Consider the following 144,179-nt stretch of genomic DNA (forward strand, 5'->3'; position numbering starts at 1 on the left):
TGTGCACAGCAAGGTTCCACAAACAGCAAAGTGCTAACAACCAGAATCTGTTTTGTTGGTTTTGGTTGAGAGATGATTGTTGGCCTGGACACCAGGTGAAGTCTTTTAAAAAAGTGACCTGGAATCTTTAAACCGTACCTGAGAGGGCATTTAACATCTCATCTGAAAGTTGGCTCCTCCGACAATGCAGCGCTCCCTCAGTACTGCACTGGAGTGTCGGCCTAGATTATGGGCTCAAGTCTCTGGAGTGGGGCTTGAAACCATGACCATCTGGGTCAGAGGTGAGCCTGTAACCAACTGGGCCGAGTCCAAAAAAAGGAAGGAAGCATAAATCGATGATGTGGGATTACGGGAGCATGTGTTACAAACAATGTTTATTATGGAACACAAACACTCAATTTTCAGCAATGTCTTTCTAACTCTTTTCTGTTTCTCTATTCTCCCTCCAAGGCTTCGACACTTTCTGCACTCCAGTTCTATGCGACTTATAAACTCCTCCGATTCTCTATGAGAGATGGAACAGTGAGTAAAGAAAGTAAAGCTTGTATTTTTATCGTGCCATTCACAACATCAGGATGTCCCAAGGTGCTTCACAGCCAATGAAGTACTTTTGAAGTGTAGTCACTGTTGTAATGTAGGAGGTGGCAGCCAATTTACACACAGCAAGATCCCAAAAATAGCAATGTGATAATGAATTGATAATCTGTTTTAGGTGTTGGTTGAGGGATAAATATTGTCCAGTACACCGGGGGGAAGTCCCCTACTCTTGTTTGAATAGTGCCATGGGATCTTTTACAGCCACATGAGGGAGCAGACCTCGGTTTAACATCTCATCTGAAAGATGTCACCTCCAACAGTACAGCACTCCCCCGGTACTGGACTGGACTGTCAGCCCAGATTTTGTGCTTAAGTCTCTGGAGTCGGGACATGAACCCATGACCTTCTGACTTGAGGCAAGATTTCTACCAATGGGCCATGACTGAGTACCAGCAGGAAGGACATCTTTATTCAAAGGATACTAATTATTTGCAACACTCTGCGAGACTGGGTTGTGAAGCAAATCATTGGAGTTGTTTAAAATCTATTTGGATACTCAGATGTGAGAGTTACGGCATCAAAGGCATTAGAGTGCTCAACTCTTAATATGGAAAGGAGTGGCATTTATAGCTGAAGAGTTTGGTGAGGAGGTGTCGGGTGAGGAGGGTGAGGGGAGTGTGGTCAGGAGGGTGAGGAGAGTCAGGTGAGGAGGGTGAGGGGAGTCGGGTGAGGACAGTGAGGGGAGTCGGGTGAGGACAGTGAGGCCCAGGGCCCAGAACTGTACCCGGTGCTCCAGGTGTGGAAGCACCAGTGCCATAATTGTAGCCAGCACTCCAGGTGCACAGGAACCAGGGCCCATAATTGTACACGTACTCCAGATGTGGTGGTAGTAGAGCCCAGAATTGTACCAAGAACTCCAAATGTGTGGCACCAGGCCCCAGAATTTTATCCAGTATTCCAGGTGTGGTTGTACCGCTGCCCAAAATGTTATACAGTACGCTAGGTGTGGGAGTACTAAGGTTCAGAATTGTATCCAGTACTCCAGGTGTGAGGGTATGTGGGCTCAGATTTGTACCCACTACTCTAGGAGAGGCTGTACTGGTGCCCAGACATTTACCCAGTACTCCAGGTTTGGGGACACAAGGGACCAGAATTGCACCCAGGCTTTCAGATGTTGGGGTAACAAGGCCCAGAATTGTAACTAATCCTCTAGGTATGGAGGTACCAGTGCCCAGAATTGTACACAGTACTCCAGGTGTGATGGTCACTTTGCCAGAACTGTAACTCGTGCTCCAGGTGTGGGGGTACCTGGGCCCAGAGTTTTACCCAGTAGTCCACGTCAGGATGTACCAGTGCCCAGAAATTAACCCAGTGCTCCAGGTGTGACCGTATCAGGGCATAGAAATGTACCCAGTACTCCAGGTGTGGAGGTCCCAGTGCCAGAATTGTAACCAATACTCTAGGTGTGTATCAGGACCCAGATTTGTACCCAGTACTACAGATGTGGCTATACTGGTGCCCAGAATTGTACCCAGTAATCCAGATGTGTGAATACCTGGGCCCCAAATTTTACCCAATCCTCCAGGTGTGGGAGTACCAGTGCCCCGAATTGTACCTAGAAATCCAGATGTGAGGATACCAGCTCCCAGAATTGTAGCCAGTACTCCATATATGACTGTACCAGAGCACAGAAATGTACACAGTACTCCATATGTGACTGCCAATGCCTAGATTTATAGCCAGTACTTTAGATGTGAGGGTACCAGGGAACACAATTGTACCCAGTACTCGAGGTGTGGGGGTATCAGTGCCAGAATTGTAACCAGTACTCCATGTACCAGTGAAGGAATTTTAACATATACCCAAGGTTTGGATGTACCAGAGCCCAGAATTTTATTCAGTACTCCAGATGTGGGGGTACTAGTGCCAGAATTGTACTTGCTGCTCCAGTTGTAGGCACCAGGGCCTTGAATTGTACCCAGTATTTCAGGTGTGGCTGTACCTGTGCCCAAAATTTTACTCAGCACTCCAGGTGTGGGTGCACCAGAGCCCAGAATAGTATCCACTAATCCATGTGTAGGTGTATTAGGGCACAGAATTATACCAAGCACTACAGAGGAGGACCAGGTCTCAGATTTGTACCCAGTACTCCAGCTGAGTCTGTACCATTGTGCAGAATTTTACCAGTACTTCTGGTTTTGGGGTACCAGGGCCCAGAATTGTACACAGTACTAAGAACATGAGAACATAAGAAATAGGAGCAGAATTAGGCCATACAGCCCATCGAGCCCACTCCGCCATTCAATAAGATCATGGCTGACTTTCGACCTCAACTCCACTTTCCTGCCTGATCCCCATATCTCTTGATTCCCTTAGATTGCAAAAACCTATGGACCTCATCCTTGAATATACTCAACGACTCAGCATCCACAGCCCTCTGGGGTAGAGAATTCCAAAGATTCACAACCCTCTGAGTGAAGAAATTACTCTTCATCTCGTTAAATGGCCGACCCATTATCCCGAGCTATGCCCCCTGGTTCTAGACTCTCCAGCCTGGAGAAACAGCTCTCAGCATCGACCCTGCCAAGCCCTCTTAGAATCTTACATGTTTCAATTAGATCACGTCTCATTCTTCTAAACTATAGAGAGTATAGGCCCATTTACTCAATCTCTCCTCATAGGACAACCCTCTCATCTCAGGAATCAATCTAGTGAACCTTTGTTGCACCACCTCTTAGGCAAGTATATCCTTCCTTAGATAAGGAGACCAAAACTGTACACAGTGCTGCAGGTGCACTCTCACTAAGGCCCTATGCAATTGGAGCAAGACTTCCATCCTCTTGTACTCCAACCTCCTTGCAATAAAGGCCAACATGCCATTCGCCTTCCTAATTGCCTGCATGTTAAGTTTCTATGTTTCATGTACAAGGATACACAAATCTCTCTGAACACTGACATTTAATAGTTTCTCACCATTTAAAAGATATTCTGTTTTTCTATTCTTTCTACCAAAGTGAATAACCTCATTTCCCCACATTATAGTCCATCTGCCACCTTCTTGCCCACTCACTTAACCTGTCGATATCCCTTTGCAGACTCTTTGTGTCCTCCTCACAGCTTACTTTCCCACCTAGCTTTGTATCATCAGCAAACTTGGATACATTATACTTGGTCCCTTCATCTTTGACATTTACATAGATTGTAAATAGCTGAGGCCCAAGCATTGATCCTTGTGGCACCCCACTAGTTACAGCCTGCCAACCTGAAAATGACCCATTTATTCCTATTCTCTGTTTTCTGTCCACTAACCAATCCTCTATCCATGCTGATATATTGCCCCCAACCCCATGCGCCCTTATCTTGTGTAATAAGCTTTCATGGGTTTCCTAATCAAATGCCTTTTGAAAATTCAGATATACAACATCTATTGGTTCCCTTTTATCTACCCTGCCAGTTATATCCTCAAAAAACTCGAATAGATTTTTCTTGCACGATTTCCCGTTCATAAAACCATGCTGACTCTGCCTAATCACGCCATAATTTTCCAGGTGCCAAGTTACCACATCCTTAATAATTGATTCCAGCATTTTCCCGAGGAATGATGTCAGGCGAACTGGTCTGTAGTTCCCTGTTTTCTCTCTCCCTCCTTTCTTGAATATCAGTGTTACATTTGCTACCCTCCAAACCACTACCGGTGTGGGGGGTCCAGCGCCCTGAATTGTACCCAGTGCACCAGGTGTGGTGGTAAAAGGGGCCAGAATTGTACCCAGTATTCCAGGCATGGGGGTACCAGTTGCAGAATTGTACCCTGTGCTCTGGGTGTGGACATACCAGTGCCCAGAATTGTACTCAGTACTCCTGCTGTGGGGTATCAGTGCCCAGAATTGTTCCCAGTACTCCAGCAAGGGGGTACCAGTGCCAAATTTGTACCCAGTACTCCAAGGTGTGTGGGTACTGGTTGCCATAATTTTTCCCCGTACTCCAAGTGTGGATGTACCAATGCCCTGAGTTGTAACAAGTACGCCAGGTGTGGCTGTACTAGTGCCCAGAATTGTAACAAGTACTTCAGGTGTGGGTGTACCAGGGCCCAGAATAGTACCCAGTACCCCAGGTGTGGTGTTCCAGGGCTCTTAATTGTATCCAGTACACCAGATATCTAAGTACCAGTGCCCAGAATAGTACCAGTACTCCAGGTGTAAGGGTACTATGGCCCAGAATTGTACCCAGTACGCCAGGTGTGGAGGTACCAGTGCCAGAATTGAAACTAGTACTGCAGTTGTGGAGGTACCAGTGAAAGAATTTTAGCAAATACTCCAATTATGGATGTACCAGAGCCCAGAATTGTACCCAGTGCTCCAGGTGTGGTGTATCAGTGCCTGAATTTTAACCAGTGCGTCAGGTGTGGTGTTACCAGTGCCAGAATTGTACCCAGTACTCCATATGTGATGGTACCAGGACATAGACTTGTACACAGTACTCCAGACATGACTATAACAAGGTACAGAATTGATCCGAGTACTCCAGGTGTGGGGATACCAGTGCTGGAATTGTAACCTGTACTTCAGGTGTGGGAATATTAGGGCGCAGAATTTTACTCAGTACTCCAGGTGTGGGAGTGCAATTGCCCCGAATTGTACCCAGTACTCCAGGTGTGAGGGTACCAGGGCCAAGAATTGTACTTAGTATTCCAGGTGTGTGGGTACCATGCACTAGAATTGTACCCAGTACTCCAGGCATGGGGTTACCTTTGCTAAAATTGTACCCAGTACTCCAGGTGTGTCTGTTATAGTGCCCAGAATTGTACACACTGCTCCAAGTGTGTGGATATCGGTGCCAAGATTGTACCCATCACTCCAGGTGTGTCTGTACCAGTGCCCAGAAGTTTGCCCAATAATCCCGGTGTGGGGTTACCAGGGCCCAGAATTGAACCGAGTAATTCAGGTGTGTGGCTACCAGGGCATGTAATTATACCCAGTACTCCTGTTGTGGACGTATCAGTACCCAGAATTGAACCCAGCACTAGAGGTGTGAAGGTACCAGTGTCAGAATTGTACTTAGTCTTCCAGGTGTGGGAGTACTATGGCACAGAATTATGGTCACTACTCCAGGTGTTTCTGTAGCATCGCCCATAATTGTACCCAGTACTCCAGATGTGGGTGTGTCAATGCCTAAAATTGTACCCAGTTCTCCAGGTGTGGAGGTACCAGTATCTGAATTATAACCAGTACCCCAGGTATGGAGGTGCAAGTGCCAGAATTATACCCTATGCTCTAGGTGTGTGGTTACCAGTGACAGAACTGTAGCCAGGACGACAGTTGTGGGGCACCAGTGCCCAGAATTGTACCCAGTACTCTAGATGAGAGGGCACCAATGCCCAGAATTATACCCAGTACTCCAGATGTGACAGTACCAGGGCCCACAATTGTACACAGTACTCCAGATGTGACTGTACCAGGACACATAATTAACCAATATTCCAGGTAAGGTTGCACCAGTGCCAGAATTGTACCCAGTCCTCCAGGTGTGGGGGTACCAGTGCTCAGAACTCCACACAGTACTCCAGGTATGGGGCTACCAGTGCCGGAATTGTACCCAGTACTTCAGGTATGGGGGCACAAGGGCCCAGAAGTGTATCCAGTATCCAAGGTGTGGTGGTACCAAGGCAACGACTGAATCCAGTACTCCAGGTATGGTCGAAACAGTGCCAGAATTGTAACCAGTACTCCAGGTGTGGATATACCAGAGTCCAGCATTGTGACCAGTACTCCAGTTGTGGGGTTACCAGGGCCAGAGTTGTAATCGGTGGTTCCAGTGACAGAATTGTAATTCTGGCACTGGAATTGTATTGGATACAATTCTGGGCCCTGGTACAACTACATTTGAAGTACTAGGTAAAATCCTTGGCCCTGGTATCTCCACACCTGGAGTATTGTGTACAATTCTGAAACTGCTACCCACACACCTGGAGCACTGTGTACGATTCGGGATCCTGGTACTCCTTCACCTGGAATGCTGGGTACAATTCAGGGCGCAGTGCTTCCACACCTGGAGTGCTGGGTACAATTCTGGCACTGGTACTCACATCTGGAGCACTGGGTACAATTATGGGCACTGGCACCCCCATACCTGGAGTACTGGTTATATTTCTGGGCCCTGGTACATCTAGACCTGGAGTACTCGTTACAATACTGGCAGTGGTACCTCCACACCTGGAATACTGGGTGCACTACTGGGCCCTGGTGCCACTACAGCTGGAGTAGGTGGCAGGATAGGTTGAGAAAGTGGTTGAAAAAGCATACGGGAACCAGGGCTTTACAAATAGATGCATAGAGTACAAAAGCAAGGAAGGTATGTTGAACCTTTATAAAATACTGGTTCGGCCACAACTGGAGTGTTGTGTCCAATTTAGGAAGTGTGTGAAGGCCTTAGTGAGGGTGCAGAAAAGATTTACTAGAATGGTTCCAATGATGAGGGACTTCAGTTACGTGGATAGGCCGGGGAAGCTGGAGTTGCTCTCATTAGATCAGAGAAGGTTGAGAGGAGATTTGATAGAAGTGTTCAAAATCATGAAAGGTTCAGATAATGTAAATAAAGAGAAACTGTTCCCTAGTTATTGGAAGGGTTGAGAGCGAGAGGACATAGATTTAAGGTGATTGGCAAAAGAACCAAAGGCGACGTGAGAAATTCTTTTTTATACAGCGAGTTGTTATGATCTGGAATGCACTGCCTGAAAGGATGGTGGAGGCAGATTCAATCGTGGCTTTCAAAAAGGAATAGCAAAAATATTTGAAGGGAAAAAATTTACAATGCTACGGGGAAACAGTGGGGCAATGGGATGAACTGGATCGCTCTTACAAAGAGCTGGCACAGGCTCGATGGGCTGAATGGCCTCTTTCTGTGCTATAATAATTCTATGAATCCATGATTTTATGAAGAGACTCTTAGCAAAAGTTGATGCTCATGGAATTGAGGACCTGGTAAGGAAATTGGCTGAGGGGGAGGCAACAAAGAGTAGTGATAATGGACTGGTCCTCAAATTGACAGGATGTGACTAGTGGTGTCTCACAGGGATCTGTGTTGGGGCCATAACTATTCACTGTATTTATTAATGATTTAGATGATGGAATCGAGAACCACATATCCAAGTTTGCCAATGACAGATAGCGAGGCAACATTGTAAGCAGTGCAGAAAGAAGGATAAAATTACAAAGAGATATTGATAGATTAACTGAATGGGCAAAACTGTGGCAAATGGATTTCAATGTAGACAAGAGTGAGGTCATCCACTTTGGAGCTAAAAAGGATAGATCAGAGCACTTTGATGGTGAGAAGCTCAAAACAGTGGAGGTTCAAAGAGACTTAGAGGTCCATGTACACAGATCATTAAAATATCATAAACAGGGAGAGAAAATAATCAAAACATTTACTGGAATGCTGGCCTTTATGTCCAGAGGATGAGAATACAAGGGGGTAGAAGTTATGCTCCAGCTATACAAAGCCCTGGTTAAACCACATCTGGAATACTGTGTTCAGTTCTGGGCACCGCACCTTTGGAAGGATATATTGGCCTTGGAAGGAGTGCAGTGTAGATTTACCAGAATGATACCTGGACTCCAAGTGTTAAATTTCGAGGAGAGATTACACAAACTAGGGTTGAATTCCCTGGAATTTAGAAGATTAAAGGGTGATTTGATAATAGTTTTCAAGATATTAAGGGGAACTGATAGGGTAGATAGAGAGAAACAAGCCATTACCAACAAGCCAGGGGATCAACCCTGGTTCAATGAGGATTGTAGAGGAGCATGCCAGGAGCAGCACCAGGCGTACCTAAAAATGAGGTGCCAATCTGGTGAAGCTGCACCTCAGGACTACATGAATGTTAAACAGCGGAAGCAACATGCTATAGACAGAGCTAGGCGATTCCACAACCAACGGATCACATCAAAGCTCGGCAGTCCTGCCACATCCAGTCGTGTATGGTGGCGGACAATTAAACAACTAACGGGAGGAGGAGGGTCTGTAAACATCCCTAACCTCAATGATGGTGGAGTCCAGCACGTGAGTGCAAAAGTCAAGGCTGAAGCGTTTGCAACCATCTTCAGCCAGAAGTGCCGAGTGGATGATCCATCTCAGTCTCCTCCCGATATCCCCCCATCACAGAAGCCAGTCTTCAGCCAATTCGATTCACTCCACATGATATCAAGAAACGGCTGAGTGCACTGGATGCAGCAAAGGCTATGGCCCCGACAACATCCCAGCTGTAGTGCTGAAGACTTGTGCTCCAGAACTAGCCACACCTCTAGCCAAGCTGTTCCATACAACTACAGCACTGGTATCTACCCGACAGTGTGGAAAATTGCCCAGGTATGTCCTGTCCTCAAAAAGCAGGACAAATCCAATCCAGCCAATTACCGCCCCATCAGTCTACTCTCAATCATCAGCAAAGTGATGGAAGGTGTCGTCGACAGTGCTATCAAGCGGCACTTACTCACCAATAACCTACTCACCGATGCTCAGTTTGGGTTCCGCCAGGACCACTCGGCTACAGACCGCATTACAGCCTTGGTCCAAACATGGATAAAACAGCTGAATTCCAGAGGAGAGGTGAGAGTGACTGGCCTTGACATCAAGGCAGCATTTGACCGAGTGTGGCACCAAGGAGCCCTAGTAAAATTGAAGTCAATGGGAATCAGGAGGAAAACTCTCCAGTGGCTGGAGTCATACCTAGCACAAAGGAAGATGGTAGTGGTTGTTGGAGGCCAATCATCTCAGTCCCAGGACATTGCTGCAGGAGTTCCTCAGGGCAGTGTCCTGGACCCAACCATCTTCAGCTGCTTCATCAATGACCTTCCCTCCATTATAAGGTCAGAAATGGAGATGTTTGCTGATGACTGCACAGTGTTCAGTTCCATTCACAACCCCTCATATAATGAAGCAATCCGTGCCTGCAATCAGCAAGAACTGGACAACATTCAGGCTTGGGCTGATAAGTGTCAAGTAACGTTCGCACCAGACAAGTGCCAGGCAATGACCATCTCCAACAAGAGAGAGTCTAACCACCTCCCCTTGACATTCAATGGCGTTACCATCTCCGAATCCCCCACCATCAACATCCTGCGGGTCACCACTGACCAGAAACTTAACTAGACCAGCCACATAAATACTGTGGCTACAATAGCAGGTCAGCGGCTGGGTATTCTGCAGCGAGTGACTCACCTCCTGACTCCCCAAAGCCTTTCCACCAGCTGCAAGGCACTAGTCAGGAGTGTGATGGAATACTCTCCACTTGCCTGGATGAATGCAGCTCCAACAACACTCAAGAAGCTCGACACCATCCAGGACAAAACAACCCGCTCGATTGGCACCCCATCCACCACCCTAACCATTCACTCCCTTTCCCACTGGTGTACAGTGGCTGCAGTGTGCACCATCCACAGGATGCACTGCAGCAACTCGCCAAGGCTTCTTCGACAGCCCACGACCTCTACCACCTAGAAGGACAAGGGACGCAGGCACATGGGTAAAACACCACCTGCACATTCCCTTCCAAGTCACACACCACCCCGACTTGGAAATATATTGCTGTTCCTTCCTCGTCGCTGGGTCAAAATCCTGGAACTCCCTTCCTAACAGCACTGTGGGAGAACCTTCACCGCATGGACTGCAGCAGTTCAAGAAGGTGGTTCACCACCACCTTCTCAAGGACAATTGGGGATGGCATTAAATGCTGACCTCACCAGCGTCGCGCACATCGAATAAAACAACGAATAAAAAAAGAACTCTTTTCGCTGGTTCGGGAGTCTAGGAGTAGGAGACATCACCTAAAAATTAGAGCCAGGACTTTCAGGATTGAAGTTGGGAAACACTTCTACACACAAAAGGTGGTAGAAGTTTGGAACTCTCTTCTGAAAATAGCAGTTGATGCCAGCTCAATTGTTAATTTTAAATCTGAGACTGATAGATTTTTGTTAACCAAAGGAATTCAGGGATATGGGGCCAGGGCGGTTATATGGAGTTCGGTCATCGATCAGCCATGAACTGCTTGATTGGTGGAACAGGATAAAGGGGCTAAATGGCCGTCACCTGTTGCTATCTTCCTACGTTCTTAATTCTGGCACTGGTACCCTGACACCTGGAGTACTGGGTGCAATTATGGGCACTGGTAAATCCATACCTGGATTATTGGGTACAATTCTGAGCCCTGGTGTACTGGGAAGAATTCTGGGCCGTGGTACTCCATATCTGGAGTAATGGGTAAAATTCTGGGCACTAATACCCTGACCACTGGAGAACAGGGCCAATCCATGGCAAAGGTGCTTCCACACCTGAAGTACTGGATAAAATTCTGGGCACTTTTACACCCACACCTGGGGGACAGGGTACAATTCTGGCACTGATACCCCCACACCTGGAGCACTGAGTACAGTTCTGGGCACTGGCACCACCACACCTGGAGTACTGGATACAATTCTGGCACTGGTACCTCCACACCTGGAGGACCGGGTAAAATTATGGGCATCGGTATAGCCACCCCTGGAATATTGGGTAGAAAACTGAGCCCTGGTATTCCCACACTTGGAGTACTGGGTACAATTCTGGGCCCTGGTAAACACATCTGGTGCACTGGGTAAATTTCTGGGCACTGGAACAGTCACACTTGGAGTACTGGGTAAAATTCTGGGTCCTGGTACCCTCACTTCTAGAGTACTGGGTACAATTCTTGTCCCTGGTAACCCTACATCTGGTCTATCGGCTATTATTCAAGGCAATGGCTCTTACGTTCCTGGAGCACTGATTAAAATTTTGGGCACCGGTACAGCCACACATGGAATACTGTGTACAATTCTGTGCACTGGTGCCCCACTCCTGAAGTACTGGATACAACTCTGGCCCTTGTATCCCACATTTTGAATATTGGGTGCTATTCTGGGCCCTGGTACACTCAAAAGTCAAGTACTGATTATGATTTTGGCCCTGCTTTCCCACACCTTGAGCACTGGGTAAATTTCTGGGTGTAGGTCCAGCCTCACCTGGAGTACTGGGCACAATTCTGTGCCCTCATAACCCCACCATGAATTACAAGTTATAATTCTGGGGTTTGGCAATCCCACACCTGGAGTACTGAGTAAAATTTTGGGCACTGGTACAGCCACACCTGGAATACTGTGTGCAATTCTGGGCCCTGGAGTCCCACCCCTGGAGTACTGGGTACAATTCTGGGCCATGGTACAGCTGCACCTGGGGTACATCATATAGTTCTGGGCACAGGTAGCCCTGAACCTGTAGTGCTGGATACTATTCCGGGCAGTGGTACAGCCACACCTGGTGCATGGGGTACAATTCTGGGCCCTGGTAAACACATTGGAAGTACTTGGTAAAATTCTGCTCAATGGTAAAGAGACACCTAGGGTACTGGGTACAACTTTGGCACTGGTATCCCCACATCTGGAGTACTGCGTACAGTTCTGGGCACTGGTACCTCCAAATCTGCAGTAGTGCTACAATTCTGGGCCCTGGTACCCCCACTTCTGGATACTGGGTACAATTCTTGGCCCTGGTAACCCCACATCTGGAATATTGGCTACTATTCAGGGCACTGGTACTTACGTTCCTGAAGCACTGGTTAAAATTTTGGGCACCGTTACAGCCACACATGGAACACTCTGTACAATTCTAGGCACTGGTGCCCGACTTCTGGAGTATTGGGTACAACTCTGGCACTGTTAACCCCACATCTGGAGTACTTGGTACAATTCTGGACCCTGGTACCCCACATCTTGAATACTGGGTACTAATCTGGGCACTGGTACACTCACGCCTCGATTACTGGTTATGATTCTGGAACCTGCTCTCCCACATCTGGAGCACTGGGTACATTTCTGGGCGTAGGTACAGCCTCACCTGGAGTATTGGGCACAATTCTGTGCCCGCGTAATGCCACCTATGATGTTCAAGTTACAATTCTGGGGTTTGGTAGTCCCACACCTGGAGTATTGATTAAAATTCTGGGCACCGATACAGCCATACCTGGAATATTGCGTACCATTCTGGGCACTGGTGCCTCACTCCTGGAGTACTTGGTATAATCCTGGTCCCTGGTACAGCCAACCCTGGAGTATTGGGTACAAGTCTTGGCCCTGGTACAGCCTCATCTGGAATACTTCATACAGTTTTGAGCACTCATAGCCCCACAGCTGGGAGAGTAGATACAATTCTGGGCACTGTTATCCTCACACCTGGAGTACTGAGTATTAACCTTTTCACTGGTACAGCCACACCTGGAGTACTGGTCACATTTCAGGGCACTGCTACTTCCACATCTGGAGGAAAGTGTACAATTCTGGCACGGATAACCCCACACCTGGAGTACTGGGTACACTTATGTGGCCTGGTACCCTCACAATTGCATTACTGGGTTCAATTCTGGACCCTGGTGCCCGACACCTGGAGTACTGGTACAATTCTGGGCAGTGGAATACTCACACCTGGAGTACCGAGCACAATTCCTCGCTCTGGTACAGCCACAACTGGGGTACTGGGTGCAATTCTTGACCCTGGTAGCCCCACACTTGGAGTACTGAGTGCAATTTTGGGCAGTGGTACACTCACATCTGGAGGACTGTGTGCCATTCTTGCCCATGGTACCCCAACAACTGGAATACTGGCTACAATTCAGGGCCCTGGTACCCCCACACCTATAGTATTGGGTACAACTCAGAACACTGGTACTCCTACACCTGGAGTACTGGGTACAATTCTGTGGCTGGTACCCCCACACCTGGAGTACTGGGTACAATTCGAGGTGCTGGTACACCCATACCTGGAGTAATGGGTAAATTCTGGGCATCAGTACTGCCACACCTAGAGAACTGGGTACAATTCTTACATTGGTACCCCCACACCTGGATTACTGATTGCAATTTGGGGGCGTGGTACAGACACACCTAGAGTACTAGGTACAATTCTGGACCCTGGGTACTGGGTACAATTCGGGGCACTGGTAATCCTACATCTGGAGTACTGGGTACAATTCGGGGCACTGGTAATCCTACATCTGGAGTACTGGGTACAATTCGGGGCACTGGTAATCCTACATCTGGAGTACTGGGTACAATTCTGAGCCATGGTACTCCCTCACCTGGAACATCGGGTACAGTTCTGGGTCCTGGTACTCCAACACCTGGAGTACTGGGTACAATTCTGGGCCCTGGTACAGCCACACCAAGAGTATTGGATACAAATCTGGGCCCTGGTATTCCCATACTTGGAGTACTGGGTACACTTTTGAGTACTGGTACAGCCTCACCTGGTGTAATGGGTACAAAACTGGGTTCTGGTCTCCCGCAGCTGGAACACCGGGTAAATATCTGGGCACCGGTACAACTACAGCTGGAGTACTGGGCACAATTCTGTGCCCTGGTACTACCACACCTGGATTACTAGTTACAATTCTGGGCTTTGGTACACCCACACCTGGAGTACTGAGTAAAATCCTGTGCAGCGGTACAGACAAACATGGATTACTGTGCACAACTCTGGGCCTTGGTGCACCGCTCCTGGAGCACTGGGTACAATTCAGGGCCCTGGTACCTTACATCTGGAGTACTGGGTATTATTGTGAGCATTGGTACCCCATACCTGGAGTACTGGGTACAATTCTGGGCCCTGGTACTCCCACACCAGGAGCACCGGGTGAAATTCGGGGCACTGGTACAACCACATGTGGAGGATTGGGAACAATTCTCGGCCCTGTTACCAACAAAACTGGAGTACTGGTTACAATTCGGGGCACTGGTAATCCTACATCTGGAGTACTGGGTACAATTCGGGGCACTGGTAATCCTACATCTGGAGTACTGGGTACAATTCTGGGCCATGGTACTCCCTCACCTGGAACATCGGGTACAGTTCTGGGTCCTGGTACTCCCACACCTGGAGTACTGGGTAAATTTTGGGCCGTGGTACAGCCATACCTGAAATACTGGGTACAATTCTGCGCCCCTAGTGCCCCATATCTGGAGTAATGGGTACAATTCTTGCACTTGTACCCCAATACATGGAGTACTGGGTACTATTCTGGGCCCAAGGACACCAACACCTAAAATCTAGGTACAAATCTGGGCACTAGTACCCCCACACCTGAAGTACAGAGTGCAATTCTATGCACTTTTACAGCCACATCTGGAGTACTGGGTAAAATTCTGCATGCTGGTACCCCCACACCTGGAGTATGGTTTACAATTCTGGTCCCTGGTACTCCCACACTTGGAGTACTGGGTAAAATTCTGGGCACCGTTACAGCCACACTTGGAGTACTGGGTACAAATTTGGGCCCTGGTGCCCCACACCTGGAGTACCGGGTACAATTCTGGCACTGGTACCCCCACACCTGGAGTATGGTTTACAATTCTGGTCCCTGGTACTCGCGCACTTGGAGTACTGGGTAAAAATCTGGGCACTGCTGCAGCCACACCTGGAGTGCTGGATCCAATTATGGGCCCTCGTTCCCATGCACCTGGAGTGCTGGGTACAATTCTGGCACTGCTACTCCCACAACTGGAGTACTGGGTACAATTCAGGTACTAGTACCCCCACCCCTGGAATACTGTTTACAATTCTGGCACTGGTACCCCCATACCTGGAACATTGGGTACAATTATGGGCCCCAGTACATCCAAGCCTGGAGTGCAATTCTGTGCCCTGGTACCCTGCATCTGGAGTACTGTTCTGGATCTTGGTACCTCCACAACTGGGGTATGGGGTAAAGTTCTGGCCACTGGTTCTCCACACCTGGAGCACTGGTTAAAAATGTGGGCAGTGGTACAGCTACACCTGGAATACTGGGGACAATTCTTTGCTCTGGTACCCCGTAGCTGGAGAATGGGGTACAATTCTGGCTTCTGATCCAGCCACATCTTTAGTACTGTGTACAATTCTGTGCCCTGGTGCATCTTGAGTACTGCATACAATGCATTGCCCATGTACCCCAACACATGGATTACTGGGTACAGTTCTGGCACTGGTACCCCCATATCTGGAGTACGGTTTACAATTCTGGTCCCTGGTACTCGCGCACACCTGGTACACCGGGAGTACTGAGTAAAATTCTGGACACTGGTACCGCCACATGTGGAACACTGGGTACAATTCTGGCTCGTGTTACTGCCATACCTGGAGTACATGGTACATTTCTGGGCCCGTGTGCCCCACACCTGGCATACTGGGTACTATTCTGGACCCGGCTACAGCCACACCTGAAGTACTGGGTACAATTCTGTGCCCTAGTACACCCACACCTGGAATACTGTGCACAATTCTTGGCCGTGGTGCCCCATACCTGGAGTACTGGGTACAATTTTGGCAATGGTAGCCCCACACCTGGAACAGCCACATCTGGAGGACTATGTACAATTCTGGGCACTGGTACAGCCACATGTGGTGTACTGGGTACCATTCTGGGTCCTGGTACGCATACACCTGGTGTACTGGGTACATAAATGCTCCCTGGTAAACCCACACCAGGAGTACCAGGTAAAATTCTGTGCACTGGTACAGACACGTCTGGAGTACTATGTGTAATTCTGGCACAGGTACCCCCACACCTGGATTACTGGGTAAAACTCTGTGTACTTGTTCACCCACATCTGGAGTCCTGAGTACAATTCTGGTCCTATTACAGCCACACTTTGGAGTACTGGGCACAATTCAGGACCCACATACCAAGAGCACTGGGTACAAATCAGGGCACATGTGCTCCCAGACCTGGAGAACTGGGTACAATTCTGGGCATCTGTACCCCACACTTTGGGCACTGGGTACAATTCTGGGCTCTGGTACCTCCAAACCTGGAGTACTGGTTACAATTCTGGCACTGGGACCTCCACACCTGGAGTACTGGTTACAATTCTGGCACGAGTGCCCCTACACCTGGAGTACTGGTTACAATTCTGGGCTCTGGTACCTCCAAACCTGGAGTACTGGTTATAATTCTGGCACTGGTATCCCCATGTCTGAAGCACTGGAAACAATTTTGGCACCGGTACCCCCACACACGGAGTATCAGTTACTATTCTGGCTCTGGCACTCCCACGCCTGGAGTACTGGTTACAATTCTGGCACTGGAACCTCCACATCTGGAGTACTGGTTACAATTCTGGCACTGTAAGCTCCAAAGCCTGGACTACTGCATACAGTTCTGGGCACTGGTGCCTACAAACCTGGAGGCCTAGGTAAAATTCTGGTCACCGGTACTCCCACACCTGGAGAACTGGGTACAATTCTGGCACTGGTACTTCGGAACCTGGAGTACTGCATAAAATTCCGGGCACTGGTATTCCAGGTGTAGCGGTAGCAGTGCATGGAATTTTACACAGTACTCAGGTGTGGGGGTACCAGTGCCAGAACTGTAACCAGTATTACAGATGTCGGAGTGTCAGGGCCAGAATTATACCCAGTACTCGAGGAATTTCTGTACCATGGCCCAGAATCCAGTAAACTAGGTTTGGGGGTACAGTGCCCAGAGTTGTACTCAGTATTCCAGATGTGGGGGTACGAGTGCACAGAACTGTACCGAGTACTGCAGGCGTGGTTGTACCAATGCCCAGAATTTTACACAGTACTCCAGGTGTGGAAGTAGCAGTGCCCTGAATTGTATACAGTATTCCACGTGAGGGAGTATCAGATCCCAGAATAGTACCCAGTGCTCCAGTTATAAGGTTACCAGTGCCAGAATTGTGCCCAGTATTACACGTGTGGGGGTAGTAAGTCCCAGTACTGCACCCAGTACTCCAGGTATGGCTGTACCAATGCCCACAATTGAACACAGTACGACAGGTGTTGGGGTACCAGGACACAGAATTTTATACGGTACTGCAGGTTGGGAGTACCATTGCCCATAATTGTACCCAGTACTCCAGATGTAGGGGTACCAATGTCATAATTGTACCCAGTACTCCAGATGTAGGGGTAACAATGTCATAATTGTACCCAGTACTTCAGATGTAGGGGCACCAATGCCCATAATTGTACCTACTACTCCCGATGGAAGGGTACCAATGCACAGAATGTTATCCAGTATTCCAGGTGTGGGCATAACAGGGCCCAGAATTTTACCCAGCACTCCAGCTGTCGGGTTACCAGGGCCCAGAATTATACCTAGTATTCCAGGTGTGGGGGCACCAGGTCACTGAGTTGTACCCAGTACATTAGCTGTAGGAGAACTGGGGCCCTGAACTGTACCCAGTATTCCAGATGTGGAAGTACCAGGGCTCAGAACTGTACCCATTATTAAAGGTTTTGGGGTACACTGCCCAGAATTGTACCGCTCTCCATGTGTGGGGGTTACATGGGCCAGAATTATACCCAGTACTCCAGATGTGGCTGCACCAGTGCCCCTAATTTTAACGGGTACTCCAGCTGTGGGAGTACAAATGCCCAGAATTATATCCAATACTCCAGGTGTGAGGTGCCAGTGCCATGAATTATACATAAAATTCCAGGTGTGGGGCTATCGGGGCCTAGAATAGTACCCAGTACTCCAGAAATGGGGGTCCCAGTGCCCAGAGCTAAAGGCATGGGGTTATCGGTGACAGAATTGTAACCAGTATTCCAGGTGTGGCTTTATCAGGGCAGATAATTGTGCGCAGAAATCCAGGTGTGGGGGTACAAGGGCCCAGAATTGTATCCAGTACTCCCGGTGCTGTGAAACCAGAGCCACGAGTTGTACCAAGTGCTCCAGTTGTAAGGGTACCTGGGCCCAGAGTTGTTCCTAGTATTCCAGGTGTGAGAGTACCAGGGGCCATAATTGTACCCAGTACTCCAGATGTGGAAGAGCCACTGACCTGAATTGTACCCAGTATTCCAGGTGTGGAAGTGCCATTGACATGAATTGTACCCAGTATTCCAGGTGTGGAGCTACCAGGTCCCAAAATAGTACCCAGCACCTCAAATGTGGTGGTAACAGGGCCCAGAATTGTATGCAGTACTCCTGGTGTAGGGCTATGAGTATCAGAAGCGTAGCCAGGGCCCAGAAATGTAACCAATACGCCAGGAGTGGGAGTAGCAGTGATCAGAATTGTTCTCAGAACTCCAGGTGTGGCTGTACAAGTGTACAGAATTTTACCAAGTACTCCAGTTGCGGGTGTACCAAGGCCCAGAATAAAACCCATTGATCCAGCTGTGGGAGCACAAGTGCCCAGAATTGTACCCAGTTCTCCAGATGGTGAAGTAGCAGTGCCAGGATTCCAGTTGTGTGGTTACAAGGCCCTGAATAGTACCCAGTACTCCAGGTCTGAGTTTACTTGTGTCAGAATTGTACCCAGTGCTCCAGTTGTAGGGGTACCTGGGCCCAGAATTGTAACCAGTATTCCTGTTGTGCCTGGACCAGGACCCAGAATTGTGCCCAGTCCTCCAGGTGTGGGGGTAATAGGGCCCAGAATTGTACCCAGTACTCCAGGTGTGGTGGTACCAAGGCCCAGAATTGTACCCAGTGCTCCAGGTTTTGGGGTACCTGGGCCCAGAATTGTACCAAGTTCTGCAGATGTGGGCATTCTAGGGCCCATAATTGTGCCCAGTACTGCAGCTGTGGAGGTACTAGTGAGCTGAATTGTACCCAATATTCTAGGTGTGGGGCTAACAGGTCCAAGAATAGTACCCAGTCCTCCAGATGCAGTGGTACCAGCGAGCAGACTTATACCCAGTACTCCAGATGTGTGGACACCAGGGTCCAGAGTTGTACCCAATACACCAGGTGTGGGGGTACCAGTGGCAGAATTGTACCCAGTGCTCCAGGTGTAGAAGTTCCAGTGCTCTGAATTGTACCCAGAATTCCAGTTGTGGCTGACCAGAGCCCAGAATTGTACCGAGTACTCCAGGTGTGGGTGTACCACAGGCCAGAATAGTACCGGAACTCCAGATGTAGTGCGACAATGGCACAGAATTGTACCCAGTACTCCAGATATTTGGGTACCAGTGCCCTGAATTGTACCCAGAAATTTAGTTGTGGAGGTGGCAGTGGCAGAATTATGACCAGTACTCCAGATGTGGGGTACCAGTGCCCAGAATTTTACCCAGCACTCCAGGTGTAGGTGCACTACAGGCCAGTATAGTGCCCAGTACTCCAGATGTTCCATACCAGTGCCCAGAATTTTAACCAGTACTACAGATGTGGATGTACCAGGGCCCAGAATTGTAACCAATACTCCAGGTATGGAGATCACAATGCCAAAATTATAATCAGTACACTAGGTATGAATGTATCAGTGCCCAGAATTGTACACAGTACTCAAGATGTACAGGTACCAGTGTCAGAAATGTAACAAGTACTCCAGGTGTGGGGATACGAGTGCCAGAATTGTACCCAGTATTCCAGACGTGGGAGTACCAGGGCACATAATTGTACCCACTATTCCAGCTGTGAGGCACCAGAGCCCAAACTTGTACACAGTACTCCAGGTTTGGGGTTAACCGAGACCAGAATTGTACCCAGTACATCAGATGTGGTTGTACCAATGCCTAGAATTGTATCCAGTACTCCAGGTTTAGGGGTACCAGTGCAAGAATTGTACCGAGTACTCCATGTGTGGCTGTACCGGTGGACAGAAGTTTACCCAGTACTCCAGTACCAGTGCCCAGAATTGTACCCAGTACTCTAAGTGTGGGGATACCAGCAGCCAGAATTGTAGCTGTTTACTCCAGATGTGGGGGTACCAGGCCGCAGAATTGTACCCACTGCTCCAGGTGTGCGAGTACCAGAGCCCAGAATTGTAGCCAGTACTCCAACTTTGTCTGTACCACTGCCAATATTTATACCCATTACTCAAGGTTTTTTTTATTCATTCATGGGATGTGGGCGTCGCTGGCAAGGCCAGCATTTATTGCCCATCCCTAATTGCCCTTGAGAAGGTGGTGGTAAGCCGCCTTCTTGAACCACTGCAGTCCATGTGGTGAAGGGTCTCCCACAGTGATGCTAGGTAGGGAGTTCCAGGATTTTGACCCAGCGACGATGAAGGAATGGCGATATATTTCCAAGTCAGGATGGTGTGTGACTTGGAGGGGAATGTGCAGGTGGTGGTGATCCCATGTGCCTGCTGCCCTTGTCCTTCTAGGTGGTAAAGGTCATTGGTTTGGGAGGTGCTGTCAAACTAGCCTTGGCGAGTTGCTGCAGTGCATCCTGTAAATGGTACACACTGCAGCCACAGTGCGCCGGTGGAGGGAGTGAATGTTTAAGGTGGTGGATGGGGTGCCAATCAAGCGGACTGCTTTGTCCTGGATGGTGTCGAGCTTCATGAGTGTTGTTGGAGCTACACTCATCCAGGCAAGTGGAGAGTATTCCGTTACACCCCTGTTGTGTGGAAAGGCTTTTGGGAGTCAGGAGGTGAGTCACTCGCCACAGAATACCCAGCCTCTGACCTGCTCTTGTAGCCACTGTATTTATGTGGCTGGTCCAGTTAAGTTTCTGGTCAACGGTCACCCCCAGGATGTTGATGGTGGGGGATTCGGTGATGGTTATGCCGTTGAATGTCAAGCGGAGGTGGTTCCACTCTCTCTTGTTGGAGATGGTCATTACCTGGCACTTGTCTGGCTCGAATGTAACTTGTCACTTATCAGCCCAAGCCTGAGTGTTGTCCGGGTCTTGCTGCATGCAACCACAGACTGCTTCATTATCTGAGAGGTTGCAAATGGAACTGTACATTGTGCAATTATCAGCAAACATCCCCACTTCTGACCTTATGATGGAGGGAAGGTCATTGATGAAGCAGCTGAAGATGGTTTGGCCCACGACACTGCCCTGAGGAACTCCTGCAGTGATACCCTGGGACTGAGATGATTGGCCTCCAACAACTACTACCATCTTCCTTTGTGCTTGGTATGACTCCAGCCAGCGGGGATACCAGTGCCCAGAATTGTACTCCGGGTGTGGGGGAACCAATGCCCGCAGTTGTACCGAGTACTCCAGGTGTGGTCGTATCGGGGCCCAGAATTACACCCAGCACTTCAGGTGTGAAGATGCCAGGGTCTGGAATTTAGGCAGTACTCCAGATGTGGGTTTACCATGGCCCAGAATTGAACCCAGCACACCGGGTGTGGGGTTACCAGTGCCCAGAATTGTATCCAGTACTCCAGTATTGGCTGTACCAGAGCACAGAATTGTATGCAGATCTCCACGTGTGAGGGAACCAATGCCAGAATCCTAACCAGTACTCCAGGTTTGGAGTTAACGGAGCCCAGAATTGTACCCAGTACTCCAGATGTGGCCGGAACATGGTGCATAATTGTACCCAGTACTCCAGTTATAGGGGGACAAGTGCACAGAATTGTACACAGTACTCCACGGGTGGGGGGACCAGGGCCCAGCAAGTGAGGTGTGGATATACCAGTGCACAGAATTGTACCCATTAGTCCAGGATTGGGAGTACCAGTGCCCAGAATTGTACCAAACTCTCCAGGTGTGACTGTACCAGGGCCTAAAATTGTACCGAGTACTCGAGGTGTGGTGGTACCAGGGCACAGAATTGTAGCCAGTACTCCTGGCATAAGGTTACCAGTGCTAGAATTGTAGCAAGTACTCCAGGTGTGGGAGTATCAGCGAACAGATTTGTATGCAGTAATCCAGTTGTGGGGTACCAGTGGCCAGAATTGTATGCAGTAATCCAGGTGTGGCTGTACCAATGCCTAGAATTGTAACCAGTACTCCAGCTGTGGGAGTAACAGTACACAGTATTCCAGGTTTTGGGGTACAAAAGCCCAGAATTGTACCCAGAACACCAGTTGGTGGTGTACAGTGCACAGAATTGTACCCAGTACTCCAGTTGTGGCTGTACCAGAGCATTGAATCATACCCAATTCTCCAGGTGTGAGGGAACAGTGCCCAGGTTTGGAGTTAACTGGGCCCAGAATTGCACCCCGTACTCCAGATGTGGCTTGAACATGGTCCACAATTGTACCCAATACTCCAGCTGTAGGGGTACCATGGCACAGAATTGTACACAGTCATCCAGGATTGGGGATACCAGTGCCCAGAATTGTACCAAAAACTCCAGGTGTGCCTGTATCAAGGCCCAAAATTGTACCTAGTACTCCAGGTGTGGTGGTACCAGGGTCCAGAATTGTACCCAATAATCCAGATGTGGGGTACCAGGGCCCAGAATTGTACCCAGTGTTCCAGGCGTAAGGTTACCAGTGCCGGAATTGTAACAAGTACTCCAGGTGTGGGAATACCAGTGAACAGAATTCTACTCAGTAATCCAGTTGTGGGATACCAAAGCCCAGAATTGTGCATAGTAATCCAGGTGTGGTCATACGAATGCCGAGAATTGTAACCAGCACACCAGGTGTAGGGGTACCAGTGGCCAGAATTGTACCCGCTACTCCAGCTGCTAACAGGAACCAAAATAGTACACAGTACTCCAGGTTAGGGGGTGCCAAAGCCCAGAATTGTAACCAGTACTCCATGTGTGTGGGTACAGGGGCCAAGAATTGTGCCCAATACTTCAGATGTAGCTTTACCAATGCACAGAATTGTATCCAGTACTCCAGGTGTGGGGGTACCAGTACCAGAATTCTACCTAGAATTCCAGGTGTGGGAATACCAGGGCCCAGAATTGTACCCAATACTCCAGGTGTGGCTGTACCAGTGCCCAAAATTGTATTCAGTACTCCAGGTGTGGAGGTACAAGAGCCCAGAATTGCACACAGTACTCCAGGTGTGGTTGAAGAAGTACATAGAATGTTGCCCAACACTTCAGGTGAGGGAGTACCAGTGTACAGAATTGGATTCAGTACTCCAGTTGTGGCTGTACCAGAGCATTGAATTGTACCCAGTTCTCCAGATGTGAGGGAACCAGTGCCAGAATCCTAAACCGTACTCCAGGTTTGGAGTTAACTGGGCCCAGAATTGTACCCAGTACTCCAGATGTGGCAGGAAAATGGCCCACAATTGTACGCAGTACTCCAGCTGTATGGGGACCAGGGCACAGAATTGTACACAGTACTCCATGGGTGGAGGTACAAGAGCCCAGAATTGTACCCAGTACTCCAATTATGGGGGTACCGGTGCCCAGAATTATACTTAGTACTCCAGGTGTGGGAATACCAGGGCCCAGAATTGTACCCAATACTCCAGGTGTGGAGGTACAAGAGCCCAGAATTGTACCCAGTACTCCAATTATGGGGGTATCAGTGCCCAGAATTGTACTGAGTACTCCAGGTGTGGGGGAACCGGGGCCAAAAATTGCATCCAGTACTCCAGTTGTGGCTGCACCAATGCCCAGAATTGCACCCCCTCAAATATTTATTGATTTAGTTAAAGTTTTTTATTCACTCGATTACTTTTAGTTTTATTAACTAATTAGTTTATTTAGTTTAAGTCATTAATTTAATGAAGTAATAGCAACTTAAAGTTAAAGTTTTGCCGCTCTTAGTTTAAACCCTGCCCTAACTTAGGGAGCAAAAAAATGTAACATTCACCCCCCTCTGTCCCGTGTCACCACTCCTTGATTTCTTTTTGTTGATTTTGATTTATCTTCGGGCCTCTGACTGCTCCTTTTAGTCGTGCTGCTGAACGGTGCCTGGGCCCAGTATTGTACCCAGTACTCCAGAAGTGGGTGTATCAATACTCAGAATTGTACCCAGTGTTCCAGGTGTGAAGGTGTCAGGGCCTATAATTGTACCTAGTACTCCAGTTGTGGGGCTACCATGGCCCAGAATTTTTTTTTTTTTTATTCGTTCACGGGATGTGGGCGTCGCTGGCAAGGCCGGCATTTATTGCCCATCCCTAATTGCTCCAGTTGTGGCTGCACCAGTGCCTAGAATTGTATCCAATACTCCAGATGTGGGGGTACTAGGGACCAGAATTGTACCCAGTACTCCAGGTGTGGTGGGACCAGGGCTTAGAAGTTTAACCAGTACTCCAGATGTGGGGGTACCAGTGCCAGAATTGCACCCAGTACTACAGGTGTGAGGTACTAGGGCTCAGAATTGTACCAAGTACTCCAAATGTGACTGGATCAGTCCCCAGAATTGTACCCAGGACTCCATCTGTAGGTGTACCAGGGCGCAGAATTGTATCCTGTATTCCAAATGTGACAGTACAAAGATTCAGAATTGTACCCAGTACTAAAGGTTTGGCTGTCCATTGCCCAGAATTGTACACAGTTCTCCAGGTGTGGGGGAACCGTGGCCGAGAATTTTACCCACTATTCCAAACGTGGCTGTACCAGTGCCCAGATTGGTATACAGTACCAAAAGTTGGGAGGTATGCAGTATTCCAGGTGTGGGGGTACCAGTGCCCAGAATTGCACGCAGTATTCCAGGTGTGGGGGTACCAGTGCCCAGAATTATATGCAGTATATCAGTTGTGGGGAGCACCACAGCCCCGAATTTCACCCAGCACTCCAGGTGTGGGGGATACCACGGCCCAGAATTGTACACAGTACTGGAGGTGTGGGAGTTCCAGGGCACAGAATTGTACTCGGTACTCCAGGTGTTTATGTACCATTGCCAGAAATGTAGCCAGTACTCCAGCTCTAGGGGTACCAGGGCACAGCTTTGTATCCAGTTTTCCAGGTGTGGGCATACCAGGGCTCTGAATTCTACCCAGTACTCCAACTGTAGGGGTACCAGAACCCAGAATTGTACCATGTACTCCAGATGTGAGAGTACCAGGGCACAGAATTGTACCAAGTAATCAAGGTGCGGATGTACCAGTTCACAGAACTGTACGCAGCACTCCAGGTATGGGGGTAGCAGCGCCAGAATTGTACAGTATTCCAGATGTTGGAGTGCCAGTGCAACAAATTGAAACCAGTACTCCAGATGTGGTTGTACCAGGGCCCAGCATTATACCCAGTTGTCCAGGTGTGGGGCTACCAGTGCCTAGAATTGTACCCAGTACTTCAGCAATAGGGTTGCCAGGGCCCAGAATTGTACAAAGTATTCCAGATGTTGGAGTGCCAGTGCAACAAATTGCAACCAGTACTCCAGATGTGGATGTACCAGGGCCCAGATTTGTCTCCAGTACTAAAGGTTTGGGGGTAAAATGCCCAGAATTGCACCCAGTTCCCCAGGAGTGGGGGTAACAGGGTCCAGAATCGTACCCAATATTCAAAGTATGAAGGAGCCAGGACTGGATTTGTACCCAGTACTCCAGATGTGGGGTTACCAGGGCCCAGCATTATACCCAGTTGTCCAGGTGTGGGGCTACCAGTGCCTAGAATTGTACCCAGTACTGCAGCAATAGGGTTGCCAGGGCCCAGAATTGTACACAGTATTCCAGATGTTGGAGTGTCAGTGCAACAAATTGTAACCAGTACTCCAGATGTGGATGTACCAGGGCCCATATTTGTCTCCAGTACTAAAGGTTTGGGGGTACAATGCCCAGAATTGCACCCAGTTCTCCAGGCGTGGGGGTAACAGGGTCCAGAATCGTACCCAGTATTACAAGTATGAAGGAGCCAGGACTGGATTTGTACCCAGTACCCCAGATGTGGGGTTACCAGGGCCCAGCAGTTTACCCAGTTGTCCAAGTGTGGGGCTACCAGTGCCTAGGATTGTACCCAGTACTTCTGCAATAGGATTACCAGGACCCAGAATTGTACACAATATTCCAGGTGTGGGGGTACCAGGGTCCAGAGTTGTACCAATTATTCCAGATGTTGGGAGCACCAGTGCCCAAAATTGTACCCAATACTACAGGTGTGGGAGTACAAGGGCACAGAATTGTACCCAGTACTCCAGGATAGGAGGTACCATTGTCAGAATTGTAGCCAGTACTCCAGGTGTGGGGGTATCAATGGCAAATTTTTACCCAGTAATCCAGATGAAGCTGTATCAATGCCCAGTATTTTACCAGTACTCCAGGTGTTCGGGCACCAGGGTTCAGTATTGTACCCAATACTCCAGGTGTTCGGGGACCAAAGCCAGAATTGTACCCAGTACCCGAGGTGTGGGTTAACGAGGGCACAGAATTGTACCCAGTGCTCGAAGTGTGACTGTACAAGTTGGTGTGGGACTGGAGTCACATGTTGGCCTGTCCAGGTAATGACAGCAGGGTCCCTTCCCTAAAGGACATTGGTTAAAACCTAGTTGGGTTTTTATGACAATCCGACTGCTTCATGGTCACTTTTACTGATCCCAGCTTTTTATTTCCAGATTTTTTAAAAACTGAATTCAAATTCTCAAACAGCCAGAGTGGGATTTGAACTCTCGTTCTCTGGGTTATCAGCCTAGGCCCCTTGGTTACATATCCCTAACACTATCACATTGCCTTTACCCAGAGTGCAGGAAGGCCTGGTTCTCAACAATGGCACAGGAATGATTCGAGATCAGTCTGTGGTGGAGCCTCTTGGACAATCCACCGAGCAGTCGTCAGAGACTGTGTGGAAAATCACTGGACAGGGCCCTGAGATCTTAGTTCAAAGGTCGTCCGCCATCAAACACAAACAAAAAAAACAATCTCTCAGAAACAGGAAGCTGACACTTCCTGAAGATAAGCTGGACTGTGTAAACAAGGGTGTGAGGGGAGGTGAGGCGTGTCAGGACTGTGGCTCGATGTTGTTCTGCCTTCGCTCTCTCTTCACCGTGAAGTAGTGGAAGGATTCGTGGGCTGATTAACCGTCTGACAGGCCGCGAGGTGAACACTCCTTCCATGGTCATAACCAGCTTTATTCCAACCAATAGGGTGGCTGGTCCGAAACGGTGGGGGGAGGGTTTTACTGTCTCACACAACCCCATACGATGAAGGAGGGCCACCCACACCCACCAGACTCGAGTATTCCACTCAATGTCAACCCATAACCCCGGTCTCCACTTGTCGGGACTTCACCAAGCAGGCCAGCTTTCCAGAGTATTCCACCATGATGAGGTACCACGTCTGACAATCTCGTGGCCGCGTCACACAAACGCGTGCCCACATCAGACAATCGCGTGCCCACCTGCCCGTGATTCTCCAATGTGCGCTGGCACCCTGCAAGGGATGTCACATCCCCCTCCCCGGACAAGGACTCAGAAAACCTACCCTCATGAGTGAGCCCAGATGCTGAGTTGTATTCAGCTATTTGACCATGGACCATCAGCGCACATGTGGAACCCACCATGTGCAGCATCTGATGACTGATGTCACAGCATCCATTGCAGCACAAACATCTTCCATCCAAGGTCTGACTGCAGCATTTGCAGCTCAGTCTGCTGCCTTGGAAGTTCAGACTGCTGCTATTGTGGGCCTGGGGTCCACTGTAGAACGGGGCTTCCAGGGCATCACAGCACTCCAGCAATCCGTTCTCCAGCCGATCACCAGGATTGCTGAGGCGCCGTCCCGGGAGAGTGGCAGTGGTGCCATGGCAGTCGAACCTGCTGTCCTCTCTCAGAATGACAGCCTTCCTGCTCCCACAACTGCCACTCCGCCAGTGCCCCTATTGATGCCTATCAGCCAGCCAGGCCAGACTGCTGCAGCCCATGCTGAGACGGTGCAGTCTGAAGCTGGGCCCTTCCGGCCCAGAGCTGCTCGAGGTCGTCCCCCAAGGCCATCTGCACACTCCTCAATTGAAGGCCAGCAGCCTCCCACCACCCATGCTCCAGCCACTGGGGAAGCACCTCGTAGGAGCACTAGGATAGGTAAAGGCAAACGAACAACAGGCACTAAGGGAATGCACAAGGGTGAATAGTTCTGTTACGTTTGCATAATTTCATTTATTCATTGATAAATGAGAGTTTGATTTTGCATTTGGTGGTGGTTTTTATTTATGCAATGAGCTGAGAGGGACACCAATGTGCAATCTGATGGAGGGTGATTTGATTGTCTTGTGAGAGCGGAAGGGTGGGGAATGTAGGACTGTTGGTGAGTTGGGGGATGGAGTTCCAATTATTGATTGTGTGCACAGATCAGGCGAGCACGCAGAGCCCTTGCAGACAAGGCGTGTGATTCCTGTTACACCCTTGCATCTTCCTCCACTTCCTCTTCTGGCTCCATCCCCTCCTCCTCCTCCTCCTCCTCTTCCTCCTCAGCCTCCTCCTCCTCCACCTCTGGCTCAGGGTCTTCTGCAATCATTGGTGGCAAAGGCTGGTCCCTCATGATGGCGAGGTTGTGCAGCATGCAGCTACCACCACAAATAGCCCACCCTCTCAGGGGAGTACTGCAGGGCTCCTCCAGACAGGTCCAGGCAGTGGTAGCGTTGTTTGGGGAGGTCTATGGTGTGCTCCACGATGTTGCGTGTGGCAGCATGGCTCTCATTATAGGCCGACTGTGCACGTGTTCCTGACCGGAGTCATGAGCCACGGCGTGAGGGGATAGACCTTGTCGCCCAGTAGCCAGCCTTTGACTTGCCGAGTCGGGTAAAAGATATCTGGCACGTTGGACTGCCGCATGACAAAGGCATCGTGACTGCTCCCAGGGTAACGGGCACCGACCTCCATGATTCGATGTGTGTGGTCGGACAACAGCTGCACGTTGAGAGAGTGGAAGCCTTTTCGGTTGACGAAGACGGCTGAGTTGATGTAACTATCATCTCTCCCAATCATTGTTGTTTTTGATCCTCTGGTCTCTGGCCTCGGGCCTTGGGCCCGCTCAGGTCCGCCCCGCTCTGGTCTCAGGTCTCGGGTCTCAGGTCTCGGGCCGAGGGTCCCGCTCAGGTCCGCCTCGCACTGGTCTCAGGCCTCGGGATCCACTCAGGTCCACCCCGCTCTGGTGTCTGGAGTCAGGCTTCGGGTCCCGCTCTGGCCTCTGGTCTCGGGCTTCAGGTCCGCCCTGCCCTGGTCTCAGGTCTCAGGTCTCACGTCCCGCTCAGGTCCACCCCACTCTGGCCTCAGGTCTCGGGACCCACTCAGGTCTGCCACACTCTAGTCTTAGGTCTTGGGTCCCGCTCAGGTCCGCCCCGCTCCGGTCTCGGGCCTCAGGTCGCCGTCCTTTATATCACGCTCTCGGGCCTCTCGCCTCTGGTCCCGCTAAACAGAGAGACACAGTAACAGAGACACACACAGAGAAATAGACACACCCAAAAGACAAGGCTGAATCAAAATCATGAAGGGTCTGGACAGAGTAGATAGAGAGAAACTGTTCCCATTGGCGGAATGATCAAGGACCAAAGGGCATAGATTTAAGGTGATTGGCAAAAGAACCAAAGATGACATGAGGAAAAACTTTTCTATACAGCGAGTGGTTGTGATCTGGAACGCACTGCCCGAGGGGGTGATGGAGGCAGATTCAATTCTGGCTTTCAAAAGGGAACTGGATAAGTACTTGAAAGAAAAAAATTTGCAGGATAATAGGGAAAGGGCGGAGGTGTGGGACTAGCTGGATTGCTCTTGTGTGGAGCCAACGCGGACTCGATGGGCTGAATTGCCTCTTCTGTGCTGTAACCTCTCTATGATTCTATGAAGCATTTACAACCATCTTCAGCCAGAAGTGCTGAGTGGATGATCCATCTCGACCCTCTCCGATATCCCCACCATCACAGAAGCCAGTCTTCAGCCAATTCAATTCACTCCACATGACATCAAGAAACGACTGAGTGCACTGGATACAGCAAAGGCTAATGACCCTGACAGCAACCCGGCTGTAGTGCTGAAGATTTGTGCTGTAGAACTAGCTGTGCCTCTAGCCAAACTGTTCCAGTACAGCTACAACACTGGCATCTACCCGACAAAGCGAGTACCTAACAGCACTGTGGGAGAACCTTCACCACACGGACTGCAGCGATTCAGGATGACGGCTCACCACCACCTTCTCAAGGGCAGTTAGGGATGGGCAATAAATGCTGGCCTCGCCAGCGATGCCCACATCCCATGAATGAATAAAAAAAATACTTACACATAAACAGAGAGACTCACAGATAGAAATAGAGGCACACACACAGAAACACAAATACACACACAGAAACAGAGAGGCACACAAAGCAACAGAGAGACACACACACAGAAACAGAGATACACACACAGAAACAGAGATACACACAAAGCAACAGAGTGACACACACAGAGAAACACACACAGAAACAGAGAAACACACACAGAAACAGAGATACACACAAAGCAACAGAGAGACACACACACAGAAACACAAATACACACACAGAAACAGAGAGACACACAGAAACAGAGAGACACAAACAGAAACACAAATACACACACAGAAACAGAGACACACACACACAGAAACACAAATACACACACAGAAACAGAGACACACACACAGAAACACAAATACACACACAGTAACAGAGAGACACACACAGAAACAGAGATACACACAAAGCAACAGAGAGACACACACAGAGAAACAGAGACACACACAGAAACAGGGAGATGCAAAGAAACAGAGAGGCACATATAGAAACACAGAGACACACACACATAAACAGAGAGACACACAAAGAAACAGAGAAACACACACACAGAAACAGGGAGATGCACAGAAACAGAGAGACACAACAGAAACAGAGAGACACAATCACAGAAACTCAAAGACACACACAGATACAGAGACACACACACAAAAACAGAGAGTCCCTGACAATGGTTGTTCAGACTCAGGGTGAACAATATTCTGTCACCTTAAACAGGCTGACAGATACACTGGTACTAGTCTTCCAAGGCTTCACACATGTCCTCCAAACTGTTCTCCAGCAGAGTGGTAGGAATGGTGTGGGCCTGGCCCAGGAGAGGGATGATGGCGAAAGGGGACATGGAAGTAAGGCCGCCACTCAAAGCGCTCCCACATCTCACCCGTTGCCCTCCTCTCAATCAGTACGCACAATGCTGCCTCCTCTCCAGGTGGCCGAGTCCGTCCCTACACAGGTGTAGGTGGAGCAGTCTTTGGAGGGGCCCTCACCGGCACAAAAACCCAGAGGGTGAAGGCCCAAAGCATCTAAGCAGTCCGGCCATGGACATGAGCAACCTGCGACGACATCTGCTACAGCCACAGGAGTGGCACCACTTAGAAGTGTTACATAAGTTTAGATCTCACGGGATCCAAGGTGAGGTAGCCAATTGGATACAAAATTGGATTGACGGCAGAAGACAGAGGGTGGTTGTAGAGGGTTGTTTTTCAAACTGGAGGCCTGTGACCAGCCGTGTGCCTCAGGGATCGGTGCTGGGTCCGCTGTTATTTGTTATTTATATTAATGATTTGGATGAGAATTTAGGAGGCATGGTTAGTAAGTTTGCAGATGACACCAAGATTGGTGGCGTTGTGGACAGTGAAGAAGGTTATCTAGGATTGCAACGGGATCTTGATAAATTGGGCCAGTGGGCCGATGAATGGCAGATGGAGTTTAATTTAGATAAATGTGAGGTGAGGCATTTTGGTAGATCAAATCGGGCCAGGACCTACTCCGTTAATGGTAGGGCGTTGGGGAGAGTTATAGAACAAAGAGATCTGGGAGTACAGGTTCATAGCTCCTTGAAAGTGGAGTCACAGGTGGATAGGGTAGTGAAGAAGGCATTCAGCATGCTTGGTTTCATTGGTCAGAACATTGAATACAGGAGTTGGGATGTCTTGTTGAAGTTGTAAAAGACATTAGTTAGGCCACACTTGGAATACTGTGTACAGTTCTGGTCACCCTATTATAGAAAGGATATTATTAAACTAGAAAGAATGCAGAAAAGATTTACTAGGATGCTACCGGGACTTGATGGTTTGACTTATAGGGAGAGGTTGGATAGGCTGAGACTTTTTTCCCTGGAGAGTAGGAGGTTTCGGGGGAATCTTATAGAAGTCTATAAAATAATGAGGGGCATAGATAAGGTAGATAATCAAAATCTTTTCCCAAAGGTAGGGGAGTCTATAACGAGGGGGCATAGATTTAAGGTGAGAGGGGAGAGATATAAAAGGGTCCAGAGGGGCAATTTTTTCACTCAAAGGGTGGTGAATGTCTGGAACGAGCTGCCAGAGGCAGTAGTAGAGGCGGGTACAATTTTGTCTTTTAAAAAGCATTTGGACAGTTACATGGGTAAGATGGGTATAGAGGGATATGGGCCAAGTGCAGGCAATTGGGACTAGCTTAGTGGTATAAACTGGGCGACATGGACATGTTGGGCCGAAGGGCCTGTTTCCATGTTGTAAACTTCTATGATTCTCTATGATTCTCTATGAAGAGAAAGGCTAAGGATTTGTGATCATGAAGGGGATGCACAAGGGCGTCTGACAGACCGTCATGTTTTTTATTTATATTTGGCTTCTGTTAAAGTCACATCAAATGTTATCATTCTCACGCTACTGCCACATCTTGCCCATTCTTGCCTGGCTTTTGTGATAGGGCTCTTTCATGTGCTTCACCATGAACGGTGACACTTGATGCAATCCATTGGGTCACTTTAGACTGGGTATATGTGCAGATGTAGGACTGTTTTCTGCAGGGTGAGGGGGTTACTGGATCTGGCACTGCTCTTTCCAAGTGGTGTGAGGATTGGACTCTTCTCACTTTCTGATCTTATGAGAACTGTTCACATATCAGTGACTCTGTGGCCTCATGAGCAGCCGGGTTCATCCACCTCCTCCTCCTCCTCCTCCTCCAAGTGGATGGCAGATGTGGATGGTGGATGACGGGATGGGGCCTCCTCTCTGTTGCACCATGTTGCGCAGCACACAACACACTACTATAATGCGTCCCACTCTTGCTGGTGCGTATTGAAGCGCTCCCCCAAGGCTCCGAAATTGCATCTTCAGCAACCCTATTGCATATTCAGTTATAGACCTGGGAGTGATGTGGCTGTCGTTGTATTGATGCTGTTGCTCGCTGATGGGGTTCCTCAGAGGTGTCATGAGCTTCGTGAGCAGGGGGTATCCCTTGTCCCCGAGGAGCCAACCCTTAAGGGTGTTCGGTGAGTGGAAGAGGCCCGGGATATTGGGTGCCCTCAGAATGAAGGAATCGTGGCAGCTGCCAGGGTATCAGGCGCACACGAGAAGGAATCTCTTGCGGTGGTCACAAACGAACTGAGTGTTGATGGAGTGATACACTTCCTGTTGATGAACAGTCCTGGCTCATGTGGAGGTGCTCAGATTGCTATATGGAGGCAATTGATTGCACCCTCCACCAATGTGAAGCCAGCCAGAGTGGAATCCCACTGCTCTCTCCGACTGGTTGAGGTTGTCCATGGGGAAGTTGACGTAGTGCGAGGCCCTGCGAAACAAGCCGTCGGTGACCTGCCTTATGCACTTGTGTGCAGACGACTGAGAGATCCCAGCGATGTCCCAGGTGGCACCCTGGAATGATCCAGAGGCGAAGAAGTTGAGGGCAATGGTGACTTTACCAGCGACGGGTAATGAGATGCCGCTCAGCCCATTTGGGAGCAGCTCGGCATGAAGGAGGCTGCAGGTGTCTGCGACCACTTGGTGACTCACTCTCAGCCTCCGTATGCACTGCTCAGAGAGTTCCAGGAAGCTGAGCCTCGGTCTGTAGGCCCTGTGTCGAGGGTAGTGCCTCCTGCGACATCGTTCCCTCTGTTGTTGCCCTCTCTGCTCTTCTCCAGGTGCCAATGGTGCAGCACTGTGTTGTGGAGCTACAAGTGGTGCAAATGCACGCCGTGCCTGGTGAGGACGGTGATGTTGTCCAGATGTACTGGTGAATGCAGCCATCACGCTCCCCATCCTGATGGTGTCAGTTTGAGGGGGTCCAAAAAGGAGCCTGGTTCTGGAGGATTGGAGGATTGCTAACATTGTACCATTGTTTAAAAATGGAGCGAGGGATTATTGGAATCAATTCTGAGGGACATGATAACCGTCACTTAGAAAGGCACGGAGTAATCAAGGGCAGTCAGCGCGGATTTGTTAAGGGAAGGTCGTGTCTAACTAACTTGAATGAATTTTTTGTGGAGGTAACAAGGAGGGTCGATGAGGGTAATGTGTTTGATGTAGTCCACATAGATTTTAACAAGGCTTTTGACAAGACCCCACATGGCAGACTGGTCAAAAAAAGTACAAGCCCATATGATCCAAGGGAATGTGACAAGTTGGATTCAAAATTGACTCAGTGGCAGGAAGCAAAGGATAATGGTCGACAGGTGTTTTTGCGACTGGACGGCTGTTTCCAGTGGGGTTCCGCAGTGCTCAGTACTAGGTCCCTTGCTTTTTGTGATATATATTAATGATTTTGACTTAAATGTAGGGGGCATGATTAAGAAGTTTGCAGATGATACAAAAATTGGCCATGTGGTTGATAGTGAGGAGGAAAGCTGTGGACTGCAGGAGCATATCAATAGACTAGTCAGATGAGCAGAAAAGTGGCAAATGGAATTCAATCCGGCGAAGTGTGAGGTAATGCATTGGGGAGGGCAAACAAGGCAAGGGAATACACAATAAATGGGAGGATACTGAAAGGTGTGGAGGAAGTGAGGGACCTTGGAGGGCATGTCCACAGATCCCTAAAGGTAGCAGGACAGGTAGATAAGGTGGTTAAGAAGGCATATGGAATAATTTCCTTTATTAGCCAAGGCATAGAATGTAAGAGCAGGGAGGTTATGCTGGAACTGTACAAAACACTGGTTAGGCCACAGCTTGAGTACTGTGTACAGTTCTGGTCACCACATTACAGGAAGGATGTCATTACACTAGAGAGGGTACACAGGAGATTTACGAGGATGTTGCCAGGACTGGAGAATTTTAACTATGAGGAAAGATTGGATAGGCTGGGGTTGTTCTCTTTGGAACAGAAGAAGCTGAGGGGTGAGTTAATTGAGGTGTACAAAATTATGAGGGGCCTAGATAGAGTGGATGAGAAGGACCTATTTCCCCTAGCAGGGGTTATAGATTTAAAATGATTGGTAGAGGGATTAGAGGGGAACTGAGGAAATATTTTTTCACCCAGAGGGTGGTAGGGGTCTGAACTCACTGCCTGAAAGGGTGGTAGAGGCAGAAACCCTCAACTCATTGAGAAAGTACCTGGATGTGCACGTGAAGTGCCGTGACCTACAAGGCTATGGACCAAGTGCTGGAAAGTGGGATTAGGCTGGTGGCTCATTTTCGGCTGGGGTGGATATGATGGGCTGAATGGCCTCCTTCTGTGCCATAAATTTTCTATGATTCTATTCCATCATTCTATGAAAAGTTGGTAATTATGTGTAAACAGGACAATTTTGAGTGGAAATCAAGAATTCTCAGTCTGAACACAAAGATCTCCCAGCCAAAAGTTTGTGTGAGAGAACTGAGTGCCCTCCTGCAATAACTCACCTTTTATCCCCATCTGTCAAACAGGGATTTCAATATCGAAATGGCCACCGGCTGAAACACATCTCCTTCACCAGGGGTGTTTCACACAACATGGGAAATACGTTGAGGCATCGTTAAAATCGCTTCCCGGTATAACTAATTATATTCATGCACATTTCAAGTATTTTATATACTTGAATTGTTGTTTTAAATATCGTTCCGTCGGCTTTAATTGCAGGACTTCCACATTCTTCAGTGTGTTGGAGTCGGGATACCTGCCTGCTCCAGAAAATCCCAATTTTCTTCCCCCCACCCCCCACCCCGGCCTCCAATGCACCCGGACTTCTGTTTTAAAATTAAGCCTACAGCAACAGAGATAAACACACAAAAACAGAGACACAAAAATAGAGAGACAATCACAGAAAAACAAAGACACACACAGAGACAGACACATATAAATAGAGGCACACAGAGAAACAGAGAGAAACATACACAGAAACAGAGAGACACAGAAACAGAGATAGTGACACACGCAGAAATAGAGACACACACACAGAAACATAGAGATACACTGAATCAGAGACGCACAGAGAGAGACACACACAGGAAGAGAGACACACAGGAGCAGAGAGAGAGACACAGACAGAAACAGACAGACATGCGTAGAAATAGAGAGACACACATAGAATCACAAAATCAGATACAGAAACAGACACACACAGAAACAGAGAGAGTCACGCACAGAAACAGAGACGCAGAAGCTGAGAGAGACACAAACAGTACGAGACACACACAGATAAACAGAGAGAGACACACAGATCTTGTGCCACAAACACAGAAACACAAAGGCACACACAGACAGAAACAGGGAGACACAAACACAGAAACAGAGAGACACACAAAAAGAGAGATAGAAACAGAGAGACACAGAATCAAAGAGATACAGAGAGACACAGAAATACAGAGACACACACAGAGAGATGCACACAAAAATGGAGAAACACACAAAGAAATAGTGAGACACATAAACAGGGACAGACACAGAACACACCCACATACAGAAACAGAGAGACACGCACACAAGAACAGAGACACAAACACAGAAAAAGAGACACACAAACAGAAACAGAGAAACACACACAGAAGCAGAGAGACACACACACAGAAACAGACACAGAGCCACAAACACTGAAACTCAAAGACAAATATAATCAGACAAACATGTAAAAAGTCAATAACATAAACAGACACACACACATGAACAGAAAGACACGCACATAAACAGAGAGACAAACATAGAAACAGAGACACAAACATAGAAACTCCAAGACACACACAGAAATTCAAAGACACACATACAGATACACACACATAAAAAAGAGAGACACACAAAGAAACTCAAAAGACACACACAGTAACAGAGACACACAAATATTAACGGAAACAATGCATAATAATTAATGGGTTGGAATTTGAACCAGCTGAATGTTGCAGTCAAGCGACACAGCATGACAACCTAGTTTCAGTTGAGACAAAGTGATTCAGCATGTGGAGACAAGGTTAAAATTTGCAGAACAATCAGGTTACGAAGTAGCAACTGTCACGTGGGTGTATGCAGGGTATATTTGATTAACCTTTGAGCCATGTCCAATCACCAGTCACTGACTCAGATCGGCCAAAAGCCATGATATAGCAAAAATGGACCCTACTGTCCAGATAACTGGATAAAAGACAGAACTAAAAGAAGGGGTTTAGCTAACGATGTAAAGTTATAATTAGGTTGTTTTTGAATGTTGCCACGGAGCCGGATTGGCTAAGGAATAAGTAATGTAGTAACTGCTGTCGGTGTGCTCCAGTCTTGTACTGTATATAAGCTTGTGAATTTTGTTGATCGGGGAGAAGGTGCTCGCACAGACCGCGGGGTCAGAGACCCTTCTCCCAGAGCTCTGTTTTAATAAACTGCACCTTTTACTTTACCACAGATTAGATGTGAATTTATTTTCACCCAACAATAATATATTATATTAACAATACATAACAATACATAAACACATGAACAGAGACAGGCACACACAGAAATAGAGAGGTACACAGAGAAACAGACACACAAACACAGAAATATAAAGACACACAAAGAAACAGAGAGACACAGAATCAGATACAAGCGCAGAAACAAAGACACAAACACATAAACTGAAATGCACACACACAGATACAGAGACACACATAAACACAGAGACACACGCACAGAGACACACATATAGAAACAGAAAGACACACAGTAACAGAGACACACGTACACCGATACAGAGTTCCACAGCAAAAGAGACACACACACATTAACGGAGACACACACACCGTAACAGAGACACACACACATGAACAGAAAGGCACACTCAGAAATAGAGACACAGACAAAAACAGACACACAAACACAGAAACACAAAGACACACACAGAAACAGAGACACATAAGAAGAGAGACAAAGAAACAGAGATACAGAATCAGAGGCACAGAAACAGACAGTCACAGAGTGAGAGAGAGACAGGATCCGAGACACATGCGCTGAAACAGAGACACAAATACAGAAAATCAAAGGCACACACACAGATACAGAGACACACAGAAACAGAGAGACACACACAGAAACACAAAATCAGACACGGAAAGAAAGTGACACAAAAAGAGAGACACAGAAACAGAGAGACACGAAACAGAGAGTCACAGAGTCAGAGAAACACAGGCCCCAATATTAGAATGGAGGCAGGATGGGAGCGGGTCGGGGGGGGTGGGGGGTTATTGGGCACGTGGGTAACCCACACAATAAAAGCGTCCGTTTTTCATGCCATCGCGAGTCAATTGGAGCCACTTAACGTGGCTGCCAGTTTGCCGTCCGAAAGCTGCGCAGCAGGCGGACTGCACACCCTCATCACAGGCTGTCAGCTGGAGGAGCTCTATTTAAAGGGGCAGTCCTCCAATGGCTGCTCCTGGAGCAAATACCCACACAGCCCAGGGGCAAGGCTACTCCAAGATTCAATGATGCCTCACTCCATGTGCTACTGGATGGGGTGAGGAGGAGGAGGGATGTCTTCTACCCAGTGGACGGGAGGAAATTGCCTGCCTCTGTCACCAAGAAGGCCTGGCTCGAGTTGGCAGAGGAGGTCACCAGCAGCAGCAACATCTCCCGCACCTGGATCCAGTGCAGGAAGTGTTTCAATGACCGAACTAGATCAGCCAGAGTGAGTACACTTTCTCATTCTCATACATTCCATCTTCCACCCCCCAACTCATTCTGAACTGCCAACACTACTCTTTCACATCACTCCTCGCACCCACTCAAAGCTCATCCTCAACTTACCTGCACTTCCTCAGGACTTCCTCACCTCCCCAGTACTCACCCCACTCAACCCAATCCTCATCCAATGTCGTGGCTCTGTCTCATACTCACCTTCTGATGCATCTCTTTCATGGTCAGCCTCACCCAAACCAATGCATTCGGTGGTTGGCCACGTCGCCATCACTCACTCACACGTCTGCAATTTCTCCCTTTATAGGAGAAGAGAGCTCAGGATGCACGGGCGAGGGCGAGGACCGGAGGGGGGGCCACAACAAATCGTCATTCTCACAGAGGTGGAGCAGGAGGCGCTGGAGCTGAGCAGCACCCTCGAGTGCCTGTCCATCGGGGGCACCGAGACCGGCACCCGACAAACGTCTGGTGACATAACTTTAACATTCAGCACACACAATATGAATTGATGTTAACATGCCTTGCCATCTTCAGCACCTCAGTATGCTCATTGCAACATGACACATCTGTGATGATGCCTAATATTGCCTTCTGTTCTCTTATAGGGTCTTCAGCGACCGCAGTGACAGCAGAGGGCGATTCCTCAGAGGAGTCCCAGCCTCTGAGGGGGCACCGTCACATCTTAGTGAGTCATCCACCAGCGCAGATACACACACCTTGGTGGGTCCCTGTCCTCAGTTAGTTGGGTTCGCACCTGGTGAGTCACCACACACATGTGAGCACGAGCGGACATGGTGGCAGGGGCAGCTGTGGAGAGTCCACGTTGGTGGGAGCAATCTTCTCCAGACTCCGCTCAGCTGGACACAGATGCTGAACACAGATTGTGAGGTTATGCAACTTTGGCAGGAAAAATCAGAGAGCAAGCTATTATCTTAAAGGCAAGAAACTGGAAAGTACTGCAGTACAAAGAGATCTGGGGGTCCTAGTTCAATAAGATCAAAAAGTTAGTATGCAGGTGCAGCAGGTGATCAAGAAGGCCAACGGAATGTTGGCTTTTATTGCTAGGGGGATAGAATATAAAAACAGGGATGTATTGCTGCAGTTTTATAGGGTATTGGTGAGACCGCACCTGGAATACTGCATACAGTTTTGTTCTCCATACTTAAGAAAAGACATACTTGCTCTCGAGGCAGTACAAAGAAGGTTCACTCGGTTAATCCCGGGGATGAGGGGGCGGACATATGAGGAGAGGTTGACTAGATTGGGACTCTACTCATTGGAGTTCAGAAGAATTAGAGGCGATCTTATTGAAACATATAAGATTGTGAAGGGGCTTGATTGGGTGGATGCGGTAAGGATGTTCCCAAGGATGGGTGAAACTAGAACTAGGGGGCATAATCTTAGAATAAGGGGCTGCTCTTTCAAAACTGAGATGAGGAGAAACTTCTTCACTCAGAGGGTAGTAGGTCTGTGGAATTTGCTGCCCCAGGAAGCTGTGGAAGTTACATCATTAAATAAATTTAAAACAGAAATCGACAGTTTCCTAGAAGTAAAGGGAATTAGGGGTTACAGGGAGCGGGCAGGAAATTGGACATGAATTTAGATTTGAGGTTAGGATCAGATCAGCCATGATCTTATTGAATGGCGGAGCAGGCTCGAGGGGCCGATTGGCCGACTCCTGCTCCTATTTCTTATGTTCTTATAACCCTGGGGGCCATCCTTCAAAAGGAGAATAATCGAGGGACAGCAGAACATTTGCGAGGTACTGGAACAGGTGCCACGCAGACTCTCCGCAATAGCGCAGAGGATGGAGGATTCCAACTGTTGCATGAGTGGAATGGAGGCACAGGTACATGAGCAACTCTCCGAGATAGTGTCACAGGGACGTGAGGGAATCTCTGAGATAGTGCCACAGGGACGTGAGGGAATCTCTGAGATAGTGTCACAGGGACGTGAGGGAATCTCTGAGATAGTGCCACAGGGACGTGAGGGAATCTCTGAGATAGTGTCACAGGGACGTGAGGGAATCTCTGAGATAGTGTCACAGGGACGTGAGGGAATCTCTGAGATAGTGTCACAGGGATGTGAGGGAATCTCTGAGATAGTGTCACAGGGATGTGAGCAACTCTCTGAAATAGTGTTGTGGGAAAATGCGGGATTGTTTGGGTTGGAGGGAATGCTAGCCTCCTGTAATTGTTTTTTTCGGGCCGAAAACACACCTCTTAATATAAGTTCTGGAACGATAGGGATTATAAGGACAGATAAGACACAGACACACGTTTTCAGGCTCAACCATATTGTGTTTAATAAGATTAACAATAACACCAGTAAACAGTACAAACAGTACAACCCTGGCTTGTCCAATAAGTCCTACCGTGCTAAATTACCACGGCCCAATAAGAGCAGCCCCTCCCATGAAATAAACTAACACAGGATCCCCCAGCACTAAAACCCTCTAAAGTTTAGTTGGGACTTACAATCATCCCCTCACACAGCTAAGTGGTCTTGTGGATGTGACGGCGCAGGCAATATGCTCACCCCGATTTCCCGTTGTTGCTTGCAGTTTCTTCCCGCACGTCTCGCTCCTGGTTCTGTACCGCTGACACAGTATCCAAGTTCCAGTTTGTGTCGAGGTCCGTTGATGAGGGATGAAGAGCAGCGCTCAGCTTCTGGTGGTTTTCCGTTGAATCGAGCCGAGCCTCACTCGGGACACTCACTGTAGATTGATGCCGAGGAGAAGAAAGAAGAGGGCAGAGCGCAGAGAGTCGAGCTCAGAGCCGAGCCTGGAACAGTGGCCAAACGGCTCCTTATATCCCCGAAACCTATCACCCTATCTCCCGCCAATACTGGTCGATGTATTGATCAGGTGATCTGTCTGGAACTCACCCCCCCCCCCCGACCCCCATGGCCTGGAGTGACTCATAAACTTTGAAATCATTGTGAAAAATGTTATTTCGTTTTCCTTGCACCTGGAGAGACAATGGGTGCTGATTACTGGGTGTCTGTCATTTCCTGATTTGATGGCCCCCATTAGCAGGTAATGGGTTTCGATCTCAAACCCATCTTGCTTAACTGGCTTCTCTCCTGGAAGACAATGGCCCGGCCATCTCCTGCCTTCCACCAGTTTCGGTTGGGACTGAGTGTCTCTGAGTTCCCCCTCGGGGTATTGTTCCCAGTAATTATGTTAAATGGTGATGACATCAATCGGCCTGGGTTCCCTTCCACCCAGTCTGTCAGTGTGAAATGTCCGTATGAATGCACCTTAGTCAGGTTAGCCTGGCTCAGAACTCCTGCCAGTCAATCCTATTCCCTAAGCCACTCCCACAACTTGCCAAACTGTATACTTCTTTCTTGGGGGTTTTGGATTTCACATGTGAGCACGAGTAGACATTAATGGCAGGGGCAGCTAAGGAGAGTCCGCGTCGGTGGGAGCACTCTTCTCCAGGCTCTGCTCAGCTGGACACAGATGCTGAACCCTGGGGACCATCCTTTAAAAGGAGATTGATCAAGGGACAGCAGCACATTTGCGAGTTACTGGAACAGGTGCCATGCGGACTCTCCACAATAGCGCAGAGGATGGAGGAGTCCAACGCCTGCATGTGTGGAATGGTGGCACAGGAACGGGAGGGAACCTCTGAGATAGTGTCACGAGTAAGTGCGAGAATGTCTGCGATGGAGGGAAGGCTAGCCTCCATGCAGCTTCAAGCACAGCTTACAAATGAGTCCATTCAGGCCCTGACAACTGCCGTTCGAACTCAGGGTGAACAACATTCTGCTGCCTTTAACAGGCAGATACACTAGCACTGGCCTTACAAGGCTTCACACATGTCCTCCAAACTGTTCTCCAGCAGAGTGGTAGGAGTTATGTTGGCCTGGCCCAGGGGAGGGATGATGGCGAAAGCGGACATGGAAGTGGGGACGCCACTCAAAGCGCCCCCATGTCTCACCCTTGCCCCCCTTTCAACCAATGCTGCCTCCTCTCCAGGTGGCCGAGTCTACCCCTGCACAGGTGCAGGTGGAGCAGTCTTTGGAGGGGCCCTCACGGGCAGCGAAACCCAGAGGCCGTAGGCCCAAAGCATCTAATCAGTCAGGGCATGAATAAGAGCAACCTGCCACTACCTCTGCTGCAGTCACAGGAGATGCACCACGTAGAAGTAATCGGAAGAGAAAGACTAAGGTTTTGTGAGCATGAAGGGGATGCACAAGGGTGTTTGATGGTTGGTCATGTTTTTTATTTATCTTAGATTTTTGTTCAACTCACATTAAATATTAGTATTGTCACCACTTCTGACACATCTTGGCCATTCTTGACTGGCTTTATGATGGGGCCCTTTCATGAGGTTCACCATGAACGCCCAATTTGATGCCACCCATTGAGTCCCTTTACGGTGGGTCTATGTATAGTTGCAGAACTGTTTTGTGCAGAGAGGGGTTGGGTGGGTGGGGGCTGCTGTGGGTGCTGCTCTGTCCAGGTCGTCTGAGGACTGGACTCTTCACACTGTCTGATGTTAGGAAAACTGTTCACATATCAGTGACTCCCTGGCCTCACGAGCAGCCAGGTGAGCCGCTGCTCTGCCCATGGGTTCGTCCTCCTCCTCCCCCTCCTCCTCCTCCTCTGCCTCCTCCTCCTCAATGTGGATGGTAGATTTGGATGGGGCCTCCTCAAGCGGCACTCCTCTCTGTTGTTCCCCTCCGTGCTCTTGTGCAGGTGCCTGTGGTGCAGCACTGTGTTGTGGAGCTGCAACTGGCAGAGGTGGACACCGTGCCTGGAGAGGCTGGTGATGTTGCTCGTCCTCGGATGTAGTGGTGAATGCAGCCATGGCGCCCCCCCATCCTGACGGTGTGAGTTTGAGGGGTCTGAAAAGTCGTTAAATATTTTTGAACAGAAGAATTGTGAGTGGAATGTAAGAATTTTCAGTGAAAACACAAAGATCTCACAGCCAAAAATTTGTCTGAAAGAACTGAGTGTCCTGCTGTAATAACTCACCTTTTCTCCCCATCTGTCAAATAAGATTTGAATGTGCAACTGGCTGCTGGCTGAAACACATCTGTTGCAACATGGAGTGTTTCCCACAGCACAGGAAACATGTTGAGGATGTTTAACAATTGGACCCCTGCCTCAAAGTGGAGAAAATTAAGTAGTTCAACTACTTAAACTATCCCAACAACTGTGTAAAGTCTCATCCCGCCGGCTTTAATTGCTGGTGGGACTTCCGCGTTCGGGAGGCATCCCAGACGTGTCAGTGGAGAACCCAGAAGTCTGCGGGTTGGACCGAGTTCTGAACCTGAACTGGATTTCCCCAATTTTCAAAGCTCACCCACCCCCAATGTACCCACAATTTCCCAGGAAAATTGAGCCCACAGAGTCAGAGAGTCACAGAGTCAGAGACAAACACACAGAGACAGAAGCAAACACACATAAACACACACAGAAACAGAGACACACACAAAAACAAAGGCACACATAGATATCGAAACACACATGACAGAGAGACACAGACACAGAAACAGAGAGACACGCAGTAACAGAGACACACACACAAACAAACAGAGGTACATAGTAATAGGGACACACACGAATGAACAGAGAGACACACACACACTGAAACACATAGAAACAAACTGATGGAGACACACACAGTAACAGAAACACACATGCAGAGACCGAGACACCAAGACAGAAACTCAAAGACACACAGATACACGCACATAAAAAGAGAGACACACACAGAAACAGAGAGAGACGCACACAGAAACAGAAACAAACGCACACGTATAAACTGAGAGAGAGACACCCACACAGAAACAGAGAGAGACAGACAGAGAAACAGAGAGACACACACAGAAACAGAGAGACACATACAGATACAGACACACAGAGAAACAGAAACACAAACCGACACACACATAAACTGAGACACACACAAAAAAACAAAGAGACGAACAGCAACATAATCACACACACAGAAACAAACACAGAGAAACAGGGACACACACACAGAAACAGAGACTCACATAGAAACAGAGTAACACACTCAGTAACAGAGAGACACACACAGAAACACAAAATCAGACACAGTAAAAAGAAAGATACAAAAAGAGAGAGACAGAAACAGATAGACACACACAGGAACAGAGGCACACACAGTAACAGAGACAGACACTTAGTAACAGAGATACACACTGTAACAGAGAGAGACACAGACAGAAACAGAGATAGAGAGAGACACACATTAACATAGACACACACACACACACAAACACAAACAGAGAGACACAGTAACCAGGGACACACACAAATAAACAGAGAGCTACACACATACACAGAGACACACCGAAACAAAGTGTCACACACACTGAAACAGAGAGACACACACACCGAAACAGAGAGACATACACTGACAGAGACACCAACACGGAAACTCAAAGACACACACAAAGATACACACACAGAAAGTGAGAGACACACACAGAAAGAGAGAGACACACACAAAAACACAAAGATACACACAGAAGCAGAGACACATACAGACATAGAGAAAGACACACACAGTAAGAGCCACAAACACAGAAACAGAGAGACACACAGAGAAACAGACAGAGATACACAGAAACAGACAGACACACAGTAACAGAGAAACACACTCAGAAATAGAGACACCAACACAGAAATTCAAAGGCACATACACTGATACACACACACATTGGGAGAGATACCTACAGGAAACAAGAGACACACACACAGAAAGAGAGAGACACAGAAAGAGAGAGAGACACACAGACATAGAGATACAAACAGAAATAAAGAGACACAAACAGAAACACAAAGACACACACAGAAAGAAACAGGGAGACACAAACACGGAAAAAGACATACACAGAAACAGAGAGACACAGAATCAAAGAGTCACAGAGTCAGAGAGACACAGGGCTCAATTTTGCAGGAAAGTAGCGGGTGCATTGGGGGCGGGGGGCTCCGAAAATTCGGGAAATCCCGATCGGGTTCGGAACCCGGCTCCAACCAGCCGACTTCCAGGTTCCCCACTGACACATCTGGGTTCGGGTGCGCCTCCCGAATGCAGAAGTCCCACCGGCAATTAAAGCTGACGGGATGATACTTTACACAGTTGTTTAGATAGTTTAATTAATTGAACTACTTAATTTTCTCCACATTGAGGCAGGGGTGCGATTTTGAAGCATCCTCAGCCTGTTTCCTGTGCTGTGGGAAACACTCCAAGTTCCAACAGACGTGTTTCAGCCAGCAGCTCATTCAAATCCCTGTTTGACAGATGGGGAGAAAAGGTGAGTTATTGCAGCAGGGCACTCAGTTCTTTCAAACTTTTGGCTGCGAGATCTTTGTGTTTTCACTGAAAGTTCTCACTTTCCACTCACAATTCTTCTGTTGACACATATTTAACTACTTTTCAGATCCCCTCAAACTGACATCATCAGGATGGGGGCACCATGGCTGCATTCACCACGACATCCAAGGACGAGCAACATAACCAGCCTCGCCAGGCATGGCGTCCACCTCCGCCACATGGAGCTCCACAACACAGTGCTGCGCCACAGGCACCTGCACAAGAGCACGGAGGGCAACAACAGAGAGAGCGACGTAGCAGGAGGCACTACCCTCGCCACAGGTTCTACAGACCGAGGCTCAGCTTCCTGGACCTCTCTGAGGAGCAGTGCATACAGAGGCTCAGAGTCAGTCGCAGACATCTGCAGCCTCCTTCACACCGACCTGCTCCTGGCTGGGCCGAGCAGCATCTCCTTACCTGTCGCTGTCAAAGTCACCACTGCCCTCAATTTCTTTGCCTCTGGATCATTCCAGGGTGCCATCGAGGACATCGTTGGGGTCTCTCAGTCATCACCACACAAGTGCATAAAGCAGGTCACCGACAGCTTGTTCCACAGGGCTTCGCAATACGTCAACTTCCCCATGGACGACCTCAGCCAGACAGAGAGGGCAGTGAGATTCCACTCTGCGGCTGGCTTCCCACGGGTGCAGGGTGAAACCGATTGCTCCCATATTGCAATCCCAGCAACTCCACATGAGGCAGGACTGTTCATCAACAGAAAGGGGTATCACTCAATCAACGCTCAGCTTGTTTGTGACCACTGCAAAAGATTCCTTCACGTGTGCACAAGATTCCCTGGCAGCTGCCACGATTCCTTCATCCTGAGGAAATCCAACATCCCGGGCCTCTTCCACGCACCGAACACCCTTAGGAGCTGGATCCTCAGGGGCGAGGGATACCCCCTGCAAACATGGCTCATGGCACATCTGAGGAACCCTATCACCGAGCAACAGCATGGCGACAATGACAGCCTCATCACCACCAGGTCTATTATTGAACATGCTGTAGGGTTGCTCAAGATGCGATTTAGGGACTTGATCATTCTGGGGGAGCGCTTCAATACGCACCAGACAGAGTGGGACGCATTATAGTCGTCTGTTGTGCCCTGCACAACACGACACAACAGAGAGGGGCGCCGCTTGAGGAGGCCCCATCCACATCTCCCGCCCATGTTGAGGAGGAGGCGGAGAAGGAGGAGGAGGAGGAAGAGGAGGAGGAGGAGGAGGAAGAGGAGGAGGAGGAGCAGGAGGAACCCATGAGCTGCTCGTGAGGCCAGGGAGTCACTGATATGTGGACAGTTGTCCGAACATCAGAAAGTGTGAAGAGTCCAGTCCTCAGACCAACTGGAAAGAGCATCACCCACACCAGGCCACCGACTCCTCCTTGCACAAAACAGTCCTGCAACTACACATACGCCCACTGTAGAGTGACCCAATGGGTGGCATCAAGTCTCGGCATTCATGGTGAACCTTATGAAAGGGCCTTATCATAAAAGCCAGTAAAGAATGGCCAAGACATGGGAGTAGTGGTGTCAATCATAATATTTAATGTGATTTTAACAAAAAGCTAATATAAATATAAAACATGACCAACCGTCAAACACGCTTGTGCATCCCCTTTGTGCTCACAAAACCTTTGCCTTTCTGTTCCGACTACTTCTACGTGGTTCATCCCCTGTGGCTGCAGCAGAGGTTGTGGCAGGTTGTTCATGTTCATGCCCTGACCAATTAGATGCTTTGGGCCGAGGCCCTCTGGGATTTGGAGCCCGTGAGGGCCCCTCCAAAGACTGCTCCACCTGCACCTGTACAGAGACAGACTCGGCCACCCGGAGAGGAGGCAGTATTGCGGGTACTGGTTGAGGGGGGCAACGGGTGAGACGTAGGAGCGCTTTGAGTGGCGTCCCCACTTCCACGTCCCCTTTCGCCATCATCCCTCTCCTGGGCCAGGCCCACATCACTCCTACCACCTTGCTGGACAACAGTTTGGAGGACATGTGTGAAGCCTTGTAAGGCCAGTGTTAGTGTATCTGCCTGCCTGTTTCAGATGGCAGAATGTTATTCACCCTGAGTCCGAATGGCAGTTGTCAGGGTCTGAATGGACTCATTTGTGGGCAGTGCTTGAAGCTCAATGGAGGCTCGGCTTCCCTCCATCGCAGACATTCCGCACTTAACGGTGACATTAGCTAAGACAGTTGCTCACGTCCCTGTGACACGACCTCAGAGATTCCCTCCCGTATCTGTGCCACCATTCCACTCATGCAGGAGTTGGACTCCTCCATCCTCTGGGATATTGTGGAGAGTCCGCATGGCACCTGTTCCAGTAACTCGCAAATGTGCTGCTGTCCTTTAATCTCATTTTAAAGTATGGTCCCCAGGGTACAGCATCTGTGTCCATCTGAGCAGAGCTTGGAGAGGACTGTGCCCACCAACGCAGACTCTCCACAGTGGCCCCTGCCACCAGTGTCTGCTCGTGTTCACATGTGTGCGGTGACTTACCAGGTGCCAACCCAACTAACTGAGGACTAGGACCCACTGGGGTGTGAGTATCTGCGCTGGTGGATGGCTCGCTAAGATGTGACGGTGCACCCTCAGAGGCCGGGAGCTCCTCTGAGGAAGGTGCTGAAGATGGCAAGGCATGTTAACATCAATTCATATTGTGTGTGATGAATGTTAAAGTTGTGTCACCGGACGTTTGTCGGGAGCCAGTCTTGGCGTCCCCGACGGACAGGCACTTGAGGGTTCGGCTCAGCTCCAGGGCCTCCTGCTCCGGCACTGTGAGGACGACAATTTGTTTCAGCACCCGCTCTGGTCTCCCATGCAATTTGCGCTCTCTTCTCTTAGAAGCTGAGAAAGTACAGACATGTGAGTGAGTGATGGTGACGTGGCCAATCGCTGAATGCATTGGTTTGGGTGAGGCTGACCGTAAAAGAGATGCATCAGAGGGTGAGTATGAGACAGAGCCATGACATTGGATGAGGATTGGGTTGAGTGGTAGTGGTGGGATGAGTAATGGGGAGGTGAGGAAGTGCAGGTAAGTTAAGGATGAGCTTTGAGTGTGTGTGAGGAGTGATGTGATAGAGTAGTGTTGGCAATTCAGAGTGAGTTGGGAGGTGGGGGCAGTGATATGGAAGACGGAGTGTAGGAGAATGAGTAAGTGTACTCACTTTGGCTGACCTAGATAGGTCAGTGAAACACTTCCTGCACTGGATCCAGGTGCGGGAGGTGTTGCTGCTCCTGGTGACCTCCTCTGCCACCTCGAGCCAGGCCTTCTTGCTGGCAGAGGCAGGCCACTTCCTCCCGTCTGCCGGGTAAAACACATCCATTCTCTTCCTCACCCCATCCAGTAGCACCTGGAGTGAGGCATCATTGAATCTTGGAGCAGCCTCGTCCCTGTGCTGCTTCATTGTGCTGTGTGGGTCTTTGCTCTAGCAAAAGCCATTGGAGGACTGCCCCTTTAAATAGAGCTCTTCCAGCTGGCAGCCTGCGATGCGGGTGTGCAGTCTGCCCACTGCACAGCTTTCGGACGGCAAACCTAGAAGCCATGTTAAGTGGCTCCAATTGACTCACGATCGCATGGGAAACTAACATTTTTTATTATGCGGGTTACCCACGCGCCAATTCACCCTCCCGCTGCCATCCCACCTCTAATATCGGGGCCATACAGTCAGACAGACACAGAATTAGAGAGACACAGAAACAGAGAGATACAGAAACAGAGAGACACAGAAACAGAGGCAGAGACGCACACAGAAAGAGACACACAGAGAAACAGAGAGACACACACACAGAAACAGAGAGACACAAACAGATACAGGCACACACCGAAACAGACATAAGCAGAAACAGACGCACAAAACAGACACACACACATAAACAGAGAGATACATCCAAAAAAGCATAGTGACAAACAGCAACATAAACAAACACACAGAAACAGAGAGACACACACACAGAAACAGAGAGACACACACACAGAAACAGAGAGACACACACACAGAAACAGAGAGACACACATAGGAACATCGGAACAGGAGTAGGCCATTCAGCCCCTCGTGCCTGCTCCGCCATTTGATAAGATCATGGCTGATCTGTGATCGAACTCCATATACCTGCTTTTGGCCCATATCCCTTAATACCTTTGATTGCCAAAAAGCTATCTATCTCAGATTTAAATTTAGCAATTAAGCTAGTATCAATTGCCGTTTGCAGAAAAGAGTTCCAAACTTCTATCACCCTTTGTGTGTAGAAATGTTTTCTAATCTCGCTCCTGAAAGGTCTGGCTCTAATTTTTAGACTGTGCCCCCGACTCCAAGAATCCCCAACCAGCGGAAATAGTTTCTCTCTATCCACCCTATCCGTTTCCCCTTAATATCTTATAAACTTCGATCAGATCACCCCTTAACCTTTAAAACTCCAGAGAATACAACCCCAATTTGTGTAATCTCTCCTCATAACTTAACCCTTGAAGTCCAGGTATCATTCTAGTAAACCTACGCTGCACTCCCTCCAAGGCCAATATGTCCTTCCGAAGGTGTGGTGCCCAGAACTGCTCACAGTACTCCAGGTGCGGTCAAACCAGGGTTTTGTATAGCTGCAGCATAACTTCTGCCCCCTTGTACTCTGGACCTTTCGATATAAAGGCCAGCATTCCATTAGCCTTATTGATTATTTTCTGCACCTGTTCGTGACACTTCAATGATCTATGTACCTGAACCCCGAAGTCCCTTTGGACATCCACTGTTTTTAACTTTTTCCCATTTAGAAAGTACCCTGTTCTCTCCTTTTTTGATCCAAAGTGGATGACCTCACATTTGTCTACATTGAATTCCATTTGCCACAGTTTTGCCCATTCACCTAATCTATCAATATCGCCTTGTAATTTTATGTTTTCATCGACACTGCTTACAATGCCACCAATCTTTGTGTCATCGGCAAACTTAGATGTGAGATTTTCTATGCCTTCATCTAAGTCATTAATAAATATTGTGAATAATTGAGGCCCCAAGACAGATCCCTGCGGGACTCCACTAGTCACATCCTGCCAATGTGAGTACCTCCCTATTATCCCTACTCTCTGTCGCCTTTCGCTCAGCCAACTTCCTAACCAAGTCCGTACTTTTCCCTCGATTCCATGGGCTTCTAACTTAGCTAACAGTCTCTTATGTGGGACTTCAACAAATGCCTTCTGGAAGTCGATATAAATAACATCCATTGACATTCCCCTGTCCACTACTTTAGTCACTTCTTCAAAAAATTCAATCAGGTTTGTCAGGCACGACCAACCTTTCACAAATCCATGCTGGCTCTCTGTGATTAACTGAAAAATCTCGAGGTGTTCAGTCACCCTATCCTTAATTATAGACTCCAGCATTTTCCCCACAACAGATGTTAGGCCAACTGGTCTATAATTCCTTGGTTTCCCTCTCTCTCCTTTCTTAAAAAGCAGAGTGACATATGCAATTTTCCAAACTGGAGGGACAGTTCCTGAATCTAGAGAACTTTGAAAGATTATAGTTCGGGCATCTGCAATGTGCTCACCTACTTCCTTTAAAACCCTGGGATGGAAACCATCTGGTCCTGGGGATTTGTCACTCTTTCGTGCTATTATTTTCTTCATTACTGTGGCTTTACTCATATTAATTTTATCGAGTCCCTTTCCCCGATTCAATATTAGTTGTCAGAAACAGAGAGAGACACACACAGAAACAGAGACACACAGAAACAGAGAGACTCACACACAGAAACAGAGACACACAGAAACAGAGAGACTCACACACACAGAAACAGAGACACACAGAAACAGAGAGACTCACACACACAGAAACAGAGAGACACAGAAACAGAGAGACTCACACACACAGAAACAGAGACACACAGAAACAGAGACACACAGAAACAGAGAGACTCACACACACAGAAACAGAGACACACAGAAACAGAGACACACAGAAACACAGAGACACACAGAAACAAAGAGACACAGGCAGAAACGGAGACACATATACATTAACAGAGACACAGACACAGGGCTCAATTTTCAACTGGAAGTGCGGGTGCGTGGGGTGGGGGGCGGGGGGGCAGTGAAAATCGGGATTTTCTGGAGCGGGCAGGATTCTCAGCTCCAACCCACTGAGGAATGTGCACAACCCAGAGTCATCTGAGTGCGTGCGGCGTTCCCGAACCCGGAAATTCCGCCGCCAATTAAAGCCGGTGGGACGATATTTATACAAGTAAATTTACCTCATTGTGGAACTTAAGGTACTTTATTTCTGACATATCAGGTAGTTCAAACGATTTTAAACTTACCTGAGCGGCTTTCCCATGGCTTCTGATTGGTGCCGAATCAGTAAAAATAAACAAAATAAATTAAATAAAATTACATTTCAGAACATCAAGAAGTAAATACTCCTGCCTTTCCAATGATGTCAGATGCACTCCACTCCTCCGATGTCTCTTCTCCGATCTCTCACCCTCCGATGTCTCTTCTCCGATTTCTCACTCCCCGATGTCTCTTCTCCGATCTCTCACCCTCCGATGTCTCTTCTCCGATCTCTCACCCCTCGATGTCTCTTCTCCGATCTCTCACCCTCCGATGTCTCTTCTCCGATCTCTCACCCTCCGATGTCTCTTCTCCGATCTCTCACCCCTCGATGTCTCTTCTCCGATCTCTCACCCTCCGATGTCTCTTCTCCGATCTCTCACCCTCCGATGTCTCTTCTCCGATCTCTCACCCTCCGATGTCTTTTCTCCGATCCCTCACCTCCCGATGTCTCCCAATGTCTCCCCCCCGCGATGTCCGATATCCACCCATCTTTGCCCCCCCCCCCCGATCTTTGTCCCCCCCTCCAATCTTTGTGCCCCCCCCCACTCTCTGTTCCAGCGCCAGACAACGTCTCTCTCTCTCTCTATCTTTCTTCCCACACCCACCTTGGCGTTGCAGCTCCTGTCAGCAGCCAGCTTGTCAATCAGACCGGCTGCCGGGCATTAAACCTGGATCCAAGATCAATGAGCATCAGTTAAGTCGCGATCGAGTGGGGAAAGGTACGTTTTTTTTTCAGTTTTGCCACGCGCACCTTGACCAACATCCCCCCCCGCCCCGCTGCCAACCCGCCACCATTTCAAAATTAAGCCCACAGTAATAGAGAGAGACACACAGAAACAGAGAGACACACACAGTAACAGAGAGAGACACACAGAAACAGAGAGACACACACAGAAACAGAGAGACTCACACAGAAACAGAGAGACTCACACAGTAATAGAGAGAGACACACAGAAACAGAGAGACACACACAGAAACAGAGAGACACACACAGAAACAGAGAGACACACACAGAAACAGAGAGACACACACAGAAACAGAGAGACACACAGAAACAGAGAGACACACAGTAACAGAAAGAGACACACAGTAACAGAGACACACACAGAAACAGAGAGACTCACACAGAAACAGAGAGACTCACACAGAAACAGAGAGACTCACACAGAAACAGAGAGACACACAGTAACAGCGAGAGACACACACAGAAACAGAGAGACACACAGAAACAGAGACACACACAGAAACAGAGAGACTCACACAGAAACAGAGAGACTCACACAGAAACAGAGAGACACACAGTAACAGAGAGAGACACACACAGAAACAGAGAGACACACAGTAACAGAGAGAGACACACAGAAACAGAGAGACACACACAGAAACAGAGAGACACACACAGAAACAGAGAGAGACACACACAGAAACAGAGAGACACACAGAAACAGAGAGACTCACACAGAAACAGAGAGATACACAGTAACAGAGAGAGACACACACAGAAACAGAGAGACTCACACAGAAACAGAGAGACTCACACAGAAACAGAGAGATACACAGTAACAGAGAGAGACACACACAGTAACAGAGAGAGACACACACAGAAACAGAGAGATACACAGTAACAGAGAGAGACACACACAGAAACAGAGAGACACACAGAAACAGAGAGACTCACACAGAAACAGAGAGACTCACACAGAAACAGAGAGATACACAGTAACAGAGAGAGACACACACAGAAACAGAGAGACACACAGAAACAGAGAGACTCACACAGAAACAGAGAGACTCACACAGAAACAGAGAGATACACAGTAACAGAGAGAGACACACACAGAAACAGAGAGACTCACACAGAAACAGAGAGAGGCACACACAGTAATAGAGAGAGACACACACAGAAACAGAGAGACGCACACAGAAACAGAGAGAGACACACACAGAAACAGAGAGACACACACAGAAACAGAGAGATACACAGTAACAGAGAGAGACACACACAGAAACAGAGAGACGCACACAGAAACAGAGAGACACACACAGAAACAGAGAGACACGCAGTAACAGAGAGAGACACACACAGAAACAGAGAGACACGCAGTAACAGAGAGAGACACACACAGTAACAGAGAGAGACACACAGAAACAGAGAGACACACAGTAACAGAGAGAGACACACACAGAAACAATGAGAGACACATACAGAAACAGAGAGACACACACACTCTAATAGAGGTACACATACAGAAAGACAAAGACACGCACAGAAACATATAGACACAGAAACGACACACACAGAGACAGAGACACACACAGAAATAGAGACACAGAAAAGGAGAGACACGCACAGAAACAGAGAGATACAGAATCAGAGTGTTACAGAATCAGAGACAAACACACAGAGACAGAGACACACACAGAAGCAGACACACACACACACACATGCACACATAGAAACAGAGACACACACACAGAAATGCAAAGACACACACAGATATAGACAGACACAGAAACAGAGACACACACACAGAAACAGAGAAACATACAAATACAAACAGAGAAACACAAAAAGAGAGTCACAGAATCAGAGAGACACAGAAACAGGGAGACACAGAAACAGAGAGACACACACAGAAATAGAGATATACACACAGAGAAACAGACTCATACATACACAGAATCAGAGACACACACACACAGAAACAGACAGACACACACAGAAACAGACTCACACAGAAACAGACAGAGACACACACAGAAACAGAGAGACACACACAGAAACAGACAGAGATACACACAGAAACAGAGAGACACACAAACAGACAGAGATACACACAGAAACAGAGAGACACACACAGAAACAGACAGAGATACACACAGAATACGAGAGACACACACAGAAACAGACAGAGATACACACAGAAACAGAGAGACACACACAGAAACAGACAGAGATACACACAGAAACAGAGAGACACACACAGAAACAGACAGAGATACACACAGAAACAGAGAGACACACACAGAAACAGACAAAGACATACACAGAAACAGAAATAGAGAGAGACACACACAGAAATAGAGAGAAACACACAAAAAACACAAAGACACGTACAGATAGAGACAAACATAAACAGAGAGACATACACACAGACAGACTCATAAAGATCTGCATCCCAGAGTACTATAAGAGGTAGCCATGGAAATAGTGGATACATTTGTTGTCATCTTACAAAATTCCATAGATTATGGAACAGTTCCTGCAGATTGGAGGGTGGCAAGTGTAAACCCACTATTTAAAAAAGGAGGGAGAGAGAAAACAGGCAACTATAGACTGGTTAGCATCACATCAGTAGTAGGGAAAATGCTAGAGTTTATTATAAAGGATGTGATAACAGGGCACTTAGAAAATACCAACGACATTAGACAAAGTCAACATGGATTTATGAAAGGGAAACTGTGTTTGACAAACCTACTGGAGTTTTTTGAGGATGTACCTGGTAGAATAGATAAGGCAGAACCAGTGGATGTGGTTCATTTGGATTTTCAGAAGGCCTTTGAGAAAGTCCCACAAAAGAGGTTAGTGTGCAAAATAAAACCACATGGGATTGGGGGTAATATACTGGCATGGATTGAAAATTGGATAACAGACAGGAAACAGAGAGTAGGGTTCAGAGTGTGGGTGTGGGGTCAGAGTGTGAGTGTGTGGGATCAGACTGTGAGTGTGTAAGATCAGACTGTGAGTGTGTAAGATCAGACTGTGAGTGTGTGGGGTCAGAGTGTGAGTGTGTGGGGTCAGAGTGTGAGTGTGTGGGGTCAGACTGTGAGTGTGTGGGGTCAGAGTGTGAGTGTGTGGGGTCAGAGTGTGAGTGTGTGGGGTCAGACTGTGAGTGTGTGGGGTCAGAGTGTGAGTGTGTGGGGTCAGAGTGTGAATTTTTTGGGGTCAGACTGTGAGTGTGTGGGGTCAGAGTGTGAGTGTGTGGGGTCAGAGTGTGGGTGTGGGGTCAGACTGTGAGTGTGTGGGGTCAGACTGTGAGTGTGGGGGGTCAGACTGTGAGTGTGTGGGGTCAGACTGTGAGTGTGTGGGGTCAGACGGTGAGTGTGTGGGGTCAGACTGTGAGTGTGTGGGGTCAGACTGTGAGTGTGGGGGGTCAGACTGTGAGTGTGTGGGGTCAGACGGTGAGTGTGTGGGGTCAGACTGTGAGTGTGTGGGGTCAGACTGTGAGTGTGTGGGGTCAGACGGTGAGTGTGTGGGGTCAGACTGTGAGTGTGTGGGGTCAGACTGTGAGTGTGTGGGGTCAGACGGTGAGTGTGTGGGGTCAGACGGTGAGTGTGTGGGGTCAGACTGTGAGTGTGTGGGGTCAGACTGTGAGTGTGTGGGGTCAGACGGTGAGTGTGTGGGGTCAGACTGTGAGTGTGTGGGGTCAGAGTGTGAGTGTGTGGGGTCAGACAGCGAGTGTGTGGGGTCAGACTGTGAGTGTGTGGGGTCAGAGTGTGAGTGTGTGGGGTCAGACTGTGAGTGTGTGGGGTCAGAGTGTGAGTGTGTGGGGTCAGAGTGTGAATTTTTTGGGGTCAGACTGTGAGTGTGTGGGGTCAGAGTGTGAGTGTGTGGGGTCAGACTGTGAGTGTGTGGGGTCAGAGTGTGGGTGTGGGGTCAGACTGTGAGTGTGTGGGGTCAGACTGTGAGTGTGTGGGGTCAGACGGTGAGTGTGTGGGGTCAGACTGTGAGTGTGTGGGGTCAGACTGTGAGTGTGTGGGGTCAGACTGTGAGTGTGTGGGGTCAGAGTGTGAGTGTGTGGGGTCAGACTGTGAGTGTGTGGGGTCAGAGTGTGAGTGTGTGGGGTCAGAGTGTGAATTTTTTGGGGTCAGACTGTGAGTGTGTGGGGTCAGACTGTGAGTGTGTGGGGTCAGACGGTGAGTGTGTGGGGTCAGAGTGTGAGTGTGTGGGGTCAGACGGTGAGTGTGTGGGGTCAGACGGTGAGTGTGTGGGGTCAGACTGTGAGTGTGGGGGGTCAGACTGTGAGTGTGTGGGGTCAGACTGTGAGTGTGTGGGGTCAGACGGTGAGTGTGTGGGGTCAGACGGTGAGTGTGCGGGGTCAGACTGTGAGTGTGTGGGGTCAGACTGTGAGTGTGTGGGGTCAGAGTGTGAGTGTGTGGCGTCAGATGGTGAGTGTGGGGGGTCAGACTGTGAGTGTGTGGGGTCAGACGGTGAGTGTGTGGGGTCAGAGTGTGAGTGTGTGGGGTCAGACGGTGAGTGTGTGGGGTCAGACGGTGAGTGTGTGGGGTCAGACGGTGAGTGTGTGGGGTCAGACTGTGAGTGTGGGGGGTCAGACTGTGAGTGTGTGGGGTCAGACTGTGAGTGTGTGGGGTCAGACTGTGAGTGTGTGGGGTCAGAGTGTGAGTGTGTGGGGTCAGAGTGTGAGTGTGTGGGGTCAGACTGTGAGTGTGGGGGGTCAGAGTGTGAGTGTGTGGGGTCAGACGGTGAGTGTGTGGGGTCAGACTGTGAGTGTGTGGGGTCAGAGTGTGATTGTGTGGGGTCAGACTGTGAGTGTGTGGGGTCAGACTGTGAGTGTGGGGGGTCAGACAGTGAGTGTGGGGGGGTCAGACTGTGAGTGTGTGGGGTCAGACTGTGAGTGTGTGGGGTCAGACTGTGAGTGTGTGGGGTCAGAGTGTGAGTGTGTGGGGTCAGGTTGTGAGTGTGTGGGGTCAGACTGTGAGTGTGTGGGGTCAGACTGTGAGTGTGTGGGGTCAGACTGTGAGTGTGTGGGGTCAGACTGTGAGTGTGTGGGGTCAGACTGTGAGTGTGTGGGGTCAGACTGTGAGTGTGTGAGGTCAGAGTGTGAGTGTGTGGGGTCAGACTGTGAGTGTGTGGGGTCAGACTGTGAGTGTGTGGGGTCAGACTGTGAGTGTGTGGGGTCAGACTGTGAGTGTGTGAGGTCAGAGTGTGAGTGTGTGGGGTCAGACTGTGAGTGTGTGGGGTCAGAGTGTGAGTGTGTGGGGTCAGAGTGTGAGTGTGTGGGGTCAGAGTGTGAGTGTGTGGGGGGGTCAGGGTGTGAGTGTGTGGGGTCAGACTGTGAGTGTGTGGGGTCAGACTGTGAGTGTGTGGGGTCAGAGTGTGAGTGTGTGGGGTCAGGTTGTGAGTGTGTGGGGTCAGACTGTGAGTGTGTGGGGTCAGAGTGTGAGTGTGTGGGGTCAGACTGTGAGTGTGTGGGGTCAGAGTGTGAGTGTGTGGGGTCAGGTTGTGAGTGTGTGGGGTCAGACTGTGAGTGTGTGGGGTCAGAGTGTGAGTGTGTGGGGTCAGACTGTGAGTGTGTGGGGTCAGACGGTGAGTGTGTGGGGTCAGACGGTGAGTGTCGGGGGTCAGACTGTGAGTGTGTGGGGTCAGACGGTGAGTGTGTGGGGTCAGAGTGTGATTGTGTGGGGTCAGACGGTGAGTGAGTGGGGTCAGACTGTGAGTGTGTGGGGTCAGAGTGTGAGTGTGTGGGGTCAGATGGTGAGTGTGTGGGGTCAGACTGTGAGTGTGTGGGGTCAGACGGTGAGTGTGTGGGGTCAGACGGTGAGTGTCGGGGGTCAGACTGTGAGTGTGTGGGGTCAGACGGTGAGTGTGTGGGGTCAGAGTGTGATTGTGTGGGGTCAGACGGTGAGTGAGTGGGGTCAGACTGTGAGTGTGTGGGGTCAGAGTGTGAGTGTGTGGGGTCAGAGTGTGAGTGTGTGGGGTCAGATGGTGAGTGTGTGGGGTCAGACTGTGAGTGTGTGGGGTCAGAGTGTGATTGTGTGGGGTCAGAGTGTGAGTGTGTGGGGTCAGACTGTGAGTGTGTGGGGTCAGAGTGTGAGTGTGTGGGGTCAGATGGTGAGTGTGTGGGGTCAGACTGTGAGTGTGTGGGGTCAGAGTGTGATTGTGTGGGGTCAGACTGTGAGTGTGTGGGGTCAGACTGTGAGTGTGTGGGGTCAGATGGTGAGTGTGTGGGGTCAGACTGTGAGTGTGTGGGGTCAGAGTGTGATTGTGTGGGGTCAGACTGTGAGTGTGTGGGGTCAGACTGTGAGTGTGGGGGGTCAGACAGTGAGTGTGTGGGGTCAGATGGTGAGTGTGTGGGGTCAGACTGTGAGTGTGTGGGGTCAGAGTGTGAGTGTGGGGGGTCAGACTGTGAGTGTGTGGGGTCAGATGGTGAGTGTGTGGGGTCAGAGTGTGAGTGTTTGGGGTCAGAGTGTGAGTGTGTGGGGTCAGACTGTGAGTGTCGGGGGTCAGAGTGTGAGTGTCGGGGGTCAGACTGTGAGTGTGTGGGGTCAGAGTGTGAGTGTGTGGGGTCAGAGTGTGAGTGTGTGGGGTCAGACTGTGAGTGTGTGGGGTCAGAGTGTGAGTGTCGGGGGTCAGAGTGTGAGTGTCGGGGGTCAGACTGTGAGTGGGGTCAGAGTGTGAGTGTTTGGGGTCAGACTGTGAGTGTCGGGGTTCAGGCTCCCGCTCCTGCTCAGGCTCCTCCCAGTTGCTAACACTGACATATAATCAGGAAGCACTCCCAGGAATGAGCAGTGTGCCGGGAGTCCCCATACTGTGTTACAGGAGGTGGAGGAACAGAGAGATCTGGGAATATTTCGGCACAGGTCATTCCAGGTGGTAAGACAGGTTGATAAAGCTGTTAAAAGAGCATACAGAATCCTGGGCTTTATTTTGTTTTATTCGTTCATGAGATTTGGGCGTCGCTGGCAAGGCCGGCATTTATTACCCATCCCTAATTGCCCTTGAGAAGGTGGTGGTGAGCCGCCTTCTTGAACCGCTGCAGTCTGTGTGGTGACGATTCTCCCACGGTGCTGTTAGGAAGGGAGTTCCAGGATTTTGACCCAGCGACGATGAAGGAACGGCGATATATTTCCAAGTCGGGATGGTGCGTGACTTGGAGGGGAACATGCAGGTGGTGTTGTTCCCACGTACCTGCTGCTCTTATCCTTCTAGCTGGTAGAGGTCGCGGGTTTGGGAGGTGCTGTCGAAGATTTGGCCACAACTGGAGTATTGTTTCCAATTCTGGACACTGCACTTTAGGAAGGATGTGAAGGCCTTAGAGAGGGTGTAGGAATGATTTACTAGAATAGTTCCAGGGATGAGGGACTTCAGTTACGTTGATAGACTGGAGAAGCTGGGGTTCTCCTTAGAGCAGAGAAGGATAAGAGGAGATTTGATAGAGGTGTTCAAATCATGAAGGGTCCAGACAGAGTCGATAGAGAGAAACTCTTCCCATTGGCGGAAGGGTCGAGAACCAGAGGAAACAGATTTCAGGTGATTAGCAACAGAACCAAAGATGACATGAGGAAAAACCTTTTCACACAGCGAGTGGTTATGATCTGGAATGCACTGCCTGAGGGGGTGGTGGAGGCAGATTCATTTGTGGCTTTCAAAAGGGAATTGAATAAGTATTTGAAGGGAAAAAAAATTGTAGGTCTACGGGGAAAGGGCGGGTGAGTGGGAATTACTGGATTGCTCTTGCAGAGAGCTGGCACAGGCTCGACGGGCCGAATGGCCTCCTTCTGTGCTGTAACCATTCTAATCATCAGCCACTACAGAACAGCTTTCCCTGGTGACTGGCCCTTACAGGTAAGCTTGACTGCTGGATTGTCTAACCCGGGGGTATTTCTATCCTTTTCTCCCCCTCCACCCTGCCAGTGTTTGCCTTTCACTCGAGTCTATTCCCCTGCCCTACATACTCATTCATCACGTGTGCCTCTGTACAGTGAATGCTTGCTGGCTATTCGACTGTAGAGGGTGTCACACCATCCTCCTCCATTGACGTCACAGGGTAGCGATCAGTAGCGGGAACTTTGGCTGATGCCCCCCCCACCCCTAACCCTGAGGCACTGACGCCAACTGTTTCCACCTCAAGCCCCCACTCCCCCAGCATCTGAGCTCAGCCAACTCAACACAAACCCAGGGTCCCGCCCCAGACCCCACAGATCCGTCTGACTCAGGACCACTGCGAAGGGGAGCGGGAGGAGTGGTTACACACTGCGATGGGGACTCTTTTAGGAAATGAAACATTCAAAAGCCTTATGGGCTCATTTTCTCAGTCCCCACTCCCGGTACTGGGGGGAGGGGGTGGGGACGGAGAGTCGCTCGATGGAGCGCAGTATCAGAAACACAAACGCACTGTCCACCATTTTCCACTAACGGTCAGAACCGAGAAACACAGAAACAGAGAGATAGAAACAGAGAGACACAGAAACAGAGGGACAGAAACAGAGGGACAGAGACACAGAGAGACACAGAAACAGAGAGACACAGAAACAGAGAGACAGAAACAGAGACAGGGGCACACACATAAACAGAGACAAACACAGAAACGGAGAGACACAGACACAAACAGGGACACATACAGAAACAGAGAGACACAGAAACAGAGACACAGAAAGAGAGAGACACAGACACACACAGAAACAGAGAGACACACACAGAAACAGAGTCCCGTTCACCCATCACCCTCTGTGCTCGCTGACCTACATTGGCTCCTGGTCCGGTAATGCCTCGATTTTAAAATTCCCTTCTTTGTGTTCAATTTCATCGATGACCTCGCCCCTCCCTATCTCTGTAACCTCCTCCAGCCCGACAATCCATCTATGGCCTTGCCCCTCTCTATCTCTGTAACCTCCTCCAGCCCTACAATCCGTCTATGGCCTCGTCCCTCCCTATCTCTGTAACCTCCTCCAGCCCTACAATCCATCTATGGCCTTGCCCCTCTCTATCTCTGTAACCTCCTCCAGCCCTACAATCCGTCTATGGCCTCGTCCCTCCCTATCTCTGTAACCTCCTCCAGCCCTACAATACATCTATGGCCTCGTCCCTCCCTATCTCTGTAACCTCCTCCAGCCCTACAATCCATCTATGGCCTCGTCCCTCCCTATCTCTGTAACCTCCTCCAGCCCTACAATCCATCTATGACCTCGCCCTTCCCTATCTAGAAGTAAAGGGAATTAGGGGTTACGGGGAGCGGGCAGGAAATTGGACATGAATTGAGATTTGAGGTTAGGATCAGATCAGCCATGATCTTATTGAATGGCGGAGCAGGCTCAAGGGGCCGATTGGCCTACTCCTGCTCCTATTTCTTATGTTCTTATGTTCTTACAATCCGTCTATGGCCTCGCCCCTCCCGATCTCTGTAACCTCCTCCAGCCCTACAATCCCGTAGATCTCTGCGTTCCTCCAACTCTGGGCTCTTGTCCATCTCTCACTTTCTTTGGCGGCCATGCCTTCAGCTGCATAGGCCCTAAACTCTAGAATTCCCTCCCTAAACTCTCTCCTGCTTTCAGACATTCCTTATAAAACAGCTTTGACCAAGCTTTTCTCGCCTGTTGGCATCAAGTTTTTTTGTCTGATTTCGCTCTGTGAAGTGCCTTGGGATGTTTTACTACATTAAAGGCATGATTTAAATTCAAGTTTTTGTTGAATGGGGGGGAGGGACATGGTGAATCTGAAATCCAACAGTCAAGCAAACAAAGGCCAAGTTTAGATTGTTCGCTGCATGAACTGTTCTGTGGTGATAACATAAGAAATAGGAGCAGGAGTAGGCCATACGACCCCTCGAGCCTGCTCCGCCATTCAATCAGATCATGGCTGATCTTCAATCTCAATCCACTTTCCCAGCTGACCCCCATATCCCTCGATTCCCCTAGAGTCCAAAAGTCTATCTATCTCAGCCTTGAATATACTCAATGACTCAGCATCCAAAGCCCTCTGGGGTAGAGAATTCCAAAGATTCACAACCCTCTGCGTGAAGAAATTCCTCCTCATCTCAGTCTTAAATGGCCGACCCCTTATCCTGCGATTATGCCCTCTAGTTCTGGGCTTTCCAGCCAGGGGAAACAACCTCTCAGCATCAACCCTGTCAAACCCCCTCAGAATCTTATTAGTTTCAATGAGGTCACCTCTCATTCTTCTAAACTCCAGGAAAACCCTCTGATCCCAGGAATTAATCTCGTGAACCTCCATTGCACCCTTCAAGGCAAGTATATCCTTCTTTAGATAAGGAGACCAAAACTGTACAAAGTACTCCAGGTGAGGTTTCACCAAAGCCTTGTACAATCCTAGTAAGACTTCCTTACTCTTGTACTCCAACCCCCTTGCAATAAAGGCCAACATACTATTTGCATTCCTAATTGCCTGCTGTACTTGCACGCTAACTTTCTGTGTTCCATGTACCAGGACACCAAATCTCTCTGAACACCAACGTTTAACAGTTTCTCACCATTTGAAAAATATTCTGTTTTTCTATTCTTCCTACCAAAGTGAATAACCTCACATTTTTCCACATTATACTCCATCTGCCACCTTCTTGTCTGCTCACATAACCTGTCTATATCCCTTTGCAGACTCTTTGTGTCCTCCTCACTGCTTGCTTTCCAACCTAGCTTTGTATCATCAGCAAACTTGGATACATTGCACAAGGTCCCTTCATCCAAGTCATTAATGTAGATTGTAAACAGCTGAGGCCCAAGCACCAATCCTTGCGACACCCCACTAGTTACAGCCTGCCAACCTGAGAATGACCCTGCTCTCTGTTTTCTGTCCATTAACCAATCCTCTATCCATGCTAATATGTTATCCCCAACCCCATGAGCCCTGATCTTTTGTAACAACCTTTTATGTGGCACCTTATCGAATGCCTTTTGAAAATCCAAATTTCCACTGGTTCCCCTTTATCTACCTTGCTAGTTACATCGTCAAAAAACTCAAATAAATTTATCAAACACGATTTCCCTTTCAAAAAACCATGTTGACTCTGCCCAATCATAATATGATGTTCTAAGTGCCCTGTTACCACTTCCTCAATAATGGATTTCAGCATTTTCCCGACGACTGATGTCAGGCGAACTGACCTGTCATTCCCTGTTTTCTCTCCCTCACCAATCTTGAATAGCGGGGTTACATTTGCGACCTTCCAATCCACTGGGACCATTCTAGAATCTAGGGAATTTTGGAAGATCATAACCAATGCATCCACTATCTCTGCAGCCACGTCTCTTAGAACCCTTGGATGTCGGCCATCACGTCCAGGGGATTTATCGGCTTTTCATCCCATTAGTTTCTCAAGCACTTTTTCTCCACTGAGCCTCCTGCTGATTACCACCTAACGCCCTCCCTCAGCTGATGAATCAGTCCTCCTCCATGTTGAACACCACTTGGAAGAAGCACTGAGGGTAGCAAGGGCACAGAATGTACTCTGGGTGGGAGACTTGAATGTCCATCACCAAGAGTGGCTCGGTAGCACCACTGCTGACAGAGCTGGCTGAGTCCTGAAGGATATAGATGCCAGACTGGGCCTGTGGCAGGTGGTGAGCGAACCAACACGAGGGAAAAACTTACTTGACCTCATCCTCACCAATTTACCTGTCGCAATTGCATCTGTCCATGACAGTCTTGGTAGGAGTGAAAACGCACAGTCCACGTGGAGATGAAGTCCCGTCTTCGCACTGAGGATACCATCCAACGTGTTGTGTGGCACTACCACCGTGCTAAATGGGATAGATTCAGAACAGATCTAGCAGCTCAAAACTGGGCATCCATGAGGCGCTGTGGGCCATCAGCAGCAGCAGAATTGTATTCCAGCACAATCTGTAACCTCATGGCCCAGCAATGTGGTTGATTCTTAATTGCCCTCTGAAATGGCCTCGCAAGCCACTCAGTTGTAAAATCTCGCGACGAAAAGTCATAATAAGAATAAAACCGGACGGACCACCCGGCATCGGACCATTAGGCACCGGACACGACAACGGCAAAACATCAAGCCCAGTCGACCCTGCAAGGTCCTCCTTACTAACATCTGGGGACTTGTGCCAAAATTGGGAGAGCTGTCCCACAGACTAGTCAAGCAACAGCCTGATATAGCCATACTCACAGAATCATATCTTTCAGCCAACGTCCCAGACTCTTCCATCACCATCCCTGGGTATGTCCTGTCCCACCGGCAGGACACACCCACCAGAGGTGGTGATACAGTGATATACAGTCAGGAGGGAGTGGCCCTGGGAGTCCTCAACATTGACTCTGGACCCCATGAAATCTCATGGCATCAGGTCAAACATGGGCAAGGAAACCTCCTGCTGATTACCACCTACCGTCCTCCCTCAGCTGATGAATCAGTCCTCCTCCATGTTGAGCACCACTTGGAGGAAGCACTGAGGGTAGCAAGGGCACAAAATGTACTCTGGGTGGGGGACTTCAATGTCCATCACCAAGAGTGGCTCGGTAGCACCACTACTGATCGAGCTGGCCGACTCCTGAAGGACATAGCTGCTAGACTGGGCCTGCGGCAGGTGGTGAGCGAACCAACACGAGGGAAAAACTTACTTGACCTCGTCCTCACCAATCTACCTGTCGCAAATGCATCTGTCCATGACAGTATTGGTAGGAGTGACCACCGCACAGTCCTCGTGGAGATGAAATCCCGTCTTCGCACTGAGGACACCATCCAACGTGTTGTGTGGCACTACCACCGTGCTAAATGGGATAGATTCAGAACAGATCTAGCAGCTCAAAACTGGGCATCCATGAGGCGCTGTGGGCCATCAGCAGCAGCAGAATTGTATTCCAGCACAATCTGTAACCTCATGGCCCGGCATATTCCTCACTCTACCATTACCAACAAGCCAGGGGATCAACCCTGGTTCAATGAGGAGTGTAGAAGAGCATGCCAGGAGCAGCACCAGGCGTACCTAAAAATGAGGTGCCAACCTGGTGAAGCTACATCTCAGGACTACATGCATGCTAAACAGCGGAAGCAACATGCAACAGACAGAGCTAAGCGATTCCACAACCAACGGATCAGATCAAAGCTCTGCAGTCCTGCCACATCCAGTCGTGAATGGTGGTGGACAATTAAACAACTAACGGGAGGAGGAGGCTCTGCAAACATCCCCATTCTCAATGATGGCAGAGTCCAGCACGTGAGTGCAAAAGACAAGGCTGAAGCGTTTACAACCATCTTCAGCCAGAAGTGCCGAGTGGGTAATCCATCTCAGCCTCCTCCCGATATCCCCACCATCACGGAAGCCAGTCTTCGGCCAATTCGATTCACTCCACGTTATATCAAGAAACGGCTGAGCGCACTGGATACAGCGAAGGCTATGGGCCCTGACAATATCCCAGCTGCAGTGCTGAAGACTTGTGCTCCAGAACTAGCTGCGCCTCTAGCCAAGCTGTCCCAGTACAGCTACAACACTGGCATCCACCCGACAATGTGGAAAATTGCCCAGGTATGTCCTGTCCACAAAAAGCAGGACAAATCCAATCCGGCCAATTACCGCCCCATCAGTCTACTCTCAATCATCAGCAAAGTGATGGAAGGTGTCGTCGACAGTGCTATCAAGCGGCACTTACTCACCAATAACCTGCTCACCGATGCTCAGTTTGGGTTCCGCCAGGACCACTCGGCTCCAGACCTCATTACAGCCTTGGTCCAAACATGGACAAAAGAGCTGAATTCCAGAGGTGAGGTGAGAGTGACTGCCCTTGACATCAAGGCAGCATTTGACCGAGTGTGGCACCAAGGAGCACGAGTAAAATTGAAGTCAATGGGAATCATGGGGAAAACGCTCCAGTGGCTGGAGTCATACCCAGCACAAAGGAAGATGGTAGTGGTTGTTGGAGGCCAATCATCTCAGCCCCAGGGCATTGCTGCAGGAGTTCCTCAGGGCAGTGTCCTAGGCCCAACCATCTTCAGCTGCTTCATCAATGACCTTCCCTCCATCATAAGGTCAGCAATGGGGATGTTCGGTGATGATTGCACAGTGTTCAGCTCCAATTGCAACCCCTCAAATAATGAAGCACTCCGAGCCCGCATGCAGCAAGACCTGGATAACATCCAGGCTTGGGCTCATAAGTGACAAGTAACATTCGCGTCAGACAAGTACCAGGCAATGACCATCTCCAACAAGAGAGAGTCTAACCACCTCCCCTTGACATTTAACGGCATTACCATCACCGAATCTCCCACCATCAACATCCTGGGGCTCACCATTGACCAGAAACTTAACTGGACCAGCCATACAAATACTGTGGCTACGAGATCAGGTCAGAGGCTGGGTATTCTGCGGCGAGTGACTCACTTCCTGACTCTCCAAAGCCTTTCCATCATCTGCAAGGCACAAGTCAGGAGTGTGATGGAATACTCTCCACTTGCCTGGATGAGTGCAGCTCCAACAACACTCAAGAAGCTCGACACCATCCAGGACAAAGCAGCCCGCTTGATTGGCACCCCATCCACCACCCTAAACATTCACTCCCTTCACCCCCAGCGCACTGTGGCTGCAGTGTGTGCCATCCACAGGATGCACTGCAGCAACTCGCAAAGGCTTCTTCGACAACACCTCCCAAACCCGCGACCTCTGCCACCTAGAAGGACAAGAGCAGCAGGTACATGGGAACAACACCACCTGCACGTTCCCCTCCAAGTCACACACCATCCCGACTTGGAAATATATCGCCGTTCCTTCATCGTCACTGGGTCAAAATCCTGGAACTCCCTTCCTAACAGCACTGTGGGAGAACCGTCACCACACAGACTGCAGCGGTTCAAGAAGACGGCTCACCACCACCTTCTCAAGGGCAATTAGTGATGGGCAATAAATACCGGCCTTGCCAGCGACGTTCACATCCCATGAACGAATTTAAAAAAAATAATTGCTTTAAGTTCCTCACTCTCATTAGCCCCTTGGTTCCCCACTATTTTTTATATGCTTTTTGCGTCTTCTACTGTGACGACAGATACAAAATATTTGTTTAACGCATCTGCCATTTCCTGATTCCCCATGATAATTTCTCCTGTCTCAGCCCCAGGAGACCAATGTTTACGTTTGCTCCTCTAACCCTCGACAATAATCTGCATTTTCACTGGCACAGCCCTTCTGATATCCTGACACAGAATCTTAGTGCCCTCAGGTCAGCACACCAGCCTCCAGGGGCAGTCTGCATTACTGGCATCTCTCATTCACTGCCTCTTATATTGGCAGTGAGTTGTCAGATTGTTCTCTCCTTCAACTGAAATCAGACATTTACGACAGATCCTATCACTTTTCTGGGATGAATGTATCTGAGATGGATTTATCCGGGATGTACGTATCTGGGATGTATGTATCTGGGATGTACGTATCCGGATTGTACATATCCGGGATGGATTTATCCAGGATGTATGTATCCGTGATGGATTTATCCGGGATGAATTTATCCGGGATGTACGTATCCGGGATGGATTTATCCGGGATGTACGTATCCGGGATGTACGTATCTGGGATGTACATATCCGAGATGGATTTATCCAGGATATACGTCTCCGGGATGTACGTATCCAGGATGTACATATCCAGGATGGATGTATCTGGGATGTACGTATCTGGGACGTACGTATCCGGGATGGATTTATCCAGGATGTATGTATCTGCGATGTACATATCCAGGATGTACGTATCTGGGATGTACGTATCTGGGATGTACGTATCTGGGATGGATTTATCCAGGAGGTATGTACCCGTGATGTACATATCCGGGATGTACGTACCCGGGATGTACGTATCCGGGATGTACGTATCGGGGATGTATGTATCCGGGATGTACGTATCTGGGATGTACACATTCTGTCTGTCAGCCTCACTGATTGTGAGATGCTCATGTGCTGTTGGCTTGTGATGTAACACCAGTGCCCATGTGTTTCCTGAGTGAATTCTGCAGTGTTACTGCTTGTCAAGGTCAGAATCTGGTCATACAACCAATGTCAACATCTCTAACTTGCAAACAGTATTATGGACATTATCAGCTCGAACCGAGTCATTGAACCCAGAGAAGCCCCAAGAACAGTGTCTCATCGCTGGGCCCATTTACTCTCAGTCCCCATTTACTCTCAGTCCACATTTACTCTCAGTCCACATTTACTCTCAGTCCACATTTACTCTCAGTCCTCCACTTACTCTCAGTCCCCATTTACGCTCAGTCCCCATTTACTCTCAGTCCTCCAATTACTCTCAGTCCCCATTTACTCTCAGTCCCCATTTACTCTCAATCCTCCATTTACTCTCAATCCTCCATTTACTCTCAGTCCTCCATTTACTCTCAGTCCCCGTTTACTCTCAGTCCTCCATTTACTCTCAGTCCCCATTTACACTCAGTCCACATTTACTCTCAGTCCTCATTTACTCTCAGTCCCCATTTACTCTCAGTCCTCCACTTACTCTCAGTCCCCATTTACTCTCAGTCCCCATTTACTCTCAATCCTCCATTTACTCTCAATCCTCCATTTACTCTCAGTCCTCCACTTACTCTCAGTCCCCATTTACTCTCAGTCCCCATTTACTCTCAATCCTCCATTTACTCTCAATCCTCCATTTACTCTCAGTCCTCCATTTACTCTCAGTCCCCATTTACTCTCAGTCCTCCACTTACTCTCAGTCCCCATTTACTCCCAGTCCTCCATTTACTCTCAATCCTCCATTTACTCTCAGTCCCCATTTACTCTCAATCCTCCATTTACTCTCAATCCTCCATTTACTCTCAGTCCCCATTTACTCTCAATCCTCCATTTACTCTCAGTCCCCATTTACTCCCAGTCCCCATTTACTCTGAGTCCCCATTTACTCCCAGTCCCAATTTACACTCAGTCCCCATTTACTCCCAGTCCCCATTTACTCCCAGTCCCCATTTACACTCAGTCCCCATTTACTCTCAATCCTCCATTTACTCCCAGTCCCCATTTACACTCAGTCCCCATTTACTCCCAGTCCCCATTTACTCCCAGTCCCCATTTACACTCAGTCCCCATTTACTCCCAGTCCCCATTTACTCTCAGTCCCCATTTACACTCAGTCCCCATTTACTCTCAGTGCCCATTTACTCCCAGTCCTCCATTTACTCTCAGTCCCCATTTACTCTCAACCTCCATTTACTCTCAGTCCCCATTTACTCTCAGTCCCCATTTACTCCCAGTCCTCCATTTACTCTCAGTGCCCATTTACTCCCAGTCCTCCATTTACTCTCAGTCCCCATTTACTCTCAACCTCCATTTACTCTCAGTTCCCATTTACACTCAGTCCCCATTTACTCCCAGTCCTCCATTTACTCTTAGTCCTCCATTTACTCTCAGTCCTCCATTTACTCTCAGTCCTCGTTTACTCTCAGTTCTTGTTTAGTCTCAGTTCCGTTTTACTCTTTGAATTTTAGTGAATTGGAACAGAACAGGCTGTAAAAACCCAGGATCAAGCCAGGGATCTGTTGAATTTCAATTTATGCTTCAAAAATTGAGCTATTTATTCTGGTACACCCTGGGTACAGTGAGGAGTCAATCAGACACTGGTACAGTGAGGGGTTAATCAGACACTGGGTACAGTGAGGAGTCCATCAGACACTGGGTACAGTGAGGGGTTAATGAGACACTGGGTACAGTGAGGGGTTAATGAGACACTGGGTACAGTGAGGAGTCCATCAGACACTGGGTACAATGAGGGGTTAATGAGACACTGGGTACAGTGAGGGGTTAATCAGACACTGGGTACAATGAGGGGTTAATCAGACACTGGGTACAATGAGGGGTTAATCAGACACTGGGTACAATGAGGGGTTAATCAGACACTGGGTACAATGAGGGGTTAATCAGACACTGGGTACAATGAGGGGTTAATCAGACACTGGGTACAATGAGGGGTTAATGAGACACTGGGTATAATGAGGGGTTAATCAGACACTGGGTACAATGAGGGGTTAATCAGACACTGGGTACAATGAGGGGTTAATCAGACACTGGGTACAGTGCGGGGTTAATCAGACACTGGGTACAATGAGGGGTTAATCAGACACTGGGTACAGTGAGGGGTTAATCAGACACCGGGTACAGTGAGGGGTTAATCAGGCACTGGGTACAATGAGGGGTGAATCAGACACTGGGTACAATGAGGGGTTAATCAGACACTGGGTACAATGAGGGGTTAATCAGACACTGGGTACAATGAGGGATTAACCAGACACTGGGTACAGTGAGGGGTTAATCAGACACTGGGTACAATGAGGGGTTAATCAGACACTGGGTACAATGAGGGATTAACCAGACAGTCTGTTGTCTCAGGATGATCCTGCTGATGCCATTTAACCCTTGCTGTTCCTGTTTCGGCAGATTTCGAGTGGTGGAATCTTTCGGAGATGGCAGTGACTACAAGTGAGTTTGTGAGGGAAATGGCTGAGACTGGACCAGCACCAATGAAGAGAGTCACTCCCCTCCCCGTCATTGTAATCGGTAAGATAATTCCGCAAACCGATCTCCTGAATCACTCCTGCCGATCCAGCGCACTCCTCCTTCTCCCTGTATCCTCCCTGTGTTGGAGTCAAGACTCATTGCAACACTTCCTACTCAAACACATTCTCTCTCAGGGCCTCAAATCTGTGGATCTCCTCACCTCCATCGATCCTCCCTTCCTCCTACAATCTTCAAGCTTTTAAATCCAATCTTGGCATCCGGTGAGCATTACTCTCCAACTACCCTGCCTTCTCTCCAACTCTTTTCAACCTTCCTGGGGCCCTGTATTGTGGGCCTCAGGCCTTTACCCAAGTGCCTCCTCTGTGAAGTTGCAGGTGGCTGTATTGACTCGATGGGACCGCAGTGCAGCTCACGATTTGCTGAAAATTACGGCTCGTTCAACTTTGAGGAATTTTTCCTGGGATTTATTCGCACAGCTGACTGGAGGAGGCAAGGCCTCGGCCTAGCAGGAAGTGATTCAAAGGGACCAGTTTCAAATACAGAACGGAATAGTCAGCTGCCTGTGTTCCTGCCTCAGAATCTCCTCTATAGTTAGGAGGCATTTATTTAAATCCACCACCCACAGTGATGCTTAAATATTTTTTAAAAGAATTTCCAATTTTCTCTCGAAGGTTGGAGCAGTCCAAGGCACCGAGGCCAGACCACAAGATAGTAATGGATGAGAAAAGGCCATTCGGTCCATTTTGATTGGCCCATCCATGGAGATCCTAAAGCTCCCCCAACCCTCGCCCCCCCGCTCCCCCATATAACCTCCAATTGTTTCTTAAATGATTCCAAGGTCTCAGCCTCCAGTACTCTATCTGCGAGTTTCCTCGAGGAGAACGTCCTGATATCAGTCCTAATAATACCCTTCATACGTTTAAACCCGTAGTTCTACTCGCACAGTTTAAATTAAAGTAATATCCTTGGTTAATTTTTTCTGTACCCTTAACAATCTTATATCCCTCCATAAGATCACCCCGTGGGTGCCGCCTTTCCAGGTTGAAGAGCCCAAGTCGCTCCAGTCATTCTTTAGAATTCTAAACGCTGACTGGATTGGCTGCTTGCCCCCACTGTCACTCCAGCTGAGACCAGCTAGCTCGAGGCAGGCTGGGACCCAAGACTTCCACTGGTGACAGCACTTCACCCAGTTCTTCATGGGATAAGCTTTGCGAGATTCTGCCTGTTGGGGCGCCTCATGCAGGGAGCGCGGATCAGAGATTTACAGACATACTGCCTGTGATCTTCTGTCCACTGTGTCGCAGAATTAGTGTGAGCTAGGATAGTGAGTGTTGACTCCCTATTCGACTCTGTGGGGCATCACATTGCACACACTGGTCCTCTCAGTGGCATTGTGGGTAAACGCACTGTCAAATGTGCCATGCGGGTGCGGGGGGGGGGGGGGGTACCAGAAGTCCCCCCCGACCCCCACCACTGTTATAAGCACACATGTCTGGCCGTGGGGGAGAATGGATTAGACTCGATGGTGATACCCTCCATGGTAGAATAGCCTGCAAACACTTGTTGCTCGGCTCAATGCTTGGCAGAGGTGCAACCACCACCCATGGAACAGCTTGAGACAGGACTTAGGGGGAAATCTGGGGAGGGGGGTGGGGGGATGAAAAATTGGAGGAAGGAGCAAAGAAATATCCCGTGGGGTAGGATAATGGTCAGCTTCACACTCACTCCTGGCATTGGCAGCTTCTACTGAGCTCAGCACCCGACAGGGGACAGGATAGACCTATTGGTAATATCAATTGGCCGCCTGTTATTCTCTCCGTCCATTTTCCTTCCCTTTGAAATCATCCATCTCCGTGCGATATCGCAAAATACTAAAATTACCCCCGGGGAGTGGGGTCGAGACTGTGGCCTGTGTTCTAAGATGAAGATTCAAAAACCCTAAACCCGCTCAACAAATGACACTTTCACACACAAGACACAAAACTTCCAATAGACTTTGAGTCAGAAATTCTTGGGTCAAATCCCACTCCAGAGACTTGAGCCCATAATTCAGGGTGACACTCCAGTAAAGTACTGAGGGAGGGCTGCACTGTCGGAGGTGCCGTCTTTGAGATGAGACATTAAACCGAGGCCCCGTCTGCCCCCTCAGGTGGGTGTAAAAGATCGCAGGGCACTATTTCAAAGAAGAGCAGGGGAGTTCTCCCCAGTGTCCTGGACAATATTTATCCCTCAACCAAAACCTCAGAACAGATTATCTGGTCATTATCACATTGTTGTTTGTGGGATCTTGCTGTGCGTAAATTGGCTGCCACATTTCCTACATTACAACAGTGACTACACTTTGAAAGTACTTCATTGCTTTGGGTCATCCTGAGGATGTGAATGGGGTGATACAAATGCAAATTCTTTCTTTCTGTATTAGAAACAAACTTTTGGGGGTTGCTTTGCGTTCTGGAACTCTCCGTACGAGCAATCAAAAAACAGCCAAGTGGTCACCCCACCTGCTACTTCAAGGTTAACTATAAATGACTTTGAGGAAATAAAACATTAAATGGAGACATGTTAAACATTATCCCCCTGGTTAAACTTTCCATTTCTTGAACCTGTTCTGCAGCTGAACCTTTCAAAATCACAAAGCCTTAATCTGGTCTCTGTGCTGTTGCTTAGCAACTCCACTTGCCCTCAGAAATGTTGGGCGTTAATTTGGGCTGTGTTGTGCCCGTTGTTCCAGCATGACGAGCGTCAGATACCATCTTGATATCGGAGTTAGCACATGCGCAAATACTGAACGCCAGCTGCAAATAAAGTAAGGAGAAAATGGCTTCAATCAGTCTGCAACGCTGATTTAAAGTGATAGACACCATTTTGGGACTTAACGCGCTCAAATCAGCGCACAGTCTTAACCCCAACCATCTGAACGTGTCTTCGAGTGCCCAGAGGATCTCCACCAGCACTATATAAAGGGACCATGCAGGATATACAGGTTAATGGCTGGATTATTGCTTCAGGTTGCCGAGACATTTGTAACTGTTTTTGGCGGTCTCCGATACTTGAATACTGGCCTCATGTGCATCCCTGATTTTAATTGCTCCACCATTGGCAGCCGTGCCTTCAGCTGCCTTGGGCCTTCACCTAGGCATTCTAACAATAAGACCTGTCCATCGGTCCCACTACACTTCTTCTCTATCCGGGTACTATACTCCTTCCAAAGGTCTCCATTCAGCATCTCGGTGTACTTTAGAGAGCCACTATCTGTTACTTATTCCTAACCCTCCACAAGGATTGACCGGTGATCAAGCGATAATCCTCGTGTCCGTTACCTTATATCCAGTAATACCAGGTTTTGGCTGTTGACAAAAATAGTCGCTTCGTGGTCGCCAATTGTAGGATTTAAATCCCTACTTTCAGGAATAGTCACATTCTGTTCCTTGAAACTTTGGAAGTATCCCTCCAAGTGACTGCGGTGTGGTCTCTCTCTCTCTCTCTCTCTCTGTCTTGCTGTGTTCTGTTGATTGAAGAGTTCTCTTCCTCCTCGCCAGAATCTTGCACGCCTTCCTCAGCTTTTGAGGTCTCTTCTTATCCCCTTTTTTCAGTCTATGTGGCAGTTCACTATCACATCCACATCTCTCAGCCTTACCATTAATCATATCTCTCACCCTTTAGGAGTTACATTCCAAGCAACTCCTGGTACCATCCGTGTCTTGTTGTTAAAGGCTTAACGGTACCTTATCTTAGAGTTTGCATTGTCAGCCTTCACAGGACTGTTTGTATAAACAGATTTCTATTCACTAGCTTGCAGGGGCTCGAGATAGAGAGGCCTAAGCCTGTGTGACTTCTTGATTTATTTCACCTTCAGTCCCTTTATCTGCATGTCTTTAGACCTTATGCTATTACAGCACATCCTCCCTTAGCACCTGTGATTTTCCCAAGGTCTCTTAATTCCCACTTTAATGTTGTCAGCATTCTGTTAGTTTTAACTGCAAACTTGACTATAATAACCATCATGCATCCTTCTCGGCCCACCAACACTTTCATAGAAAGGTTAAAGCACTGAAGGAGGCCATTTGGCCCATCGAGTCTGTGCAGGCTCTCTGCAAGAGCAATCCAGCTAGTCCCACTCCCCCGCCCTAACCCCGTAGCCCTGCAAATTTTTTCCTTTCAAGTTCTTATCCAGTTCTGTTTTGAAGGCCATGATTGAATCTGCCTCCACCACCACCTTCGGGCAGTGCATTCCAGATCCTAACCACTCACTGCGTAAAAACGTTTTTCCTCATGTCAACTTTGCTTCTTTTGCCAATCACTTTAAATCTATGTCCTCTGGTTCTTGACCCTTCCGCCAAAGGGAACAGTTTTTCTCTATCTATTCTGTCTAGGCCCTTCACGATTTTGAATACCTCTATCAAATCTCCTCTCAACCCTCTCTGTTCCAAGGAGAACAACCCCAGCTTCTCCAGTCTATCCACGTATCGAAAGCATCTCATCTCTGGAATCATTCTCGTAAATCTTTTCTGCACCCTCTCTCAGGCCTTCACATCTTTCCTAAATTGCGGTGCCCATAACTGGACACAATACTCCAGTTGTGGTCGAACCAATGTTTTATTAAGGTTCATCATGACATAAGAACATAGGAACAGGAGTAGGCCATTCAGCCCCCCGTGCCTGCTCCGCCATTTGACAAGACCATGGCTGATCTGTGATCAAACTCCATATACCTGCCTTTGGCCCATATCCCTTAATACCCTTGGTTGCCAAAAAGCTATCTATCTCACATTTAAATTTAGCAATTGAGTTAGTATCAATTGCCATTTGTGGAAGAGAGTTCCAAACTTCTACAACCCTTTGTGTGTAGAAATGTTTTCTAATCTCGCTCCTGAAAGGTCTGGCTCTAATTTTTAGACTGTGCCCCCTACTCCTAGAATTCCCAACCAGCAGAAATAGTTTTTTTCTATCCACCCTCTGTTCCCCTTAATATCTTATAAACTTCGATCAGATCACCCCTTAATCTTCGAAACTCCAGAGAATATAACCCCAATTTGTGTAATCTCTCCTCGTAACTTAACCCTTGAAGTCCGGGTATCATTCTAGTAAACCTACGCTGCACTCCCTCAAAGGCCAATATGTCCTTGCGAAGGTGCGGTGCCCAGAACTGCTCACAGTACTCCAGGTGCGGTCTAACCAGGGTTTTGTATAGCTGTAGCATAACTTCTGCCCCCTTGTACTCTAGTCCTCTAGATGTAAAGGCCAGCATTCCGTTAGCCTTCTTGATTATTTTCTGCACCTGTTCATGACACTTCAATGATCCATGTACCTGAACCCTAAGTCCCTTTGGACATCCACTGTTTTTAACTTTTTACCATTTAGAAAGTACCCTGTTCTATCCTTTTTTGATCCAAAGTGGATGACCTCACATTTGTCAACATTGAATTCCATCTGCCACAATTTTGCCCATTCACCTAATCTATCAATATCGCTTTGTAATTTTATGTTTTCATCTACACTGCTTACAATGTCACCAATCTTTGTGTCATCGGCAAACTTATATATGAGACTTTCTATGCTTTCATCTAAGTCGTTAATAAATATTGTGAATAATTGAGGCCCCAAGACAGATCCCTGCGGGACTTTACTAGTCACATCCTGCCAATGTGAGTACCTACCCATTAACCCTATTCTCTGTCGCCTTTCGCTCAGCCAACTTCCTAACCAAGTCCGTACTTTTCCCTCGATTCCATGGGCTTCTATCTTAGCAAACAGTCTCTTATGTGGGACTTCATCAAATGCCTTCTGAACGTCCATATAAATAACATCCATTGACATTCTCCTGTCCACTACTTTAGTCATCTCTTCAAAAAATTCAATCAGGTTTGTCAGGCACGACCTACCTTTCACAAATCCATGCTGGCTCTCTCTGATTAACTGAAAATTCTCGAGGTGTTCAATCACCCTATCCTTAATTATAGACTATAGCATTTTCCCCACAACAGATGTTAGGCTAACTGGTCTATAATTCCCTGGTTTCCCTCTCTCTCCTTTCTTATTAAATACACGTTACATGGTTCTTACTATATTGATACACAGAACAGTTTACATTTATAGATACATAATTCTTAGTACATTTAATTCTACTTCTACTATTGATTATAACTATACTAAATTATATCTGTTATTGGGTTAATTCTTACACCCCGCTTTTGTCTGGATTTACCAGACTGCAGGCTGGGCAGGCTCTGGGCCTGGAACCCGACGAGCTGCTCCTGGACACCTGATTCAGGCAGGCAGTTCGGCGGCTGAATTTAAAATGAGGCCCGGTTGTTAAAATGGCGATGGGCCGCGGGTATCATTGACCTTCCGCCCGGGATCCTCCTCTGAAGGACCTCCATGTTGCTCTTTTTCCGGGATTTCTATTTGAATCCAGCCCTGAGTGACGATCTCTCAGGTGACTCTGGTCCTTTCTCCAGTGTCCAGTTGGAATTCCACCCAGTCAACAGACGGATGTCCGAATCAAATCCAGACCATAATTTGGTCAGTGCACATTTTTTAATGACTTCCGCTGGGATCCATGCAAGATGAATGAGTTAAAGGGATGCGGGAGCCACTGGCAAGGCTGGCATTTATTGCCCATCTCTGGTTACCTTCGAGAAGGTGGTGATGGGCCTTCTTCTTAAACCGCTGCAGTCCATGTGGTGAAGGTGCTCCCACAGTGCTTTTAGGCAGGGTGTTCCAGAATTTTGCCCCAGTGATAATGAAGGAACGGCCGATATGTGTCCAAATCGAGATGGTGTTGACTTAGAGGGGACCTTGGAGGTGATAGTGTTCTCATGCATCTGCTGTCCTTGTCCTTATAGGTGGTGGAAGTCGTGGGTTTGGGAGGTGCTGTTAAAGAAGCCTTGGTCAGTTGCTGCAGTGCATCCTGTGGATGGTACACACTGCAGCCACAGTGCGCCGATGGTGGAGGGAGTGAATGTTTAAAGTGGTGGATGGGGTGCTGATGAAGTGGACTGATTTGTACTGGATGATATAATTAATACACAGGAAGCTCCAGATACTTTACAAACCCCTCACTGTAAAGTGTCACTGTAGTTGAACAGAGTTTTGGTCTGGAATGTGCAGAATTTGTCTTATTTCATGCCCCTCAATTGATTGAATTAACAAACGGCCCCAATCTCATTTGGTGACTGATGTCGAATCACAATTAAAGTTAAAAAGAGCAGAGTGAATTCACAACAGTTGATCATTTTTGTTTTTAAACAGGGAATGGACCCTCAGGCATTTGTCTATCCTACTTCCTGTCTGGATATATGCCTTACTTTAAGGAATCTTCAATCCATCCTAATCCCATTCTTCAACGGAAATCGGAGGAGAATCTGGGAATATCCATCGTAGAACAGGTAACAATAAGCAGAACTTTTTGAGTTGGAGAGCGGATGTCAGGAAGTCTCTCCCTTTCTCTTCTCCCGCTTTTTCCTCTCTCTCTCTCCTCTTTCTCTCTCTCATCCCTCTCTCCTCTCTTCTCTCTTTCCTCCCATCTAAAGAATGGGGACACTAGGTGCCTCAGTGGGTTAGGCACTGGCCTTTCAGGCTGAATGTCTCCTCTGGCTGTAGGGGTCCTATGAATTTGGACAGTTTCAAACCAGTTCCTACTGGACATGGTTTACAGCACAAAACTGGCTCAGGATGGCTGGAATGGGGAAAGGGACAAATATCACACTGCATTAGGGCTGGATCTGAGACATGTGGTTGAGATATTGTGGAGGGAGCTTTACTCCACATCTGTCTGTACTTGACCTAACCTGAGAGTGTTTGATGCTGACACTCCATCCACTAACATCCCTCAACCTGATGAGCACTCCAAATATATCCAAGTCAAGGCTTCATTGTCCAAGCAAGGAGAGTGATGGCCTCATGAGAGCTTTTCATGCCACAGTCAGCCATTCGGTGCCACACAGTGATAGGGCACAAGTTTCTCACCCGCTAAATTGGTCATGCTATTTTCTCCAAGTGGAAATTGGGAAGATAATCGTTTCGTCTCATCGCCTGTTCTAGAACAGACCAAACAGGTGACTAACTTCAGGTCAGGTACTCGCCTGTTTATTTTGGGATTTAGGGGAGCATTTATTGCCCACTCTGAGTTGGCCCAAGGACGTAAGAGTCAACCACATAGTGTGGGCTGGAGGTCAGACTGGGTAAAGACGGCAGGTTCCCTTCCCTGAAGGACATTAGTGAACCAGTTGGGTTTTTGCAATAATCCAACCGCTTTCATGGTCATTTTTTTCTGGTGCCAGCTCATAACTGACCAGAGTCATTGAATGCGGTCTTACAATTTTACCACAGTGGAATTTGAACTCATAACCTCTGGGTTGTTAAACTAGGACAATAAGGTCCAGGGTACCAGGTCCATGGGCGAGGGATGATGCATGGAGCAGGAGAGCAAAAATATTAATGGTCTACAGATAATGCACAGGGTGTGGAACACTGGCGCAGTCACTGGTACTTGTCCTACATTCTGCTTCATCAAAGACCCATTAAAGAAATTGCAGCAACTAGGACCTTTAACTGTGTGATTTTTAAGAGCCCCATTTGGTTGGTGAAGCACGAATTACAGGAAAAGCAGCAGTATCACCCCGATGTACCTCAAAGCCAGAAGGACCGCCTTCTCCAACAGTCTGAGTGATTTTATTCTCATTCAGTGGCCCTGGAACACTGTTTATTTCTCAAAATGATATCGTTGTATAACACAGAGTGATGGAGATACAGTTGGGCGGGAGTTGATTCCCTGGAGATGATTTTACGAGTGCAGGTTACCAGCGAGTAAACCCAGCCGTGCTCAGGAAACCAGCGCCAATTCTATTTTAGTTGCCTAGTCGCTGGGTTTGGACTTTCCCACTGCGGGGGTGGGGTGACACCATTTGTTTTTCATGCTCAGGATGTGGGTGTCGCTGGCAAGTTGCTCAGAGAAGGTGATGAATTTGTTTCTAACGGTTTCGATACAACTGAATGATTTGCTAGGCCACTTCAGAAGGCAGTTAAGAGTCAACAACTTTGGTGTGGGAATGGAGTCATTTCGAGGCCTGACCAGGAAAGGACGGCAGGTTTCCATCTCAAAAGAACATTAGTGAACCAGTTGGGTTTTTATGACAATCCAACAGCTTCATGGTCACTTTTGCTGATTCCAGCTTTTTATTTCCAGATTCTTTAAACTGAATTCAAATTCTCAAACTGCCCTGGCGGGATTTGAACTCACGTTCTCTGGATTATTAGTCCAGGCCTCTGGGTTAACATAGCCACTACACTACTGTACCCATGTGTAATCATATTCCTTAGCTGTACAGGTACCTGAACGAGAGAGGAAACTTCAGAGCATAGTGTTGATAAAGGAGAGGGGGACAAGAGAAGTTGGGATGGAAAGGTTAGAGGCTCTGAATTGGAGAGCCAGGTATCTGTTGGACTCCATGTAGGAGGGATTGGAGATATAAATTGGTATTGATAGGTTGGTAGCTTTCTCATTACACATTGGACAATGGATATTCCTCACACCCTTCTTTGTCTGCCCTGGTCATCTCAGGATTTGGAGTTCCTGTCTGAAGGGCTGGAGGGATGTTCCTACAATCCGGTCGCCATTCTGTTTGATTCCCTCCCGTGTCCCGATGATGATTTTGGTGTATCCATGGATTTGGTGATAAGCTGGAGACTAGAACCCGACCACTACATTCCTCATCTGGTCCTGGGCAAGGGACCATTGGGAGGGGTTTGGCATGTAAGTATCAAAATATTTATCAAGACAATTCACTTGTATGTTGCTTGCAATACCTCTTTCTCCGTGTACCTGTGTCTGTTTGTATTGGTGGGATAGGCATGTATATATAAAGCACCATATCACACCCTTCACTGAAATACATAGAAGTTACAACACAGAATCAGGCCATTTGGCCCAACCATTCCATGTCAGCATTTACCCTCCACACAATCAAATAGTTTGAATCATATTTACCTGCCCTGTTCCCATATCCCTTCATCCCCTTTCCCTTCATCCACCCATTCAGTCATATCTTGAATGTTGACAAAGTTTCTGCCTCAACCACTAATCCTAGAAGTGAATTCCACAGCCTCACAACTCTCTGTGTGACGAACTTTCTCCTGCCCTCAGTTCTAAATCTCTTACATTTAATTTTGCATCTATAGCTCCTCATTCTTGACCCCTCTACTATTCGTAGCAGTCTGCTTCTATCTACCCTGTCCCATCATTTCATAATTTTAAACACTTCATTAAAATTAATAACTTAAACTAGAAAAAGTAATTAGTTAATAAAACTAAAAATACCGAGTGAACAAAAAGTTTAAGTAATTAAATATATAAAACAAGGTTAGATAGGGATGGCAGGGCACTTGGTATGTCGTAACTGCAGCAAGTGGGAGTTGGTGGACCCAGTGAGATCCCAAGTAACCATATCTGCAGTAAGTGTCTGCAATTCAAGGAATTTCGGCTCAGAGTTGTTGAGCTGGAGTCCGAGCTGCAGGCATTGCAATGCATCAGGGAGAGGTAGAGTTATCTGGACTCTTTGATCCAGGAGGCAGTCACACCCTTTAGGTTAGGTAGCAGTTTAGATTTGGTCAGTGCTCTGGGACAGGAGAGTGTGAATGCGAGTCAGGCAGGTATGGGGACCCAGGACACAGTGTCGGAGGAGCCTCAGTCTTTAACCTTATCCAACAAGTACGAGGTACTTGTTGGATAAGAACAAAGCCTGCAGGGAGGAAATGCAATTTGATCACGGCACCATGGTACAGGAGGCTATTCAGGAATAAAAAGGAATGTGGTCGTGGTGGGGCATTGTATAGTCAGGAGGATAGACACTTTTCTTGCAGCTGCGACCGGGAGTCCTGAAGGCTGTATTGCCTGCCCGGTGCCAGGGTTAAGGATATCCCCTCGTATCTGGAGAAGAACTTGGAGCGTGAGGGGGAGGATCCAGTTGTCGTGGTCCACATAGGAACCAACGACATAGGTAGAACTAGGAATGTGGTTCTGCTGAGGGAGTTTGAGGAGTTAGGGTCCGAGTTAATAAGTAGAACCTCAAAGGTAGCAAACTCTGGATTACCACCTGGGCCACACGCAAATTGGCATTTGGTAGGAAGAACAGAAACATGGAATATTTTTGAAATGGTGAGAAACTATTAAATGTTGGTGCTCAGTGGGATTTGGGTGTCCTTGTACACAACACACAGAACATTAATATGCAGGTTAACCCTCATCCTGAGACTTCCTGCAAATGTACAGGGCTTTGGTGAGATCACACCTGGATCACTTAGGAAGGCAAATGGTATGTTGGTCTTTATGGCAAGGGGATTGGAGTACAAGAGTAAGGAAGTTATAAGAACATAAGAAATAGGAGCAGGAGTAGGCCCGATGGCCCCTCGAGCCTGCTCTGCCATTCAATCAGATCATGGCTGATCTTCGACCTCAACTTTAATTTCGCACCCGATCCCCATATCCCTCGATTCCCCTAGAGTCCAAAAATCTAACTATCCCAGATCTGAATATACTCAACGACTGAGCAGCCACAGCCCTCTAGAGTAGAGAATTTCAAAGATTTACAACCATGTGAGTGAAGAAATTCCTCCTCATCGCAGTCTCAAATGGCTGAGCCCTTATCCCCTTATCCTGAGACTTGCTGCAATTGTACAGTGCTTTGTTGAGACCACACCTGGAGTACTGTACAGTTTTAGTCAGCATAACCAGCAATACTTTCACCAGATCTATCTGTTCAACATCGCATCAGAAACACATCACCTCTGACAGTGCAGAACTCCCTCAGTGCTGGACTGAAAGTCAATCGAGGTAATGTTCTCAAGTCCCAGACATGGGCCTTGAATCCACAACCATCAGACTCAGGGGGAGAGTTTTTTTTAAAATTCTTTCATGGGATGTGGGCGTTGCTGGCAAGGCCAGCATTTATTGTCCATCCCGAATTGCCCTTGAGAAGGTGGTGGTGAGCCGCCTTCTTGCGCTGCAGTCCGTGTGGTGAAGGTTCTCCCACAGTGCTGTTAGGAAGGGAGTTCCAGGATTTTGACCCAGCGATGATGAAGGAACAGCGATATATTTCCAAGTCGGGATGGTGTGTGACTTGGAGGGGAACTTGCAGGTGGTGTTGTTCCCATGTGCCTGCTGCCCTTGTCCTTCTAGGTGGTAGAGGTCACGGGTTTGGGAGGCACTGTCGAAGAAGCCTTGGCGAGTTGCTGCAGTGCATCCTGTGGATGGTACACACTACAGCTACGGTAGGCCGGTGGTGGAGGGAGTGAATGTTTAGGGTGGTGGATGGGATGCCAATCATAGGGCTGCTTTGTCCTGGATGGTGTCAACTACCAAAGTGTTGTTGTAGCTGCACTCATCCAGGCAAGTGGAGAGTATTCCATCACACTCCTGACTTGTGCCTTGTAGATGGTGGAAAAGCTTTGGGAATCTAGAAGTAAATCATTCACTGCAGAATACCCAGCCTCTGACCTGCTCTTGTAGTTACAGTATTTATGTGGCTGCTCCAGTTAAGATTCTGGTCAATTGTGACCGTCAGGATGTTGATGGTGGGGGTTCGACGGTGCCATTGAATGTCAGGGGGAGGTGGTTAGACCCTCTCTTGTTGGAGATGGTCATTGCCTGGCACTTGTGTGGTGTGAATGTTACTTGCCACTTATCAGCCCAAGCCTGGATGTTGCCCAGGTCTTGCTGCATGAGGGCACAGGCTGCTTCATTATCTGTGGAGTTACGAATGGAACTGAACACTGTGCAATCATCAGCGAACATCCCCATTTCTGACTTTATAATGGAGGGAAGGTCATTAATGAAGTAGCTGAAGATAGTTGGGCCTAGGACAATGCCCTGAGTACACCTGCAGCGATGTCCTGGGGCTGAGATGATTGGCCTCCAACAACCACTATCATCTTCCTTTGTGCTCGGTATGACTCCAGCCAATGGAGATTTCCCCCTGATTCGCATTGACTTCAATATTACTAGGGCTTCTGGATGCTTCCCCCACTCAGGGGAGGAGTGATACCTGCAGAGCCAAGCTAGCACTGATATACGTGTCAATCAATGAACTATGAGATGGATATCCGAATATAAGGATAACTTCAGTGCTCCCACCATCCCATTGGGGAGCCATGTTACGAAAGAGCAGACTTGGAGAGAGGGTTACAATATTTAGTGCACCCAGGGCAAGTACAGCATGGGTTAGACACAGAGTAAAGCAACTTCTACACTGTCCCATGAAACACTCCCAGGGCAGGTACACCATAGGTTATGTATAGAGTAAAGCACCTTCTACACTGTCCCATGAAACACTCCCAGGGCAGGTACACCATAGGTTATGTATAGAGTAAAACACCTTCTACACTGTCCCATGAAACACTCCCAGGGAAGGTACAGCACAGATTAGATACAGAGCAATATTAATATCTATATTATCCCAACCTCTGAGCTGCACGCTGTGATATTCCATATCTCACACCAGCCATCATGTGGCCTTACTAAGTGAGATTGCCAATTTATGGCCAATTTATGCCAGTTTGGTGATGTGTTCCATGCTCAGTAGGAGGCTGCTCGAGTCCGTCCCAAACTCATTGCTCAATGAACTCTTACAGCCAATTGAGAGAAGATGTCCTCCTGGGATGAATCTGAAGCCAGGTCCTAATACCAGTGACTAACTCACTGCACAAATTCATAAAGAGTTTGACCATGGAAATATCAGTTTAGGTAAAGGGAGTAATCTGCTCTGACATCATCCACTTAGCAACAAAGGATGGGCAATTGTGGCCTTGAATCCCTCCCGTTTTGCACATTAAAAGACTATCAATGGACTTGCGGGTGTTTCTGTCACCATCTTATCCTGAGTTATCTTTAAAATTGCCAGTTTGGGAGCTTCCATTTTGCACAGAACTTCTCCCCTGTGACTTTGTGAAATGCCAACCTGTGACATCATGAAATGCCAACCTGTGGCATCATGACTGGTGACCATGGGTTGCGGGTACAATTCATCCTTCGTAATGTCCCAGCAAGGGGAAGTCTGCACATAATGTGAATGGCGGGGGTCGGGGGAGGGGGAGCTGCCCGACTTGGACAACCTCAGGACAAATCATCCCAAGTTGAAATTTGTTCAAGGTGACCTGGTCCAGATGGAAGGCCAAGGAGAATATCTATTGGGGGTGATAATTATTGTTGTTTCAGTAGTGTCTGTTTATGAAGCAACTGGTTAACCCCTAACTCCGCACTCGTCACGAGTTGGGTTGGACCCAACCAATTTAGTCCAAACCGCTGAGAAGTTAAGCACATTCCTTCACTGTGGGCCCTTTTACCTCATGGGTTTTGTTTGGCTCCCAACAGACCCAAGTTAAAAGGGACGTACTGCACCACATAGTGATTGGTCACTGCTGAAGTGCAAGGTTAATTGATCCATGTGTAGATGTGTTCAGTAACTCTACGGCAGGTTGAGTAGGCTGTGAGTAAAGTGGCTTTACTTTCATTTAGGAAAAGCATAGACGGTGTTCAGGACTAACCTTCCAGTGTTCTTGTCCCCATGACAGTCTATTGAGGGATCCATGGTCACCCTCAGTCTTGGTGACTGGATGCAGCTTCCTGATCTTCCCTTCAGGGACTGGATGAGAGCCAAGAGAAGGTAAAGGCTTTTCTATGTTTTAAACGATAGCCCAGCCACACTATATTTGCTCGATTTTCTCCCCTCCTCTTCTGAAGGCGCTGACTCCTTGCTGGTCTGCAATATCTCAGTACTTCTCCCAAGTAGCCACTGAGCCTGGACATGGATTAGTGGAGGAGTAGGAATCCTGGCTAATTGTGGGGCCCCTAGAGACCTTGTACCACCAGTGATCAAACCTGGGACCCCTTGCTTGGTCTGTGTAGCTCAGTGCCATATTGAGAGCCGAATTAAGAATTCTTGGGGCTCTGGGCACCAAGAACATTCATGGTCTCTCCCTACCCCCGCAAAACAACCCCCACCCCCTCACTAAAACTGAGTAGGCTGGGCTGCTGCTCTCCGACGCTGGGACTGACAGGCCTTGATGGGCACGTCTTGTTCCAATATGATGGGGGACCCAGCTCCTCAGGCTGTAACACTCCGGCAGCCTATTGGGCAAAGCTCACCACCCCTGGCAGAGGCCCCATTTGTGGCAAGGGTCGCTGGGCACGGGTCCCATAGGCCGATGCTTTAATGCGTCCCTGGACATCCTGCTCAGTAAACTTTAGCAGCTGAGCACTGGGCGAGCTCAATTGGACGGACTCCATGGGGTAAATTTTTACTTTTACTGCCGGTTGGAACACAGGAATGGAAGCAATAATTGGACAGGGTGTAAAACGGGCGACCGATCCACTACAGCCCCTTTATGGCCGGCAGTGAAGTGAAAATTCACCCCAATATTGCAAGAGCCGGGCACACCCTGAACTGGATCAATTGAGCATCCAGAGAGCACCTGAGGTGACTCCTCCATCTACCTCGAAGTAACTCACTGGGTACGGTAGTGCAGTGGTTATGTTACTCGCAATCCAGAAAACATGAGTTCAAATCCCACTCTGGCTCTTTGAGAATTTGAATTTAGTTTAAAGAATCTGGACAGAAAAAGCTGTTATCAGTAAAAGTGACCATGAAGCGGTCAGATTATCAAAATACCCAATAGGTTAACTAATGCCTCTTTAGTGAAGGAAACCTGTTGTCCTTACCCGGTCTGGCCTATTTGTGACTCCAGTCCCACACCAACCTGGTTATCTCATAACTGCCCTCTCAAGTGACCCAGCAAGTCACTCAGTATCAAACTAAACAGGGATGAACTAGAGAAGGATAACAAATGCTGGTCTTGCCAGTGACGCCCACATCCTGAGAATAATTTTTAAAAATCTCTGCCAAAGTTCACAGTGTGTTACAGAAGAAGCCAGAGTGCATCACCAATCAATGAATCACAGCCTCCGAGTGACTAACCCGCTTGGAACGATTCTGTCACATCATTTTCAGGCTCTGGTCTCAATGTTGAAGGAAACAGCACGATTAGATTACTCAGCAGATTAACCTGTCTACGAAGCAGCAGTCTCTGGAATTAGAGATCACCGTGTAAATCTGTGCTCATTGGGACAATAGGATCAGTGTCGGCAAGGTGGACACTCAATGGAGTCACTTGTCGATAATCCAATAAGGGCTTGCAATTATTTATTGTGTATCGGGCTCCATTCGAATAGGCAAAACATATGGAATAGCACAGAGTGAGAGTGTTTCCAAAGTAGCAATCTAACTGAGGGGTTTAGATGGTCTACATATAGATTATGATTAATGGACACCTGGGATTGAGTTTTACAGTCTGTGTCTGGCACTGATCCACACACAAGTCATACAGTGGCAGTTGGGAGAGACTGTTAACTGTTGAGCGTTTAGCTGGTCTGAGCTGTTTGACCATGTCGTTCTCATACACTGAGATCGCAGGTTTCACTCAGCTGCAAGCCTTCCTTGACTGAATGTTCAATGGTTTGTTTTATCTCTCTCAGCCTCTGACAGTGCTTTGGATTGTTTTACAGATGCCTGGGGAACGACAGGGCCATGACAGCAGACATTGCCCAGTATTACCAGCACTACACCAAAGCCAAGGGTTTGTGGGAGAACTTTGCGTGCGGCACCGTCGTGACCTCGGTGAGAAGGGTCAGCCCGAGTCCCGACGAGGAAAAGCAAACATGTGTGTCCATGGACAATATGGCCGGAGCTCAGGCCTCTCGCCAATCCCACCGCACAAGCCTGTTTGAGGTGAAAGGTTACAGCGAAACGAAAGATGGTTCAGAGATGCCTTTCTGCATCTATGCAGAGAACATTGTCTTGGCAACAGGGACTTAGGACAGGCTTGCTTGGCTTGAGGTTGAAGGCGAAGACCTTCCATTTGTTCACCACACAACTTCGGACCTAGAAGAAGCCCTCAAGGAGCAGGAGACGGGGGTGAACTTTGACCCCATTCTGATTGTGGGGGGCAGCCTGACCACTGGGGACGCTGTCATCTCTGCTCACCACAGCAACGCCCCCGTGATCCACGTCTTCCGCAGAGGGGTCAACGACCCCGGCCTGATCTTCAACCAGCTTCCCAAGGTGATGTGCCCCGAGTATCACAAAGTTCACCAGATGATGGCTCAACAGTCCTGCACTGCCACGGGGCCCTACGAAGGATACCTCAGCCTCCCCAAACACACAGTGGAGTGCTTCACCCCGGACAGGAAGTGCATCCTTCAGGATATGACATCAGGAGAAAGAAGGACATTCAATATTTCTGTAGCTCTTGTCCTGATTGGCTCGAACCCCAATTTGACATTTCTGCTCGATCAGGGAAGGTCATTGGCAGTGAACACGGAGCTCCCAGTTAACTGCAAGCGTAACCCTGTAGACGTGGACTGCTATACGTACGAGTGTGGGCAGGAGCGGGGACTCCATGCTCTTGGCCCCTTGGTGGGAGATAACTTTGTGCGCTTTCTGCAGAGCGGGGCTCTGGCTGTCACCAATGCTCTGCTGAAGGATAGGCATGGAGCTCAACATAAAATCCACAGCTGGCCGCTGTTCAGCTGATGGTTACAGTATAGGGTCACTGCCAGGAAATCCAATCATTCCTTCATTCTCCCCGCCTCTATGGTGCCTTCCAGATCATGGGTTTAGGCCAAACCTGCTTCCAGCTCCGGGCTGGTGCTAATCTTTGGTTAGCGACAGGGAGTGACGTGGGGGAGACAGACAACTCAACTACAGTGCATGCTCCTGCTAAGGAAACGCCCAGCCAGCACTGCGTGTCTGGCTGCGGTCAGAGAAATGGGTGGTGGGGCAAAAGCCAATGGCATGGATATGTTCAAGAGTCATGAGTCAATATCTCCATCACTGTGCGTACCCAATCCAAAACTGCTTTAAAGCTCATAATACTCAATGTTTTTTAAGGGGATCATTAAACTTTTCACACTGAACAGCAACCCAAGACAATGGTACGCACAAGGGAAAGAGATCCAGCTCACTACTGCTTCTCTGTGTCTGGAGAATCCCTTACAGTCGGCCACCCAGGGAATCCCTTACAGTCGGCCACCCGGGGAATCCCTTATAGTCGGCCACCCGGGGAACCCCTTACAGCTGCCCACCTGGGGAACCCCTTACAGCTGCCCACCTGGGGAACCCCTTACAGCTGCCCACCTGGGGAACCCCTTACAGCTGCCCACCTGGGGAACCCCTTACAGCTGCCCACCTGGGGAATCCCTTACAGCTGCACACCTGGGGAACCCCTTACAGCTGCACACCTGGGGAACCCCTTACAGCTGCACACCTGGGGAACCCCTTACAGCTGCCCACCTGGGGAATCCCTTACAGTCGGCCACCCGGGGAATCCCTTATAGTCGGCCACCCGGGGAATCCCTTACAGCTGCCCACCTGGGGAACCCCTTACAGCTGCCCACCTGGGGAACCCCTTACAGCTGCCCACCTGGGGAACCCCTTACAGCTGCCCACCTGGGGAACCCCTTACAGCTGCCCACCTGGGGAATCCCTTACAGCTGCACACCTGGGGAACCCCTTACAGCTGCACACCTGGGGAACCCCTTACAGCTGCCCACCTGGGGAACCCCTTACAGCTGCCCACCTGGGGAATCCCTTACAGTCGGCCACCCGGGGAACCCCTTACAGCCGGCCACCCGGGGAACTCCATTCACACACCCTGAGCACCTCCTACAGACACCCTGGGAACCCCCAGACTGATGGTTGAGATCCAGGACGACACACAGTGGCTGAGGGTCTCCATGAACACTGTGTTTTTCTTGTCGTGTCCCGGTGTGTATTATTGAGACTGTGGGACACCATTCAGTACCAGAGACATTGGCTCAAACGAATCCCGGTCTCGGAGACACCCTATTGTTAGCCAGCCAAACAAGTAAGAATGTCAGAAAATGCTGGAAATACTCAACAAGTCAGGCAGCATCTGTGGAGAAAGAAACAGAATTAACATTTCAGCTCAATGGCCTTTCATCAGAACTGGAAGAAGTTGAAGATTAAAACAAACATTTTCTTATTTACCAGGGGTGGTGTTCATACAGCTACTTATCCTGAGTGTGGAATGTAAGCTCCTATTCATTGTTGGATATTTTTATTTTTTATAACATTTACAGTTTGTGAAGACTAAAATTATTCTAATAAAGTGGTGTTTTACAATGATGCCTGCAGCCAATCAACTTCAGGTTTGTCTCGAAAAAGATGATGTTGTGATTTGGAAGAAATATTATGACAGTAGTGTTTCTGGGGAATTATTTCTGCCCAGCAAGGTCATGGGGGTCATTTTGACTTTGGACGACAGTGTAAAATGGGCGATATCGGCTCGGCCACCCGTTAAACACCTTTCCTGATTGTTGTTTCCATTGAAGTCAATGGCAGAGGTGATTAACAGGTGCGAGAGGTAGTTAACAGACGCGAGAGGTGTTTAACGGGTGGGGAAACTGATATGGCCCATTTTACACTGTCACCCAAAGTCAAAATCACCCCCAAGTATGTTAGTACTGGGGAGCGGAACACGTTCCAGGTAAAGCATGGGTTAGATCCAGAGTAAAGCTCCCTCTACACTGTCCCATCAAACACTCCCAGGGCAGGTGCAGCACCGGTTAGATACAGAGTAAAGCTCCGTCTAAACTGTCCCAAACACTCCCAGGGATGCTGTGTTTCCTACATTACAACAGTGACGACAATTCAGAAATACTTCCTGGGTTGTAAAGCGATTAAGGATGTTCAGAGTTTGTGAAAGGCGCTATTTAATAATTCACAGTCAGACCCATAGAGAACAGTGAGAGGTAATACAGTCAGATCCAAACAGGCCAGTCAGTTTAACCTCGGTGGTGAGAAAGATTTTAGAAATTATCATCCAGGACAGAAGTAACAGTCACTTGGACAAGTGTGGATTAATAAAGGAAAGCCAGCACGGATTTGTTAAAAGCAAATTGCTTAACTAACCTGATAGTTTTTTGATGATCGAACAGAGAGAGTTGATGAGACCATTGCGGTTGATGTTGTGTATATTGAATTTCAAAAGGTGTTTGATAAAGTGCAACATAATCGGCTTGTTAGCAAAATAGAAGCCCATGGAATAAAAGGGGCAGTGGCAGCATGGATACGAAATTAGCTAAGTGACAGGAAACAGAGAGTCGTGGTGAACGGTTGTTTTTCGGACTGGAGGAAAGTTTACAGTGGGGTTCCACAGGGGTTGGTACTAGGACCACTGCTTTTTTTGATATATATTAATGACTTGAGTGTACAGGGTATGATTTCAAAATTTGCAGATGACACAAAACTTAGAAGTGTAGTAAACAATGAGAAGGATAGTAATAGACTTCAAGAGGATATGGACAGGCTGGTGAAATGGGCGGACACATGGCAAATGAAATTTCACGCAGAGAAGTGTGAAGTGATACATTTTGGCAGGAAGATTGAGGAGAGGCAATAAAACTTAAATGGTACAATTCTAAAAAGGGTGCAGCAGCAGAGAGACCTGGGGGTAGATGTGCACAAATCTTTGAATGTGGCAGGACAGGTTAAGAAAGCAGTTAAAAGGGCATATGGGATCCTGGGCTTTATTAATAGCAGCATAGAGAACAAAAGCAAGGAAGTTATGTTGAACATTAATAAAACACCGGTTTGCCATTGATTAAGTATCGTGTCCAATTCTGGGCACTGCATTTTAGGAAGGATGTGAAGGCCTTCGAGAGGGTGCGGAAACGATTTACTAGAATGGCTCCAGGTATGAGGGACTTCAGTTACGTGGATAGACTGGAGAAGCTGGGATTGTTCTCCTTAGACCAGTGAAGGTTAAGAGGAGATTTGATAGAGGTGTTCAAAATCATGAAGGGTTTAGAGAGAAACGGTTCCCATTGGCAGAAGGGTAGAGAACCAGAGGACACAGATTTAAGGTGTTTGGCAAAAGAGCCAAAAGAATAACATTTACACAGTGAGTAGTTATGATCTGGAATGTGTTACCTGAAAGGGTGGTGAAAGCAGATTCAATCGTAGCTTTCAAAAAGGAATTGGATAAATACGAGAAGGGAAAAAATTGCAGGGCTACGGGGAAAGAGCGGAGAAATGGGACTAACTGGATTGCTCTTAAAAAGAGCCGCAATGGGCTCAATGGGCCGAAAGGCAGTAAACATTATATGATTCAATGCTTTAGAACAATGAGACATGATTCACAGAAGGATCCATATAGAAGTGAGAAAATCATAGTCAGACATGTATACAACAGTGAGACCTAATTCACAGTCAGACCCCGAAAGATCAATGAGTTATAATTCACAGTCACATCCATATAAAACAGCCATGCATAATTCACAGTCATATCCACATTGAACAGACATAATTCAGTCATATCCATAGAGTACAGAGAGATAATTCATACCCAGACATATAGAACAGTGAGCCATAATTCACAGTCAGATCATATAGTAGAATGAGATATAATTCACAGTTAAACCCATATAGAATAATGAGACACAATTGGCAGTCAGACACATAGAAACACAACTCAGTCAGGCACATGGAGAACAGCGAGACATAATTTGCATTCGGATCCATATAGAACAGTGAGACATAAATCAGAGTCAGTCACAAATAGAACAGGTAGCAAAAGGAGTGATGGGGCTGATTAGGGACCAAAAAGGAGATTTATGCATGGAGGCAGAGGGCATGGCTCAGGTACTAAATGAGCACTTTGCATCTGTCTTTACCAAGGAAGAAGATGCTGCCAAAATCACAGAAAAAGAGTTATTTGAGATACTGGATGGGCTAAAAATTGATGAAGAGGAGGTACCAGAAAGGCTACCTGTACTTAAAGTAGATAAGTTACTGGGTCTGGATGGGATTCATCCTAGGTTGCTGAGGGAAGTAAGGGTAGAAATTGTGGAGGTAATGGCCATAATGTTCCAATCATCCTTAGATGCAAGGGTGGTGCCAGAGGACTGGAGAATTGCAAAGTTACATCCTTGTTCAAAAAAGGGTGAAAGGATAAATCCGGTAACTACAGTCCAGTCAGTTTAAGCTCAAAACAATAGAAACAATATTCCAGGACAGAATTAAAAGTCACTTGGATGAGTATAGATTGATTAGGTAAAGCCAGCACTGATTTGTTAAAGGCAAATCGTGATTAACTAACCTGATAGAGTTTTTTGATGAGTTAACAGAGAGGGTTGATGAGGACAATGCAGTTGATATGGTGTATATGGACTTTCAAAAGGTGTTTGATAAAGTGCCGCATGGTAAGCTTATCATCAAGATTGTGGCCCATGGAATAAAGGGGGCAGTAGCAACACGGATACAGAATTGGCTAAGGGACAGGAAGCAGGGAACAGTGGTGAATGGTTGTTTTTTGGACTGGAGCGAGGTGTACAGTGGTGTTCCCCAGGGGTCGGTGCAAGGACTGCTGCTTTTTTTGATATATATTAATGATTTGGACTTGGGTGTACATGGCACAATTTCAAAATTTGCAGATGACACAAAAATTGGAAGTGTAGTGAACAATGAGGAGGATAGTGATGGACTTCCAGAGGACATGGACAGGCTAGTGGAATGGGCAGACATGTGGCAGATGAAATTTAATGCAGAGAAGTGAGAAGTGATACATTTTGGTAGGAAGAATGAGGAGAGGCAATATAAACTAAAGGGCACAATTCTAAATGGGATGCAAGAACAGAGAGACCTGGGGATATATGTGCACAAATCATTGAAGGTGGCAGGGCAGCTTGAGAAAGCGGTTTAAAAAGCATAGGGGATCCTGGGCTTTATAAATCGAGGCATAGAGTACAAAAGCAAGGGAGTTATGATGAACCTTTATAAAACACTGGTTTGACCACAACTGGAGCATTGTGTCCAATTCTGGGCACTAGAGAAGCTGGGGTTGTTCTCCTTAGAGCAGAGAAGGTTGAGAGGAGATTTGATAGAGGTGTTCAAAATCATGAGGGGTCTGGACAGAGTAGATGGAGAGAAACTCTTCCCATTGGCAGAAGGGTCAAGGAACAGAGGACACAGATTTAAGGTGATTGGCAAAAAAAACAAAGGCGACATGAGGAAACCCTTTTTTACTCAGCAAGTGGATATGATCTGGAATGCACTGCCTGGAGGGGTGGTGGAGGCAGATTTAATCGTGGCTTTCAAGAGGGAATTGGATAAGTATTTGAAGGGTAAAAAATGCAGGGCTACGGGGAAAGGACGGGGGAGTGGGACGAGCTGGATTGCTCTTACAGAGAGCTGGCACATGCAGGACGGGCTGAATGGCCTCCTTCTATGATGTAATCATTCTATGAGACATAATTCACAGTCAGACATGTTTGGCATATATAGAACAGTGAGAATTGATTCACAGACAGTTCCATATCGAACAGTGAGACATAAGTCACAGTCAGACCCATACAGAATAGTGAGACATTATTCACAATCAGACACACCTTGATCTGGAACAGGGAATTTATCAGCTCCTTCCAATCTACAAACGGCACTCCCTGAACAGCAATTAAAATCTGGTTGACCTCAGGCTGTGTCTTCTTGCTGCTATCAGACCTCTTACCTGAAAAGGGTGGGTTGTCGTAAATGCAGCTCCACCTGTGTGGCAGAATAATACATTGTCCGCACATGATGCAGCACTTCTGTTGTGACAAGCAACCGTTCTGCCAACTGGCTGTGAGCAACGCCATGGGATGCCCGCCAGTGTCAACCCTGAAATCTGGCTCTTTGTAAATCAGAGAACGGGATAGATAATGGCAGAAAGCATTGAAATAGAAATACACGAGGCCTAACAATGAACTGATCTCTGTTGAGCGGGCAGTGAGCACGAGTTAGGAAAAGGCATTGAATGGAGCTGGGATCTAATTAATTGTAGTTACATTTACTCGCAGTCCACATCAGTCACCCTGTGTGCACGAACCAAGGTGTTTTCACAGAGTTTAATGACCAGGCACCAGCATGGATTAGAAGAGACACAATTGTAAATCAGTGCGGCCGAACCCCACAAGCCCTTTCATTCCCTCATTGACGTTTATTGGATTAATAATGGTTCTGACCCACGACGGTTTTGCAAATTAGGTCATTATAAATAGAGGAATTAACTTGTGAGACAGAGGGATAAAAAGGAAGGTAATATAAAACTTAATTGTTGGGTTATGAAACCTGTGAGAATCGGGACCTCCGACTGTCTGCGAAGGATTTTAATTTTGATGGAAAGGGAACAGTTTCAATTGCTGCCGGATTACTGTGGAGTATTAGTTATCAATGTAGATTGCACCCTGTGACGGCGCCTCCGACAATGCTGCACTCCCTCAATACTGCACGCTGGTGTCACATGGGATCACTTGCTGAAAAGCACAGTGGGGTTTAAACCCACAACCTGCTGACTCAGAAGCTGACACATAATTGCTTTAAATGGACTCCCACTGATAGGGTAAATGCAAAAGGAGCCCAGGTTTAATCTCTGATCAGTGGTGAGTTAATTGATCTCAGCCAGGAGAGAAGTTGGAGTACAATTGGCCTCAGCACCCTTAGGCTAGAGAAGGGAAAAACAGCCGCATGTTCCTGGTCACAATCCAGTGCTGGAAATTGTGCATGAATGAGTATCGGTTCAGAACAGGATGGGGGCCAAGCTGTGCTGCCTTCTGCAGTTGAATATCCAACTGACACGCTCTCACTGGGCTCACATTTGGTACAGGAAGGCTGCCAGTACCCGTGGAACTGTACCTCAGCGAGAGTCAGTGTCTCCCTCTCTGAACGGCTCAGTACTACACTGGGCGATGACTTCACCCTCTGACCTGACCAATCGGGAGGGCTCTGTTTCAAAAGTCTAGCATTAAAGCTGTGGAATTCAGTGCAGTGGAGGGGACGGGGATGAACTTGGCAGGTAACCCTGTGTCAGCTTGGCTCAGTTGGTAGCACTCTCCCATCAGAGTCAGACCGTAATGGATTCCAGCTTCACTATGGCCTTGAACACAGAATCTAGACTGATGTTCTCAGGGAGCGATGCAATGTTGCAGTTCCCCTCCTTTGGATGAGACGTTAAACCGAGGCCCCGTCTGTCCTCTCAGGTTGATGTAAAAGATCCCAGAGCGCTATTCGAAGAAGAGCAGGGGAGTTCTCCTGGTGACCTGGACAATATTCATCCCTCAACCAGTAGCAGTAGATGAATGCCATTTCCTGTTTTGGGTTTGCCCAAACTGGCTGCCAAATTTGCCGTCATTAAAACATCGATTATACTTTGAAATTAATCCGTTGGTTATAAAGCCCTTTGGGATGTCCTGAACGTGTGATAAAATGTTATAGAAATGGAAGCTCCCCATTTTGTGATAGAACTGTAATTTCTCTTTTACGATTTGTTCTTGGGATGAGGGCAACACTAAAGGAAAAGCTTGCATTTATATAGCAACTTTCATGACTTGCCAAAGTGATTTGCAACCAATGAAGCACTTTAGAAATGTAGTCACTGTAGTATTGCAGGGAAACGCAACAACCAAAATGCGCATAGCAAGATCCCATAAGCAGCAATGTGATAATGACCAGATCACCTGTTTTGGTGATGATGTTTGAGGGATAAATATTGGCAAGAGTATCGGGGAGAACAACCCTGCTCTTCTTCGAAATAGTGCCACTGGATCTTTTAAGTCCACCTGAGAGGCCGGACGGGGCCTCGGTCTAGCATTTATTGCCCAGCCTCAGTTGCTCTAAGGGCACAGAGTCAACCATATAGCGTGGGACTGGAGACGCCAGTAGGCCCAGACTGGGTAAGGATGGCAGATTCCCTTCCCTGGAGAACATTAGTGAACCAGTTGGGTTTTTACAACAATCCAACAGCTTCATGGTGTCTGCTGCCAGCCCACGTATTACCAGATTTATTGAATTCAATTTCAGAACTTGGTGCAATGAGATTTAAACTCCTAACAGTGCTAGGATATGGGAGGGTAGTGATTACTGGACTATGATGTGGAGATGCCGGTGATGGACTGGGGTTGACAATTGTAAACAATTTTACAACACCAAGTTATAGTCCAGCAATTTTATTTTAAATTCACAAGCTTTCGGAGACTTCCTCCTTCCTCAGGCAAATGTTCAGGAGCTCCTTGAAGCCTACGCATTTATACATATAGAACAATACATGGTGTTTACAGAATGCCCCTGCAACAGCCCGTTGCCAAGGCAATCACCGTGTTCAGACAGAGAGGTGTCACCTGCAGAACCCCCGAATACACATTCAACAAAAAAACAAACAGGAAAAAAAACAGAGAGAGGCAGAAACATCCGGAAGGCAGAGAAAGCCAGCAAATGACCCATTATATTAAAAACAGATAACATTTGTTCGCTGGTGGGGTAACGTGTAGCGTGACATGAACCCAAGATCCCGATTGAGGCCGTCCTCATGGGTGCGGAACTTGGCTATCAATTTCTGCTCGACGATTTTGCGTTGTCGTGTGTCTCGAAAGCCGCCTTGGAGTACGCTTACCCGAAGGTCGGTGGATGAATGTCCATGACTGCTGAAGTGTTCCCCGACTGGGAGGGAACCCTCCTGTTTGGCGATTGTTGCGCGGTGTCCGTTCATCCGTTGTCGCAGCGTCTGCATGGTCTCGCCAATGTACCATGCTCTGGGGCATCCTTTCCTGCAACGTATGAGGTAGACAACGTTGGCCGAGTCACAGGAGTATGAACCATGCACTTGGTGGGTGGTGTCCTCTCGTGTGATGGTGGTATCTGTGTCGATGATCTGGCATGTCTTGCAGAGGTTACCGTGGCAGGGTTGTGTGGTGTCGTGGACGCTGTTCTCTTGAAAGCTGGGTAATTTGCTGCGAACGATGGTCTGTTTGAGGTTGGGTGGCTGTTTAAAGGCGAGTAGTGGAGGTGTGGGGATGGCCATAGCGAGGTGTTTGTCCTCATTGATGACATGTTGAAGGCTGCGGAGAACATGGCGTAGTTTCTCCGCTCCGGGGAAGTACTGGACGACAAAGGGTACTCTGTTGGTTGCGTCCCGTGTTAGTCTCCTGAGGAGGTCTATGCGATTTTTTGCTGTGGCCCGTCGGAACTGTCGATCGATGAGTCGAGCGTCATATCCCGTTCTTACTAGGGCGTCTTTCAGCGTCTGTAGGTGTCCATCGCGTTCCTCCTCGTCTGAGCAGACCCTGTGTATTCGCAGGGCCTGTCCATAGGGGATGGCCTCTTTGACGTGGTTAGGGTGGAAGCTGGAAAAGTGGAGCATCGTGAGGTTGTCCGTGGGCTTGCGGTAGAGTGAGGTGCTGAGGTGCCCGTCTTTGATGGAGATTCGTTTGTCCAAGAAAGAAACTGATTCTGAGGAGTAGTCCATGGTGAGCTTGATGGTGGGATGGAACTTGTTGATGTTATCGTGTAGTCTCTTTAGTGATTCCTTGCCGTGGGTCCATAGAAAGAAAATGTCGTCGATGTATCTGGTGTATAGTGTTGGATGGAGGTCTTGTGCAGTGAAGAAGTCCTGCTCGAACTTGTGCATGAAAATGTTGCCGTATTGGGGTGCGAATTTGGTCCCCATGGCTGTTCCGTGTGTTTGGGTAAAGAACTGGTTATCGAAGGTGAAGACATTGTGATCCAGGATGAAGCGGGTGAGTTGTAGGATGGCTTCCGGAGATTGGCTGTTGTTGGTGTTGAGTATTGATGCTGTCGCAGCGATGCCGTCATCGTGGGGGATACTGGTGTATAGTGCCGAGACGTCCATCGTGGTGAGAAGTGTTCCTGGTTCAACTGGTCCGTGGGTACTGAGTTTTTGTAGGAAGTCTGTAGTGTCGCGGCAGAAGCTGGGGGTTCCCTGTACGATGGGTTTCAGGATGCTCTCGATGTATCCAGAGAGGTTCTCACACAGGGTTCCGTTGCCTGATACGATGGGACGTCCGGGTGTGTTGGCTTTGTGTATCTTTGGGAGGCAGTAGAAGTCTCCCACGCGGGGATTACGTGGGATGAGAGTGCGTAGGATGCTTTGAAGTTGTTTCTGCCTCTCTCTGTTTTTCTGCCTCTCTCTGCCTCCGGATGTTTCTGCCTCTCTCTGTTTTTTTTCCTGTTTGTTTTTTTGTTGAATGTGTATTCGGGGGTTCTGCAGGTGACACCTCTCTGTCTGAACACGGTGATTGCCTTGGCAACGGGCAGTTGCAGGGGCATTCTGTAAACACCATGTATTGTTCTATATGTATAAATGCGTAGGCTTCAAGGAGCTCCTGAACATTTACCTGAGGAAGGAGGAAGTCTCCGAAAGCTTGTGAATTTAAAATAAAATTGCTGGACTATAACTTGGTGTTGTAAAATTGTTTACAATTTACTGGATTAGAAATCGAGAGGCCTGGACTAATAATCCAGAGAATGTGAGTTCAAATCCCTGGCTGTTTGAGAATTTCAATTCAGTTTAAAAAGAAATCTGGAAATAAAAAGCTGATATCAGTATAAGTGACCATGAAGCTGTCAGACTGGCATAAAAACCCAATGTCCTCTAGATAAGTTTGGCCTATATGTGACTCCAGTCCCACACCAACGTGGTTCACTCTTAACTGCCGTCTGAAGATTTCTAGCAAGTCACTCAGTCGTATCAAACCATTACAAAGAAGAAGGCCCAACATCACCTTCTCATGGTAACTAGGTACGGGCAATAAATGTCTGCCTTGCCAGCGACGCCCACCTCTTGAGAATGAATAATAAATACCTTCTGGATTGATATGGTTGAAGGCTCAAGGGCTGGCGTGAGCAGAGGTTAGGAACTCCAGCCAACATCTCATAAACTGACTGCAGCGATTAAATCAAAAAGGGTCCATTATTATCACACACCAATTTCAACCCAGTGCGAAAATTCTCGTGAACAAAATGTGCATAGGATATGTAACAATGTAAAGATTTGTTCAGAGTTAATAACAATTTTAATTCTTTCCACAGTAATCACGGCCCATCTTCCTTCTCCAGTCTCAAAGATAGATGGGATAAGATGGATGGATAATGTCTGCCAACATGTACATCGCGAGATCAGTGGGCATGTGTTTGTCGACTGAAAGTGTTGAGATACCAGAGTGACCCACGGAGATGTCCTGATAAAAAGAGTGAGATTCTCCTGCTGGCTCCTGGGCTGAAGGAATCCCATCAAAGCCCAGGTTCCCGATTCCTGGAATTTCACAACTCAGTGCTCACTTCACTAAACCAGCTTTTCGCTAATGCTTCTCACTGCGGAATTAACTGGGAGCCCCGCCCCATCAGAAAAGATTTTCAGCGTAATTCTCATTCTTTAAAACTATGGCTGAGAAAGTGAATTTAAAGTGACAGAATTGGGTGTCGGTAACATTAACTAACGATGTCCCATAAACCCTATAATGGTTTCAGCCAACTTTAAGCCAGAGAATTGAGTAACTATTTACATGGAAATACACAGTGCTTTTGAAAGTCCGGCAGGTGAATGGGACACCTCCAATCTTGCTCCTGCTTTAGTTGGGTCTCCGGTGATGGGAGGTTTGACTCAGGTACAGTTACAAAGTCATGACGGCTCCTCCAACAAGCTCTGGCTGGTGGGAGAGGACTTCCCCAGGCAGCTGATTGGCCAGAGGAGCAACAACCCCTACGTTCGGAGACTGAAGAGCTTTCTCCCAGACAAGAGTTGAATCGGATCCCAGTAAAAAATGGGCAGCAGGAAGAAAGCCCATTCTTGGCTGGACAGGGCATCGTGTGAGAAGGTTAGGAATCTGTGGAATAGTGCGGTGATTAGTACAGATGGAGGAGCTTGCTCGAGAGGGTATCAATCTCCTGAACAAACCAAACTCCCTGGCCTTAGGGAGGTCAAGCCTGTCCCCCTTCGGAGCAGTGTTCATCCTGTTAAAATCGGCCCTTGGTGCTGGACTCCTCAACTTCCCCTGGGCTTTCAGCAGAGCAGGAGGGATCCGCTCAGCCATCACAGTGGAAATGGTGAGTCGGAGCTCCGCTTGGTGCTTGTTCACAATTAAGGTTAAACTCATTATTTCTTCTGACTCTTTAGGTATCAATTGTTTGTGCTTATTGAGATAAGGGATTTTTTTGTTAGGGAATGGAACACTTCCGATTACAAGCACCCGAGTGTTACCATCAACACTCCCACGCCAGGTACAGCATGGGTTCGATAGAGTAAAGCTCCCTCTACACTGTCCCATCAAACATTCCTAGGCCAGGTAGAGCATGGGTTAGATGCAGAGTAAATCTCCCACGACACTGTCCCATCAAACACTCCCACACCAGGCACAGAATAAAGCTCCCTCCATACTATCCCATCAACACTCCGAGGGCAGGTACAGCACAGAGGAAATGCCCTGAGAATTTGATATAACTGAGTGTCTTGCTACGGCACTTCAAAGTTAAAAACCATTGGTGTGGTGAGGTTTGAACTCAAGCTCTCAGGAATTATTAGCCCAATAACATAACCACTATACCACCGTACCCAAGACCTGAAGGTACTTGTTGGTTCAGCTCACACATGAAGAATGGCTGGTTACATGCGGTACTGGGGTGCGACTGAAACCCAAACCCGGCGAGGCTCGGGATGGAAGGGAAGGCCAAACCCAGGCCCAGCCCCTGTTCCTATTAATAGGGGCTCAGCTCACACAGCTCTGAGGCACCTTTTATATAAATCGCTTTATTTCCTCTCACCAAGACTCCCAACCCGCTCCCCACCCCCCGAAACACACAACACACACCCCTCTGCTCTCCTGGCAATGATATGGTCCCATGGGCACTGGGAACTGGGCACCTCCCTGCTTCTGATCTGAATAATATGCTGAGCCACTCTGGGGAGGCGGGGCTAACATGCCATGACCTGTCTCAGCCAGTGCATCTGTTGATATGGTAGCTGGAATTCCCACCAAACTTAATTTTGGAGCAGGGAGTGAAGTCCCTCGGTGCCCCGTCACAGTGTCACAGACGATTTTACATCTGAATTTAATTTGTTTGTGTTATAAAAAAATGAAGGAATCCCCCCACCCCAGTCCCTCAGATAACTTTCTGGGTAAATGAACCCACTGCTCCTTATGCACAGAGCAGAAGGTGCAGGGGCCAGTCCTTGACCTGTGCTCACTTAGCTGGTCTCAGGTAGGCCTCAGAGCGGCTGTGTGCATGTGGAAGGGGTGTATGAGGTTATTTCCTGCCCCCAGTGATGATCTTTGGGCCTTCTGCTGGTCTCCACCAGCTGCTCGAAGGTCCCCGTGCGAATGTCCTGGGACATGAAACTCGGAAGCATCTCCTTCCTCACAGTCCAGCAAAGTGCAGGGAACTCTGAGGTCCCAAAGAGGAGAAGAGAGAAAACTGGAGGAAAAAACTTAAAATCTGAAAACCTTCCAGGAAACTAAAGAAAATAAATTACGCTGAACCAAGTCTGAGATTCTAGATCGACAGGCCCTGCCCCTCCCCTTTAACTAAGAGCCATTTAATTTGGTGAAGTGATAACCCGACTGTTCATTGGTGGCCCTCTGGCAGAGAGGGACTGCAGGTTTCTAACGTGGAGCAACAGTGCCCCCTACTGAGGACACACTGCTCCCCTTTCCTCACCTTCTCCAATCAGGCCTCGGTGCCATGACAACCACATTCACTTCTGATTCTTGTGACGATGGTCACCAATTACCAAAATTCTTGAAATTCAAACTGGAATTACATTCCCAGAATGTTTCCGTGGTTACAGAATGATAATATTTAAAGGGGCCACTGTAATTCACATCACTCCTACCATGCAGGTCCAGATCTACCACTCTTCTACAATCCCCCACAACGATTCAATCCCTCACTCCCCATAACTGCCTCTCTTCCATTCAATTCCTCACTCCCCTTCAATCGCTCAATCCCACTCAACCCCTCACTCCCCTTCAATTCCTCACGTCCCTTCCTGGGATGAGAGGGTTGTCCTATGGGGAGAGGTTGAGTAGAATGGGCCTATACTCCCTGGAGTTTAGAAGAATGAGAGGTGATCCAATTGAAACATGTAAGATTCTGAGGAAGCTTGACTGTGTAGATACTGAGAGGTTATTTCCTCTGGCTGAAGAGTCTAGAACTCGAGGGCACAGTCTCAGGATAAGGGGCGGCCATTTAAGACTGAGATGAGGAGGAATTTCTTAACTCAGAGGTTTGTGAATCTTCGGAATTCTCTACCCCAGAGGGCTGTGGATGCTGAGTCATTCAATATATTTAAGGCTGAGATAGATAGCTTTTTGGACTCTCGGGGAATCAAGGGATATGGGGATCGGACAGGAATGTGGAATTGTGGTTAAGATCAGCCATGATCTGATTGAATGGCGGAGCAGGTTTGAGGGGTCATATTCCTGCTCCTATTGCTTATGTTCTTAATCCCTCACTCTCACTCAATCCCTCGTTCCCCTTCAATTCCTCACTCACCTTCAATCCTTCACTCCCCTTCAATCCCTCCCTCACATTCAATTCTACGCTCTTTAATTCCTCAATTTCCTTCAATTCCACATTCTTTAATCCAGCACTCCCCCTCAATTACTCAATAATCCCCCACTCCCTCTCAGTCCCTCACTTCCCTCCAATCCTTCACTCTTTAATCCATCACTCCCCATGCAGTCCCATGTTTTCTGCAATCTCTCACTCTTCTTCAATCACTCACTACCTCTCCAATCCATCACTCTTTATCCCCCACTCCCCTTCAATCCTTCACTCTTCTTGAATACCTCACTCTTCTTCAAACTATTTCTAATTTAATCCCTCACTACCCTCCAATCGCTCACTTTTCAATCGCTCACTTTTCAATCGCTCACTTTTCAATCACTCACTCTTCAATTGCTCACTCTTCTTCAATTTCTCATGCTTTGTCAATCACTGACTCCCCTCCAACATCTCACCCTTATTCACTCTTCTTCACTCCCTCATTCTTGATCAATCGCTCACTCTTCTTCAACCCATCAGCCATCTTCAATCCCTCACTTTTAAATCCCTCACTCTGCTTCATTCACTCACTCTTCAATCCCTCACGCTTCAACACCTCATTCAATTGCTCGCTCTTCAATTATTCAAGCTTCAATCACTCGATCTTCTTCAATCACTCATTTGTGTTCAATCTCTCACTCTTTTTCAATCCATCACTCTTCTTCAATCCTTCACTCGCTCCAATCTGTCACTCTTTACTCCCACACTCTTCTTCAAACCCTCATTCTTATTGAATCTCTCACACTTCTCTTAGCCCTCGCTCCCTGCCAATCCCTCATTCTTTAATCCTCCCTCTCCTTCCGTCCCTCCCCCTCCTTCCGTCCCTCCCTCTTTTTTAATCTCTCGGTCTTCTTCAATCATTCACTCACCTTCAATACCTCACTCTTTAGTTGCTCGCTCTTCTTCAATCCTTAACACTTCAATCCCTCACCCTTCTTCATTCCCACATTCTTCTTCACTCTCTCACTCTTCTTCAATCACTCACTATACCTTCACTCTCTCACTGTCCTTCAATTGCACAGTCCTTTTCAATCTCTCTCTCCCTTCAAAGCCTAACTCTTCAACCCCTCACTCCCCTTCACACTCACTCCACTTCACTTGATATCTTTTGAATTGCTCACTCCTCTTCAAAGCCTCACTTTTTAACCCACCACTCACTTTATAAATCCAACACACTTTATTCACACAACCACCTTCAATCCGTCAATATTCAATTGCTCACTCATCTACAATCCCTCACTCTTCTATCATCTCTCATTCTTCTTCAATCACTTGCACTTCTTCAATCTCTCACTCTTTAATCACTCCTTTTTCTTCAACCACTCAGCCTTCTTCAATTCCTCACTCTTCAATCACTCACTCGCCTGCCATCCTTCACTTTTCTTCACCCCCTCACTCTGCAATCACTCACTCTTCTTTAATCCCTCATTCTTCAATCCTTCGCCCTTCAATTCCTCACTCTCTTTCAGTCCCTCACTCTTCTTCAATCCCTCAATGTTCTTCAATCACTCACTCCCCTTCAATCCCTCACTCTTTAATTGCTCGCTCGTCTTCAATCCTTAATGCTTCAATTCCTCACTCTTCTTCACTCCCTCATTCATTTTCAATCCCTCACTCTTCAGCAGCCCCATCTCTTCTTCAATCCCTCACTCTTCAACCCTCACTCTTCTTCAATCCCTCACAGACCTCCAATTACTCCCAGTTTAGTCCCTCACTCTCCTTCAATCCCTCACAAATCTTTATACCCTCACCCCACTTCAATCTCTCGCTCCCCTTCAAACACTCATGCCTGTCCAATCTCTCATTCCCCTTCAATCTCTTACTCCCCTTCAATCCCTCACTTTCCTTCAATTCTTCACTCCCCTTGAATCCCTCCCTCACCTTCAATCCCTCACTCTTCTTCAATCGCTAATTCTTCTTCAACCTCTCATGCTTCTTTAATTACTCACTCATCTCCAATCCCTCACTCTTCAATCAATGACTCCACTCCAATCGCTCACTCTCCAATCTTTCACTGTTCTTCTGTCCCTCATTTTGATGAATCTCTCAATTTTCTTTGACCCCCTCATTCATCTTCAAACCCTCACTCTTCTTCAATCACTCACTCTTCTTCAATCACTCACTCTTCAATCCCTCACTCTCCTTCAATCCCTCACTCCCCTGTAATCACTCATTCCCCTTCAAACCCACACTCTCATACAGTCCCTCAGACACATTCAAAGCCTCACTTCCATTCAATCCCTCACAACACGTCAATCCCTCACTCCCCATAAATGCCACTCTTCCATTCAATCCGTCAATCCCCTCCAAGCCTTCCTTCTTCCTCAATCCCTCACACCCCTTAAATCCCTCTCTATCACTCTACCCCTCGCTCCTCTTCATTCCCTCACTCCAATTCAATCCCACACTCTTCTTCAATTCCTCACTCAACATCAATCCCTCATTTTCTATACTCCTCTAGGCTTTCTGCAGTATTGAGCTCTCGGTATCTAACATAAGCTTCCCTTTTTTTGTCTTATCCTACACTGTATGCTCCTTGACTTCTAGGGGGCTCTAGATTTGGAAGTGCCACCATGTGGGAACATATTTGCTCTGAACCCTTATTATCTCCTCCTTGAATGCCTCCCACTGTTCCGATATTGATTTACCATCAAACAACCTTCAATCCCTCACAAACCTTCAATCACACACTTCTCTTTAGTCCATCGCTACCCTTCAATCCCTCACTCAGTTTCAATCCCTCACTATCCTACAATCCCTCACTTCCTTTATCCCTCACTCCTCTTCAATCCCTCACTTCTGGCGAATCCCTCTCGCCCCTTCATTCCCTTTCAATCGCTCAATCTCCTTCAGTCCCACACTCCTTTTAAACTACTCACACGTCTTCAGTCTCTCACACTTCTTCACTGACTCCCTCCCCTTCAAACCCTCACTCTCTTTCAATCCCTCACCTCCCTTCATTCACTCCTTCAGTAACTCACACATCTTCAGTCCCTCACTCCACTTCAATCCCTCACTCTTTAATCCATCACTCCCCTTCAAATCCCTACTTCGCTTCATTTCTTAGCTCTTCTTCAATTCCTCATTACCCTTCAATCCCTCAATCTGCTGCAAAGCTTCACATTCCTTCAATCCTTCACTCCCCTTCAATCTCTCACTCTTAAATCCCTTTCTCTCCTAGATTCCCTCACTCCTCTTCAATTCCTCGCTACACATCAGTCCCTCACTTCCCTTCGATAGCACACTCCTATTCAATCCCTCACTCCCCTTTACTCCCTCACTCCTGTTCAATCTCTCACTACGCTTCAATCCCTCAGTGCCCGTCAATCCCTCATTCTTCAATCGCCCTCTCTCCTCCACTCCCTCACTTCTCTTGAATCACTCATTCCTTTCAAATCCTTACCTCCCCTTCAGTACCTAACTCCCCTTTGGTACAGCACTCCTCTTCAATCCCACGATCCGTTTGATTCCATAACAGCCATTCAATCCCTCAATTCCCTTCAATTCCTAAATCCCATTCAATCCTTTACTCCTCAATCCCTTACTGTCCTTCAATACCTCACTGCTGTTCAATCCTTGACACCCTCCTTCACGTCCTCACTTATCTTCGAATATTCACAAACCTCTTCAATCCCTCACAGCCTTCCAATCCATATCTCCCTTCTCTCCATCACTCCCCTGCAATCCCTTACTCTTGAATCCCACATTTTCTCCAATTCTTAATTCTTCAATCCTCAACTCCACTTCAGTTACTCACTGCCCTTCAGTATCTCAATCACCTTCAATCACTCACTGCACTTCAACCCTTCACCCTCCTTCAATTCATCAAACACCATCAGAACCTTACTCCTCTTCAATTCCTCATTCCCCTTCAACCCCTCACTCCCCTTTAATCCCTCACTCCCATTTAATCCCTCACTCCTCTTTAATCACTCACTCCCCTTTAGCCCCTCACACTCCTCCAATCTCACACTCCCCTTTAATCTCTCACTCCACTTTAATCCCTCACTCCCCTTTAATCCCTCACTCCCCATCAATCCCTCACTCCTCATCAATTCCTCACTCTTCAATCCATCATTCTCATCCACTCCTTCACCCTTCATTCCTTAGCACCCATTCAATCAGTCATTTCCCTTCAGTCCCTCGCTCCCCTTCAATCTACCACTACACTTCAATATCTCACTTCCCTTAACTCCCTCACTCCCCCTCACTCCCTTCACTCCCCCACTCTTCAATCCCCCATTCTCCTTCACTCCCTCACCTGTCTTTGAATACTTACATCGCTAACTCCCCTTCAGGCCCTCACTCCCCTTCAGGCCCTCACTCCTCTTCAATCCCACATCCCTCCAATCAATATCTCTCTTATATCCATCACTCCCCTGCAATCCCTAACCCTTCAATTCCACATTCCCGCCAATATTTCTCTCTTCAATCCTCAACTTCACTTCAGTCGCTCATTACCCTTCAGTACCTCATTCTCCTTCAATCCCTCAGACCCATACAATCCTTCACTCCCCTTCAGCCCCTCACTCTCCTTCAATTTTTCACACATCTTCAGACCCTCACTCCCCTTCAATTCCTCATTCCCTTGAAATGCTCACACATTTTCAATCCCACACTCCCTTTCAATCCATAACTCCCCTTCAGTCTCTCACTCACATTCAATCCCTCAGGCCTCTTCTATCCCACAGTCCCCTTCAATCACTCATCCCCCTTCATTCCCCAATTGGCCTTCAATCTCTCACGTACCTTCAACCCCTCAATCCCATTGAATCCCTCACTCTCCTTCAGTCCCTCAGTCTCCTTCAGTTCCTCACTCCCCTTCAGTTCCTCACTCCCCTTCAAATCTTCATTCTTGTTCAATGCCTCACTACCATTGAGCCCTTCAATCTCCTGCAACTCCTCACACAATTTTAGTCACTCTCTCCCCTTCAAGCCCTCATTCTTTAATCCCTCACTTTCCTAGAAACCCCAACTACCTTTTAATCCCCTGCTCTTCTTCAATTCGTCAATCCCCTTCAATCCTTCACCCCCTGCAAACCCTCACAACCCTTCAGCCCCTTACTCTCCTTCAATCCCTCACACCCTTTCAGTCCTTCATTCCGCTTCAATCCCTGATTCCCCTTCAACCCCTCACTCTTAAGTCCCAAACTCCTTTTCACTCGCTCACTCCTCTTCAATCCCTCACTGCACTTCAATCCCTCACTCTGCTTCAATTCCTCACTCCCCTTCAATCCCTCACGTACAATCACTCACTCCCCTTCAGTTCTTCATTCTCATACAATTCCTCACACACCTTCAATAATTCACGATCCTTCAATCACTCAATCCCCTTCAGTTCCCCACTTCCCTTCCATCCCCTGCATCCCTTCAATCCTTCAGTCCCCTTAAGTCCCTCACTCCTCTTCAATTCCACACTCCCTTTCAAGTCAATAACTCCTCTTTAATTCCTCACTCCCATTCAATCCCTCCACACCTCTTCAAACCCTCACTCTTCACTCCCTTACTCTCCTTCACTCCCTTACTCTCCGTCACCCCCTCACTCCCCTTCAATACCTCATACCCACAGCAAAGGCTATGGGCCCCGACAATATCCCAGCTGTAGTGCTGAAGCCTTGTGCTCCAGAACTAGTTGCGCCTCGAGCCAAGCTGTTCCAGTACAGCTACAACATTGGCATCTACTCGACAATGTGGAAAATTGCCCAGGTATGTCCTGTCCACAAAAAGCAGGACAGATCCAATCCAGCCAATTACCGCCCCATCAGTCCACTCTCAATCATCAGCAAAGTGATGGAAGGTGTCGTCGACAGTGCAATCAAGCGGCACTTACTCACCAATAACCTGCTCACCCATGCTCAGTTTGGGTTCCGCCAGGACCACTCGGCTCCAGACCGCATTACAGCCTTGGTCCAAACATGGACAAAAGAGCTGAATTCCAGAGGTGAGGTGAGAGTGACTGCCCTTGACATCAAGGCAGCATTTGACCGAGTGTGGCACCAAGGAGCCTTAGTAAAATTGAAGTCAATAGGAATCAAGGGGAAAACTCTCCAGTGGCTCGAGTCATACCAAGCACAAAGGAAGATGGTAGTGATTGTTGGAGGCCATTCATCTCAGCCCCAGGACATTGCTGCAGGAGTTCCTCAGGGCAGTGTCCTAGGCCCAACCATCTTCAGCTGCTTCATCAATGACCTTCCCTCCATCATAAGGTCAGAAATTGGGATGTTCGCTGATGATTGCACAGTGTTCAGTTCTATTCGCAATCCCTCAGATAATGAAGCAGTCCGAGCCCGCATGCAGCAAGACCTGGACAACATCCAGGCTTGTGCAATAAGTGGCAAGTAACATTCGCGCCAGATAAGTGCCAGGCAACGGCCATCTCCAACAAGAGAGAGTCTAACCACCTCCCCTTGTCATTTAACGGCAATACCATCGCCGAATCCCCCACCATCAACATCCTGGGGGGTCACCATTGACCAGAAACTTAACTGGACCAGGCATATAAATACTATGGCGACGAGAGCAGGTCAGAGGCTGGGTATTCTGCGGCGAGTGACTCACCTCTTGACTCCCCAGAGCCTTTCCACCATCTACAAGGCACAAGTCAGGAGTGTGATGGAATACTCTCCACTTGATTGGATGAGTGCAGCTCCAACAACACTCAAGAAGCTAGACACCATCCAAGATAAAACAGCCCGCTTGATTGGCACCCCATCCACCACCCTAAACATTCACTCCCTTCACCACCGGCGCACTGTGGCTGCAGTGTGTACCATCCACAGGATGCACTGCAGCAACGCGCCAAGGCTTCTTCGACAGCACCTCCCAAACCCGCGACCTCTACCACCTAGAAGGACAAGAGCAGCAGGCACATGGGAACAACACCACCTGCACGTTCCCCTCCAAGTCACACACCATCCCGACTTGGAAATATATCGCCGTTCCTTCATCGTCGCTGGGTCAAAATCCTGGAAATCCCTTCCTAACAGCACTGTGGGAGATCTGTTACCACATGGACTGCAGCGGTTCAAGAAGGCGGCTCACCACCACCTTCTCAAGGGCAATTACGGATGGGCAATAAATGCCGGCCTCGTCAGCGACACCCACAGCTCATGAACGAATAAAATACACCCTTCACTCTTTCACTTCTCTTCAATCCCTAACTGACCTAAATCCAATGCTCCCCTTCAGTCTCTTACTCTCCTTCAATCCCTTATTATATAATCCCTCACTCCCCTTCATTCCCTCACTTATCTTCAGCCCCTCACACTCCTTCAATCCCTCACTCCCCTTCCGTCTCTCAATACTGTTCAATACCACACTTCCTTCCAATCCATATCTCAACTTCACTCATCCTCAATCCCTCATTCGATCAAGCCCTCATTTGCGTTCAGTCATTAACTCTCCTTCACTCGCTCACTCCTCTTCAATCCTTCAATATCCTTCAATCACTCACACACCTTCAGTCTCTCATTCCCTTTCAATATCTCACTCGCCTTTACTTATTCCCTTCAATACCTCGCTCCTCTTCAATCCCTCAAAATACTTAAACCCCTCACTTTCCTTCAATCCCTCACTGCCCCTCAGTCCTCATCAACCACTCACTCCCATTCAAACCTTTAGACATCTCCACCGTCTCACTTCCCTTCAATATCTCACTCCCCTCCAATCGCTCAATCCATTTTAATCCCTCACAACCCATTAATCCGATTTCCCCTTAATTCCCTCGCTCCCCTTCAATCCCTTACTCCTCTTCAGTTCCCCATTCAAGTTCAATCACTCACTCATCTTCAGACACTCACTCGCCATCAAAGTCTCAGTAAACTTCAATCTCTCATCCATCTACAATTTCTCACTCCCCTCCAATTCTTTCCTCCGTTTCAATTTCTAACTCCACTTCAAATCCTCGCACTTCAATCCCTCCTTCCCTTCCAAACCATCACTCTTCAATCTTTATCTCCCATTCAATCCTTAACTCTGCTTCAATCCCACGCTCCCTTTTAATCCCATTTCCCCGTTGGTCCCTCACTCCCCTTCAATCATTCACTCCCCTTCATTCCGTCACTCCCCTTCAACCCCTCACTCCCCATCATTTCCTCAGTCCACGTTAATCCCTTACTCACCGTCATTCCCTCTCTCCCAGTCGTCCTTCATTCCCCTTCAAACCATCACACCCATTCATCCCTCAGTCCCCTTCATTCCCTCAATCACCTTCAATCACTCACTGCCCTTCAGTCCCTATCTCTGTTTTAATTCCTCAAACACATTCAAGCCCTCACTTCTATGACTCGTTAGTCCCTCACTCCCCTTCAATCCCTCACTCCCATTACATCCCTCACTGCCTCAATTCCCTCAATAAACTTGAATCACTCATTTTCCTTCAGTCCCCCAATCTCCTTCAATTCCTCAAACATCTTCAGTCGCTCACTCTCCTTCCATCCCTCAGTCTTTAACTAGATGATCCATCTCGGCCTCCTCTCGATATCCCCACCATCACAAAAGCCAGTCTTTAGCCAATTCGATTCACTCCACGTGATATCAAGAAACGACTGAGTGCACTGGATACAACAAAGTATATGGGACCGGACAACATCCCGGTTGTAATGCTGAAGTCTTGCGCTCCAGAATTAGCCGCACCTCTGGCTAAACTGTTCCAGTACAGCTACAATACTGGCATTTACCCGACAATGTGGGAAACTGCTCAGATCTGTCTTGTCCACAAAAAGCAGGACAAATCCAATCCAGCCAATTAACACCCGATCAGTCTACTCTCAATCATCATCTATGTTCTGGAAGGTGTCATCGACAGTTCTATCAAGCGGCACTTACTCACCAATAACCTGCTCACCGATGCTCAGTTTGGGTACCGCCAGGACCACTCAGCTACAGACCTCATTACAGCCTTGGTCCAAACATGGACAAAAGAGCTGAATACCAGAGGTGAGGTGAGAGTGACTGCCCTTGACATCAAGGCAGCATTTGACCGAGTGTGGCACCAAGGAGCCCTAGTAAAATTGAAGTCAATGGGAATCAGGGGAAAACTCTCCAGTGACCAGAAACTTAACTGGACCAGCCATATAAATATTGTGGCTGCAAGAGCAGGTCAGAGGCTGGGTATTCTGTGGCGAGTGACTCACCTCACGACTCCCCAAAGCCTTTCCACCATCTACAAGGTAAAAGTCAGGAGTGTGATGGAATACTCTCCACTTGCCTGGATGAGTGCAGCTCCAACAACACTCAAGAAGCTCGACACCATCCAGGACAAAGCAGCCCGCTTGATTGGCACCCCATCCACCACCGTAAACATTCACTCCCTTCACCACTGGCGCACTGTGGCTGCAGTGTGTACCATCCACAGGATGCACTGCAGCAACTCGCCAAGGCTTCTTCGAAAAGCATCTCCAAAACCCGCGACCTCTACCACCTGGAAGGACAAGAGCAGCAAGCACATGGGAACAACACCACCTGCACGTTCCCCTCCAAGTCACACCCCATCCTGACTTGGAAATATATCGTCGTTCCTTCATGGTCGCTGGATCAAAATCCTGGAACTCCCTACCGAACAGAACTGTAGGAGAATATTCACCACATGGATTGCAGCGGTACAAGAAGGCGGCTCACCACCACCTTCTCAAGGACAATTAGAGTTGGGCAATAAATGTTGGCCTTACCAGCGACGGCCACTTCCCATGAATGACTAATAAAAAAAAGTCCCTCACTCCCCTTCAAACCCCCACTTCCCATCAATCCCTCAATCGCCTTCAAATCCCTACTCTGCTTCAGTCCCTCACTGCACTTAATTTACTCACTGCCCAAGAGTCCCTCACTCCTCTTCAGTCCCTCACTCGTCTTCAATCCCTCACTCCTCTTCAATCCCTCACTGCCCTTCAATCACTCACTGCCCTTCAATCCCTTCTTGATCATCAGTCTCTCACTCCCCTCCAATCTCTCACTCCAATTTAATCCCTAACAACGTGTCAATTATATTTCCCCTTTATGTCCCTCGCTCACCTTCAATCCTTCCCTCGCCATCACAGTCTCAGTCCACTTCATTCCCTCATCCATCTACAATTTCTCACTCCCCTCCAATCCCTCCCCCCACTTCAATATCTAACTCCATTTCGAACCCTTGCTCTTCAATCCCTCCTTTCCTTCCAAACCATCACTCTCCAATCTTTATCTCCCCTTCAATTACTCACACCCCTTCAGTGCCTCACTACCCTTCAACCCTTCACTCTGCTTCAATCGCTCACTCCCTTTTTATCTCATATCCTCTTTAGTCCCGCACTTCCCTTCAATTCCTCACTCCCTTTCAGTCACTCACTCACCTTCAATCCCTCACACCCCTTCAGTCCCTCACTCCCCATCAATCCCTCAATCCGTGTCAATCCCTCACTTACCTTCAATCCCTCACTCACATTAGTCCCTCACTCCCGTTCAATCCGTCAGTCCTATTCAATCACTCAGTCCCCTTCATTCCCTCAATCACCTTCAATCACTCACTGCCCTTCAATCCCTCTCTCCTTTAATTCCTCACACACATTCACATCCTGACTCATATTAGTGCCTCACTAGCCGTCAATACCTCACTCCGATTCAATCCCTCACTCCACTTAATTCCCTCACTCACCTTTAATCACTCACTTCCCTTCAGTCACTCACTCTCCTTCAAGCCCTCGCTCTTTATTCTCTCACTCCCCTTCAAACCCACGCTTATCTCCCTCACTCCTCTTCAATCCCTCACCACTTCAGTCTCTCTTTCCTCTTCATTCTCTCTCGCCCTTCAATCCGTCAATCGCCTTCAATCCCATACTCTCGTTCGAACCCTCACTGCACTTCAATTCCTCAATCCCCTTGAGTCCCACACTCCTTTTCAATCGCTCAATACACTTCAGTCCCCCACTGCCCTTCAATCCCCCACTGCTCTCCAATCTCTCACATATGTTCAATCTCTCACTCCACTCCAATCTCTCCCTCTACATCAATCCCTCACCCCTTCAATACCTCGCTCTTCAATCCCTCATTCCCCTCCACACCCTCACTCTGAAATATCCAACATCCATTCAACCCCTCTCTCCACTTAAATCCCTCACTCTCCTTCAGTCCTTCACACTCCTACATTGTCTCATACCACTTCAATCCCTCACTCCCCTTCACTTCCTCACTCCTCTTCAATCCCTCACTCCTCTTCAATCCCTCAATCCTCTTCAATCTCTCACTCCTCTTCAATCCCTCACTCCTCTTCAATCTCTCACTTCACTTTAATCCATCGCTTTTCAATCCCTCATTCCCCTCCAAACGCTACCTCTTCAATCTTTATCTCCCCTTCAATTATTCATTCCCCGTCAATCTCTCACTCCTCTTCAATATCTCATTCCTCTTTAATGCCTCACTCCTCTTCTATCTCTCTTTCCACTTCAATCCCTCACTCTCCTTCAATTCCTCACTCTTCTTCAGCCCCCAATCCACTTCAATTCCTCACTCCATTTCAATCCCGCACTCCATTTCAGCCCTAACTCCCATTCAACCCGCACTCCCCTTCCACCTCTCATTCCCCTTCAATCAATCTCTCCCCTTCAATCCCTAACTCCTCTTCAGTCCTTCATTGCCCTTCAGTCCCTTATACTTCAATCCCTCACTCTCTTTCACCCCTCACTCCTCAATCGCTCACTCTCCTTCAATTCCTTATACCCCTTCAGTCCCTCAATTCTCTTCAAACCCCTCACTCCCTTTCAATCCCTAACTCCCTTCAATCACTCATATCGCTTCAATCCCTTACTCCAAGATCCCTAATTCTCAATTAATCCCTCACTCCCCTTCAGTCTCTCGCTCCTCCTCAATCGTTCACTCACTTTGAATCCTTAACTCCCACTTCAACCCTTTACTCACCTTTACTCACTCTTCAAACTCTCACTCCCCTTTGCTCCCTCACTTTTACTTCTCTCACTCCATTTTAATCCCTCATTCCCTGTCACTCCCTTACTCCTCTTCAAACACTCATACATTTCGTCACACACGCCTCTTCAATCTCTCACTTGGCTTCAAACCCTCACTCGTCCTCAATCCCTCAAAAATCTTCATTCACGCACTTCCCTTTAGTACCTCACTCCCCTTCAATCCATCACTCTCCTTCAATCCCTTACTCCTCAATCGCACATTCTGCTCGAATCCTTCTCTCTTCAATCCCTAACTCTCCTTCAATCACTCACCATCAATCCCTCACTCCCTTTAGTACATTACTCCCCTTAAATCCCTAACTCCTCTTAGTTCCACACTCGCCTTCATACCTTCACTCCACTTGAGTCTCTCACTTCTCTTCAATCCCTCACTCCCTTTCATTCCTAAGTCCTCTTCAATCCCTCACTAACCTTCACACCTACACTAACTTCAAATCCCTCACTCCCCTTCAATCCTTCACTCCCCTTCAATCCCTCAGTGCCCTGTAATCCCTCACTTTCCTTCACCCCTCACTCTTCAATCCCTCACTCTCCTTCAGTCTGTCAAGTCTCTTCAAACCCATACTCAATTTCAATTCCTCACTCCCTTCAACCCCTCACTCGCGTTCAGCCCCTCATACACATTAAATCATGTACTCCCCTTCAGTTCCACACTCTCCTTCAATCCCTTATTCCAGTTCAATCCATCAATCCCCTTCAATCACTTTCTCCCCTTCAGTCCCAAACTCTACTTCAAATCCTCAATCCGCTTCAATTCCTCACTCACCAGCAATCCCTCACTCCTCTTCAATCCCTCACTCCACTTCAATCCCTCACTCCCCTTCAATCCCTCACTGCCCTTCAATCCCTCACTCCCCTTCAAATCCTCACTACACTTCAGTGCCTCATCAAACACTCACTCCCTTTCAATTCCTAACTACCCTTCAATCCATTATACTTCAATCCCTAACTCTTCAATCCCAAATTCTCCCTCACCCCTTACTCCTCAAGCCCTCACTCTCCTTCAATCTCTCGCTCCCCATCTCCTTCAACCTACGACTCCCCTTCAAACCCTCACTCGTCCTGAATACCTGACAAATCTTCAATCACTCACTTCCCTTTATTACCTCACTCCCCTTCAACCCATCACTCCCCTTCCATTCCTCACATATCTTCAATCCCTAACTTTTCAATCCCTCAATCCCCTTCACTCCATCACTCCTCTGCACAGCCTCACTTCTTCAATCCCTCACGACACTTCAATTTCTCACCCCACCTTCAATTCCTCACTCGCCTTCAATCCCTCTCAAATCTTCAATCCATGACTTCCGTTATTCACTCACTTACACCAGTCACTGAAAGCAAACATGCAGGTGCAGCAAGCAGTTAGGAAGGCAAATGGTATATTGGCCTTCATTGCAAGAGGATTTGAGTACGGAAGCAAGGATATCTTACTGCAGTTATACAGGGCCTTGGTGAGACCACACCTGGAGTATTGTGTGCAGTTTTGGTCTCCTTACCTAAGAAAGGATATACTTGCCATCGAGGGAATGCACCGAATGTTCACCAGACTGATTTGTGGGATGGCAGGACTGTCGAATAAGGAGAGATTGGGTCGAGTAGGCCTGTATTCACTAGAGTTGATAAAAATGAGTGGGGATCTCATTGAAACACATGAAATTCTGACAGGGCTAGACAGACTGGATGCAGGGAGCATGTTTCCCCTGGCTGGGGGGTGTAAAACGAAGGGTCACAGTGTCAGGATACGGGGTAGAAAGTTAGGACAGAGATGGGGAGAAATGTCTTCACTCAGAGGGTGGTGAACTTGTGGCATCCTCTACCACAGAAGGCTGTGGAGGCCAAGTCACTGAATATATTTAAGAAGGAGATAGATAGATTTCTAGACACAGAAGGCATCAAGAGGTATGGGGGTGAGCGGGAATATGGTATTGAGATAGAGAATCAGCCATGATCATAATGAATGGCGGTGCAGGCTCGAAAGGCTGAATGGCCTCCTCCTGCTCATATTTTCTATTATCCGATGTTTACAATCCCTCACACCCCTTCAGTTCCTCGCAATTCAATCCCTGAATCTCCTACAATCCCTCAGTCCACTTCAGTCCTTCACTCCCCTTCAATCCATCTTACATCTTCAAACTCTTAGTCCCTTTCACTGCCTCACTCCTCTCCAACCTATTGATCCCTTTCAATCACTCACTCCCCTTCAATCTCTCACTCCCCTTCATTCCCTCTCTTCCCTTCAATTCCTCACTGCCTTTCAAACACTCACATCCCTTCAATATTCACTCTTGAATCACTCACTCTCCTTCGCCCCCTCACTTCTCAATCCTCACTCTCATCCAACCTCTCACTCACTTTAAGTACCTCACTTCTTTTCAATCTCTCACTTCCTTTCAATCCCCAACTCCCCTTCAGTCCCTCACTCCTCTTCAATCCCTCACTCCTCCAATCCCTCTCACCTCTTCAAACTCTAACTCCCCTTCAATCCCTCACTCGATTTCAACCTCACATTCCCCTTCAGTTCCTCACTCTTCTTCAATCCCTCACTACTCTTCAATTACTCACTGCTCTTCAATCCCTTACTCCCCTTCAATCCCTTACTCCCCTTCAATCACTTACTCCCCTTCAATTCCTCACTCCCCTTCAATCCCTCATTTCTCGGCAATCTCTCACTTCAATTCAATCACTAACTGCCCTTCAATCCATCAAACACGTTCAATCACTTACTCCCATTCAGTACCTCATTCTCCTTCAATTCCCCACAAACTGCGACTCCATCTCTCCCTTTCAATCCCTAACTGCAGTTCAAAACCTCACTCTCCTTTAATGGCTCACTCACCTTCAGTCCCTTATTCTCCTTCCATTCCTCACACCACTTCAATCCCTCCCCATCAATCTCCCACTCCCGTGAATACCTCACTCTCCTTCAATTCTTCACTCACCTTCAGTCCCTCACTCCACTGCAATCCCTCACTCCCTTTCAACACTCACTCTTCAGTCCCTCACTCTACTTCACTTCCTCACTCCACTTCAAGCCATCACTCACTTTCAATCCCTAACTCACCTTCAATCCCTCACTCTTCAGCCCCACACACCCCTTCACTCCCTCGCTCCTTTCCAACCTCTGGTTCCCTTTTAATCAATCACTCCCCTTCAATCCCTCACTCCCCTTCAGTTTCTCTCATCTCTACAATACCTCACTGCCTTTCAAACCCTCTCTCCCCTTCAACACTCACTCTTCAATCCCTCACTTCTCCTCAATCCCTAATTCCTCAGTCACTCTCTCCTCTTCAATCTCGCACTCTGGTCCACCCCACAGTCCCATTCAGTTCATCAGTCCTCTTCAATCCCTCACTAACCTTCAATTATTCACAGCCCTTCAATCCCCTACACCCCTTCAATCCCTCACTCACCTTCAATCACTAACTCCCCTTCAGGTCACCAAACATCTTCAATCACTTACTCCCCTTCAGTACCTCATTCTCCCCCAATTCCTCATACACCATTAGTCCATCACTCCCTATTAATCCACCACTCCCCATTAATCCCCCACTCCCCATTAATCCCCCACTCCCCTTCAACAGTCATTCTTCAATCGCACACTCTGCTTCACTCTCTCACTCCTCCTAAATCCCTCACTCCAATTCAGTCCCTCATTCCTCTTCAATCCCTCAATCATTTTAAATCCCCAACTTCTCTTCAATCCATCACTCGCTTTAATCCCTCACTTAACTTCAATTACTCACTCACTTTCAATTGTGAACTCCTCGTCAACATTCATTCTTCAATAACTCAATCATTTTCAATCCCGAATGCCCCTTCAATCCATCACTCTTCAAACCCTCAATCACCTTCACTTCCTCACTCCTCTCCAATCTGTGACTCCGTTTCAATTACTCACTCCCCTTTAATCCCTAACTCCCCTTCAATCAGTCACACCCCTACAGTCCGTCACTCCTCAATCCTTCACCACCTTCATTCCTTCACTCATCTTCAAACCCGCACTCACTTTCAATCCCGCGCTCCACATCAATTCTTCCCTTCCCTTCAGTCCCTCACTCTCCTCCAATCCTTTAGTCCATTTTAACCCCTCACTCCCCTTCAACCTTCACTCACATTCATTCCTCACTCTACTTCAATCCATCACTCACTTTCAAACCCTAACTTCCCTCAATCCCTCACTCCCTTCAATCAGTCAGACCACTACAGTCCCTCACTCCTCAATCCCTCACCACGTTCACTCCCTCAATACTCTTCAATCCCTCACTCACTTTCAATCCTTAACTCTCCTTCAATCCCTCACTTTTTAATCCCTCAATCCCCTTCAATCCTTCCCTCCTCTCCATTCTTTGAATCCCTTTCAATCCCTCACTTCCCTTAAATCAATCAGTCCCCTCCAACCCCTCACTCTTCAATCCCTCACTCCCCTTCACAACCTCACTCCTCTCCAATCTCTGACTCCCTTTAAATCCTTCATTCCCCTTCAATCCCTCATCCCTTCAGTCCCTCACTGCTCTGCAACCCCCCCACTCCCTTTCTATCCTCACTCCACTTGAACCCTTACTCTTCAATCCCTCACTCTTCTTCAATCCATCACTCCACTTCAATCCCCCTCTTCTCTTCAATCCCTCACTCCCTTTCAATCACTCGCTCCTCTTCAATTCCTCACTCCTTCAGTCCCTCACTCCTCTTCAATCATCCATTCCCCTTCACTTCCTCACTCACCTTCATTCTCTCACTCCTCTTCAATCCCTCACTCTTAAATCCCCAACACTCCTTCAATCATTCATTTCCCATAAATCCCTTGCTCCCCTTCAATTCCTCACTCCACTTCAAATATTCAATCCACTGCAGTTCCTCACTTCTCTCCATTCTCTTACTCCACTTTAATCCCTCACCCCTTAAATCCCTCACTCTCTACTCTCTCACAACTCAATCCCTCCCTCCCCTTCAATCCCTCACTCAACTTCACTCCATCACTCCTGATCAATTCTCACCACTTCCAGTCCTTCACTCCACTTCAATCCCTCACTCCTCTTCAATCCCTCACTCCACTTCAGTCCTACGCTCCTCATCAATCCCTCTCTCCCGTTCAAGCCCTACCTTCCCTTAAATCAGTCACTCGTCACTCCCCAATATTCATTAAATCGATCATTGCCCATAAATTCCACGCTCCCCTTTAGTCATGAGCTCCACGTCAAAACTTAACTCCGCTTCAGTCCCTCACTCCCGGGCAATCTCTCACTCATCTTCAAACGCTGACTCCCCTCCAATCCCTCACTCCAGTTGGGCCCCGCACACCGCTTCAACCCTTAGTCTCCTTCAGTGCCTCAATCCTCAATCCTTCACTTTCCTTCAATCCTTCCTTACCGCCCCATCAGCCTACTCTCAATCATCAGCAAAGTGATGAAAGGTGTCGTCGACAGTGCTATCAAGTGGCACTTACTCACTGGAGCTCAGTTTGCGTTCCGCCAGGACCACTCGGCTCCAGACCTCATCATAGCCTTCATCCACACATGGATAAAAGTGCTGAATTACAGAAGTGAGGTGAGAGTGACTGCACTTGACATCAAGGCAGCATTTGACCGAGTGTGGCAGCAAGGAGCCCTAGTAAAATTGAAGTCAATGTGAATCAGGGGGAAAACTCTCCAGTGGCTGGAATCAGACCTAGCACAAAGGAAGATGGTAGTGGTTGTTGGAGGTCAATCATCTCAGCCCCAGGACATGGCTGCAGGAGTTCCTCAGGGCAGTGTCCTAGGCCCAACCATCTTCGGTTGCTTCATCGATGACCTTCCGTCCATCATAAGGTCAGAAATGGGGATGTTCGCTGATGATTGCACAGTGTTCAGTTCCATTCGCAACCCCTCAGATAATGAAGCAGTCCGTGCCCGCATGCAGCAAGACCTGGACAACATCCAGGCTTGGGCTCATAAGTGGCAAGTAACATTCGCGCCAGACAAGTGCCAGGCAATGACCATCTCCAACGAGAGAGTCTAACCACCTCCCCTTGACATTCAACGGAGTTACCATCGCTGAATCCTCCACCATCCGCATCCTGGGGGTGACCATTGACCAGAAACTTAACTGGACCCGCCACATAAATATTGTGGCTCAAGGCCATCCAGGACAAAGCAGCCCGCTTGATTGGCACCCCATCCACCACCCTAAACATTCACTCCCTTCACCACCGGCGCACTGTGGCTGCAGTGTGCACCATCCACAGGATGCACTGCAGCAACTCGCCAAGGCTTCTTCGACAGCACCTCCCAAACCCGCGACCTCTACCACCTAGAAGGACAAGGGCAGCAGGCGCATGGGAACAACACCACCTGCACGTTCCCCTCCAAGTCACACACCATCCCGACTTGGAAATATATCGCCGTTCCTTCATTGTCGCTGGGTCAAAATCCTGGAACTCCCTTCCGAACAGCACTGTGGGAGAACCGTCACCACACGGATGCAACGGTTCAAGAAGGCGGCTCACCACCACCTTCTCGAGGGCAATTAGGGATGGGCAATAAATGCCGGCCTTGCCAGCGACGCCCACATCCCGTGAACGAATTAAAAAAAAACAAATCCCGAACTCCATTCTAGCTCCTAACTCTGCTTCAGATCTACCTGGATACGCGGATAGGTCAGATTGTATTGATTGCTTGTCAGTAATGTAATCTCTAGACAGTTGTATTATAACTAAAAAAGACTGTTGAATGTAATGTTGAGGACAGTTGTAGTGCAACTCTGTTGGATATCAGTCTATTGAACTTGCTATTTTATAACCACCCGGGCCGGAATCAAGCGGAGGTTATTGTTGATGGGTTAGCAACCCATAGTTGAGAGAGTAACGGGAGAAAATCTGCTATCAACTGAGGATAGATCATTATTTTCACATCCCACACCATCTCAGGCCTCAGGACAGGTAGAGAGAGAAAATCATACCATCAAAACGATGTTTGAAAAGGTTGTTGAAGAGTCAGGAAAATGTTAGGATTTTAATGGTTTAAATTATGACTAATTTTAATTAGGACTGAAAGGGAGTGTGGGATGGAAAGGGAGTGAGGCGTTGAAGAGTGAAGGATTGAACCCCTGATTTTAATGGTTATCCGTAGGAATATCGCCTCAAGCACGGGGGTAAAACCATCTGAAGCAATGACAGGTCGCCCAATGCGGCTACCAGAGCACCTTTTCAATACACCCATGACAGAATTACAGAAGAAGGCAGCGACCACATAACAGTGGGTGCATGTAGGGGAAGTATACGGGCAGGGAGCAGGATCGAGTGGTCAGAATCAGAAGATGCAGCTGTACTTTAATAAAGGCGCAGCGCCCGTAAAGCATAAAGTGGGCGATCGTGTGATGGTACAACAGACTTGCGAAAACAAATCTTTTCCCAAACCCATATGGGGAGGCCCCGGTTTACTGTACAGAAAGCGAGCTCCAGTTTATCGAGTGCGTTTAGACAATTGTAAGTCAGGCACTGATAAATGGCGCCGCGGTTTACAGCTGAAAGCATCTAAAGGTTCCGTGAACTAAACTCATCAGGGGTTCTTGGAACCCGCGAAGGTTTTACTTTTGGTCTTTTCCAGGTATCTGTGGGGATACTGCTCGGCCTAATAACATCTGTATGTTATGGGCAAAGATGCTGAACACTATTCGGAATTAAAGGCATAAGTTTGGAGAGTCCCTGGTTTAATGCAACAAGTGGTAACCCACTGGTCCTAATTTTAGGATCGCTGGACAAACAATGCGATAGACCTGGATGTGCGGTTCTTCAGGAAAGGTTCGGAAGGTAAGTCTGAATGGAGCATTGGATGGCAACTCATCGGTCTGTGGGAGTCCCGTATGTGGGCACAATGATGTGCGAGGGAAAGCTCGAATATCAGAATTGGGCACGAACTCTGATCTTTCCATTTCTCTGACAATGTCATGAAAGCAGACATTGGTGTCACAGCGACACTGCATTAACTTGTTGATCCTGTGGACTTAACCTGTAAGTTAAGGCTGAAGTAAATAAAGCTGTGAACTGGGAGACACGAGAAAAGCAGCAGGTTCAGTGACCCCACCTTCTTGAAGGAACGATAAACGGACTTGTACACATGAAGCTTTGTATAATGATTTACGATTTGAGACTGTTCCTGCTCTGTTAAATATTTTAGCTGTATCTTTGCCTTCCGCATTATGTAATTGAACGTATGAAGATTTTTATCTTGCAATGTTAAAATAAATGGTACACAATTTTACTAAACGCTATTGTGGAAGAGATTTAGATGAACCATGGGCCACTTTCATGCCAGGTTAGGAAAAGACTGAGGGTCCGAGAGTTAAGAGACGATTAGGAGAATGGCTAGTTACAGGAGCAGGTGGGGTTACAGCAGCATGGAACAGGGTTGATATTTGGGATATGGGAACACAACAAAACAATGCGTAATCAGTTGAAGGGGTGACTTCGTGGAATGAATGAGCAAGAGAGGGAAGTTATTACTGATGCAAAAGACTCCCTGATTTCAATAAAAGATCCAGCAGAAGGATTGGGACAGGTTACGAATAATGTTAACACGGCAATCATTAAGAACAATGAAGACTTTATAAGGAACAACTGATCTCAATGCAATCACTTACAGCATGTATGTGCTGAACCTGATTCAAAAATGGTTGAACATACCAGAAAACAATCAGATCCCAAATATTATATTGGACAAACAATGAAAATTTGGAAATCAGACGGGAATATCGATTGGTGTAAGGAGCGAAGATTTGGATTGGTGGACTATGCCAGGAAGCCCTAAAAGCAAAGTGACATTACATGGTGACTGTGATAGTGGCAATGCCATTGATGTCTGTTGGTGAAATCCTGATGGAAGTCTTTAAGGTTGAGTCAATAGGCTTGTTGGATGATGATATACACAAGGAATTTGTGAAATATCTGAGCATATTAGTAAAGGGGATAAGAAGGGATCTGGAAAACACCAAACACTTCATGCAGTTCCAGGAAAAGTGGGGCCTGGTTGTGCAGACATGACGTTTTATAAAGTCCACTGTCAGCCTGTGGTTTCATCCCGGATGAAGAATCCCCTAATTGTACTATTCAAATCATTGAATGGAATTCGAAAAGGACCAACATCGTTTGTTGAGAGAAAGAGATTGTGTTACAGCCAATGAGAAGCACTACACAATCAGGGACACTTCAGGCCCAGCTTGGCAGTCGTCATTTTGCCTTACACCAAACATTATGGCTAAAATTGGGGACAAAGTATTGGTGCCTGTCGGAACCCACAATGTAACAGAAATTCAATTAAACATCATCCTCCAGGCAGAAGCTCAACAAGCAGTTGTAGGTTTTGGCCAACCATTTCTGCCCCTTTCCTTGAGCCTTAAATCTATATTACATTGCTAAATATAGATTTAAGATTCAATGGTAAATGTGCAACAGCAGAACGATAACATTGAACGGTCCATTTCCAACCTAGGTAATCATCCTTGGTGGGAGATAGTGTACAACGTGGGACAACATCCAAGTGTAGTAAAATTCATCTGATAAACGAAAGCCTGATATTAAATTGGCTTCAGCATGTCTGAAAGAAAAGGACTCTTAAAAGGTTGAAGGACTGTTAAAAGTATTGTTAATTGACACATTATAAAAGACCACACAGCTGAGGATAGATCACCATAGCAACAAGAACGATCCAGGCCGGCTGAAGGTCGCTTGAACACCTGCATACTTAACTTGGTTTACGTTGTGGACACTGAGAGAAAAGAAATTGTGTTAATCAATCGTGGGTTGTATTTAGAGGAACCTATTGTTGACAAACCACCGCCCCAGAGGTGTGGTTCTATGTTGGAAGGATCTTTTAGAGCTTGGCAGAAGTTAGAGTGAGGAGAGACACAGCTCCACCGTGACTGCTCCAACCTCGCTGTTCGCTTCCTGGCGGCGCCACCTCACCTGGAATCTTCATGGCTGCTCACTACCTCATAGCTTCATGCCTCGATGCAGACTTACAGATTACCTGTGAAGCAGACAACAGCTTCAAGAGTGTGGTATGCTCCACTACAACGGTGTCCATCAAAATACTTGGAATCTTCCTGGCAAATTTGAGCCAACCATGATGATATAATTTCCGTTATTGGCTTAATCTCAGATAGACATTTGATTTCCAAAAGGTTGTGCATTTTGGAAATTCAGAAGGTATTAATTTAATGTTGTTAAAGCAATTCTAAATTCAACATAAATCCAAGATGTTGTTTAAATTCTAATGTCAATTTTTCTAGTCTATTATAAATGATTGTTTTCTTTATAAAGCCATGGTTTGTGCCTGAAGTTCCTTAAGGAAAAAGAGCCCATTACATTAAATATAACATTAAACCTTGTGGAGATAAAAAGGCATTTCACCAAATTAAAGCGAAAAATCACATTGCACCTTTTTGGGCCGACAGAGTTTAAATTTTATATTTAACTTAACGGGGTCTTTTTCCTAAAGCTACTTCATGCACAAACAATGGTATTTGTAAAGAAAACAATCATTTATTATACCCTCGAAAAATTGTCATTCGAACTTAAACAACATTTTGGGCTTATGTTCGAAATCATCTCCATATTTACGTGGCATACACAGCATGAGGGGCAGACATGATCCCTATTTTAACTTTAATCCAACCTTCTCCATGTGGCTTTTGAGAATTCCCAACAATACTCTATCACATCCAGGTCATAAGGAAGGATTCTAAGATTTATCTTTTGATCAATAGCCTTCAACAATTTATCAAACAAGCTCCGTGTAATTAAAATTACTTCTAAAGTTGAGTCCATTAAAGTCTCACAACTATATCTTTCATATAAATCAGTTTTTACATAATGCCTCTCGCCTTCCCAATAATCTTCCCAAGGAAAAACTTATGTTGCTTTAATCCTGTCAATTCTAAACCTTTATTTTGGTTAGCGTCCAATTACCTGGTTGGACTGAGTCTGATTTAAGAGGAACCTTTGAAATAGACTTTCCATCTTCTTTTCCAATATAGTTTCGAGATCTTGCTCATTGAAATTGTTATGCTGTCCTCTATATGGCTTTTTTTGTTAAATTTTGATCTTCTTTGCTGACTAGAACTCTGTCCATATTGTTAATCTCCTCATCTGGTATAAATTTTGTTTCTCTATTATGAGTTCCCAGACTGCTCATATTGTTGAATTGACTGGAGAGCCTTGTTCTGTCCATTGTCTGGCCCCCGTTTCCTATATATTGGAGGTTGAGTATTTAATTCTCCACCTTCCATTTCAAGGGAAGGCTGTATACTAATCTTACTCACTTTTACCCCATGTTCAAATGTTTCTTTTCTTACACCTCTTACTCTTGAGTATTATCATAAAGAAATTCAGCTTCTGAAATCATCCGTTCAATAGTCAGGAGAGAGTAAGGAATACAAAGACAGAATAGAGATGTAAGCAAAGAGGATAAGGACGAAAAGTTCATGGCTGATTGGGGAGGTTATCCTAAGGTCATTAGTTATGACAATGATATTCTGCCCATAAAAAATAGATCCAAAAATGCAATATTACATTTAAAATAGCTACATTTCTTTTAACATGAGGAATTTTGATAGAGGGAAACTGTTTCCATTGTCAGGAGGGTCGGTAACCAGAGGACACAGATTTAAGATAATTGGCAAAAGAACTAAAGGGGCGATAAGAACTTTTTTTATTCAGCAATTTGTTACGATCTAGAATCACTGCCGGAAAGGGTGCTGGAAGCAGATTGAAAACTAACTCTTAAAAGGGAATTGGATATATACTTGAAAAGGAAAATTTTCAGGGCCTATGGGGCAAGACCGGGGCGAATTGGACTAAGTTAGAGAGTTTGGATAGGTCTTTCAAAGAGCCAGCATAGGCACAATGGGCCGAATGTCCTCCGTTTTTACTGTATGTCTCTCTGAAATCTCCTCTTAGCCTTCTCTGTACTGCTGTGGAAACAGTTCCACTCTCACGTCTCCCCTTATTACTATAGGTTTTCAACACTGGTATCCTCCTAGTAAATCTACACTATACTTTTTCTCAGGCTTTCATGTTCTTTCTATAAAACTGAACACAGTACTCGAACTGTGGCATAAGCAATGCCTCCGATGATTTTTTCATTGGTTGTTTGGTTTTGTACTCCATACCCCTATTTTTAAATCTAAAGTGTAATGAGACCTTTAATGGCTTTATCTACCTACTGTACTTGTATTTTCAAAGAATTATACATTTGAACACTAAAGTATTTCAGTTCATCCACATCCTTCAGCATCATTTCATTGATGTGTTTCATTACTTCTTTTATCTCCAAAAGAGTAATACCCTCATTTTTTTTTGCATTAAGTTGCATCTGCCACCTGTTCGCCCATTCTCCTAACCTGTCATGTATTTTCTTACGACTCACTGTTCGATAACCCTTTGACTTTTGACAATGGGCTTCCTAAGCCCGTTGAAATCATTATATATATAATATATATGTAGGGTAATTTTCATGTTCTCTGCCTGGCTGTAATCCGGCAGAGTACAGTCCACCCCTCCCTTCGCCCCACCGTTAGCATCTATGTCATCAGCCGCCTCGGCACCACTCTAAAATTCGTTCTGTAATCTCTCCATCTCCCCATCTCCCTTTCCTGCTTTAAGACCCGTTTATTTGACCAAACATTTGGTCACCCCTCCTAGTGTCTGCTTCTTTGGCTCAGTGTCCCACGTTGCATCAACAGCTGGTTACACTGTAAAATTCTTCATATGCACAGAAAATATCAAGCTGGGAATACTGTTCAGGAAACTTCAAGTTGAATCCCTTCATCTCAGCAAGCTGGTTAATGGTAACGGAGTAAAGGTACAATTTAATGCTTGTGATTGATCTCTGGGGGAAATCTGACACAAATAGAAAGAAAAGGTGCCCTGCTGTTTGACAGTCCCTCAGCCAACCTAAATAGTGGTTGACTGGATAAATGTTCAAACTGGTGTGGTACTGAGCTACACAGGAGGAATCATGTTTCATCTGCAGTCTGTGCTGTTAGCTGATGTCAACTGGGACAGCAGTGGGATTCAGTGTCTCAGGCTAGGAATTGGAGATGTCAGGCAGGGCTCTCAGGCCCGAGTGATTCATCGACAGTGTGGAGTGATATCTCAGGTCATTGGTCCATTCATGTTCTCATCGGACATGTGCAGGGATAAACCTTTAAGCACGAGTCACAGCATGAGGTTGGGAACTTTGACTGACCTCCTCCTTCCAGAGCAATAGTAGCACCTCTACTGTTACCCCGGCTGATAGCAGACTACACAGCACTGGCTGCAGATCGAGCCTGGTCTGTTTGCCTTGGTCAAGCTAATCACAGAGCCACTGAGGTGCATTCATCCCACTTTCACGATGAATTTTTAGAACAGGAAACATTTGTTGGCGGTGCAGTATCCATCAGACTGCCCCTTGCTGCTTTTAATCTGATCAGGTTTCGCACATGGTGTCTATGCACCACTTGAATGCTGCACAGAACTGTTTGAATTGGCTCTCTTCTAACCAACATTGTGACAGCAACCTGCTGTCGTGTGACAGAGACTCTCTCTCTCTCCAATCTCTCCCACATACACATGAGATACAGAGACACACACGCACACATCAAGTATAGAAATTCAGAAGCAGAGAAAGCTGTGACCAGACAATATTAACGGGAAATAAAAGTATAAGTTGGAGGGAGGTCTCCTTCCCCCTCCCCCATTTCTGGAAAAAAAGAACATAGGAATAATTTGTACCTGTTGGAAAGTGTAATTGAAATTGTTACCTTACAGCCTCCCAGCAAGTCCAGTTTGCTTCCCTCACTTGCTCTGGCGATTCATCTTATTGCTATTAATGGGATCTTGCTATGCACAACATAGACTGCATAACAATAGTCACTGCATTTTACTTTAAAATAATTGATTGTATGTGAAAAACTTTGAGGAGTTTCTAAGGGGTGGATGCTATATAAATTCGAGTCTTTGTTCCACTAATATAGTTTGCTGCATGCGACCTGGAACTGGACCTGGGGGAACCTGACCGCAGGAAGCCAGTTATTCTCTAAGGTTACAACAGTTCCCAATCCCCGGTGTGACCTTCAGCAACTGATTCAGTCTTCGGCTGCTCCCACTCACTGCAATGGTGCTGCTCCAGGATACACACAGTGTCTGTTTGTGTAACAACTTCCTCTTATAACTGTTAGTCGTGTAAACCCAACATTCTAGGACATCTCATAGAAGCTGCCATTTTTCAGTGAGCCCAAGATCTGTTTTGGGAGAGTCTATACTGTTAACTTCAACATCATGTTTTTCATTTACTGTTACTAGTTACCTCAATGTTGTTGTTTAGGCAGAATCTCATTGCTTTCTGACATTCACTGACACTGCAGTACCTAACAATCAACCTCCTTAAGATCTGCACAGTAGGTGCTGGGTTTAGCCCAGGGATGACTCAATCCAGCCTGTGTGCATCCTATGGGACTGGGGTGGTCTGGAGGCATCTTCAAGGACAGCCCACTGTGCACTTCGCTCTGCAGCACCTCGAGCACACATCATGTCATCGCAGCTGACACTGTGATTGTTTTTTTTGTTTCCTATCCGAATGCTTCATCATTTAGTTCGTGAACAAACCATTCTAGATGTTGCATTGAGGTCACAGAGTAAACTCACTGCACCAAAGGAACCGGCTGAGGGAGTTTGTATTCTGCTGCAATTCTCACTGGTGCTTTAATGATTCCTTCATTCTGTTTGTCTCCAATTTCTATATTAATTATCCTCCTGATCCTGAAGTGATAGGGGCTTCAATCATTACCATGAACTTTCCTGCTTTCTATCTGGTGTTTTATCACAGGCTGCTCTGGTAAGAATCATCCGGCTCATCCCAAAAAGTACAACTTTTGTTCGGGGTTCAATAGAACAGATCTTGAAACAGCTGCTGCTGCAATGGGCTCCTGACCTCGGCACCTCTTGTATTAAGCACGTTCAGCCTCTGCCCACCATCCTCAGGACTCGGCAGCAGGTCCTCCTGACACCAGAGCAAGAGACTCTTTGACCTTACTTTTATTGTACAATTCTACATCCATCACTTCTGCGAGTGGATGTTCTTGGATTTTGGGTTCGTGCTGGGGCAAGTGTTATTTTAGCTATTTATCGAAACCAATAAATTTGGCCCTAATAAGATTCCCTGTAAGACTGCATCTGTCCTATGGTGTACATTATGTTAGAGTTTAAAAAAACCACGCTATAAATTCTCTGCTGTCAGACAAGGAACCAAAGTAATGAGTGTGTATTGAATGGAACAGATCAGGAAAGTGACGGTGAAGGAAATAGTGAGACCAGCGCATTGCTGCAGTGGAAAGGTAAACACTGAACTGGTCTCCACTAGTAACATGAGATGATGTTTTAGTGCATATGGGGTTGGTCCAAGCCCAGCTGCAGCACTAGTCTCCATAACACAGGGAGATTAATGTCCTCAAGAGTTTAATATGACAGCGCTGTGAAACAGGCTGGGATTTAATCACGTAACATTTCTATGGAGGAGGCAGTCAGTGACTTGATCCGTAAACGCTGCATTCATTCAAACAACGGGTTTAATTAGTCTGCTAAAGACATAAATGAAGACAGAACAGAGCAGAGTGAATATGGTAATACCACAATTGATACATTGGTTGGGGGTTTGCACGTGTCTGTCCCCGGACGATCGCAGGCCGCTGAGCGGACGCAAACCCCAAACATCCTGTGATCTAACCCGTTAGCGCTGTAACTGTGATCTTTCTTACAGAGAATCCCTGGAGTTCTCAGTTAACACAGCTCTGGAACCCATCCTGGGAAACAATGAGTGACAGGGTACCCAGGGACTAGAAACACCGTCCAGGGAACCGCTTGTGGTGGATTGAGTACTGGAGAGAGTCACTGTAGGAAAGGAACCGATTCTAAACATCCAAACACTGACATCCTTGGAGGAACCAACTGAAAGAATAATTCATGCAGGAGATTCCAGAACCTCCAATCTAATCCATTGCGTTCAACACTATTTCTCCATTGTGAATTCACTGGAGCTGGATCAAATCATTCGACTGGACAAACACTGAACATTACAGCGATTCCCGGCTGTTGTGAATTCGGTGACGGCTGGTCAAGCATCCAGATGTATTAATGTGCTTTCTGCACCCTGTACACTCGAACAGTTTCTCTCCGGTGTGAACTCGCAGTTGCATTTTCAAAAGACCGGGCCAGTTGAAGCCGCCCCCTTCCTCAGGGACAGACCCCTACTGACTCGGTGCAGGATTCTTAACTGAACCAGTTCCAGGAGTCACCGCTGATCCAGGCTGATCTTTTACTAACATTTCCGCTTCTTTCAGTATTTCCACGTTGGCTCTTTGTCCCAGATTATCTGAGCAATCTCCGTCTCGCAAACCTGAACACCGTAAAGAAAACAGTGAATCCGTAAACACCCTGTGGGTTCTCAGGTACGACAAAAACCGAACACTGTGTCGGCACTAGCCTCAAACAAGCATCCCCTACCATTACTGATAACAGCAGCTCTCGGGGACTATCCAAGGGCTTTACTTACACCACAAATCTAGGCTCTGTGTGAAGCAGCAGTTATCGTGTAAATGAAACCTGAATCCAGAGTCAGGGCCCAGTTGACACTGAAACAATGGTGGCCGAGATTCCCTGGAAGAGCAAGTCTCATTCGGCTTTGTTTCAAAGTCAACTTGAGCCTTAAAACCCAACTTGTACTTCGCAAGCTTGACATCAGAGGGATGCTAAAACCGATTTGCACTGATGCCAACTTGCAGTGCAACTGCGCCCTTAATGAAAGGTCTGATTTTACACAATGACTATCAAACTAGGGGTCGCTTTGAGCTGTGAGCTCACAGCACTGGAAACTACCCAAGCTCAGTTCAATATCAGTGAACGGAGATTCAGAACCCATCACACTGGGCGGAATTTGGACTCAGGACCCAAAGGAGAAAAGCCAATTTTAAGAAATTCGCATGTTCCCAAAGACTCAAAGATGCATTCAACTTTCAACCGTCACATTCAGCACAACGGAACTTCACTTTATTGTGCAGTTACATTGACTCGCAACACATTCATTGGGTGCACGGTTTCAATCGGGGCAATATTCTATTTTAGTTTAATCAAAATGATTCCCCAATCACAAACGTAAATATGCTTTGTGTGAAACCATTACAAGCAGCTTGCTGTTCCAGATACCCTTCCCCCAACATCACCTATTCCATTACCGAACCGGATTAGAGTTGGTAAAATATAATAAAGAAGTCATCACGGATTCAAAAGGGAAGTCCGTGCTTGACGAACCTTATCTTTATTGGAGAAGTATCAGAAAAGGTAGACAAGGGTAATGTAGTAGATGTAATGTACATGGACATTCAAAAGGCCTTCAATAAGGGACCGCGTGGAACACTCATGACGAAGGTCAGAGCACTTGGAGTCAGAGGATAAATAGTAGAATGGATAGCAAGCTGGCTACAAAACAGAAAACAGAGAGTAGGGGTTAAGGGTAGCTACTCAGATAGGCAGATGACGGGAAGTGCTGTTCCTCAAGGATCAGTGCTGGGACCACTGTTGTTCACCATTTATATAAACGACTTGGACTTGGAAATTAGAAGTACAATTTCAACATTTGCAGATGACACCAAATTGTGGGCTATAGTTAATAACGAGGGAGAATGGGGAAAAAAGACAACGTTAATAAACCTGTGCCATGAGCATGTAAATGGCAAATTAATTTCAATTCCATTGGGACACTCCCCTAAACGTCTTTACCCAGAAAGTGGTTAGAATCTGGAACTCTCTACCACAGGGAGTAGTTAAGGAGACTACTTTAGATGCATTTAAGGGGAAGCTAGATAAGCACATGAGGCAGAAAGGAATAGAAGGATGTGATGATAGCGTTAGATGATGTAAGGTGGGAGGAGGCTCGTTTGGAGCTTAAAACACCGGCACAGACCAGTTGGGCTGAATGGCTTATTTCTGTACTGTGCATTCTATGTAATATAGATAACTGTGAAGTGTTGCAATTTGGTAGGAGGAATAAGAAGGCCACATACTCCTTGGAAAATAAGAGTCTAAATGGGTTAGTGTTGCAAAGTGATCTTGAGATACAGATTCACAACTCATTAACAGCAGCAACACAGGTTAACAATGCCATAAAATTGCAAAGAAAGAACTGGGGTTCATTCCGAGAGGAAGAAAATTCAAAAGCAGAAAAGTTATGTTAAACTTGTATAGAACTTGGTTAGACCACTCTCTATACAGTCCAGGTCTAAATATTACAATAAGGTATGGAGGCATTGGAGAAAGTGCAAAAAAAAGATTTGCAAGGATAATACCAGAACTGAGACGGTACAATAATCAAGATTTAATCATGGGTGATGAGCCAGATTTAGCTAACAGCCTAAAGGTGTGCGAAAATTTATCTAACAGCGATCATAATATAATCAAGCTTAACGTTGTATTTGAAAGGGAGAAACCCTTATCAGCTATTAAGATTCTAAATTTAGGTAAGGCCGATTTCAATGGGATGAGACAGAGACTGTCTACAGTAAACTGGGAAAATCTGTCAATGGGTAAAACGACAGAAAATCAATTCGAGGTGTTCAAAAGAGAATTTAACGTGGTGCAAAACCAGTTTATAACCCGAAGGGACAAGAGCTCTACTTGCCAAAAAAAACCCAGCCATGGACGACAAAAGAGGCAAGAGACAACATCAAACTAAAAGCAGAAATATACACAAATGCAAAAAAAAACACAGATCCTGGCGACTGGGAGAGATACAAATAGCAGCAAAGGGTGACAAAACAGATAGTAACAGCTACAAAGAGGGATTATGAAAGAAACTTGCAAGAGATATAAAAATGAACTCAAAAAATACAATTATATTAGGAAAAAGAGGGTGGTCAAGAGCATTGTGGGCCCCTTAAAAACGGATAAAGATGAGATTGTAAATGAAAATAAGTAAATGGTGGACATGTTAATTAATTATTTTGCGTCAGCATTTGCAGTGGAGGAAGAGGATAGCGTGTCAGATACCCCAAGTAAACTAATTTTGAATCAGGGACAGGGACTCACCATAATTAATGTAAGTAAATGAACAGTAATGATGAAAATAATGGCACTAAAGGGTGGCAAATCTCCAGGACCAGGTGGTTTTCATTCCATGGGTTTAAATGAAGTAGGTGAGAACATTGCAGATACCCTAACTATAATTTTCCAACGTTCTCTCGATTCAGGAACCGTTCCTTTAGATTACAAAATTGCACGTCACTCCGCTATTTAAGAAAGGTGAGAGAGGGAAACCAGGGAATTATAGACCAGTTAGCCTAACACCTGTTGTCCAGAAATTGCTAGAATCTATAATTAAGGATAGAGTGACTGAACAACTTGACATTTTTCAGTTGATCAGAGAGAGCCAACATGGATTTGTAAAGGGTAGTTAATGCCTGACGAACCTAATTGAATTTTTTGAACAGGTGACTAAAGTAGTGGACAGGGTAAGTCTATGGATGTTGTTTGTATAGACTTCCACAAAGCATTCGATGAAGTGCCTCAGAAGAGAATGTTAACTAAAGTTGAAGCTCACAGAATTGAGGGCAAATTTTGGACCTGGTTAAGAAATTGGATATGCAACAGGAGACAGAGAGTAAGGATAATGGGCAGATACTCACATTGGCAGGATGTGACTCGTGGTGTCCCACAGGGATCTGTGTTGGGGCCTCAATTATTCACTGTATTTGTTAACGACTTGGATGATGAGATAGAGAGCCTCATATCCAAGGTTGCCGATGACACAAAGATAGGCAGCATTGTAAGCAGTGTAGATGGCAGCATTACAGAGCGATACTAATCGATTCAGTAAATGGGCAAAACTGTGGCAAATTGATTTCAACGTAGTTAAGTGTGAGGTCATCCACTTTGGATATATATAAAAATAGATCAGAGTACTTTCTAAATGGTGAAAAGCTCGAAACAGTGAAGGTCCAAAGAGACGTAGGGGTCCATGTACATAGATCATTAAAATGTCATGGACATGTCGAAAATAATCAAAAAGGCTAATGGAATGCTGACATTTATATTTAGAGGTCCAGTATGCAAAGTGGTAGAAGTTATAGTACAGCTTTTACAAAGCCCTGGTTAGAACATAACTGAAGTATTTTTTTCAGTTTTGTACACCGCACTTTAGGAAGGATATATTGGCCTTAACGGGAGTGCAGCGTAGATTTACTAGAATGATACCTGGACTCCAAGGGTTATATTACGAGGAATAATTACAAAAACTAGGGCTGTGTTCCCTGGAATTTAAAAGTTTAAGAGGTGATCTGTTCGAAGTTTTCAAGATATTAAAGAGAACTGATAGGGTAGATAGGGAGAAAATGTTTCCGCTGATTGGGGAGTCTAGCACGAGAGGACATTGCCGAAAAAATAGAGCCAGGATTATTATGAGTGAAGTTAGGAAACACTTCGACACGCAAATGATGGTAAAAGTTTGGAACTCTCCTCTGCAATTGGCAGTTGATGCTAGCTCAATTGTTCATTTTAAATCTGTGTTGATAGATTTTTGTTAACCAAAGATATTAAGGGGATTTGGGGCTAATGCCAATATGGCGTTAGGTCAGAGGTTAGCCATGATCTCATTGAATGGCGGAACAGGCTCGAGGGGTTAACTGGTCTACTACTATTCCTGTGAAAGACTGAACAAGCCGGAGCTCTTCTCTAGAAAAGAGAAGACTGAGAGGTGACCAGATAGATGTCTTTAAATTATGAAGGGGTTTGAGAGGGTAGACGTAGATAGGATGCGTCCACTTGTGGAGGAGTCCAAAACTTGGGGCTATAAATATAAGATAGTCACCAATAAATCCAAAGGTAATTCAGGAGAGACTTCTTTACTCAGAGAGTGGTGAGAATGTGGAACTTGCTACCACATGGGATTGGTTGAGGCGAATAGCTCAAATACACTTAAGGAAAAGCTAGATAAGGACATGAGGGAGAAAGGAATGGAAGGATATGTTGATAGGATTAGTTGAAAGTGGGAGGAGGCTCGTGTGGAGCATATACACCGGCATAGGCCGTTTGGACTTAATGGGCTGTTGCTGTGCTGTGAATTCGATGCAGTAATGTCACCATCCATTGCAGAACACATATATCCCCCGATACAATCATGGACACACTTTAAGCAGGGCCAATTAATGATGCTCTGTCACAGTGCTACATCTCCCCCATATATAGTTGGGGTGGTGGGGGGGTGGGGTGGAATCATTCAATGGTTCACTAAATGAAATAAAACCGAATCGGTAAACGTAATGGAGCGAGAATGTAGAGTGAGAGGTGATTCCAGCAGCATCAACATCGACCGGCAGCACCAACACTGGCACTGACCAGCAAAACCAAAATCGACTAGCGGCGTTTACCCTCCACGCAAGCAAATAGTCCTGATCACAGTTACCCGTCCTGTTATCAGATCCCTTCACCCCCCTCTTCTCCAATGTTTTCATCAGCAGAGTGCCAGAGGTGCATAAAATAGGCATGAAGATGTCAGTAATGGTCAAGGTGTGGTTGCACGACACCCCATGAATTTTGTAACTAATGTGATCAGAATGATTTTACCCAAAAGTTATGTGTTTTTTAAAAAAGGTTGAGTTAATATTTTGTATTTCTGCGGCTAAAGCCCAATTTGGTTGCTGAATTGTGTCAGCTGGTTAAGGTAGTAGAAACTTCAACATAAGTGCGGGTTCTGGGAGCAGTTCAGCCAGACATATATCAGTGCCCAGCTTATCTCTGCTAAAGTTTGAATCTGTAATGAATTTAACTAATGATTTTGTTGCTAAGAGCAGCTTTGCAAAAGCATTCTGGTAGCATTCTGCTTCGACTGCAATTTTATATTCTTGGGACATAGGCGTCACTGGCAAGGCCAGCATTTATTGCCTTTTCCTAGTTGCTTGGAGAAGGTGATAGTGAGGCTTCTTCTTGAACTGCTGCAATCTGTGTGGCGAGGGTGCTCCCGCAGCGTTGTTTGGTAGGGGGTTCCAGGATTTTGAACCAGCGACAATGAAGGAACAGCGATATCCGTCCGAGTGAGGATGGTGTGTGACGTGGAGGGGATCTTGGAGGTGATGGTGAATAAACTCATGCAACCAGTCCTTGCATTCAGCACAATTTCTGTCGATTTTGGTCAGTACGTAGTATACTGTTTATGTTACTGGACTAGTAATCCAGAGAACGTAAATTCCAATCTTACTGTGGCAGTTTGAGAATTTTAATTTTGTTTAAACTCTGGTGCCTGTATCCTAACTCGCACCAAGTCCAGTTCACCCATCACCCCTGTGCACTTACACTGGCTCCGGGTTCATCAACGCCTCGATTTTAAAATTCTCATCCTCTTGTTCAAATCGTCTCAGGGTTTCGCCCTTCCTTATCTCTGTAACCTCCTCCAGCCCGACAACCCTCCTAGATCTCCGTGTTCCTCCAACTCTGGCCTCTTGTGCATCCACACTTCCTTCGCTCCACCACTGGTGGCGATGCCTTCAGCCATCGAGGCACTAAGTTCTGGAATTCCCTCCCTAAACCTCTCTGCCTCTCCTTTAAGACGCTGCTTAAAACTTATCTCTTTGACCAAGCGTTTGGTCAACTGTCCTACAGTCTCTTTCTTTGGCTCGGTGTCAATTTTATTCTAATAATGCTCCTGTGAAGTGACTTGGGACGTTTTAATATGTTAAAGGCGCTATAAAAATGCAAGTTGTTGTTGTAAAAACATCTGGAAATAGAAAGCTGGTATCAGTACCAGTGACCATGAAGCAGTCGGATTAAATAGAATTTACAGCACAGAATCAGGCCATTCGTCCAAACAAGTCTATGCCGTTATTGATGTTGCACACAAGCCTCCTCCCACCGTACTTCATCGAATCCTATCAGCATATCCTTCTATTCCTTTCTCCCTCATGTATTTATCTAGCTTCCCCTTAAATGCATCCATGCTATTTGCCTCAACTACTCCTTGTGGCAGCACTTTCCACTTTCTTACCACTCTTTGGGTATAAAAGTTTCTCCTGAATTCCCTATTGTATTTATTAGCGACTATTTTATGTTTATGACCTTTAGTTTTGGATTCCATCACAAATGGAAACGTTTTCTCTATGTCTACCCTATCAAACCCTTTTATTATCTGAAAGACCTCGACCAGGTCACCCCTCAGCCTTCTCTTTTCGAGAGAAAAGAGCCCCAGTCTGTTTAGCATTCCTGATAAGTATATACTCTCAGTTTTGGTACATCCTTGTTCATCTTTTTTTGCACACTCTCCAATGGCTCTATATCCTTTCTATAATATGGAAACCATAACTGGACACAGTACTCAAGTGTGGTCTAGCTAAGGTTCTATACAAGTTTAACATAACTTCTCTGTTTTTCAATTCTATCCCTTTAGAAATGCACCCCGATGCTTGATATGCCATTTTTATGGCCTTATTAACCCGTGTCACGTCCTTTAGAGATTTGTGAATCTGTACCCAGATCCCGTTGCTCCCTTATCCAATTTAGACTCCTATTATCCAAGCAATACATAACCTTGTTATTCTTCCTACAAAAATGTTCCACCTCACACATCTTTTTTGAATTAATTTGCCAATTACACGCGCGTTCTCCAATCTCATAATGTCCTCTTCCATTTTGACATATACTCGCTTTGCATTAACTGCAACCCCCAATTTGGTGTCGTCCGCAAATTTTGAAATTATACTTCTGATTCCTGAATCCAAATCGTTAATGTAAATTGTGAACAACAGCACCGATTCCTGTAGAACACCACTTCCCACCTTTTCCCACTCTGGGTAGCTACCCATGCTCACTGTTTTCTGTTTTGTAGCCAACTTGCTATCCATTCTGCTACCTGTCCCCGGAATCGACATACTCTGCCCTTAGTCATGAGTCGAAAATGCAGTACCCTATCGAAGACTTTTGAAAATGCAAATATATTACATCCACTGCGTTAAGTAGATGTAATATCATTTGTACAGATATTAAACAAAGGGTTGTAGGGCTGGAGGAAGTTACAGAGATGAGAAAGGGCGAAACCCTGAAAGGATTTGAACACGAGGATGAGAATTTTAAAATCGAGGCGTTGATGAACCGGGAGCCAATGTGAGGGGTGATGGGTGATACAGATATTAAAGAATTGAAAACAGATCCTTGTGGGATCCTATTGGTATCATTCTCCCTGGCTGATGACAGCCCCTGTACCAACACCCTCTGGATTCTATCGGTCAAGCAATTACAAATCCATTTTAACATATTTGGACTGACTCCCACTTTATTTTCAGTACCAGCCTTTCCAGAGGAAATGTATCAAAGGCCTTACTTAAATCCAAGTACACCACATCCACTGTTTTATTCTTATCAAGCTCGCCAGCCATGCCTTCAAAGAAAATCAGTAAGATTGATTGGAAATACCTCCTCTTCATGAACCCATATTGGCTGTTTTTAATGGTTTTATTTATATCCAGAAGTTGCGAACCTGCCGTCCTTACTCAGTCTGACCTACATGTGACTCCAATCGCATGCCAATGTAGTTGAATCTTAACTGCCCTCTGAAATAGCCTAGCAAGCCCCTCATTTGTAGCAAAAGAGGGCCCACACCACTTTCTCAGGGCAATTTGGAATGGGCAATAAATGCTGGCCTTGTCAAAGTACACAGTGAATTAAAAAAACACGGTTCATGATTTTGGGTAAATTTCCACACTAACCTTAGATATCAGAGTCGATTTTCAACTTGCTGTCCTGGCATAAATCTGGTGTTGCAAATTAACGGCCTGTTACAAAACCGCCCAATTTTCATTTTGTTACATTAATGAAATAAATACAGTTTCTCTAACGGGCAGCCGATCTACAACACGTTTATGTCTGGGCAGCAAGTTGAAACTCTATTCCCATAGATATAGAATTACTTACGATGTTAGAAACTTGGGAAGTAAGAGACCTGGAGAAAGGACAATGATTTGGGACTAAAGAGATAAAGAGCTGCCATGTAGAGCAGCTCCAAGAGTCAAGTTCCTCGCACCATTCTTATGTTCTAGAGTCTTTAGATCTTTTTAACTGTCCTGGTTTGATCATCTGTTGATCTTAAATTATATTTACAACAAACCATTGCACTGAAGAGTTTACACAATGGCACACGATAAATCTCATCATAAACTGGGCATGCGTTCCCATGTCCAAATATTTAAAACTTCTTCTAAATTTTAAATTCAAACATATAATTTACTTCATGTTATATTTGCTGGTTTCCCTCATTCTTTCACTCCCTGTAACCATAGGGGTTTACAGCACAGAAAGAGGCCATTCCGCCCATCATGTCTGTTTAGGCAGTTTGCTCGAGCAATCCAAAACCAATCTCACTGACCTGCTCCATTCCCGTAGCCCTGTATCAATCCTAAACTAACCCCACTAACCCGCACCCTCCCTATAGCCCTGCATCAATCACAAACTAGTCCTACTGCCCAATTCTTTCCGCTTAGCCCTATATTGTTTCAAAATTAATTCCAATGAGATGCTTTCCCGATAGTCCTCCATCAACCCCAAGCTAATCCTAATGTTCCATCCTTTCCCCATAGTCCTGTATCAATCCAAAACTAATCACACTGCCCCCACTTTCCCCATAGCCATGTATCAATCCCATACTAATGCTACTGCTCCGCTCTCACCCCTTAGCCTTGCCTTAATTGAAAAATAAGTCCACTGCCCTGCTCTCCCCTCATAAGCCCCTGTCAATCCAAAACTAATTCCACTGCCAGGCTCAATCCCCATAGCTCTTGTCACAGAGTTCTACCATCTCGTATCGACAAACGATAATCCTTGACCAATTCTTAATTCAAAACACTTGTCTTTTAATTCAATCAACAAAAACATCAGACTGCAATACCTTTGGCAAAGCCTCGTACACTTCCCGGTCCACGGTACCTTTGGCAACGGCTATTACGCTTTCCCAATCGCAGGCTTTTTCATCTGTCCGAAGCTGCCTTGCAACTGCCCTCAACTGCCTTTTAGCTCATTAGCTTCTTTACAGGTCTCTGAGCTCAGGCCAGCCCCAGCTGCCTTCCAGCTTAATCTTTAGAGACTCTTTCCGCGACCGATGGGCACCGTAGGGACTGGAGTGCATGCTGGATTGTTATAATAATTATTATTTGACACTTATATTGGGTTTATTGATTTACTGCACATAAACACACCCTAAAAAAAGAAAAAGAAAACTAGACGAACCTCAAAAAAAATCTTTAGAGACTCTGTTCAGAGGTGGACCCTTTACTTCTCTCCACATTTCCATTTATTCCCACCTGATTGGGAAGGTCTCCACCGACTCCAGCCTTTATTCTTACTTAAAGGTGAAGTCTCCTAAAAGAGCCGTACCCCTCCTCTTAAAGGGGAGGTCTCCTTAAAAGGGCCAAAGCCTTATTCAGCGATTAGGGTCATTTGTTACTCCGCTACAAATCCTCCCTCCCGCCCCCCAGCATAGATCAATTGGCTGTGGTGGCCTGAATGCGAAGCATTACGCTCTGGAGAGGGCATGGAGTATTCTCCAGAGCCTTCCTGGCTCCATGCCCAATAATTGCCGTCTCAATCATTTCACCAAGTTCTAGCCGCTCATTTTCACATGCCGTATGGACAGTCCCTTTGGCTATTTCAAAGGCCTTTGACGCACCGTCCGAGTTTCCCGTCTTTCCTTTTCATGCAGAATCCAGCACAATTCCTTTCACAAGGGTCCTCACTCCGGATTTTCCCAGTGGAAATTTCCTGCTCGTGTCTGTCGTCTTTATTTCTGGTGCAACCATCTGTTTGTGGAAGGACATGATCCCACCTGACGATAACCTCTTCTTTCCAGCCTTCTTCTCAGTAAAGGAGTATTCTTCATTTTGGCTCTTTCCAAGTTCAATTCATGTGGTCTCTTTTCCAATGCACTTTCGAAAGACTGCTGGCAGGGGTGGGGGGCGGAGGGTCCCGGTGGAGAGAAATCTAGAACGCTCAAGAGAAAAAACAAAGAAGTAGTGCCGGAAAGTGATTGGGGTAACGGTAACCAGATTATGTCACGAAGGGACAGAGGTACAAACAAAAGAGTGCATTAACAAATAGGGTCCGGGTAAGAAAAAATGGTAATAAGACAAATAGGGTCATAGTACAAAAAACGTTAGGATGTCTAAAAATGTTATAAAAGACAAATCTAATGGCACTGTAACTGAATGCACGGAGCACTCATAGTAAGTTAGAAGAATTAACAGAGCAAATAGATGTAAACGGATATGATATAATTGCAATTACAGAGACATAGCTGCAGGGTGACCAAGACTGGAGCTGAATGTCCAAGGGTATTCGATATTTAGGAAGGACAGGCAAAAAAGGAAAAGAGGTGGGGTGGCGTTGTTGGTAAAGGATGAAATCAGAGCAATAGCGAGGAAGGATATTGGCTCAGAAAATCAAGATGTAGAATCAGTCTGGGTGGAGGTAAGAAGCACTAAGGGACAGAAAACACTGGTGTGAGTTGTCTATAGGCCTCCAAACAGTAGTGATAATGTAGGGGATGGCATCAAACAGGAAATTAGAGATGCATGTAACAAGGGTACTACAGCAATCGTGAGTGACTTTGATCTACATGTAGAGTGGCCAAACCAAATCAGCAAAAATACTGTGGAGGATGAATTCCTGGAGTGTGTACGAGATGTTTTTTAGACCAGTACGTTGAGGAGCCAACCAGGGAACAGGCTATCCTAGATTGGGTATTGTGCAATGAGAAAGGGTTAATTAATAATCTTGTTGTGCAGGGTCCTTTCGGGAAGAGTCACCAAAACACGATAGAATTCTTCATTAAGATGGAAAGTGAAGTAGTCCAATGCGAAACTTGGGTCCTAAATCTAAACAAAGGAAACTGCGTAGGTATGAGGAGTGAGTTGGCTATGACAGATTGGAATGCTTCAT

At 47.2% G+C, this 144,179-nt stretch overlaps 1 long non-coding RNA gene and 1 pseudogene across 1 annotated transcript; one reads left to right on the top strand and one right to left on the bottom strand.

The window, feature by feature from the left end:
- Positions 1–28,752: 28,752 nt before the first annotated feature.
- On the bottom strand, positions 28,753–86,442 carry LOC137333457 (uncharacterized). The gene is made up of 2 exons (XR_010965894.1): positions 86,353–86,442; positions 28,753–29,472 (listed from the first exon to the last, which is right to left on the bottom strand). It is a non-coding gene; the product is annotated as an uncharacterized lncRNA (long non-coding RNA).
- On the top strand, positions 80,808–91,010 carry LOC137333456 (oxidative stress-induced growth inhibitor 2-like; annotated as a pseudogene).
- Positions 91,011–144,179: the final 53,169 nt, after the last annotated feature.

The sequence above is a fragment of the Heptranchias perlo genome, chromosome 16, assembly GCF_035084215.1.
Source record: "Heptranchias perlo isolate sHepPer1 chromosome 16, sHepPer1.hap1, whole genome shotgun sequence".
NCBI lineage: Eukaryota > Metazoa > Chordata > Chondrichthyes > Hexanchiformes > Hexanchidae > Heptranchias > Heptranchias perlo.